We start from the raw sequence: 129,741 nt of genomic DNA, 5'->3' as shown, positions 1-129,741 counted from the left end.
ACTCTACCTCCCCACAGCCAGCTGACAGAATATTGGCAATGGTGAAGTCCTGTTTGGTACACTTTGGAATAACTCCCCCCCCCCCTTTTTCTTTGCTTTCTTACTCTTGATTTTAGATGTTTATCCAAATCCATCCAAAAAATGCATTTGAAATACCTGCATACTGTTCATTTTATTAACATTAATGTGTCTGATACTTCTAAGCAGTAGAATTTATTTAATATTGCCTTGATCATTAACTTATTATTTGCAGTTAATTAATTAGGAGACGAAACTGCTGCATAAAGCATATCTGAATTAATTATCTTTATGTAGCTTACAAATCCTGCTCTTAAAGCAATTTTTTTTAAAAAATAAAAAAGACTAATTATTCTACCTGCACAGGACTGACCTGGCTCCAGACCTCTGAATGTCGGCTCATATCTCAGATTATAAAAGCTCTGGTGTGTGCACACCTCGTGATGCTGATTTTCTGCTCACTCAAAAAACAGATCAAGTGTTTAAGAATTTAAAAATATAACAAATAAATAAATCGCACATTTCTAATAGGGGGGGGTTGCGTGTTATTTCTATTTAGATGACATAATAACATTTACAGCTTGTGTAAGAACAATCGACAGCCTTCTGGACCTTCTAAAAGAAAAGGGGGAGTTCACTGCCCCTTCCACACAATGCTACTGAGGCATGTCAAACAAAACAGCAACACAGCTTTCAGAGCTTTGGCAAAGGTGGGGCATCCACCCCAGGGGTCTTACCTTTTTTCTTTTAAACCACCTTTATCACTCTGCCACAGTGATAGGGCAGATAGGCAGGGTGTCAGAGAGTGTCACTGGGTTTCCCCCCTAACTATGTCTTCTGTGGAGGTCAGCAGCATTCACTCCCCACTTTATAGCGTGTGGGCAGGAAGGACTGCTCCTTATGAGTCACCTGACAGTTTGCCAAAATCACTTCAAGGCTAACTGAAAGCTGAACTCCACCTTTACCTGAGTCTTTGCTTCAATTACTGCCAGTACCTGGTAAGATTACTTCCTTAGCCTAATGGCTTCCTTCACATCTTGTGTCCATCATTTGGGTCTTGGGTTGCTGCCACAACAGGCACCTTATGGAAGCAGATTGGTGCCAGCAGAACAAGCGCGGGTAGATGAGGTACTTGTTTGTGCCCCAAACTACAGACACAGAGCAAGGGTGATACAAATATACCCATCTATTCCTTTTACTTAGGGTATCTACAATGTGGGATACACTCCAGCCTCTTTCCAGGAGAGTGGTTGAGCTGTATGTTAAGGTGAATCGGACTATATCTATGTATGCACTTGCTCTTCAGGCTCCTTCCCCAACAAAAAAGGTGACATTCAAAGCCTAAAGAACCAGTTTCGTCTGCCAGGATTGATCCAACAAAAGCCCTGAAATCAGACAGGTAACACAGCTCTTTGGTCTCTTCTTTACTGGAGTCTTCTGAATCCCACTTTGTCTAGCCCCTCACCAGGAAACACTTTGCAATGGGAGACCCTACCGGGGCTAATGCCCTGGACAACATAGCTGCTGGGATCACTCAGGCGTACAAACCCCTCCACCACAATAATGTGGCGATGAACGAAAGGAAGGAAAAAGTGTCAGATGTGTCCTCACTTCCCTTGTTCCATTTACACTTCCAAAGAGAAGATGTTTGTAACATTTATTTTGATAAATTTTGCTTTAGCTTGCAGTTTCATCAACAGCATGTGTTTAACTCTTATTTTGAGGGTGTTAAGGCAAAAACACCTGAATCAGAGGTGAACAAGGAGGAAAAAGCAAAAGAAATGATATGTGACTTTACTGCCAAATATTCTCAAAATGTTGAAAATATGCAGTACCAACAAATGCAGCAGTTTCTCTATTTCATGTGATTGATAAGACTTAAGTTTTTTTTCTTTTTTCCTCTACTGCAGATTCAACATAAAGCACTTTTAGTGTGTCTAGTTTTTGTCAGAGGGGAAAACTCTCCACTAGCATTATGGATTGACTGAAGCGTCATAAATTCTGCCAAATAGCCTAATATCATAATATTAGAGGCAACGTCATATATGAATATGAGAGGAATAATAGCTTTCCCTCCTTCTGTCTGCAGGTCTTGATGAAAACCTAATTTTATTGCCACAATCATAATGGAATTATCTCCAGGTGTGATGAGGGCATTTAATGAAATCATTACAAAGGATTACTTGCTCTTTTTCATGGGGCTTATTAAAAGTGCCTTTGTGATAGGAGGCTGGGTGAGAGAGAGGCTGGATTTTTTTTTTCCTTCTCCACTCTGACTGATTGCATGTTTGTCAGTCTGGCAGTCACACCATTTGTGGCTGGCATAAAAGCCTGCAGGGAGCCACAAGATCTGATTGGGAATCTTGCAGCAAAAGCGGGAAAAAAAAGGAAAAAGGGGGGGAAAATACATCGGCTTCTGCAGTGTTGTATTGATGTGTTTGAACCATAGGGCTCTCATTTTCATGCCCTCAAAGCACACATAAAAATGGTTTTTCAATAAACGCTACACTTTGATGCATAGTTTATCTGTTGAGGCTATAATAAAGGAGTTTCTTTCTCTCTCTTCCTCTCTGTCCTTGTATTTATGTGAATCCTCCTTTCTTTTCTCCCTTTCTGACTGTCCTACTTCCTCTTCCTTTCTCCCACTCTCTGTCTACCCAGTCATGTGACTTCACTTCTGAAGTATTGAACTGTATTTAACCTACCTAGTAAATCCTTTTCCTACATCCCCTGAAGGGAGACGTACACTATGGATGTTAAGTTTAATGAGCAGCACAGGAAAATCACAGTAGTATTGCCATCCATAATTCTCTTTGATTGAAGCTTGAATTGTAAAATCAATGTCTTCTTGTCCCGTGTTTACTTGTAGTTAATATTTCTTTGTATGACAAAGCAACTTTGTTTCTTTCCTCATCAACAACCGGTCGCCCGGAGATCTGCCATACATCAGTGTTTGATGGAAAGCACACCTCAGATTATTTTTCTTTGTTGTTGTTATCAGCATTGCTTTTATGTCCATTCTTCTAAAGTGGCATCTAACGGTATTTTCTTTATATTGGTTCATCTTCTCTTCTTTGCTTAGGATAAATGCATGCAGGATAAATTAAAATGCAATTTTGAGTTACTTGTACTTGAGTGTATGAGAAATGTCCATGCCACTTAATATTTGCACCTCACACGTTTATCAAACACCAACCCTCTGATTAGCAGATGACCTGCTCTACCTCATGAGTTACAACCACCCCAAAAAGCGTAGTTGAGGTTAATTGAAAAAACAATTATTTTCAATACCATTAAAAATATACAACCCCTCGCCTTAGATCAAAGTACAGGAGCCAACAGAATTTGTCGTGCACAGCACTGCCACCAGAGGTCAGTCATGGGATTGCCAAGCAGAGAAGCGTATAGAGCTATGGCTTGCAATCAAAGGTTCAAATCCCAATAACGATATGTATTATAATATAGATAAATCAAATGAATTAATAGTTTATATAATAGCCAAATGGAATGGACACTTTCTTATATGTTATTAGTTTTCTTCTTTTAATTTGGAACTTCTGGGGGAAAATTAGAAATGTAAAAATAAAAAATAGTAATTATAAATCATTAAACATTTTTAATGATTACAGGCCCAACACAAAACATTGCTACAAGGGGGAAAATAATTGACCCCCTGTAAATTTGTAAGTTTGTTCATTTCTTTGTAAGTGAGCAATGTCTCGTTTTTATGGTAGTTTCATTGTAATGTAGAGAGACAGAATATCAAACAAAAAACACATTACATAAAAGTTATACATTGATTTGCATGTTATTGATTGGTGAAGTTGTCCTGTTGACGCCTTTAAATTCCACAGTGAAATGCCAACTGTCCATGGGTCCACAAGTAGTAACAGCATATTTCAAAAGGCTGATTCTGTTCTGACTGCATGTTTTTTTTTTTTTCTTGGACATTAATTTCACGATCATTAAAAGAAAACTCACAGCTCATTGTTAGTCAGTGGTGCCATTTTCAGTCATTATAAAAGTATCCTGTTTATAAGGTTGGGGAAACCTGCAGTCAGCTAAGACTGAAGAAGTCACCTGACCTGAGCTGATGAGGGATGAAACATTTCTCCCAATCCCACATCCAGATGAACAGAATCGACATTCTGGGATTAATTTACCTGGAATATTGAGCATGCGTCAAGTATAGTAACATAGTGACAACATTTAAAAAAATATAATATTTTATTCCTAATCAGCACTTTTACTTAATGTTTACAGGTGTGTGTGTGTGTGTGTGTGTGTGTGTGTGTGTGTGTGTGTGTGTGTGTGTGTGTGTGTGTGTGTGTGATATTCCGAAGTAAACAGTCATGACTGATGGATGTCATTGTAATTTGGTGCTTGTGCCGGGGTGTGGTCTGCGGCGTGGCTGCGGGGTAGGCGGATGCACCCAAGCGGCATCTGCACCTGAGTGGCATCCCCAATCACGCCTCACCAGCTTAAAACCAGTGAACTGGGTCATCGGGTCTTCGTGGTGGTGGTGCATGGGTGGCTGTGAGCTGGAAAGCTGCAGTCGTGAGTATTGTTGTGAACAGCAACCTTGATAAAGTAAAGTGTTAACGAGTCCTGAAAAGCGCTTAGATGTGGTCGGACCTAAGTGTGCATCGTTTACAGTGCGTTTAATGATTTATATTTGAACTGTTATTTTTCCAGAGTTGAATGATTATACAGCATACATATTAAAGCCACACAAGGTTGTGGATATTTGACCGCTCTTCCTCGCAGAATTGATAAAGGTTATTTAAATTGCTTGGTTTCCTGGCAGACACCCAACCTTTAACCACTGTTCAAAAATTTTAAATAGAGTTGAGGTTTGCTGGGCTTTGTGAAAGTCTGGGTCTTCTTCCAGACGTTGGCAAAGAGGTAACACATCTGAAAACTTACACTAAAACTAAACTTACTTACAATAAAGATCCTGTTTAGAAATGGCTCTAAAAGACCTTCCCAACTTGTTCTGAGTATTGGATAAACCAGTATCATCAAACAAACCCATGTTATGCCGGTAAAGAGAAACTACCAGCTAGTCACTCAGGATCTCTGAGATGACCTTGTGAAGTTAAAATTAATTTAAACCATGTGTAGAATATTCACCTATTAAAAGTTTGAATATATTCAGCCTTCATGTACACTTTAGAGCCTGTGTGGATTAAGGAAGGTCCAAAATAAATTCAAACTTGTGCACCTAGATTTTTTGCACCCATAATGCAAAAATGTCTAAGTGTCAAGAACTGGACTTAGATATATTATCAGGAAATTCAGAGAGAGCCACAAAGACCAAGCCTGGCAGAGATAGGTACTGAAAAGAAAGCAATCAACGCAGCACAGGAATGGACTGTGAGGTTGCAGACCAAGAAAAACTCCACTTCTGCAGAAGAGACACCTTCAGGTCAGACTGAAGTATGCTAAGGGCAACCTAGAAAAAGATTATGCATTCTGGAACCTTTTTGATCACATGAGACAAAACTAGGACTGTTTGGCCACAAAAATGCTGTGGCCAAAGAGGGAGAAGCCTATAAGGGAGAGAGGAGGGAGAAGCCTACAACCCAAAAAAATCAGTGTCCCCAAAATGAAACATGGTGGTGGGAGATGCTTCAGTGCATCTGGAACAGGGACACTCGTCAAGGGGGAAGGAATCATGATAAAAGGAGGATATGTAAATGTTCTGGCAGAATTCCTCAAGTAGTCAGCAGCAAAACTGTGTCTGGTCTTTGTCTTCCGACATGACAGTGACCCAAAACATACTTTGCTCTTAGTGAAGAACTACATCCACAAGACCAAAGTGAACATTATTGACTGGACTCCACAAAGCCTTGACTCCAACCTCCTTGAAAGTCTGTGAGGTTAACTGAAAACCAAGGTCCATGCTTGAGCGCTTGAGAGAGTCACCAAAGAAGAATGGGCTGGAACTTGTCAGGATGTTATTGTAGTAGTAGTAGTAATACTACTAATAATTATACATTTTATTTATAGGTGCCTTCCAAGACCCTCGAGGTCACCTTACATTGGTACAACAAAATAAAATCCTAAGGTAGATTATAAAATTTAAAAAACCCGCAAAAGCTAATGATTAGCTATGAGCTAATAAGGGAAAAATTAGACTAAGACCAAGTCATAATGAAGGGTATGGAGCTAAAAGGTTATATAATTGACTATTAGCATCAGCAGACCTAATAACTTGTAATTATTTCCTTATGTATATAATACAGAATATGAATATATCTCTTAAATAAACTGTCCCTTTCATCCGACAGAAAAATATATTTAACTACTCACAGCCCCAAGAAGATTTTCAATTTTAAGTGACTTGAGGGTAACTCGGCGGGCTGCTGAGTGTGTGCAACCACTTCAGCAAACGCCAAGGGTGAACGATGGGCACGTTCACAGCTGTTGTCAAGCTAAGATGAATGACTCCGCCTTACTACTCAGGAATAATACTTAAAACAGAAAATGAAACCAAGTCGTGAATAAATGAATTAAACATTTGTGTTTTGCCTGGTCAGCGCTGATTCCAGTTAGTTGAAGGAAGAAGGGAAGAAGAACAGTGAGCAGTAGTGCTGTAGTGGCAAGAAATCAAGCACTCAGCAGCTCCACAATACCCCATTAGTCTTCATTTTCAGCAGGACATGCAACAGGGCCCTTACGTCTTAAAGAACAAACTAAAATTTATTGGGCTGACCAGTTTGGGCTAATTGAAAGAAATTGTCTGTCTGCTTGCTTTCCATTAGGATTGTAGTGGGTGGTGGGTTGGGGCGGGGTGATGATTTGGGGGCCTGAGCTTGTTGCCCTCTGCTCGTCACCCCGGCCTGGTTTCCTGTTAATGGTTTGATCCATGAGCGCCCTCCACTGAGCAGACAGTCTGAGCTGTGGGAATCATTTAAGGAGGAATCATTTAGGGAGGATTTATGAGATGCATTCATTATGAAGTGTGTACAGGCAAACACACTTCGATCCGTAATGGCGGCTCAGTAATGGTTTACGACACTGTGCCTGCACTCGCTGAAGTTTTGCTTCGCTCCTCTCCCAGAGTGCAAACAAAAGTGATCATGACTGATTATCTCTGCTCTGTGAGTCTGAAATATTATTTTTGGTGATGCACAATTCTTCTCTCTTGATATCTGAAGGTCACATGTTTAGTTTCTATCATTTTTCAATGTGTTTTTGAGCAAAACATAAGCGTGTCTGATGATGCGGCTAGTTTGAATAATATTTGAATTAATCTCTTTAATAAAGGTGTTTACTGTCGCTCTGACAAGAGGACACCAGGATGACAGATGGAAGACAGAGTACATTACAGTCTATAATTTATCCTAAAACGTTCATCTTATTTTTATACTGTGGGATTATTCTGCTAAATTACGATTAACATTTTAATCTCCATCTCTCCTGCTTATTCCAATAGAGCGACACTCACCACATTTTGAAGCGCTGTAGTAGAACTGGACGTAATATAAACGCAGTTTTTTGCGAGAGTTTTTAAATCTAATAAATAATCTTATTAAACTAATCAATGCAATAATTTCTGCAGTTTTGCAATCCCGTAGCTAAATCGGAATATAATGAACTAGTATGCAGACTTTTAATTTATATTTTTTTATTTCACCCCAAATTTGCAAAAAACAAAAAGTCCATCCATCTTCTTCCGCTTATCCTGGACCGGGTCACAGGGGCAGCAGCCTAAGCAGAGAAGCCCAGGCCCCAGTCACCTCCTCCAGTTTATCAAGGTATTCCCAGACCAGCCGAGAGATATAATCTCCCGTGTGTCCTGGTCTGCCCTGGGGCCTCCTTCTGGTGAGACATGCCTGGAACACATCAACTAGAAGGCATCCAGGAGGCATCCTTGTCAGTAGCCTGAACCACCTCAACTGGCTCCTTTCGATGTGGAGGACCAGTGGCTCTGCTCTGAGCCCCTCCCGGATGCCCAAACTCCTAATCCTATCACTAAGGGAGAAGCCAGCCAACCTTCAGAGGAAGCTTATTTCCGCGACTTGTATTCGCAGTCTCGTTCTTTCAGTCACTACCCAAAGCTGTGGCCATAGGTGAGGGTAAAGACGTAGATTGACCGGTAAATTGAGAGCTTTGCTTTTACACTCAGCTCTCTCTTCACCACGACAGACGACTACAGCATCCGCATCACTGCAGCTGCAGCACCAATCCATCTGACGATCTTCTGCTCCCCTCTACACTCACCTCAAGATGCTTGAACTCCTCCACTTGGGGCATGAACTCGTCCCTGACCCAGAGGCCACCACCTGATGAAGCCAACAGAACCACATCATCTCTGAGACTACCGAAGTGGAAGGCTTCCGCAACTTGGCTATGCCTAGAAATTCTGTCCATAAATATGAACAGAACATTAACAAAGGGCAGCATTGGCAGAGTCCAGCAACCACCAGGAATAAGTCTGTGTTTTGCTGGCTATGTGGATCAAGTTCTTGTAATAAGGATCGAATGGTCTGTAGCAACAGGCCAGACACCCCAATACTCTCAAAAGCACCTCCCACAGAATAGTCAGAGGGACACAGTTGAGTGCCATTTTTCAAAGTCCAAAAATCACTTGTAGACTGGTTGGGCAAACTTCCATGCACCCTCAAGTATCTCAGCGAGGGTAAAGAGCTGGTCCAGTGTTCCGTGACGGGGACAAAAACCACATTGTTCCTCCTGAAGCCAAGATTCAAATAATGGACACACTCTCTTTTCCAGCACCCTGGCGTGGACTTTCCCAGGGAGGCTGAGGAGTGTGATCACCCTGATGTTGGAGCACACTCCTCCGGTCCCCACCACCCCGGTCTCCCAATCCAGAGGTATCGCATCTGATCTCCACGCCTGTCAGCACAAAAAGTCATCTATAAGAAAACAAAATATGTGATCACTGCAAAGACTTATTGCAGAAGGAGATGAGGAGGAAATATCTTACTCATTTTATGTTCACATACAGCAACCTAAGGGACATGAAGTGAAATAATAAAAAGACACACAGCACATGCATTCATCCAAATGATATGCACTGAGACCTGCTGTGATTTGTTGGTTGGAGATGGTGACACTAACAAAAACACAGGACGCTGAGCTGGAAAATATTAAGAGTCTCCAGAATAGACGGGATTATAATCAGAGGAGCAGCTCAGGTTGAGCAGTTTGGAGACAAAGTTAGAGAGGGGAGGCCGAGACGGTTTGGACATGTGCAGAGGAGGGAGGGCGGATACACTGGATGCTGAAGATGGTGCTGCGAGGCAAGAAAAGAAAAGAGGAAGACCACAGAGTGAAGGAGGACATGCAGAGGGTTGGTGTGACAGAAGAGGATGTATAAGGATAGGGTGAGATGGAGGAAGAAGATCTGCTGGATTTACCCCTAAAGGGAAAAGAAGACTTACTCTACTGGATATAATTACTTTATATTTTCCAACAATTAGCACAAGTTGGAGCTTTTTTGGTGTGTTATTTACTGAAATGTACTTACTTTATGTCCCACTGACCTGAATTCATCAAGAGAAAGTCTTTAGTGAAAGTCTACAAAGACATAATTGTCCACTTCTCTGTTATCTTAGATTATCATAAGATTTTTGATGAAAAGGACATTAGCAGATGTAAAAGTTTATTCTTACATCGAAGTTTTTCCCTGCAAAATAGGCGCATGCATTTTACTCCTTAGACTTCCACTACTCACAATATGTTTAATGTTATTTAATAAGGGGTTAAAATGGCAACAATTGTTGCCGATGGGATTAAATGGGTTTTAAGTCATAAGCTTCTGAGGCAACAAATCTTTTCAGAAAAAAATGAATGCATGGTAAATCTAAAGTATATTAAGTATTTAAAGTGTGGATAATACATGTTACATAGGGATATCTCTGGTATCACTATGGACTGGGACACACATGAAGTTGCATGCATTGAGATAATAGGACTCTTTTATTCAGATAAACGCAGCAGTGGACGGTGATCATCAATCGTACACTCCCACTAATCTCAGATGCACCCAAAGTCATCTTGTTCTGTCATTTTGTTCATTCGGTCTATTGTGAATCCGCCACACACCTGCTGCAGCCCACGTTTTTATGGAAAAGGGAGCTGTGGTGTTAATTGGACCCGAGAAAGGATGAAGACTCATGGTGTCATTACGTGTCTCTGTAAACGGCATCTAGTACTCTGAAGTGTGCCATTAACACAGCTCAGACTGGCTGACCCTGCTGCCTGTTAGCACACTGCCTGTCACTTGTCTAAGTTACAGTTACCGACAGTCAAAAGCATAATCCACAGCTGCCAAAAATACTTTAACAACTTATGCCTGCTGCCCGCCTCCTCTCCCTCCTCCTCTCTGTCACAGGTTAGATAAACTGCCTCTCAGTCTCCATCCCCCTCTCTCTGCGCGTTCGATTATAATTGCTCGCATTTAGCAGCTGAGCTTCTGAATCCGGAGGAGCAACGAGAACGAGGGGGAGGCGGAGCGCACACACCAAATACATGTGCACATCTCTGGTGGAAACTGACTGGCACCGGTGTTTAAAATAATAAGATGCAGCTGTTGATAGTAGCAACTGTCTCCAGGTTTACTTCCCTGTGGCCTCTGTGGCAGCAGAGGAGCGGTGATGAAGGCAGACAGCTGACAGGTGCTCCAGGATGGTGCTGCCATCAGGTGCATCTGCTAAACTTAACTCCGAGACAGGAGAGGAGAGACGGAGAGAGGGGAGGGGGAAAAAGAGGGCAAATGAAAAAGGGGAGCGTGAGGAGTGGGGAAGAAAGAGAGGAGTGGCCAAAAAAAGAAGGTTAAAGGAGGGAGAAGAAGAGCAGTGAGTAGGCGAGGAGAAAAGAATAAGTGTGTTTGTGTATGCAGTGTGTGTGTTTGTATGATTGCATGCTCCTTGAAACCTCATGCCAGCCCTCTCTGTAAATAAATTCATAGGATGCCTTTGAACCTGTGAATCTGACAGAGCAGGTACCTCTCCGTCTAGACGCCAACACTGTGAAGGGGTAACGAGTACACTGAACAGGTCAGGAGTTGGGGAGACAGTGGAGGGAAGGTAATAAGGAGAGATAATGAGCAAGTGAAGAAAATGATGGAGAGGAAACTGTGAAATAAAAATAAGAATTAAATAAAAGATGCAAAAGGGAAGAAAAGTCAGCTTGTCAGAAAGTGAGCTTAAGAGCGTGCGTGTGTGTGCATTCATGAGAGACAGAATATGCACTTTGCCATATGTTTATATATAACTGCATGCATCAGCACTTTGCAGCTACTACACAAATGCAGGCACGCCTTCCAACTGTTGTCGAAGAGCAGCTCGGGTACACAAACGTAATGGATTCACTCTTTGTGCTGCTGTGACAGTGGCACTGACGGTGAATCTGACTTTAATAAAAGGTGCAGCGGGCACAAGTCAGGAGCCGAGGCAGGGATACGAACCCCCTTGAACCTCCCCTGCAGAGGGAGGGGGGCCCTTCATCAAAGCCGAGGCCAAGCACAGATGAAGTGTTCGCTCGTATCACGACTCAGTTCTGGGCCGAGCAAAAGGTGACACAGAGCGTAACCAAGGACCTAATCTTCAAGCTCCTCTTTCTCTCATACATGTCTTGTGTCCACACACACACACACATATATACAAATGCACAGGAGTGAGGAAGAAGAGGAAGCTGACAGAGCCCAGTGCCTCACAGGTAGCCAGACAGAGTGGCTGGAAGCGCTGTCACCAATTTGTTCCTAGCCATAGGGGACATGCAGGGGATGGAGAGGCGATGGCAGCTCCCTGTCCTCATCATGGCTAATGAGGCCTCGACTTCTCCTTCTTCCTCTGTGTGTATCTGTGTGTGTGAAATCAGTTTGTAGAAGTTTGTGTCAGAGTGCTGCCAAAGCTCCTATTCCTGAAAAACCGAGGTTGATATCGGGCACAGACCACTGTGCACTCTTAGTTCTCCTCATACAACTCTCCTGGCTGAATTATTTACCGGGCCAAGAAACACACACACACACACACGGAAAAGATGAGGTCTTGTTCAAGGCAGCTACCATTCAATACATTGCTGCTCTTCAGGGACACCGCACCAGCTGAGGCTTGCTTGCTGTGCTGGCTGACCCATCAAACCTTCAAGGAAGGCGAGTGGAGGGAGATGGGTCCAGACCCGCTGTGATAAAACAGAGCCGGGAATAACGAGTTCTTATCAGGAGAAAAATTGGTCAGTGTGTGATTGACCTAACCCCTTAAGAAACACGTAGCACACCGTAAAGACTGCTGCATTCAAAGATGTTGCAGTTATGAAACCATTTTTGACCTTTTTCTCACTGACTTTAGACACCAATGTGCAGCATTTTGTGGCATCTTATCTGCGATCAGCATGAGAGCGACGCTGCTTCATGGTGATATAGTGCTGGGAACTATGTTAAAGACTTTAAGAGTGCAAACTGAGAACAGTCGGGTGTAGCACTGTATTTGTAGTTCAGGAGCTCCCCAGTGTGGCTGAAACAAGAAGTGCAAAAATTGCAACATTTTCTCTTTCTCTTAGCTTTAAAAACAAATGCAGTTAAATAAGAGTTGACAGGTAAATATGAAAATGCTACTTTATATTTTCTGCACTCATCTATTTTCTGCAGCATACCTTATAATTTGTTTTAAATGTTTCCTTTTAGAAACTTTATCATTATGAAATACTTTGCTTCTACTGGAACCTTCAATAATCTCTATAAAGTCTCTAAATCTTTAAAAATAAACAGACTTTTTTTGCAGGTAATTTTCTGGTTTCTGTTTGAAGTCCTGCAGTAGTCCAGTCGTGTTTGAGCAAGCTCGTGCTGAATGGCAGATAAACAAGAGAGCGAAAGAGGGATTACATTCAAGAATGTAGTCTCAAAACAATCATTAGCAATACAACAAATATGTAATGACGCTCCTCTTCATTCATTAGATGATCAGGCTTCACACACTCATGCAAAGAGGTTTGTCATGTTTCAATGACTGAAGTTTTCTGTAGGCGTTTCCCTGTAAGTAGCTTTGTAGCTGGTTCTGCAGGAGGTCTGCTCTAGGAACACAAGTATAGATTAGTATGGAAAGTTTGGTTTGGCCAACAGAATACAATACTTTTAGCTTTTACCTGGGGAAATGTTTAGAAACATTAAAAGTGCAAGATTGTGTTTCTTACCTGTGTGTTGTCTCCCTGAGGCCGTTAGGCCAACAGAGCCCCTGGGCATGCTGACCATCTTTTAAAGGTTCCGAGTGTAAATGAGGATGTTTTGGAATAAGAACATCGTTTTATGTTAGATTGTTGACCATGTGAGGAGATATTTATTTAAAAGTCCTTGCTTTTTCTGTAGTATTTGTTTAATGTTAAAGCTTATTAGCCAAGATGTGTGCTAACTTTACTAGTTTAGTTTAGTATTTAATATTTAACCATACAATGGTATGGCAAAGAGGGCCTGCCTCTTTTTCTCCTTCCATAGAGCACCGCTGAATTTTGAAGATTCTGACCTTGGTGTGTTGCCTAAGTACTCTTGAGACACTTGGTAGCAGTGTAGAAAAGCTGCAGCTGGAACTATGTCTCACCTGTGGACGTCATTGTTTTGGGGTTTTTTTGTGCTCTTCAATGTTGGTGAGTAATGGATCATCTGCACTTCATCTCTCTAACCATGAATTACTGCGTCAGTGTGGTGTGGCATGGAAGCGATCGGTGCTGAGGGGTTTTTGAAGCCCAAGTTTCTTCACAGGACCCTTCAGCTTCAGAGTGAGTTTTCCTTTGTTTGGGTTTACTACTCCCAAGAGTCTCTGTGGGGTTCAGGTCAGGTGAGTGGGCAGACACAACAATAGATGATCAGCAAACTATTTTAAAGACCATCACCATCAGAAGACATGGAAGCCCAGATCATCACAGATGGAGACACTGGACTTAAAACACCTTGAATTCTGGGATCTTGATTTCCAAATTACAAAACAGCTCTAATAAAATTAGTTATTAATCAAAAGTGTTCATAATTACAAAGGGATTCGATTTGAACATCAGCAAAGCCAGTGAGACATGCGAGACTCATCCGAGGGTAAAGGTGGTGTACAAGGAGCGGTCTCTGTTCATTTGGCAGATTGAGCTTAAACTTTGTTATTATTGTTATTACTTTTTACAATCAATACTCTGGTTTTTGCATTGCACGGGAAGAAAACAACTTTCAGTGCTGGAAATTTCACATTAGGGCTCTAAATAAGAAAGCAACTGTAAATTAGAGGTTATATAATCAAACTGCACTCAGTAGCACTACAGTTCTTTCTGCTCATTGTTCTGTTTAAATATGAACAGAGCTGCCAAAGGATATGGTAAGATGATATGTGTGAAGGTGATGTGGTATTGTTCAACAGCAACACAAAACAACCCAAATATAAAAGAGAAATTCTCTTTAATTAAATACTCAAATCAGGAAACACAAATGATTCAACATTCTTCATCCAAAGTTTGCAATGAGCTTCACTTGTATTAGTGACGTTGCAGTTACTGCTTCTGTTCTTGTATTTGGGGGGAAAACTGTAAGAAAGGAAAAAAAGGAACAAAGCCTCCAGAAAGACTGAAGGGATCGGAAATGGATGCCAAGAGAGAGAGAAGGCAAACGGCAAAAAGGAGGACTAAAAAGTAAGGTGAGAAGGAAGGTAAAGATGAGCAGAGAGGGTTGCAAGCAAAACACCAGAACATGGCCGAGTCAGCTGCTGGAGAACGGTGCAGAAGAGATTAGCTTAATCTGACAGTTTAATTAAAAATAACACAATCCCTGTTCACTCTTCTGATTTCAAATAAATATTTGATACATTTAAGTCCTTATGTTTGATGAGCCAAAGACTTCAAACCACAGTAAAGCATTTGATCACTTCGATCTGTTATAGCGATAAATGACGAGGGAACCTGAATTCACAAATGTGAAGGTGTTTCAGTTTGAAGCCAGATGAATAAAGATTTACAGGCATTAGGCCATTAAAGAGGTTTGTTACTCAATGAGGCAGCAGAGGAGGGGCCATCAGGGTGCAGGTGTGGGAGGTTTGAAGAGTCCAGTCTTTCTGAAGTAGCGCACAATTAGAGGCACAGACACCAGAGTGATGCTCATGCGAACAGGAGCGAAGAGCTTGTGAATGGCGTAGGCCAGGACGAATGTGCTGGTTCCAGCGGCCATCTTGGACTGAACGAACGCCTCGCTGAAGCCCAGTTTGCACAATATAGCAGTCATGTCGATCCCACTGGGAACACAAATAACAGGAAATCTGTAAGTTGGGACCAGAAGGTGTTTGTGTGTATATACACAGTTAGGTCCACAGTACTCTTTATGTGTGCCTCTGCAAAACACTACAAATGGATTTTAAATCAGTCCCGTCTCCCTCCCTTCCCTCCCACCGTGTCGCAGCAGATGGCTGCCTCTCCCTGAGTCTGCTTCTGCCAGAGGTTTCTTCTTGTTAAAAGGGAGTTTTTCCTTCCCACTGTCACCAAGAGCTTGCTTGTAGTTGTTGGGTTTTTTGCTGTTTCTCTGTGTGTTTTTGTTTTGTTTCTGTCTTTACCTTACAATATAAAGCGCCTTGATGCGACAGGTGCTGTTATTTGGCGCTATATAAATAAAATTGAAAATGATTGAACCAATTAGACTTTAAGCTTTAATATTGTGATTTTTACCAAATTATTGCATTAACTGTTTAAGTATTAAGCCATTTATTTATACAGTCCCACATTTTGGGGGTTCAAAAACTACTTTAACCTTGACTAACCTTTAATTCCAAAATCATCCACTTTAGTTGTCTTTTATGGTTGCAGGACTTCCAGCGTTGCTGGCCGTTGCATTGTTTCTATTTAAGAATGCACATGATTGCTGATTTGATCAATCTAACATTTTGGCTCTGTCTGAGAGGTTTACTTCGATTTTGATTATGTGAGTAGCTACCAAATGCAATTTAACAGTATTTAAATTAATAGCCTATATATTAGTTGATAGCTATCGAATAGTACACCATGGACAATGGAGGAACAAGCTCTCTATGAAAGCTGGCTATGAAACTGCTCGTCAGCAAACTGTCCGATTACTTTTGACCATTTCAAAATAAGAAGCAGTCCTACAATTAAAGCTGAGGGTTTGTACTTCAATCACACATCTTGATTGTTTGATTTGTGCACAGAGGCAAAGATACAGAGAAATGTGTCTTTGTCCAAATGCATCCAAAAACGTTTTAATCACATGAGTGAAAATAGTCCACTACACACACACACACACACACACACACACACACACACACACCAATATATTGGGCCATGCAGCACATTTGCATTATCATCATAATCCTTTAAATAAAAAATGACGTGATGACGTGATGACCATGTTTGCTATATATGCTATATATACATTTTTCTTATGTTTTTTATGGTATGTTTACGTGTTACTGTAAGGTGACCTTGAGGGTCTGAAATAAATGAAATGTTGTATTATTATTATTATTATTATTATTATTATTATTATTATTATTATTATTATTATTATGTGATTGATTTTTCAATGTAAAAATGAATTAAAATATAATTAAATACATATATTAAAAATATTTTTAGGATTTTCTTCTGCAGCATTAGTAGTGAATTAGCATAGACCAGAAATAATATGATGTAACATCTTTTTAAAACTGGTTTCCTCATTGCCTGTTGCATAAAGTTGTAATTCATCTTGATCTCCACTAGGGGGGACTGTTTACAATAGAGAATTTATTGTTTTTGTTTTTTTAACTTCACGTCTTCTTAACTTGAAGCTATTAGCACATGACTTCTGATCTGCCTTTAAAAGGCTACAGGCACCACTGCCTTCATGAGAAAAGTTTTGATATAGTTTTGCAATTTTGACCCGACCTACTTTGGGAAGCAAATATGCAAAGAATGTGCCAACATGAGTCAGTCATTACAGCACACAGTCACACACAGTTTGAGTCAGCTATATAAAGCGATCTGTCTGCACTCTGGCTGCTGTGTGCTCAGCACACAGCCCTGTATTAGCACACCACATGCCTGAGCGCTGTGGCTGCACAGTGATAATGCACAACAGTTGCAGAGTCATTTTTCAGTTCAAGGGTCATTATCAGCTACAGAAGGAAATCTCCAAGCTCTCAGATTATATCTGTCAGGCCTCTCTGGTATTCGTGCCTCTGGCCAGACAGAAAATTGTTTGAGCTGATAAAGTAGGGGTGTGTTGTGCTGTTTGACTTTTAACCGTCTATGACTGTCAACAGACAGAACGCAAGGACTTTATATTTTGCAAGTCACACAACAACAAATCCTTGAAAGATGAGTAAATTAAACTTGAGCATGAATTTGTCTGCATCCAGCGCCAATGTAATAAGGCTGACTGTCTATACTTTGCTATTGTCTCGTGAATTGGTCCCATTTACTGCCAATCTATGTTCCTCATTGCAAAAGCACATAAAAAAAAAAAACTGTTTTCGCTTCAGTTAATGATTTCCTACATTGTCCCAAATGGCTGGGAGAGGATTTCAGAAAATGTGGTATTCAGCTGTGGATCAATGAGGACTGTTGTTTCACAGTCAATAGAAAGCAGAAAATCCTCTAGTATAAAGACTTCTCCATAAATCTGATTAGTGTTTGGTGCATCTACAAAGACTCTATTCTTTGAGGACCCATTACTGTCGAGCAATGAAACACGATGTTCATTTTTTTTTGCCCCACATCAGATTTTAGTGTCGCTACTACATGACATTGTTACATTTTTGTGATTAATTGTTGGGAATTGTTTTTTGGAGAAATGTCAAAACTGTCTCTGCCTTTTCTTTAGAATAGTAAATATCTTTTAGACTCTAAAAGGTGGCTGTAATGGGATACTTTCACCATAGATTGAAACATAGTAGCTTTAGTAGCTCCCTTTGCTTAGGCATCAGTAAGAAGGGAAAAACAGATCACTTTAAAAGTGTTGAGGTATTCTTTGTAGATTTTCTCTAAGGTGTAAAACTGTTTTAAGTATATGAGGTGACTTAAACTTCCACTTGTAAGTCAATTTTATCAGTCTTTAACCTCATCTCTGTAAATCTTAAATGTAAACGCCAATGCCTCGTGCAGTGACCGGACATTTTGTTACCTGGATACTAGCATGTAGAACATTCCCAGAGACATGAGAGAGATCCCGATGTGAAAGGAAACTCCCACTGCTCCATATTCCTTGAAGACTTTCTTAAGCTGCTGGGTTTTGTTGGGTTTCCCTCCCTCTGGCTCTCTGTCCTCCAGGCTCTTCTCCGATGACGTAGTAGAAGCCTCCTTTAAAGTCTGAACATCCTGTACAAAAACATGAGACGCACAACATGAAACAGGAGGATGGACTCTGATACCGTCTCTGTTGCTATAGGAAGCAACAACAAAGACGGTGGCTGCAAGGCAAAAAAGAGAAGACGCTTGCCATGAATTAAAATGAAGTTATTTCATTTTCCATTCAAATACAACTGCAGATCACTTTGATATGAGTATTATGACATCAAGCACAACAAAGCCAAAGAGCACAATCACTGGCAACACATGGAACTGTGGAATTGACTAGTGCTGTGGATCTATACACAGTATCTGCAGATAACTGAACTGCTTTACTAAACAGGTGTGTAAAAGTTTGGAAGCCGAATTCATAAAAACAAAAAGAAGAAAGAAGAACACAATACAACTACACAACATCACCTCCATCTTTCCACCATTGCTGTTGTGCTGTCAGCACGTTTAACTTGTGTATGTAATTACAGAGTAATGTTGCTTAGCTGGTTAGCTACCGGGAGCTGTGGTTGTAGTGCCTGGTTTTAACATGCTGGTCTTATTGCAACGTTCAAAGCATCTAGGTGAAAGGTTACTGTAAATACATCAAAATAACTTTCCTTAGTGAGCCTGAACTCTGCACAAACAGTCGTATCTTGGAAATGATGTTGACATGCCATATTTGTTTTGTTAGGACAGATATAGAAACGAAAGTACTATTATAATGTGGAGCAAGCTGGTCAAACAAAGACGATTTTTATGACCCTCCTATTCAAGGAGCAGCCGAGTCAGCTGATTAAACACAGGCTGCTGCGTCTGCGTTGTTTAAGTGAATCACATTATCACTCTCCCTCTCACACACTTAATGTCAGTCACTTTGTGCTACACAAAGAGCCTCTCACACACGTCGGGTTGCGTTTGTGAGCCCAGACACGCACCACTCCAAGATGAACAAGCACCAGACACAGTCCAGCTGCCCGACACGTAACAGGGAGCAGGCAGGTCACTCAGTGTGTGTGAAGCAGATTAGTAAACTGCAACACACAATAACGACATTCAGGCCACAGCGGACGGCAGACTGCAGCAGAGCAGCGACGGCGGACACTTGAGAACGCCTGCATTTGGAAACAGTATGTAAATAAACAACCCTCCATCTGGCCTTATGGCTAAGGCCATAATGGTTTTATATCAGTAAGAGCTTCAACAGATGGTCAAAAAGAAACAATTTTCTTGTTGTGAAATAAGTTTTCAACCTTTATTTTGAATCAATGTTTAAGTACATCATTTGAATCTATAGGAAAAAAAAAAAGCTTTCTTTTAAAAAAAATATATATTAAAATAAATAAAGTCTGCGAGTAGTTTTCAGCTTTTAGTAAATGGATTGTGTGAATGTGTTTACTGAACACGAATGAACTCACTTACACACCTTAGAAATGGTTCAGTTTACTGAAATCTTAAGCCATCAAAGCACAAAAGCCCAGAATTTGCACAACACTGTCACCAGTGCTACCACCGAGGCCCGGCTGTTTGCAAGCATCTCTGGGCTGTTGCTGCAGCTTTGCATATCCATGAGAGCAGTGTTCTTGGTGGATATCTGATGGAGCAGAAATCCAGAGAATGCCTTAAACCGTATTTGTGCCATTCTTGTGGCAGCTCCCCAACCTGCAGTCGTTTCAGCAGGACTATGCCCGAGCCCACACTGCAAGAGTGGCCCGGGGCTTTCTAGATCAGGGGGTCTTTGATGAATAAATCAATAAATCTTTTTTTTTTGGTACCGGTTCTGGTTTTATTTTGTTGTATTTATCCGCGACAAAAGGCTGGTCCGTGCAAATATTGTCTGACAAACCGGTCCATAGCAAAAAAAGGTTGGGGACCGCTGGCTTAGAGTACTAATCGGGTGGAACCAGATAATCTTCCACGGCACACCTATGTGCCGCGGCACAGTGGTTGGAAAACACTGTTCTAGAGGAAGCCATACCTTGTATTAAACATCTTATATATGCGTATATTGCAGTATTGGTTTGTTTCATTTACAGCCGTCGTCATATCGAAACATCAGGACTCAAAACTGAAACCTGCATGAAATTAGAAATCAACGATCAAGTTGTTCATTTAATCAGAAACATAAAAAAATCCTGAGCATGGCACGCTTTTTCCACTTTCGACTATTTGTTCAGACATGTAATGATACAGGTGTGTTTACACGGAGAATCTGTGTCAACCTACTTTTCTCTCCACACAGAAAACTCATGAGGCTTTTATAACACATTGATAGAACGGATTTGAGTAAAACTAAAATAATAAAAATAAGTGTCTTGTTTGCTGTAACAGTTACAAATAATTCCATGTAAAAGCATCTTGGTCTTTAGAACTACTTACTGCGTTACTATGAGCCCTGTACATTATTATACTGTAAGTTCAAGTAGTATACTAAAATTATCAATCATCTGAGTGACAGCACTGCTCCACAAAACAAAGACAAGAGTTGCATGAAGGCTGGGACTCCTTGTTGGAATAATAAAGAACAGCTGACTTTCACAGCTTTAGCGTTTTTAAAAAGGCACACCCCGAAGCCAAAAGCTGTCTAAGAAACTATTGTGAGTGTTGCACACCCTGTTATCATAATGCATACATTATTAAACATTTCTTCTAATTTAAAGTATTTTCTCCCTATTTATACTGGACTAAATGGGAGACTAAATGGAGCAGCTTAGTATTAGATGACTTGGGGCTATTGTGACCAGTGGTTACTCAAATATCTTCTCTGCTGAAGAGGAAACTTGATCTTCCTCTGGAGGAACACACACACAACAGGAAATACCTCCCGGGTGCATTCAGCTATTTTTTCACCATGTTCAAAAAAGACTGCTTATTGTGCCACTAAGCTTGACGTGTTTATGTAGCTAGCTGTCCAGCTAGCAGCTAAGCAATAATCTAAAGTAAATCGTGCAGGGATGTGGATGTGTGTGCTTTTATATGGAGTTTGAATGGTCTTTGAGACATCTGCAAATGTGACATGTTTGGTTGTTTTTAAAAATTAGGACCGTTAGAGGCAACGGAAGGCCATTCATTGCTATGTGTGACATTTAGCCTTTAAATACAGTAACTTCCATTCATGTCCCTTTCTGCTTTTTAGGCTGCATTGAGACTACGCTTGCAGACTCTCTTTGTGGGTTTTAGTCAGCCACTTAATCAAGAAAGCAGTAACAATGGTGAAGAAGGGAAGATGGGGGGGGGAAACAGGCTTATCTTTTCTCTTGGCTACAATTTGTCTTGCTAAATTTTGGCCCAGGCTCCTGGATGAAGCCACACGCTTGGCAATACATTCACCGGGCTGCCAACAATGGACAATGGCAGAGTCCGGGGTGGGTGAGGGAGCAGGCCTTTGCTTTTCAGAGGCAAGAAAGGCCAAGCTAAAAGTAAAGGAAGGCAACGCTGTGGGAGGGTCATGTGAGCGAGCAGCTAAAGGGAGTTGTGCCAGGGAGGGTGTATAGGAGGGGAACAGTGGGACTGCTGTGTCTGATAACAGCTTTTCAGAGGCATGAAAACACATGTGACATGCAAGCAAGGACAAAGAGACACTCACATGCAATGCACAGGGCTGTCAGATTCTCACAGCACGATTATTGTGGCCATAAAAACTGACGAATACTACACTGCCACAATTTCTATGGAAATGTTTTAATACATACTGAAAATGCATCTTTAGCTTTTAATGCATCTCGTCTCACATTAGCAAGTGCGTCTGTGACCATAACTCTGCAAAACGTTGACTGTTTTGACCCAGCCAATCAATATATCACATCGGTTCCTTTAGGTAATTGATAGGCTATTTTATTACAACACTCTAAAGGGGTTCCGTCCCTGCTTTGTGACTCATTTTGGTGCTTACGAAGTAAATGAAGGAGGGTTAAAGAGAAAGGAAGCCACCTAAATCGCAGTCAAGGAGAGAAAACTCAAAGACAAAGTGGAAAAGCAAATCAGTGAGCTGGCTTTATACACTGTATTGCCAAAAATATTCACACCCATCCAAATCATTGAATCCAGGTGTTCCAATCAATTCCTTAGCCCCAGGTGTAGAAGACTCATGAAGCACCTACTCATACAAATGTTTGTAGAAGCAGTCTGCATAAAGATCTCACGATCTGGTGATGTTGTGCCATGGTACCGTGATAGCATACCACCTGTGCAAGTCCAGTTGTGAGAGTTCCTTACTATTAAATATTCCACAGTCAACTGTTAGTGGTATTATAACGGAGTGGAAATGATGGGGAATGTTGGGAACATTAGCAACTCGGCTGCAACGTGGTAAAAATCACAGAGCAGGGTCAGCAGGTGCTAAGGTGCACAGTGCACAGCGATCGCCAACTTTCTTCAGAGTCGATCGCTCCAGACTTCATTTGGCCTTCAGATTAGCTCAAGAACAGAGTGTAGAGAGCTACATGGTCGACCAGCTGCATCCAAGCCTTACATCACCAAGCATGGTGCAAAGCATTGGATAAAGCAGTGTAAAACACACCATCACCATGTTTTCTGGAGGTGACGAAACACACCTCTCCGTCTGGCAATCCAATGGACGAGTCTGGGTTTCATGGTTGCCAGGAGACCAGTACTTGTCTGAGTGCATTGTGCCAAGTGTAAAGTTTGGTGGAGGGGGGATAACATACTAACCTTATTTCATCTTTTGGATGTGACACTTTAAAACACCACTAAAACCATACACACCATACAGCAGGAGAGAAACAGTAAAACAGGAACTCTCTCTCTCATTAGAGACTGAAGTAGAACCCAGAAAGTGCCTGCTAGGTGTCCTTGAAACAAAGTTACACTCAAGCAGGTTCCTGTAGGTGTGTGTTTCATTTAGGGAACTACAGTTTATACAGCCATTTACATGTCTTAGGGAGCGTTGCTTTAAATGTGAAATGACTTGACTCCACAGAGAGCTACATGAAAAATGATCATCGATGCAGGGTTCCCAAAGCCCTGTAGTCCATTCCTATTAGTCTGCTATCAGTTTTCCACCCATGAAAGCCTGTTTACTGTTGAGTTGCATTGTGGGTAATATAGGCATCAGATTTTGAAAAACATCAGGCTCTGAGAGCCTATTTCTGAGTTAAAGGGAAAACAGTATTATTAAACGCTGCATCAAATCTAATCACTTTCTCTCAACCTGAATCCAATTCTTCTGCTTCACAAAATAAAACAGTGTGGTGATTTACTTGTATTAGCTTCTTGCTAATAAAAGGTTCATATTTTATCGAGTTTTATGAGAATGTAAGTGCATACCAATCAGAAGATGACGTGTAAGTGAACAAAGATCTACACCATATGTCAAGTGGACACGACATCCTTTAAGGATTTTATTCTCTTTGTGTCCAGATCAAACTGAATGCCATTCCCATCCCATGTAAGGGTAATGTTGCAACCTGGTTATTTCCCTTATACATTTGTCAGCCTCAACTAACTGTTTAAGTTTTTAAACTAAAAAGTCAAAGAGAAGAAAAAGCATCATTTAAATCTGTCCAAAAACAAATTCTCATATATGAGAACCTTAAACTGATAAATGATTCTTTATCAGGACAGATCCTTGCATGCGTTTGTTTGCTGCTCTTCTAATAAACTAGTGAGATGTTGAACAAGGTAAAAAGCAAGGCAGCATGTTCTTGAGATCTTGGCATGCCCACTGTAGCACTGTAGGTGTGTCCATGTGCTACTGAGTCACCTAAAAATGATGGTAATGTAATCCAGCGTGACCTGTTACACAGCGCACGGTAATAACCTGCCCTGTGCCCACACACCTTCAGCTCTTTTAGCATCACGGATGCTGACTCGCACAACCACCCACCGAGAGCACGTGCAAGGCGAAGTTTAAAAGTGCTCAGATGTTTGGTGAGAGTGACTCAGCGCCACTCACACACCGTGGGAGCACGCTCGCTGTTGACACTGCAAAGTGTGATCCAACATGCTCTGAAAATGACACATGTGCTGCTTCGAGTACAGGTTTGTCGAAGTCATGTCAATTATACATGCACCACCGTGGATTCACTGCAAAGGCAGGCGGCCCACATAGCTGTGCGCGTCGTGTAGTGTTGTATAACAAGCAGGCTCGCTCACATGAGGGCTGTTATGCAAAAAGAAAAGCAGCTCGTCTGCTATTTTGCATAATTCATAAACATGTTTTGAATCTGTTGCTTGTGGGTGATAGAGGCCAGGACGGTGTGCTCGCCGGTTGATCTCTAAAACGTGCTGTGCTCGTGTTATAGGTTGAAATTACCCCTTTGTCGTCGTCAGTCTGCTCCTCGTTCTTCTTAGTGGCAGCCTGTGTGGATGAAGATCTGGTCTGCATGGTCCTAGTGGAGCAGCGGCGACTGGAAACGTCCCAGTTACCCGTAAACAAAACATTACCCGCCGGGTCCCCCCTGCTGTTTGGGCGCCGGTGTGTGAAAACCAGCGGCTGCCTGAGGATTGTACATTCAGCGCTTTCACGGCGCACAGCTACAGCGGCCACCCAGTCCAAATGCGCCCAGTCCGTGCTGGTTACAAACGTAGACGATGTGTCCCAGTTCTGGATGAGTTCCGGGTGCTGTTTACCCAGGTGCACGGAGGGCAGATAGACACGCCTGACGGATGCGCAGGAAAACCGGTGTCGCTGAAACGAGTGGTCCGTGCGCAGCGTCAAAGTAACATCCTTCAGCTTGCTTGCTTTGGCTCGCAGCAGAGACGAACCCGGTGACTTGAAAGCCAGATCCAGAGCCGCTGCTGTGCGACACAAAAGCATTATCGACGGCACTCACAAGAGCTCAGTGTCTCCAAAAAACCAAAGCAGCAAAAAAAACTAAAAATTTTTTTTAAATAACCTCATAAAGCGACTCGGTTGTGCCGGGCAACTAATTACGGGCATAAGCAGCTGTAAACATGCTGCCCTGTGCCCTCCTGTATCCCTCCGGTCCTCTTGTTGACCGATTATCAGCAACAGCCAATGAGGGCTTACGCGCAACCGCAGATAGTAAAGCCTGAAGTGAAGGGAGGGGGTACTTAAAGGTATAACCGTGCTCATTCATGTAATTGAGTCGTACGACTTCAAAGGCTGACGTGCGTGTGTGTTTTAAATTCAGGTTACTGAAACTGAAACTTTAAATTATTTATAGAATTTAGTTCGGTTTTTTGCGAGGCCTGAAACTGTTTTAAATACATTGGTGAAATTAAAAAAAAAAATATATATATATATATATATATATATATATATATACACACATACACATTATAACGAAACATTTATTTCGTTCTCTGGGACAACGTAAACACACACTGTTAATAGGAATGGGACTTACATACTCCCATAAAAAAACACCGTTCTCGTATAAAATCAAGTGGAAATTGAAAGATATCAATAAAAAATGTTTCACATTCTAATGGAATCCATCCATTAAACCAAACATGCTCAGCTCCAGGTGATGTGAATGCAATTGTGTGTACATATGGAGACAACATTATTTCTGAAAATATATTTGAAACATTCAGAAATAAAATAACCAGGAAGAAAAAAAATTTAAAAAAAATTAAAAATTATAATCCAATGTAATCTCATATTAAAACCATAAAGTCTTCCTTTATAAGATTACACACTTTGACACTCAAGTGTTTCTTGGAAGTCCTTACTATAAAAGTGTTCACTAAACTGTGTACTAGACCTCTGTGCAGAAAACTATCATGTTTTATGTCCTAATAACAGCAGCTATAGTGGCAGAACAGTTGGATTACAATTCAACTGTAACCCTCTCAGTGTGCTCTGTCAGATAACCCACCTAGCACAAACTGCACTCGTTATCATTATCTGAGATCAGTGGTGTCATGTTAGAGACAGATAAGGCTGTAGCCAAAGGGCAGCAGAATGAAGAGAGGACAGGAAATGTAAATGTTAAAGCTACAGCAGGTAGAAATCCAGAAAACAAAGCCTGAATTTGAAAATGGACTGTCCTTCTCCACCTCTGCACATATACTGTATATAAAATAGTCCGTTAGTTACTTAGACCTTCATTCTTATGAATGCCAGCAGGGGGTGAATCCTCTAGTTGCAAAGAGAAGTTAGACTCTACAGACGGCTGAGAAAATTACCTGACTTCTCACTTGATTTACAACCTCAGTAAACATTTTCCTGATGAGTCTAGGCTCCCAACAGTTACTTCAAAGTCCTCTTTTAGTTTTTAAAGTATACATTAAGTACATTAAGATTGTGAACATTAATAACATTAACTGGTATCACCACCAAATGGACACTCGGTAATAGTCAGGTCCACCCCTCACTTATGACGTCTGCTCCAAAACCCAAGGTGGACATGACCAAAATTGCCAGCAGTGAGTGGGTTTCTTTCTTCCCATGAGAGTCACGTTCATCTCTCCTTGTCGTGTTTAATCCATTGCACTGCAGCATCTCACATCTTTCCTGTTTGTATCAGTCTTCATTGTACACTGCTCACCTCATCTGCTCTGCAAAGACCAAGATCTCCTGTCACTGCTTAGTTCTAAGTTCTAATGACATGTATTAGTCTACTTTCCTCTTAAACCACTTGAATTATAATATGCTGAAAGGATTACATACTTACATTATAAAACACAGTTATAAAAAAAATGTTGTTTTTGTAATTTTCTTCTTCTCTGCTTTAAAATTGCACGTAAATTTCAACAACAGTGCAAAAACAGACGTCAATATAAGTATATCCTGAAGAAGGAAGTGGTGAAAACGACCAGATCAGAAACTAAAGCCGCTTTAGTTTTAAAATGTAAATCATACTTCCTTAAATATTCCAGTGTTATCAGAGAATGCTGATGTATGCACTCAATATTTAGTCATGTGCTGAATACTCTATGGTAATGAGGGAAATGTATTCTGCTGACTTTTCTAAAAGAAGTCAACTGTGTCATTACACCTTCACACAGTGAACGGCAGATATAGACACGTGAGAGAGTGTGGGAGGAAAGATAAAGAGGGTGGGATGCTGGCAGGAAATCCTGAAAAAAAATGACAATGAAGCTGTGACGGCTCTGACCTTTTCTGAGCACAGCCACAAACTCGACACGTGGGCTGAGTTTAAAATGGCAATTAAGTTTAAAATTGAAGTCACGGTTGTGTTTTTGGTCCTATATCCTTTTAGCACCTACGAATAAATAAGACAGTGCTGAATGTTTGCCTCCCACAGACAGCGTTAACTCAAGTTTCCTCTAGTTAAATGGAAAAAAACTGCCCTGAACTTCTATTAATACATGAATTTATGTATTTTTACATCCACGGAGCTCAAGTTGACGTGAAAAATTTGCTTTGTAGTTTTAGGTCAGAAGACATTCAAGTTTAATGCATGAGCACATTTTAAATGGTCGTTCATTAAGCTCTAACTGGTCCTTACATACAGATTAGTTGGAAACTAAATATTTATACTAATTAAGTGCAAGGTGTAACTGTGTAGCTAATTAAAAACATTAGCTTTAAATGATGTGCATCACACATTAAACAGAACATGGTCTACACAACCTGAAACCTGATAAATGTTGTTTAAGCCTAAATTTAACAGAACCTTTGAACACTGGTATTTACCTACTATCTACTGTTTGTGGTACAAGTGGCGAATTTGAAATTCTTCATTCTAATTGGAAGAAGGAAGTGGAAGATTTATTTGGCTGAATACATTATCTTGGATAAAATGGCCTTAAATATCTCAAAAAACCTAAGAAGGATAACTTAGTTTTGGGGTAAACTGTTCATGGCGGATTAATCCAGAATATAAAGCATAAGGGTAATCCATATATAAGTATACATATATATATAATATGTATGTATGTGTACAGGTTTACTATTTGGAGTAACCTGAAAAGTGAAAGTTGCACCTGACTTTCACTTTTAAATAAATTTAGCTGCTTTTTAATTTGGTGGTTTTCCTACTCTGAAAGTCAGTGGTTTGTTCAACTTTCTAGGTTATTCATCTCGTTTAAGGTCACAATGTTACAAGTGTGACCTCGATTCCAATACAAAGCACGCTTTGTGCTGTACTTGCATGCTGCTTGCACAGGATAAACAACACTGAAGTATTTGTAGGATGTATATTTGTGTGGATGCCGAAAGATGAGCATCCGTTCTCAGACTGGGAGGCCCGGGTTCAAATCCTGCTTATGGCAACATTTCTTTCAAATAACAGTTAAACTTTTTAAACTCTTTTCAGCAGAAATTCTGCTCATTCACCTCTTTTCAGCGCAATGTTCTGCTTTCCATCTTTTCTGCAGAAATTCTGCTCATTCAACTCTTTTCAGCAAAATTTTCAGCCTTTTCACCTCTTATCAGCACAAATCTCAGCTGTTTTCAGAAAAAAAAACTCTTTTCAGCAGAAATTCTGCTGATTCACCCCTTTTCTGCAAAATTTTTAGCCTTTTCACCTCTTATCAGCACAATTCTCAGCAGCTTCTGCTCATTTCAGCAGAATTGTCAGTCTCTCCACCTCTTCTTCGTGAGAATGAGTTTGGCTCAGTGAGATGAGTAGCTGCCTTGAGACCAGAAGGGCCAGGTTCAAATCCTGCTCAGGGCAGCATTTTTTTTTCAATTTTTTCAGCTTTTTTCAACAGACATCTTCAGCGTTAAGGCATCCACACTGCATTTTCGCAGGAAATGCAAATTTTTCTAGTTACTTTGATTGTTGCATATAGTCACTGTTTTGCTTTTTTAGTAGACCAGTGTTCCCTTTTCCAATGAGTAAAAAAAGAGCTGTGGTTTAGTCATAGCTTCTAGGTTGGTGTGGCTTCTGCTTTTATACTATCTGTATGTTACCAAATACTCTCTGCTATTTCATAATCACTTATCTGCAGATGGATCTGACTGCTTTCATGACCGAGCCAACTGAAGCCGCAGCAAACACGTACCTTTACTCATCATTACATAGAGTGCTTTCCACTGTTTCAAATTATTTTGACTTTGAGTCGTTTATTTAACTGCAGATGAACGTGTTGCATGTTCTTTAAATTCTGGGCAACAGGACTGAGACTGAATCCAACATCAAAGGTTGGACATATCCACCAACGCCTGTCCAGCACTGGGTCATTGGCTCTCTGTTGGCAGACACTTTCAGTTAAAGGAAGGAAATGTTGCTGCACGTCGAAAGACTTTGGAAACCAGTAAGTCAGGTTTATTGAAACAAAGCGTGAGGTTTTGGACACTGCAGCATTTCCTCAAGTTAATGTTTAAATTATATGATGCCTTCTCTGCTGTTGGTGTGTTTCGTGACATGGAATCAATATTGATAGGATTTTATTGGTAAAATGCCATTATTCATTCTGCTTGTTTGATTCTTTATTAAATCCGTTAATGACACCTCACGCCAAAATAAAGAGGCTTCAAAGGTTTTCAGCATAATCAGCATAAATAGATATCTGCATGCGAAACTGCAGTATCTGTAGGCAGGGGATAAAAATTTGGTACCTGAAACTTTCTGGTTTCCATTTGTAGTGTGTGCTTTATGAAGTAGTCAGATTAGCATGCATGCAAAGTCTGTGTAAAGAGCAAAACAGCGGTTGCATAAGCCAAAAGTCAATCTCAAACCCACTGTTTATTCTCTTTGTTGCCTATGCAAGAAAAGGAAAGTTTTGAGCGACACAAAGTGATATTCAGGGATTTATTCATTCACGGACTTGGTGAATTTGTGTGTGTTGACATGAAGATTGAGCTAAATGCTAATTCAATAGCTGGGACCGCATCCTCGTTTAGGTTTGATAGTGTTTCTAGTAGATAATGGCAGACGGCTGGAGCGTGAATTGAGGCTGCGGTTTGTGGAAGGCCTCAGACATGGCAGCTCCCAGACCGGGCAGATCCCCATCTACTAATGAGAAGTGAATGAATTGCAAAAGGGAGGGAAGGTGGGGCATGACAACGAGGACAAACAGCTTGTAGTTGGGCGGGGGGTTATATATAGGAAAGAACTGGAAGGGGCATGTATCGAGGAGGGATCCCACTCTGAAATTTCAGGTAAATTATCCTAAATATTGGCATTAAAATTCTTTCACATTCAGTTTTATTCTTATAAGCCAAAGCACCAGAGAAATAATAAAAACTAATGCAGTACAGCTACAGTATAATTTGTGGTTTGTTGCTTTCATAATGTTTTAAGTGAATAAAGACAACCTGATGGTATTCAATAACTTCAGGGCCTAAGATGTAACTGTGTGCCAAGCTTGTTTAGTTTGGTGAACTCTGATCGCGGAGGAGGAATTTGCTGTCAAAACAAACAAACGGAGATTTCATTACAGTCAGATGCCCTCAGAGTAAAATGAAAGTGTAAGATTTCATGGCAGCTCATCCAAAGGTTCGCATGTCAGCACATGCCAGCATCCTTGGTGTGCCAGAAGAAAAGTCATCTGGAGTCCTTGAATATCACTTGATCATTTCAAGGCAGTCCATTTCACATGTGGTCAAGCATCTAAGTAATCAATAAGGTCTTATGTAGAGCCCAGTTTCATCACTCAGAACCGCTTTATATGATCATTAAAGTGATACTTCAGTACTGAAATGCTGCATCATGCTTGAAAATGAGTTGCTGCCTTCGATCGGCCTGTTATCTATCAACATTGCTGAGACAGAATGGCATCCACTTATTGACTTAGACATTTTAAATTCAGGTCAGATAACCCACTGAAGCCCTGTTAGGTCCAATGGACCCTGGGAATAAGAAGAGGTTCTGACCCAGTAAGCCGTCTCTCCGTCCATCCATTCTTTTTGTGCAGCTCTTCTATCAGTCTTGGCTGGACGCTCAGTAGCTATGGCGTCCTCCCAGTGGAGGCCCATTTTAAAGCTGTCATCCACCCTTCCTTTGCATACTTTTTCTCCTTTTAGTGCAAAAACCTCTTCATTGATCCCATGGACTATTCAGCTCCTGCCACTGGTTCATTTTCTTGCTTTATGGACCACATTCCTGCTTGGTTCCCAGTGCTTTTTATCAGCATCCTCCATTTATGTGGCCAGCCGAGTGGTCAGTATGTGTCTGTATGCTCTTTCTGGAACCGATCCACTTTGCCCTCCACAGTGAAGAGGACTGAAGGACCTGGACCACAGCCAGCTGGCCTCCAGTTAGTACAGCCAGGGCACAATAGCAAAGCCAGGCAACACAGAGGAGGCCAATGTTGTCCAAATCATGCGTTTTCCAGCACCATTGTCCTCGCCTCTGTTTATATGCCTTAGACATAGTGACTGTGCCCAAATCAAAGAATGATTTCTGCAAACATTTGCTTAGCACACTTAAAGGACTGTAAGATGACTTAAATGTTTGCACTGATTGGCCTTCTCAGCGGCTCATGGAGTGAAAAACAAACTATTAGTACAAACACTACATAATTTGCCTAGTTTAGGAGCATGTATATATGTTAATGTAATAGTTTACACACTCACCAGCCACTTTATTAGTTACACTGTGCTAGTACCTGCTTGGGCCCTCTTCACACAGCTGCTGCAGATTTGTCGGCTGCACATTAATGATGCGACTCATGTTCCATCACATCTCAGAGTGCTCTACTGGATTGAGATCCGGTGACAGCATCGTGTTCAAGAAGCTAGTTTGAGATGATGAGAGCTTTGTGACATGCCGTTCCATCTTGCTGGATGCAGTCATCAGCAGATGATGGATGTGCTATGGTCATAAAGGGATGGACACGGTCAACAATAATATTCAGACTGTGGCATTTTAAAAATGCTCATTCGATACTAGGGGGACCAGACGCATCACACCACCATCAGCAGCCTGAGCTGCTGATACAAGGCAGGATGGATCCATCTGAATTTAAATCACTGTTGCATTCCCCTCTGACCTTTGACATCAACACAGCATTTTCACCCAGAAACCTCTTGCTTACTGGATATTTTTTCTTTTTCATATCCTTCACTGAAAAGCCTAGAGATGGTTGCGTGGGAACATCCTAGTAGATCAGCAGTTTCTGAAATTAGTCAGATCAGCCTCTCTGGCAACAAAAACCAAGTCACTTTCATAGTGACTTGTGTACTTCCCCATTCTGATGCTTGGTTTAAACTTCAGAAGGTCATCTTGACCATGTCTACATGCCTAAAGTCATTACTGTATGAGTAGCTGATTACATATGTGCTATAATGGCAATGTGTACATAATAAAGTGGCCGGTTGGAGTACTCATAACAGGAAGAATCTAGGCTAGGTAACAACTGCTGTTCTAAATAAACTGGTGAACCTAAAGCCAGTGAATGAGAGGAAGTGCAAAAACAAAGGAAAGAAAATCTTTGAAGGAGGGAGCAGAACTCAGGCCAAGACCCTGACAGCTGTGAGATGAAGGACGGCACAGTCTCTGCTGGTCTCAGAACAGAAAGTCGCTGCAGACGTCAAAATACAGCAGACATCCAGAGCCAACTGTAGGAACCAGATTTTAAAGAAAATAATGGAGGTTTTGGTGTTTAGTGACCAGTTCAACTGTACATTATACATCTCTATATGAACTATTTATTATAGCTTTTTTGACATCTATCCAAAACCTATTTACCCATTTTCAATGGTTGTGATTACAGTGATTAAAAACAGAAAACGAAAAATGTTTCTTCTCATGTCCACAGCCTGCAGGAAATCTGAACTCAAACTGTAACAGTATAAGAGCTAAACAGATTCAGATTCACCATGTAAAGTTCTCAAAATATACATTTTATTCAAAATATGTTAATGTAACCATCAATATATTCCAGTAATTACAAAATCAGTAGTTTTGTCTTCATAATTTGATCCTTAAACACAAGCCTGGATCTGTGTATGTGATCACAAGTAACTTTTGAAACAGGCTACTGTCCCTTTCTGCGTCATACTGAGCAGTCGGTACTTTTCTTGAACAAATTCCTGTTCAGTTGGATTGAATTTAATTAATAAGGAAACAGGGTTGAACTTTTTTTTTAAATCAACTTGTTTGCAGCTACCAGAAGTAAGCTGCCTCATAACAAGATGACATCGCTGTACCTAAAATAAGGGAAATGGCAAACTGTTTGACTTCATTTCTACTTCCTCAAGTTGAGGTGAAAAACAAACTGACCATTGCAGAAAAATCATGCACAAAAGTTCAGTCTTTCAGCTTTAAATGCACCACAGACACTGGTGTCTTAACACTCAGCCATATCTGGGTATGCACTCGACTCTGCAGACATTTTGGACTCCTGGGACTACTTGAGGGTCTACTTAATCGCACAGTCCCCCCCCCCCTTTGTACAACCAAAAGTCTGCTAACACTATTCACCCATATGGTTAACTGTAGTTTCCTATATGTTCATCAACAGTAACAACACAGACATGTAAATGCAAAAACATGGGAACATAACAGGGGGAGTACTGATACAAACATATTTACAAACCTGTCTGTACAAATACTCGAACGCTGTACAGTTGATGTGGTGAGGAAGAAGGGTGATGGCGTGGCATTACAGGTAATCACATTTTCAAAGAAGTCGGCCATCAGAAAGCTTCCCGCCAAACTAAATTATTTTCAACTCATGGAAGACTCTTTGGCACAAACACATTTAAAGGAGCTGTTACATTTAAGGAATAGTTTCGAATTCCCGGGTGTAGTCTGACTGGCTTCTGCAGGTTTGATGACAAGGTTGGTACTAAACTCCTTCTTAGTCTCCACAAATAGAAACTACTTGGCTTAACTTACCATGAAGACTCGAAACAAAGAGAAACATCTTGCTCTGAGAAGAAAACAAAGTCTCACTAATGTTTTTCACTTTTTTCCTGCCATGTCAAGGCAGGAAAAGGACGCCTGCAGTGTTAATGGCTTTATTGCATTTAGGTAAGCCTGCTCACGACACACTGTGGTTAGCGGTTCTGCATGTGCTTGTTTTAAACTAAGACAAGTGTCACTGTGAGCGCACCAGCTATCATCTAATGGTGTGGCAATGACCAGTTTTTGAAGACAGTGTAGCTAGTAAAGATCCAGACAACATATCAGAGTCTAGATTTCCTATTACGGAAGTCTGTCATTTACAATCTGACAATCCTGCAGAGATTTAAAAGTCTTCAAACAATAGCTCATTGTTTTGCCACTGCATTCCCGTTAGTGCATTCCTGCTTTGCTCTCAGACCCTTTGCTTGCTGAGGTGCAAACTGCTCAATATTTCTCAGACTACAACAACGTCTGATAGCAAAAATCAGAGTCTGGGTGTTAATATGCTGACTGCTGGCTCTAGCTCCTCTCATCAACTGTTTCTAAAATGATGAAATATTCATTTAATTCAGCAGACAAACCACTACATGTAGTACTGGGTTTTTTTTTTCCTTTGGGGGGGGGCATGACACATTACCTGATATAACAGCCTGGGCTCGCTACATACCAAAGATTCTTCTGAAAACTCATTTTTCATTTACAGTAATCATTACATAACATACAGTTTCAGTTTAGAAGACAAATACAGTGACTCAGGGGAAGTAAAGCCACACAATGGCCACCAGGAAAAAAACAAAAACGAAACATAAACAAATAACACTGTTATTTGTAGTGACATATTCATGAATCCATCCAGTATGATGGCTGTTTTTCTTTTTTTTTAATTACACGTACATAACGCAGACAGTAACCCTCATTTCATTTGAACCGTTCTTCCATGTCAGAAGGTGCTCAGCTGGGGAGATTCGCCTCCCCCCCACTAACTCACACACACTCTCCACACGCCATCCAAATAATAAATACACTCGACTTTAGAAACCATGTTTTTTCTTTGTTTTGTTGTTTTTTTTACAATTTACATTTCATAAATAAAACATGTACAGTAATTTTCAACCATGTTTGCTTAAATTATCTATACGAGTGAGCACAAAGTGAATAATGCATAAAACAAAGCACGACCTGTCAGTTTAGGTTCCACGTGAGAGGACGGTGAGGTGACGCATAGTTGACGGAATATAGTGACCGTTTCAAACACTAGTGCAGTACTTTTACTCTTTCCGGTTATCTCTCACTGTAGAAGTACACTTCATGAGTATTTTAACACTGTTTTATGGCATTCCTTTCCCTTACTTTTCCAGGCAGCATGTCAACACGGAAAGAGATGTCACAGATCTCCTTTTGCCATGTTTTGCATTTTCTCATGTGTTGTACTACAACAACACGGTGTATTACAAGATATCAGCACCCTTCCAGGATGACTGTCCTGCTTGTTTGAACATGACAAGAATGTGGTTTGATAACAAGATTAGTTTATCCTGGAAGAAATGCTGTTCTAATGAAATAATACCAATCTGTTTGTGGGGTAACAGACAAAGTTTCTTCCATGTGTGAAAGTAGAGGATTCAGTACCTTGCGATCTTCTCTCCTAATTCTAAATTTCTGTCAAAAAACACTCCCCATCCTCTTTGATTTTTAACAGGGAGAGCGGGACCACTTCTTGTCTTTACATTTGTTGTGTAAAGAGACTCCATGTATGAAAGGAATTTCCTCCACTTCTCAGCTGCACTTTAAAGGAGTTACGAGACTGGGAGGTGAAAGGAAATGTTTTCATACTTTAATCGGGCCGCCTGTCTTGAAGACATTTTTGAACCGGGAGTGGTGAAGGATGTTCAAAGACTTTCCTTCTTTCTTCTCCTCCCTTCTACACAGCCTTCCTTGCTTCCCTCCTCTCAGTGCAAACACTTCCTGTTCTGGTAACAGTCACATGACCGCGCACCAACTATGACACGCAGCAGCAGGTCCGCACCTTCGGCTGCTCCTCCTCCATAGGCTGCTTGAATTTGAGCAGGGGTGGGTCGCCGCTGGCTGGGGTATAATATACGGCGTTGCCATTGGAGGAGACCAGCGGCATGCGAGGATCCTCAGTGGTGGTTTTGGCATCAGTGAAGGAGTCTGTGGAGCCGTTACCAAGGTGACCGTTGAACAAGGGGTGGTTCAAGAGCTTGGCAGCAGCTCGCTGCTTTTTCAGCTCTGACAGAGTCTGAGGGCGCTCTTTTGGCCAGGCTTCCTCCTGGGACGGCTGGGTGGTGACAACCCCACCCTTACTGGACGTCGGTGTGCTGCCATTGGAGGGAGGCTGAGGTGGCATGGATGTTGTCGTGGAGATTAGGCCATTCTGCTTGCTGTTGCCTTCTTTGAGGATGGTGGGTAGGTTGGACTTGTCGGGCAGCTCCACAGCGACAACAGGCTTGACCTGCAAGACATCAATAAGGATTACTTTAATCCTCTGTAAGACATTTTCTTTTAGCTCATTAAATACACAAAGGCCTGACTGTGCAGGGCAGATCAGCAAACTTTGATCTGCTGCCGAGGCTTACAAAGTTCAAATGAAATCAGATGTAAAGCCAATTTATTTCCTTCATTATAGAGAAAATCTCCCAACTGTTCAGAGTTATTTTGTGCCAGAGCAACATTTCTCTGAATGTCATCTGATAATCTGCAGATAATGTGTGTAAAAAGTTGAGGTTACAATAAGCAGCGGCGGCGGCAACAGAGTCTACTGATAATGGAAGACAGTATTTCAGTTTTTTTCTGTTGTGGGTTTCCTTTTGTGCAATTTCTCCTGGGTGCTGGAGGAAGTCCTCTGTCTGATTCATCCAAATGTGACATTTCAGCTTCTGAGTGGGAAGAATCATCTTTCTACCTGTGCTTAAAAATATCTCTCACACACATTATCATCTGACAGCGTGTGTGTGAGGGGGCGGTAAATTCCACCAAGCCACCCCCCACCCACCCAAAAAACCAAAGTTAGAACTGCATAGAGCTATTTATGTAATCCTTAAAAATAGTCTCACACTAACTACTTGGCTATTCTCCTGATCAGACTCCTTTTCTTTCTCGTCCTCGTCTTCCTTTTCTTTCCTCCACACGATGGCCTCGGTCTCGTACTCTTTACGACACAGGTTGTGTCTGTCCGACAAACTGGCTCGCCGCACCACTTTTCTGTGAACACAAGTGGAATTCCCAGTAAGAAAAAGCAGCTAGAAAAATAACAGCTTACCATATATGGTACTTTTACACATGAAAGTTAAAGAGCAGAAGAACTTATACACACGCTAAACTGACAGCTTCATTATGTCAGACATTATGTCATTATATCAGCGGAGGCTTCTATCCACCATTCTCCTATTAAATGTAAATACAGCTGTAAGTATACAGAACAGATGTTTTGTCTGTTTTCTAATTTCTCCAAATAACAAAGCCTGTAGTAGCCATGCTACCACCAACAGATGTCAGCACATACCCACGACTGCCTGCACTGGACGTTCGCCTGCACAGCGAGGTCTTGTGCTTGAGCTGTGACTTCATGATAATGTCGTGTTTGTGTTTCAGGTCCAGCAGGATGGCTCTGAACTCCTCGTCCTCACACAGATCTTAAAGCAACATGGGTAAAAGGGACACTGTTAGTAATGCTTAACATAAAAGTGAACACTTGGAAATGAGACCCTGCTGAGACGATACTTTTTTTCCCCTGAACTCATTACCAGGTGCACCGGACAAGTGAGTGCTACAGTATACTGTAAACATACCAATTGGAGTCTCCTCCAGGAAGGTCTTGGCATTGAGACTGGCTCCGTGAGACACCAGCAGCTCTGCCACATGCATCTAAAGCAGCAACAACAACAACAGTGGAAGCAATTTGTATTAATGGTTCCAGAAACCTTTGTGTGCGCCTGAGCGCCTGAGGCTCTTATCTCTTTCCTGTTGTGTTTTCCTTACCTGACCCCAGCACGCTGCAGCATGAAGAGGCTGCCATCCATCTGAATCTCTGAGGTCCACACGAGCCCCCCCCTCCAGCAGCAGCTCTGCAGCCTGCGCGTAGCCATTTGCTGCTGCGATGTGTAGCTGCAACAACAGAGAAGGAAATAGATTGTTTTCCCCCAGTGCTCAGGATTTACTGTTTGCATGCAAAAAAAAAAATGTGAAATTCATACTAAAGTGGCAATGAACATGCCAAAGAACGTTATATAGTGGTAACTTACAATTGCTTACTATGTGAGACATTACACCTGCAAAAATCTACAAATAAAGTATTTTTTTGCTTCTAAGTTTAAAGATGTCAGTTTATTGCTGTGCATCTTCTAATATTATGTTAAATTAGATGTAGATTATTGTGGTCAATTCAAGGTCCTGATCAAATTAGGCTGAGCCTGCCTCCATGAAACAACCTAATCTGTTAATGTTAAGATATTAATTCTTGTCCTAGCCTCATAAAACTAGCCTGGAACATGTCATCACTCAGAGGGAATTTGTAATCTTGCCCGAGAGACCTATCCAACATACTGTAAAGAAAAAAAACGAACTGAAACTAATTTACCATTTTCAGACAACGAAACCTAAACCTGAAACTAAACTGAAAACAAACATGATTAAAGTAACCCACGCAAACACGGGAACAACATGCACACACCACACAGAAAGGCTCTAACCAGTTGGTGGAGTCAAACTCCACTGAGCCAACAGTGCTAACCCCTGCACCACCGTGCTCCCCAATAATAAAAACAATGTTTAATAATAAAGTAAACAGGTAGTTTCAAAAGTTCTAATCAATAAAAGTCTCAACAGACTGAAGGGCTCTGTCCCAGAAGTCTTTTCATCTTCCAAGGAACAACTAACAAATTCAGAGCCTGTCATCGAAGATTGTGAGCCTCAGTGTGATTAGTGTGAAGCTGGGATAAATAATTTGAAGCCTGGCTATTTACTGGGACCCGTGTAAAAATTAATGTGAGCTCGCCAACTAGAATATTTTAATAGCAACATTTTGTTAAAAATAACTTTTAATCAAATGGACCAATATGGCAAGGCCATGATGATCCACTTGGTAAAATAAATCCGCTTGGCATCTTTCTTGGCCTTAAGACAACAATTCTGATGGCTAAAGATCCAAACGGGACACAAAAAAAAAACCAAAAAAAAAACAACTTTTTTATTGCTTAGAGCAGGGGTGCCCAATCCCGGTCCTCGAGAGCTACCGTCCTGCAGCTTTTAGATGCATCCTTCTTCCCACACACCTGAATCAAATGAATGGCTTGTTATCAGGCCTTTGCCAAACATGATGGCATGCTGTAGAGATCAAACCATTTGATTCAGCTGTGTTGGAGTAGGGATGCATCTAAAAGCTGCAGGACGGTAGCTCTCGAGGACCGGGATTGGGCACCCCTGGCTTAGAGGCATAAAACAGATGATTTATCTATAAAAGGGCTTTACAGCAACCTAAGCACGATAACACACAAGCATCAACAATTTCCTCCAGTTCAGCAAAGGAGACCATATATCGTAATTTAGAAATCTTCTTTAAATAAAAGGTAACAGGAACAAGAAATACATTTTACAGGTGAATCAAAGCCCAGACTATAATCAGACATCCCAAACTCTGAACCTAAAGAAGCAAAAGGTTCAGGAGGAGCTATAATTGTGTTCTCAGTTGATGTTTAGAAGAAGGTAATGGCTAGACGGCCATTAATCTGGGTTAAACAGTGGTCCAGGGTTGACAGCCTGTTCAGCTGGTGAGGTTTAAAATACATATGCAGCTTAATGTCAATGGCATAGAAATGTCAGAAAAGGATGAATGATGGCAGATGAAGAAACAACATAGATAGAAAAATAATAAGGGACCCAGAACTGAACCTTGTGGAACTCCACAGGTTAAGGAAGCGATGTTAGAGTTCATCCTAACAGAGACGGTCCTATTAGATACATAAGTAGAAAACCAATCTAACAAAGAGCCAGAGATCAGATGAGAAAAGAGAAATAATGAAAAAATGCAAAGTATAATTACTCTGACAGAATCATCAAGTTTTTACACCAAGTCTTTTTCAGCATTTTGCTTATAAGAAATAGCAACTAAATAATGACCTAATTCAGCTCCACTTTATACATTTAAAAGAGAAGCAGCAGAATATTTGAGTGTCTCAAAGGTTCTCAGAGTAGAATATGCTTTCAACAACCTCAAAATGTTGTTTTAGGAGGAAACAAAAGCAAAAATCTTTTTTTCATTTTTTCATTTTGCTTTTTTAAATCACCAAACTGAAAATTGTTAATTTCAGTTTTTATTGGAACCTCCTTTGAATATTTTCCTTTCCTGGCCTTCAAATTACTGAATGCCTGAAAAAGAAAAATATAATATGATGGCAGCACTTAGCCTTTCATTCTGCCAATTTCTAAAGCCCCACACAAACTGTGGCTGTGAGGTTGAACAATAACAAACTGGTATAAAATATGTTTATTGCAACAGGGAAGTTGGCAAGTGGTGTGACATTCATGAAAGTCTGGTTTGCAGCTTCACGTGTCACTTACAGGAACTGTACTTAATGCTGTTTGCCTCTTTTGGTGAGACCGCAGAAGTAGGTTATGTTTGGGATAACAGAAAGCACCATCTATTCACCAGTCTATCTTTTGGAAAATGCCATCAGCATTCCAGAAGACCGAATATCGAATCCCAGCGTTCCTTTATAGGCATCTAAAGGCCGTGAGACATGCAGAATTAGCTAAAGGAAACAAGCTAAAGTTGTCTAACATGCCATAAAAATACAACTAAGGAACACATGAGTTTAACAGAAAACATCACTGTAATTGTAAACCAATGTACCGGTGCATCCCATCAAAGAGTGGTTACATTGATCAAAACTAAAAGACAGCCTCCTCATTAAGGACAAACTTCCTCATCTAAGTCAGTGTCAGATGAGGCTGAGGACGACAAGTAATAATAGGACAAACCTGAGGCAAATGAAAAGATCGTTAGCATTAGCCAAATGACAAATCTGACCTTTTGGCGGGACTGGACAAAAAGCCGCTGAAAACATCTAAACTTGATCTAATAACAGTCTGTCCGGCTTACTGAGACGTTTCACTCAAAACCAGAAATGTCAACCTCATGCTGACAGTACAGGTTAAGCCGGGGGACCATCAGAGTCTTTGCTGAGATTTTCGTTCCGAAACAAACCGGTGGACCGACACTGGGCAACACTGCCTGTGTCACCGTGCCAAAAGTTTCATAATGTCAGCATACTGTGAGCACTCCAGTTCCTCCCACAGTGCCACCAGCAGCATGTCCTGATTTACCCTTCCACTGGTCAAACGCATGCCGGGACAAGTACTCTCTTGTCTTCCGTTTTCACCCACAATCTAACGACATGCAGCTAAATGTGTGATTAAAGGACTGAAATAACCTCCATCGCCATATCTTAACTTAACAATGCGTTTCACTTGTTATTTCCAGTCTGAAATGCTTTGTGTACATGTGAAACTTCACTCGCCTCACTCATTCTCCTTCACAAGGATAAAACTATAGTTTTCTTAAAAATAAACAAAACCTGAGATGACAGTAATTGAAAAGAGAGGACTGCAATAATAGACCCATAAGTTAGGAGGCAGGCGCCAACGTGGTGCACTTAAGAAACTGCTCATCTACTGGGATTTTCCCTCACAACTGTCACTGGGGTTTACAGAGAATGATCTGTAAAAGTGAAAAGTGAGTTCTCTGGGTGAAAATGACTCATCGATGTGAGAGGTCAGAGGAGAATGGCTAGACTCCTTCGAGGTGATGAAGGCAAGAATAACTCAATTAAGCACTCATTACAACCAAGGTATGCAGAAGATCACCTCTGAACACTCTGGTCCAAAACTGGACAAAAGCAAATTGGGAAAAACATCCACTGGTCTGATGAGTCTCAATTTCTGCTGTAACATTGCGATGTTAGGGCCAGAATTTAAGCAACATGAACGCACGGATCCATCCTGGCTTCTATTATATAGTAGAACAGCATTATAGTATATAGTTCAGGCTGGTGGTGATGATGTAATGATATGGGGGATATATTTTTTGGAACACTCTAGGCCACCCATTACTACCAATTAAGCATCATTTATATGCAGCAGCCTGCCCAAGTATTGCTGCTGACCATATCCATCTCTTTATGACCACAGCATACCCATCTTCTGATGGCTTCCCCCAGCAGGATACAAAGCTCAAACCATCTCAAACTGGTTTCTTAAGCATAACAATGAGCTCACTGTCTTCAAATGGCCTGCACAGTCACCAGACATCAATCCATCCACAACCAAACCACAGAGAAACATTTCCAGCTAAATCTACACAAGGAAGAATTAAGGCACTTCTAAAGATATAAGGAGGTGTGTCCAGTGAGTGTATTTTTATATATAAACTTTGTGTTTATGTGTCCTTCGTCAGGTTTATGGCACAGAGAACAACATGTGACACTTGTTACTTTTTTTTAATAAACTTCCAACAAAAATGAAAAATATTTCTCTTGCTTTGTGACTTCTGTCTGAAGTCACAAAGCATACAAATCATTGTGCCTGCACATCAAAACAGGATCATAAAAATGCATTTCACTGGAAAACAAAAGATTAACCTTACATAACTTCCTGTCAGTTCAGGGTCTCTTCCTCTCATCTGTGCCAGGGATTTTAATAAGGCATGCTCTAGTTTGCTTCATCGTGCTCGAATGAAGATTAACAGGATGTAGAAAGCAAAGGGACAAGCAGCTCAATCACACAATCTGTAGTAAGACTTTAAAGCTTAACGGGGTTATTTTGGGATACTACTATCCCCTAGCTACTTCCATCCAGTGATCCGTCACTGTGTTTCCCCCGTGTAGCTAAATCCCTAATACATAATAAAGACTTCATTAAGGCATCTGACATTATATGCTCTACTCAGTAAATTATGTGCTAATGATTTTTTTTGTACCTTGCTTGACTTTTATTGCATCACTGTACTAAAGTGCTAAACAAAACAAATTTAGGGACTTATTAGGTACACACAATCCTCGCGTACCTTTGCACTATGCAGCAAAGCATAAAGACATGAGGGCCTTTATTAGTTTTCATTCTCTTGTCTACTTAAATCGCTCTAATCACACTTATGCATCAAACTTATAAACTTTAGGGGTTGGCATAAAACGCACACAAAAGGCCAACAGGAGCACACACGCTACTGAAAACCAAATATCCAATCTGACCATGTTTTCTTTGATGAAATGCTGCTTTTATGTTTCTTGTCATCTCTTCCCGCTCCTCTTAAATGCAATTTTATCATCACTACAGGTTTACTGTAATCTAACATTTGTTTAAATAATGACTGCAGTTATCCTGAGCATTCATAACTGGAGCACTCAGACCATTTAAAATCATACAGCTGATTTGTCTTTAAAAAATTATAATGAGGCTCTAAATGCCTGATTAGCTTTGGAGGTTTTACGGCCTCGCGAGACAGTGTTGCAGAGCACATGATCTTTAAAAGGTGAATCTGTAATAAAGACGGTCCACTGAATATTTACACACCATTTGCTTTTTTCCCCCTCTTTGTTCAGACCTGTGACGCCTGATATTAACGCGAGAGGTTTGTCTCTCTGCAGCACATCTGGAACCTGGTGGGTAGGAGGGTTCATTTCATGTTTAGCTCTCTTATCTTATTTTATTTCTAACTGCTTCCTTTTCAAATGCTTTTTCTTCATTTCCTATCATACGTAATATTAAAGAAGATCAAAGTTTCCAGTAATGAGGTCAGTATATATCCAAATAATCCCTATGAGCCAGCAGCTCAGGCTTCACGCAGACTGCTTTAAATGAGCCAATTCAGACAGCTTTTTTCTACTGGCTGTGATGTTAATAAAAACGCATATCCCCAACATGGTCATCTCCACCACACAGGTCTATGTGTGAGCCAAGAAGCCCTAAGGGTAACTATGGGGGGACAGCAAGCTGTGTTGAGCTTAAAGTCAAGAGTTTTCCAGTGTCATGATGGTGGCTCTGCTCTCTCTGTCTAATATTTTATACATACAAACTGTTGAGCCACACCTTACTAACGCATGAAAGAAGCACTGCTGAAATTTGGCTACTTTCAGTTTGTGATGCAGAAAATGTGTTTATGTTCTTGGTGCTAATCTGCTGCTGAGCCTCTTTTATAGCTGCTGGAATTACAGCTACAAGAAAAATGAAAAACAAAATCCATTAATTACATACTGAATACTCATTCAGTCAATAAAAATAATTTCATTGCTGACTAAACTAAAATGATTTCCATGTCTCCTTTATTATGCTAAGGGAGAATCTCAGACCTGAACACAATGAATAATTTTCAGTATTTAAACGTGTAAAAGGTTTCCCAGCTCTAATGTACAGTTCATTTTAGAAACAAACAGCAGTATCAACACCGGGCCGAGCATTAAAATACATTATGTATATAATTTTCTCTCGTCTTCTTTGCAGCAACACGGTTGCATTTTACTGATATATTTTTTATGTTCTTTATAGCTCTCCATCTTCTGTTCATCTGATAATATTTCTGATTAGAGTAGATAATGCTCACTTGAGCCATTTAGCTCTGAAGAGTGAAATGATGTGTAAACACCAACTTTTCCGTGAGCCTGCACGGATTCTGAAGAAGGAAGCAGCTTGGGTTAACAGAGAAAGTTGATCCCGACTGAGGGTTTGGGTTTTGTCAAGCCAGCTTGGCATGTTGAACTTGCTTTGCAGTCTATTCATCTGCTCATTTGCTATGCAGATCTTCTGTTTATATGAGAAACAGAAGAAAGGAGGGGAAGATGAGAGGGAAGCAAACATCTGAACAGAAGAAAGTTGCTTTAAAGTGTGCTACAACATCGTTTTTCTTTCCTCAGACAGTGGATAAACTGAGGCGCTGCACCAAGTCCCAGTGTAAGATGAATCAGAATTTTATAAATGTGTATCATCCAAAACTACTCTTGCAGAATCCAAGGGTAGAAATATGGAGCCACAAATGAGCACAATAGGACCACTTTAACAAGCTTACATGGAAAAAATGGCTTCAGCCCAGGAAATAATATTAAAATCATTTCCTCTTTATTGCACCAAGATTTGTTTGCTTAGATAACCCAACAAAAATAGCAAGAAAAGGCTTAAACCCCAATATTAGAAACCTCCGGGTGATTCACCAATGGAAGAAGCCTCCAGAGCGTACAGACAATTAAAGCAGTGATATGGCAACACACTAACTGCATGGCTGCAATGCATGCATATGTCCACCCTGCTAATCTTTCCTAATCTTTGAATGTAGCAATCTTAATATCTGCTTTCCCTTTTTTAATAATATAAAAACATTTTGTCTGAAGAGCAAAAGCAGTGGCTGTCGTCCAGATGATATCACAGTGAAGATTTTAACCTCTCAAGACAATTTCTACCCTCATCTATGGCAGACTACTCTAACAAAAGCTACCCGCAGTAACAAAACTCTTGTAGCTAATTTAAAGCCACAGTCAATTATATCTCAGACAATGTATTGTGGAGAAGCTACAGAAAGGCAGCTGCATTAGCTGCCTATTAACACCACACACAGAGCTTAGCTTTGCCAAATTAGTGCACCATCACTGAGTAACCTGAGCACATAAATCTGCCACTTTACATCACATTTTACATTAATCTAAGTGTATTTATGCAGTACATGCAACCAATTTTATCATTTTAAGCGAGCGCATTCTGTTCCACATAAAAGGAATTAAATGTTTACAATATTAAAGCAGCAAGAACTTCAGTGATGCCGTTTTAAACTGAGTTTAGTTGAGATTTTTAGAAGAAAATCAAAGCAGATAAACTTACCAGAGTAGCTCCCTGAGAGTCCTGCTGGTTGACCTTTTCTCCTTGACTCAGCAGTTCCTGAATGTCTCCTATCATCTTCCTCTCCGTCGACGCTCGTGTCTCGTTGATCATCTCCTGGGTGATGCCTGTCAGTCAAACATGCAGGCAGAGCAGCCAGAGTTAATCGCAGGGGAGTTTGGTCCTGACACTTTTAATATATAACTGCAGCCTGAAATGGACAGTTTTTGATGTGAGGCGAAACCCACTTGGGTATGATACCTCTGAGACACGTAGCTGAAAATAAATGTAAAAAGTTAGTAAAGCCTTCTTTAAACTGTAACGTCTTCTTTTTATCTAAGGAGGATGTTTTCTGCCAGCAACAGTTTCCACAGTAGGTTGGAAGCAAAGCAGAAATAACTGCTTTTTGTTATCTTAGTTTGATAATATTTTAAATAAATGGTATTTGTAATAAAAAAAAAAAACTAATGCTAGTGTTGAAGGTGAATTTAATCTTCACATAAAATTTTTTAAAATGCATTTATTTACTGAAAATCAGTGCAGAGCTGCAAACATTTGGACTTGAGCATCTGAAAGTATAAAGTGACCATTTTCTGCAGGTAGCAGAGTAGTTTATTCTCATGCTGGCTGTCCTTCCATGTCCTGGCAAAGAGGTTTGTTTGCAAAGACGGTTTGGCCCAGGTGTTTCTGGATGTCACTTCCCCTCTAAATTCCTCGTTTAATCCATCTTCCTGCTGCCAGGCAGGGCTAAATACTGAGACTGCCACACTTCAGCAAAGAAGTTATCCTCCTTCGGCTCAGTAACATTCAGCGTTAATTGAAAGAGGTGTCAGTCAAGACTGTCTCTTGTATTCTTGCAGTGTAACTATCAAAATATGTGAATTAACCTCAGAAGAGATCTGGAGCACAGGGTCAAAATATCTACACAACCAAAGTAAACACCCTGCCCTAATTTAACAAAAAAAAAAAAAAAAAAAAAAAAAAAAAAAAAAAAAAAAAGGGAAATTGAATTCTCATTCATCCTTAAAATGCTGTTTACAGAGGACACTCCCCTGGATCTGATCATTCTAACTTGAAATAAATTGTAGAAGCAGTCAGGTCACATTTGACTGCACATTTTCCTTTGTTAGGATTTCAGCCCTGTGACCTTTCTCAGTAATAAATTTGTCACATAAAGCTGAAGGCAATGGCAGTCAGTCATCCACAACTCCTACTGCAATGTCGCTCTTTTGTTTTAGCAGGTGTCCACGCATGTGAAGGTTAACAGTCGTGATGAAGGGAGTTAAAAGGGTGAATTGAATTTGCAATCAGAGTCACCTGGAGGGGTTTTAAAGGCTCACGGATCAAGGAAATGACAGCCCCTTTAGTCGATTTAATCCATGCCTCCAGCAAATGTTTTCTTCTGTGTTTTCTGTTGTTTCTCTCAGATACTCGTGTCACAAATTCTACCTCTTTCATATTTTGATTTTGCTGCAGTGATGCGCCACAGCCTGAAAAAAAAACTCCCAGAAGGATTAGAGGATGTCAAATCTAGAAAATATTCCTCACCCTCAAACAAAGGATTGTTCCCCCTGTTTTTAGCCTTTTCAGGAAACGTACATAACTGGCAGTAAATGTGACTACATTAGTTTCAGGTGCTTCAAATACCCTGTTGAGTTATAAAGTTGTATTTAACTAAGTAAACAATATAAATGAGAACAGACAAGAACATCGGGCGCAGTGAAAAACCTAACCAAACAGTTCATAGCGGTTGGACAAAAGATCTGGTCAAATATTCACCCAGAACCATTGATCAGGTGTTCAATGTTTGTATGTGTGTGTGTGTGGATGTAGCAGGCTTGTATAAACATACAGTACATGAGGACATGATGTCATTCAAGTATACACAAGCAGTTATATTTTTGCACATAAGGCAACAGAATGTCCTTTCTGTCTTAGGGGCTACTTGTTTAAACAGCTCCTAACTGCAGTGTTAAGCAGAAAGGAGCCTGTCTTAAACTGAAATGTCTGCAATTCCTAGTAAAGGGTAACCATGCTACCATGGCAGATATCTGGTATGGCAATCCTATAGCAGTTTCCTGCAATAGTACAGTAATAAAGACAGTGACTGCTGTGATGGCTGCACAGCTGGCTAAAGCTGTCTACACTGCACTTAAGGCCACTTGTATCTGTTTTTACTTACATTATGAAAATGTACTTATTCTTAATCTTGTGAAGAATTAATTACTTGGAAATAGGTTTTTAGAAATAAGCCACATAATGATTTTTTTTTAGCTCCAGTCTTTTTTCTTATTCACTGCTCTTTGTGGATTTGGCCAAATGAATTCCACATGATATAAGCAGATGTTATGCATGCTACATGGCTGATTTCCAACCCCTAGAAACTATAAAACTAGTATAAAATGAATAATTCAGTGAGTAAGTCTAATCAGCATCATTATCATAAATATAAATTCCTGCTAGGTTTGACGTCACCCAGTAACAGTACCCTAGTACCCACTCCAACAGTCCATCACTATAAATTTTTATCCCAATACTGCATAATTCAATTCAATTCAGTTTTATTTATACAGCGCCAAATCACAACATCAGTCGCCTCAAGGTGCTCTATATTGTAAGGTAGACCCTACAATAATACATACAGAGAAAAACCCAACAGTCATATGAACCCCTATGAGCAAGCACTTTGGCGACAGTGGGAAGGAAAAACTCCCTTTTAACAGGAAGAAACCTCCAGCAGAACCAGGCTCAGGGAGGGGCGGGGCCATCTGCTGTGACTGGTTGGGGTGAGAGAAGAAAGACGGGATAAAAGACATGCAAACTAACCAGCTGACCTGCACTAACGGCTTGGTATTTCCACACACCTTTTAATAACACAAAATTAGTATATTTACAGTATTACACTAATACTTATATGTATAATTAGTATACTAGGTATAATCAGATATAGTCTAAGTATACTTAGACTATATCTGATTTAAAAACTAAAAGAAATGAGGACATTCACTAAGGCTACGTTCACACTGCAGGCGAAAGCGCATCAAATCCGATTTTTTTTGACCCTATACGACCCATATCCGATCATGGTATGACAGTGTAAACGTTACAAATCCGATATTTTCAAATCCAATCTGGGTCACTTTCCTATGTGGTACTGAATCTGATACATATCCGATGTTTTAGAAAGCGACTGCTGTTTTAATGCGACGGTCATGTCGCATTAAATCCGTCTTTTACGTCACTGACACAAGACAGACGCCAATTATCAGCGCCGGAGAAGACATCGTGAACGCTTCCTGGCCATCCAGTATAGATGTCAGTGAAACTGTTGGGAAGACAACGTTGGAGAAACGTGAACATTTTCTTTGTACTGCATAATCTGCAGATTCTGACAGAAATCTGCAACTATCCTATGAAGCACCGCTCCTCTCTAAAACAGCAATAAGGATCATTATTAGGTTATTCACATTATTATGTAAATAACAAAATAACTTAAAGCAAAAATTGGGAAACGTGAAGTCCGAAGTCTTTATATTAAGGGCCATCAGTCAAACAATATTGTTTGCTCTGGGTCTAAACAGAGCGCGTTGTGTGTGACGTCTTCTTTTGCGCATGCGCCGCTTTGAGCGTTCACACTAGAGTGCGTTTGCTGTCGCATTTTATTTGTAGTGTGAACGAGCAGACAAAAAAATCGGATTTGAGCATTAAGACCTGCAGTGTGAACGTAGCCTTATTCAGCAATGCTTCTTTTAAACATAACAGTCTTCCTCTCCTTTCTCTCTTTTAGTGCTGCAATTAAAGTGGGGTTTTTTCTCTCCTTGGGAAGGAGCAACTTTACATTTAGCTCAGATATATTTTGTGAACAGTCTGTATGTTTGGTGTTACGTTTTGAGCTGTATGAAAAGTTGTATTTGAAGTGGTCTGGAACTTTTGTCTCTTAAGTACTGCAACTGCACCTTTACGTATGCACCATGAACGCATCACAGGGATGAGAAGGGAAAAGGGACGTCTGGAAGGTGTAAGCAGGCTATGGGATGTCATTATCTTCTTATTACTGAGCAGGTACCTCCAGGCCCTCACCGGAAGCAGTGCCAGGCTTCAGCACATTGAATAGTAGTATGCATTAACCTGCCAATCAGATTTCATTACTCAATAACTGAAGGTGTTGGAACACTTTTCCGGATCATTTGAATTTAACACCTGAACAGAAGAAACAGAGCAGGGGCTTGTCCAACGAACTATGACTGCTGCTGCACTGGAATCGTGAGACTTTTTCCTTTCAAATAGCGATGCAGAACAGGCCAACGATATTCAAAATATGCACAAAGTGTTACCATCTTCCCTTCTTTATTGCATGTGTGGATTTGACTGGGCATTAAAAAAAGGCATTAAAGGTGTCATGCCCCACTCTATTTTACCCAGATACACAGATCCGCTCCTTATCTCTGCAGCTCATCACAGATGAACTGGGCTCTCCGGGGAAGGATCAAGGAAGCACTGAATCCGTCGATGCTGCATATCAAGTGCTGTGCGTGTGTGTGTGTGCGCGTGTGTGTGTGTGTGTGTGTGTGTGTGTGTGTGTGTGTGTGTGTGGGGAGAGAGGCTGACTGTGTGTTCCCATCCCTGCAGTGTCTCAGGGGAGAGAAGTCTTATCCAGCAGTACAGTGCTGAGAACATTACGGGAGCAATTAGCAGCACCACGCTCCTTTTAATCAGCTTAATAATCATTCTTCTCACCTACTGTACCGCTATCTGCTTTCTGCAGCTTGAGAGATCCTATTGTAAGCTGAGAACCTCATTTTCAAGTGTCTGTTTTCCCTCTGAGAGCCTCCGCTCTCTGTCTCTGTGCATTTTCAATAATGCCTCGCATCCACACAATGTGGCTTCATGTGTCCTGTTTGTACTGTTAAAAAGATCAAAATTATTAACTGCAAACTTGTTTACGAGTGCAATAACCAGGCTTCTCGAGCTTTCGTTAACCAGGGAAATATGACTGAGCACCCCTGATGCTCTCCTCCGGCACCCTGCATCTACAGTCTCCTGCTTACTCACACCAGCTCCACACATGCATTTGGCATTTAGCAGTGTGCTGAAGGGCACCTTAACCAACTTAGGAAAGTTTCACCTTTTCTTTACTTTTTTGTTTTTGATACCACTTGAGAAGCGCACCAACCAACAGCCTCGTACTGGTAAACAAAGAGGTGTGAGCATATGAATAAGCAATGACTTTTGTGAGGCAGCACGCTGCCCTGAAACACGTCGAATGTGTCTGTATGAGACTCGAAAAGAAGGATTAGATATGATTCATGTACTACTGAGTTTGTCTTTTTTAAAGATGTTTGTTGAATCGCTAAAGTGGAGGTGACGTTAACAGTGTTAACAAAATGTTAGAAAGATTAATATGTGTGTACGATCTGGGAGGCAAAGAATACACTTTAATACTTAGAAGGAAACTGTGCTGCACACTCACTCATTTTAATAAAGTAAGTATGAAGCTACAGCCTGCTAGACTGCTTCTGTACAGGAAAAACAGAAAGTTTGTTCTGTCCAAAGCAAACAGCATCTTCCATAAAAACAAAATCAATGCAGAAGCAGAAAAAAAACTGCAGTTCAGTCAACAGTCGTGTCATGCTGGCCCCAAAAATCACAGTTCAGTCTTTTCATTGGCTGAGTTTGGTTTTAACACAACCATAGTTAGTTAAGACTAGCCACACATACCTAGGGTCTGACTAAGTCAGGGGTGCCCAATCCCGGTCCTCGAGAGCTACCGTCCTGCAGCTTTTAGATGCATCCTTGTTCCCACACACCTGAATCAAATGAATGGCTTGTTATCAGGCCTTTGCCAAACATGATGGCATGCTGAAGAGATCAAACCATTTGATTCAGCTGTGTTGGAGTAGGGATGCATCTAAAAGCTGCAGGATAGTAGCTCTCGAGGACCGGGATTGGGCACCCCTGGACTAAGTCAATGACTGCCCATGACAAGCAGATGCTACGTGAAATTGCTTGCAAATAGGTAGGCTGCACTAATTGCTCTGGTCACTAAGATATTGCCATGGTGGCCTGTAGTTTGCATGGAAGACAAGTGACAGTGAAACTGTGAAAAGCGCAACGCAATCTAACTGGGGACTGTTCACCTTCAAAGTAAAAGTAGGACTTTTTGAAATATGTTTTGGATGCAAAGGTAAAGCACCAGTTTTACTTTGAAGGCAAAAAGTCTCTGTTTTGGTTTGCATCACACTTGTTTGCAGACAAGTGAAACTCTTCTATGCAAACCTTGTAATAAGCAACAGGAGCTTTTTGGTATGACAACATGTATCCACCAAACTGACACAACCACTTGCCACATTTTTCCCAGCAAACCAGGGGTTGCCAGGGGATGCTGACTGGCCTTGAAAGTGTATAATACTGGCACACCAGCTTTGCTAACCAGACATAAGTGGTTAGGACTTAGTAACACTAACCAAGCTAGAAAGCCATAACTAGGGTTAGCCAAAAACCCAACTGTACCCAGTTTCCTGGTTAATAACTACTAATACAACTGGAGGTCTGTGTGACGTCTTTGTTTTAGTCTATGGCCCAAAGGCAACACCATTAAACTATGTTGTAATCAGAAAGCAATTAATTAAATTTTTTTGCAATCTTTTTAATTGCATTTTGCAAAATGATATTTGAAATGAGCCACAGTTTAGCAGCCAGTTCTACAATAGTACAGTGAAAACCGCCTGCTGCTCGTTTTTGTTGTTTTGTTCCCAGCCGTGAGAACACATGCCAGCTTGAGGATGTAACCATTTACCAGAAAACAACAACAAAACACTGAGAGCAGCTCGTGTTAAGAGGCTTGATTTTACTCCAGTGTAAATAAATTTGTCTGTTGCTTCGACAGCTTTTGTACGCGTCTTTCTTCACACCGCACAAACAAACAAAAATGCAAACAGCACGAGTTTCCCCCTCCTTCATCACTGATGTGCAGTTATGTCAGCGCTGATCTCCTTGAACTCTCTTTCACTCATGTCGCAGAGACAAACTGTGGCGTCTGCAGCTGTTTACAGTGACACAGCATGAATATACAGTATCCTAATCTGCACCCCGCTGGCACAGAGAGAGAGAACTGTGAATACTTTCAGCTCCTCACAGTGTCAATCATAAAACTGTGCCTGACACTACGTGTGATATCAGGTCACAACTCTGATGCCATCTTCTTCAGCAATCTGTTCTTATGACCGTTAAGACTGCCAAAAGCTGCAAGCCGCAAAGGTTAAAATAAGATTTGCATCTTCCTTCCTTCTCATCTCTAATTTTTGCTAGACCTGGGCTCTTAAACGACTGCTTTTTATAGCAGTCACACTTAAAAAAGTAACAAAAAGTAACAACACAGTCCAAGTGTTAAAGTACAAGAAAGCTGATTAAACGTCCACACATAACCTGTCACAGTTTTATTCAGACTAAAATAGCAGATCTATACAGCAATACATGAACTTTGCTGTCCAGACAATGATTTTTAGACTGGATACAACTTTTAACTTTTCTAACATAAGCTTTAAAGTAAGGTAGCGGTAGGCTGTGTTTTCAATAAGTCTAAGAAGCTGAGGCTGAGTTAGCAAGCTAGCCTCTTCTGGTAAGTCTCCTGGTGTTTTGGCAAAATACACAGTTGTCGACTAGGAATGAACAGATGTAACCAGGGAAGGAAATGAACGGGTTGAACTAAGTGAATGTTGTTTTTCCTGGAAATATCTTGTTCACTGGGAGTCTAAAAAGAAAAAGGAAATGTTTTACAAAAAAACTCACATGTGCTGGTAAAGTTAAAGTTACATTTAATTGAAATAATCCCAACATAAACGTACTTTGTGTAACATCATTACTCCTGCGCATAACTATGTAATCTTCTCTCAATTATCAGTCTGACAGTCTGCAGACAGACTGAATCTGATTCTAAACTTACTAAAAGATTTTATCATCTGTCTAACCTTCCTGTCAGTAACTTCCCCTTTAAGCATTTATTCTCTACCTCTGTTGGCCATGGCCGTCTCAATGATGTCCAGCGTGGGATCATCTTCACACAGGTCGTAGGGCATGTTCCCATCGGAGTTGACTGCCAGCAGATCTGCGCCACTGTGGGAAATGAGCGGATGAATATTTCAACAAATCCAATCAGAGTTAATAAATGCTCCGAATGTACAATATGCAGGGCTAACGACTCAATGAGAAAAAGTGTTCAATATATTACATTTCATAGCACCATCTGTGATCCTCAAAAGTTTAAAAATAACCAAAACAACTTGAGTCATCAGGGTAACGCCGCCCTGTTTTCATGTCCCGACCTACTGTAACACACAAAGATGCTGAAAACTAACAATCTATAACTCAAAGTCTTGGATGGGGATGACAAAACAAATGTGCATTGCACAGCACTAACTGAAGAAGCTAATTAACGTCTTTCAGCCCAGAACAAATGACACTGCCTCATTCAGCAGTTTTTAACTTCATCCATGTCACAGCACGGTCGCTTTGACGAGTCCTGCACGTCAACAGATGGCAGCAGTGTGTTTGTGTGTGTGTAAGTCTCTGCATACAGGCTGCAGTTCAACCCGTCATGTTAACAAGCAGAAACAATACCAATGTGTACACGTGCAGTATGTTAATTTGCCTGTTTTGTCTCTTTGTGTGTACATGTGTCGCTGTTATTGCTTCATTAGGATGCAATTAAAGCTTAATAAACTCAGTCTAATTAAATCCTAATTAAACATGTCCACAATGTGTGAACTCATGAGTCATCTATACTTCTTACACGTATTTGCATCCAGTCAAAGACAGTAACAAGGACATTTTTCCCTATGGGAATTTGGGTCAGTGTTACTGAATTATTAACAACATCTGCATATCAAAGTTGGATAATAATTCAGTCTCTGTCATTATTAAACCACTACACATCCTGCGGCTGGAAATAATTCAGTATTATCCTTTACTGACCTTCAGTGGGTTTGCTTTATCTTCAAATATCATTATAACACTGATTTTTAGTAGAGGATAGTGTCATTTCCACGATGTTTTTCACTCTTTTTTTGTATAATTTGTCACAGCTGTTAGGTGCATTAGCATTAATTGTTGCTTCTGTTGATTTTGGAACAGAAAAACCTAATCTGTCTGGACAAGAAAAAATCAGGTTCCTCAAACTGCGTCTGTGGCTCATTGGGGACAGTAGCTGCAGTTATATCTGTATATTTGACAGCATGGCAACAACATGCCATGCTATTAAGTTTAGAGTATCACGTAAGCACATGTTTTTGCCTGGGAAACCATCACAGCCATTCATTATACTGCTGGTCAATTTAAACTTTCAACCTAAAGTGGATTCATTATGGTTTAAAATAACCATGATTTATCTTATACTGGCCCCTTAGCAAACTTTTTAGCTTGGGGCTCTTTAAGCCAGGTCTTCTGATTGGCTGTCCTTTACAAACAGAAGAGCTGAAAAGCAGGTGGGAGGGGCTTCCATATTAAAATCCTCTCTTTATAACATCATACAGATCCAGGAGCACCCAAAAAAAAGTTAGAAACAGCGTTTCAAGCCTCATCGGGAAAATCTGTCCCTTAGTATGAGCCCACTATCACAACAAAATGAACAATAATATGGGAAAGCATAACAGACCCACCACAAAATCAAATTGTATTGTTTATTCTGTGGCCTGTAGAGCTATTCATACATCTGATGTTCACAGAAATCTTTATATCTTGTCACTATATCATAACTGTAAGCCTCTTCTCATGAACTGCAATAATGCAAGTGAAGTTTAGTAGAAATGAAGCACGTCTTTTAAACTTTATGACTAATAGTTAACAAATTAACTACATTTTGATGCATTCAGTCTCGAACTGCAACTGTTCGGTTTGTTTATTTTTGTTGTTTTAATGCTGTGACGTGCTGATCTCAATATTTACCCAGAACTGACATGTTGAGCTGAATCCAGCAAAAACCTGATGTCATATTGTTACAGAGCTACTACAGGGAGTGCAGAATTATTAGGCAAGTTGTATTTTTGAGGAATAATTTTATTATTGAACAACAACCATGTTCTCAATGAACCCAAAAAACTCATTAATATCAAAGCTGAATGTTTTTGGAAGTAGTTTTTAGTTTGTTTTTAGTTTTAGCTATTTTAGGGGGATATCTGTGTGTGCAGGTGACTATTACTGTGCATAATTATTAGGCAACTTAATAAAAAACAAATATATACCCATTTCAATGATTTATTTTTACCAGTGAAACCAATATAACATCTCCACATTCACAAATATACATTTCTGACATTCAAAAACAAAACAAAAACAAATCAGCGACCAATATAGCCACCTTTCTTTGCAAGGACACTCAAAAGCCTGCCATCCATGGATTCTGTCAGTGTTTTGATCTGTTCACCATCAACATTGCATGCAGCAGCAACCACAGCCTCCCAGACACTGTTCAGAGAGGTGTACTGTTTTCCCTCCTTGTAAATCTCACATTTGATGATGGACCACAGGTTCTCAATGGGGTTCAGATCAGGTGAACAAGGAGGCCATGTCATTAGTTTTTCTTCTTTTATACCCTTTCTTGCCAGCCACGCTGTGGAGTACTTGGACGCGTGTGATGGAGCATTGTCCTGCATGAAAATCATGTTTTTCTTGAAGGATGCAGACTTCTTCCTGTACCACTGCTTGAAGAAGGTGTCTTCCAGAAACTGGCAGTAGGACTGGGAGTTGAGCTTGACTCCATCCTCAACCCGAAAAGGCCCCACAAGCTCATCTTTGATGATACCAGCCCAAACCAGTACTCCACCTCCACCTTGCTGGCGTCTGAGTCGGACTGGAGCTCTCTGCCCTTTACCAATCCAGCCACGGGCCCATCCATCTGGCCCATCAAGACTCACTCTCATTTCATCAGTCCATAAAACCTTAGAAAAACCAATCTTGAGATATTTCTTGGCCCAGTCTTGACGTTTCAGCTTGTGTGTCTTGTTCAGTGGTGGTCGTCTTTCAGCCTTTCTTACCTTGGCCATGTCTCTGAGTATTGCACACCTTGTGCTTTTGGGCACTCCAGTGATGTTGCAGCTCTGAAATATGGCCAAACTGGTGGCAAGTGGCATCTTGGCAGCTGCACGCTTGACTTTTCACAGTTCATGGGCAGTTATTTTGCGCCTTGGTTTTTCCACACGCTTCTTGCGACCCTGTTGACTATTTTGAATGAAACGCTTGATTGTTCGATGATCACGCTTCAGAAGCTTTTCAATTTTGAGACTGCTGCATCCCTCTGCAAGATATCTCACTATTTTTGACTTTTCTGAGCCTGTCAAGTCCTTCTTTTGACCCATTTTTCCAAACGAAAGGACGTTGCCTAATAATTATGCACACCTGATATAGGGTGTTGATGTCATTAGACCACACCCCTTCTCATTACAGAGATGCACATCACCTAATATGCTTAATTGGTAGTAGGCTTTCGAGCCTATACAGCTTGGAGTAAGACAACATGCATGAAGAGGATGATGTGGACAAAATACTCATTTGCCTAATAATTCTGCACTCCCTGTATTCCTCACTGCATACATGACCTTTTACAGCCTAAGGCAGTGCCATTACTCAATTTTCCTGAAGCATAATGAGTTAAATATTAGATTTCATAAGAACATATTTAGACTTTCGTGGTGCTGGTCTTTATCTCAGACAAGATAAGGGCTGTGCTGCAGGAAATCATGATGTATCATATCTTTATGACTTACTGTGCGATGAGTATCTTAACAAGTCCTGCGTGGCCACAGGTAGCAGCAGCATGCAGCGGCGTCCACAGTTCGTTGTCCTGAGCGTTAACACTGGCTCCTCGGTCCAACAAGAGCTTCACCATCTCCTCATAGTTGTCTATGCAACACTGTATGGAGAGAGAGAGACAGAGGAAAAGGGAGGGAAGGAAAGGAGGAGTAGGACAAGATTAGATTTGGTTCAGGTTTTAGGAAATATTCAATAGCCCAGTATTTTCAGGATTTGAATTTCAGTGTGGGATTGTGGGTACTGCACATAGAGGAAGAGAATGAATGGATGGACCGATGGAAGACACAACAACAGAACAATAAAATATGTGCAGCTCACCACTATCCCCTCCTTACCCAAACAAGTGGTCACCCTTGTGGAAAACAGTTAACCCCCAATTTTGAAATATGACTTTAAAGGCCTGATCTAAAACCTTGGGGGGGAAAAAGTAGTAAGGAAAATACAAAAAAATATGATGGTTTGTAAAATAACATTTCAGCATCTTAATCATTCAAGAATGACAACAAAACCATAAATAAGTAAGTACCCATTTGTGAAATCTATATAGTATTTTGTTAGGCTATCCTAGAGTACAAATCTAAGCAACTTCATACACATTCATCCTGACTTCTCAGCCATTGTGTGGGTTTGTTTCCTGGACAAAGGCAGAGGGTCACAAAGTATTTTGCTTGTAAAGCTGGGTGTGATTACAGGGTGGAGAGGAAAGAGAATTTTCCATGAAAACCATTCTCCAATCAGACGGCTGTCAGCAGCTGCAGTTTGCTCCATCAGAGCTAATTAGTGAGTGTGGCAGTAACAACAAGTTACTGCCACAGATAACAAAAAACAAGAGAGAAAGAGGCAGGAAAGTGCTGAAGAAAAGGATGGAATTACTTTGTCACAGTGGGAGGGTCAGATATTATCAGAAAATCAAGACGTTCAGGGAGAACAGTTTGTTTCCAAAGTCTGAAAAGGGCATGTCAGCTAATGCCTCTGTTATTGTTTGCGGTGGTGAATCTGGTCCATGACATTTTTAATCAAACCTTCCAAACCAATTTTTATTTTTCCGCTTTGTTTTGTTTGTTCATTTTATACCAAAGAACCCTTGGACACCTTTATATCAAAGGAAATGAGACATCTGTCACACAAAAAAAACAAAACAAACAAATGCAAAATCACCTTTAGCAAATTGTTTGCTGACAATCCTGCTAAAAAAACCCAAAAGTGCTTCAATGAAGAAAAAAAAGGGGGGGGAAAGAAAATAAAAGAAAGAGGACTGGCAGCAAATACAAAAAAAAAATAAAGATAACAAGCAACAAAAGAAAGAAAACAAAATACATCCACTCAGTAATCCGCTTATACTGTGAGGCCTTGGCGAGCAGCAGCCATCTCAGCATGTATTGGAAACCACGATGTTAACACACAAGTCTCAAATTGTTTCCACTTTCTAAATCCCCGATTGCAATCCATCAAATCACAAGCTCCTCTGTTCAACTCCTGTGTGATTATATTCTGACTTCAATTCTGCAATTTGGGTAAAAATTAGTCAAAGTTTGTGAACTACAATTTTCTGTTAGCTCACCATCCCATGTCTTCAGATTATTGATAGACTCTACTTTTCTGCAGTGTAACACTTTCTAAAGTGACATTTTTTTGCACCGTCTTCTCAAACGTGAGGGTTTTTCGGCTCTTCTTTATTTCATCTGATTGCGAATTGTTTACTTGAGAATATAATCTACAAGGAAACATTTTGTTGCATGCACAGGTTAAACCTATGCGCTAGTTATACGATGCTAATCACTTCTGAGCAGAAAAAAAATAGACATTTTCTGTTAAACCAACTGTATGCTTATTTTTAAGCGGCTATAGGTCGTTTTACTTGTATATAAGCAGTTTAATTAGAGTGAACCTGCTGTGCTCCATATTACTTTTCCTTAGTAAAGCCTGTCAGCCTCACTCTCTCATACAAAGCTCCCTTTCCTTAAAGGCCAACATCCCTTTAAGCCATTTTTCTTCATATTGGCTTCCAGTCCCCTGGCTTCTAAACAGAACTCATGACTTTTGAACACCATCCACTCCACATGCCACTGTGAAGGTTCTGAAACAAACAAAAAAACGAAAACAAAAAAAACATAATTTCTTGATGTGATTTGATTGATTAGCATTCAAATATCTCAGTGAAGACAGAACAAAGATCTACCACAAAGCAAGAAAGCATGAGACAACAACAATAATTTCTCATTCTTAATAAGAAATGATAGTTTCTGGCATCTGTCTGTGCAGGTAATTATTCAATCTGGAATAAGAGAATGGACTGTTGGTAATAATTTACTCATTAACTGCTTAATATGGCATTTAAGGTGGATTTGATGTTTAATCCGCAGACAATATAGAAGCTAAGTACAGGGTGGGCCATTTATATGGATACACCGTAATAACATGGGAATGGTTGGTGATATTAAAGTCCTGTTTGTGGCACATTAGTATATGTGAGGGGACAAACTCCTCAAGATGGATTTACAACTCACAATGTTTAAACAGGACTTTAATATCACCAACCATTCCCATGTTATTACGGTGTATCCATATAAATGGCCCACCCTGTACTGTAACATCATCCATGGGTTTCTGGAGGCTTGTTGTGAAGCAATTATACTTTCGCCATCTTGGTTTTAAAGAACTAGATGTGACTACGAGGGTCAAATGTCACTATGAAACCACTCACTCATTAACTAACAACTTAAATCTGCCGTCTATGGTTTAATCACAAGCATAATGGCGTAGTATAACAACAGTGATGGTAGGAATAATATCAGTAAATTTTTCTGTGACATACAACTGTCATATCATAATATCAATGGCACAGTGCAGAACAGTGTTTAAAGCCCAGGCATGCCCAACAACGAGAGCAGCGTGTCAGCCTCCAATGATGATTTAGTAAATAGTGAACTTTAACAACCTCCAACAAAAGAGCAAATGTTTGATGGGTTAGGGTTAGAGGTTACAGGTTAGGGATTTTCCATTTCAATTTTATTATGTGCAAGCATAGTGCAGGGTCCTGAAGAGTTACAAGGTTAAATTACTTGAGTTATTGTTACTGTTGAAATGTTGAGCATTTCAGTGGAAAAGACTACCTGGGATACTTTTGTGCTTATGCTTTGTATGTATACCTGTATCTCTAATATTGCACTATATTACTGCTGCTGGCACCTTGTGGCAACAGATTCCAATTTTGAATCAGGGCGTCTATGATCCATGAGCTCACTGGAGAACAGAAGGATGGAAAATGCGTTCATTTTGTTTGCACTAATAAATGCTGCTGTCTGCAAGCTGCAGTCACTGATGTTCAGTATTTTTTTTTCCTGAACTGTCAGAAATGCTGCAAATTTTATTGAAATATTCTGTTAAATTTTCACCTCTAATATTACATTTGGTACCTTTCAAGATGGTCGAGGACAACTTACGAGCAATGAACAAAACCACAGTATGGATAAAATAACAGCTGCAAGACAGCATAGAATTAAAATTCACAACACACCAAAATCAAACAGCATAGACATGTTTTCAGAGATGTTTTCAGGCTGGCTTTAAAGACAGGGACAGGATCAATGTTGCAAATGTGGTGCAGGAGAGAGCTCGAAAGAAGGCGGAAAGCTTTTTGGTAGAAAGCTCAAAAGCCCAAGGTGGACAGCCAGGCAGCTGGTATAATAAGAGTAACAGAGGAGAGTACAGGAAGGAATGGCAATGTGCAGAAAGTGAGAGAAAAATGAAGGTGCGAGATTGTGGAGAGAGTTGAAAGTAAGAAGCAAAAATCTTAAAATTAATGCAGCTGCTGAAGGAAATGAGTAATACGTTCTATGGAAGGAGTTCTGGCTATGAACAGCTGAACCCTATAGAGAAGTTTAAGATTTTTACTTTAATAAATATGATATATAACCAGAGCACGTCCAAGAAAATCAGTACTGATGTACAGGATGTATGAAGCCGACCAATATCACATTGGTAGAAATATGCAGGCTGAGTGATATTATTGATGTGCGTTTCAAAATTTAAGGCATTATGGAAAACAGCAACTAAGCTCTTGATCTGGGAAGGAGGAACGATTTGAGAAGTGGCAACGCACAGAGCGAGCTTAGCACATTTGTTCAAAAAAAGTTTTAGTTGCCCAGTTGTTACACCACTAACAACTGGGCAAGGTTGTGAATTGAAAAGTTTTCACTATACATGCTTTACAGACTTACAACAGACTTGACCAGACTTTAATCTCTTTAAAAGAATATCATGAGAGATTGTATCAAAAGGCAGAACTCAGATCAAGAAGCAACCCAGAGTCGGCTGCCATCAGAAGATCATTTGTGATCTTGACCAGGGGTGCCTCTGTACTGTGAACTGGCCGAAAACCAGACTGAAATTGTGAGATGATTGTTAGTAGGGTATGAATAACTCTGCAGAGCAACATTCTTTTTTGTTTGTTTGTTTTTGAAAGAAGAGTAATGTATGGTAATTATTTTGGTTGAAAGGGTCTTCTTAAGAGTCGAACTTATCAAAGCTGTTTTAAGAGGTAGGGGGGAAAAAGGACAAGATTTGGGAAAAGTAAATTATGTCAGTTATAAAAGGAGCGAGAGAGAATCAACAGGACTTGGCCCCCTAGTTGACAGTGGCTCTGAGGTGTAGTGGTTAACACAGTTGTTTTAATGCATGAAACATCCCCAGCTGGAGGCCAGGAGGAGACCTAAACCCAGCTGTGTTGATCCCTTGGGAAATAAGGGAGCAGCTGAAAGCAGCTAAAAGCACCCGTGCAACAGTGGTGACAGAGCTTAAGTAATTAAGCTAAAATGTCAAATTAAGTATAAAAAAGTTTTAATGTCAGGGGTGTAAAGTAGTTAGTAAAATGTTTTTCTCCATCTCTCTCTAATGTCTCTGTTACACCCGCGAAGCAGTTTTCACTTTTTCCACTTAATAACTATACCCAGTAATGCCAGTGGCTCCCTTTTTACACTCTGCATCGTCTTTTAGCAGCGGTTAGAATGAACGTCAGGACTTCTCAAATTTCCCCCTCATCTTTGAATTTCCACCATAATCATCATATAAACGTTGGGAGGTCGAGGTGCAGAGAGATTTTTTCTTTTTGTGGATTTGCATAAAAGATGAGCTGAAGTGCAATCTCCAGAGATTTCTAGTATCTCAGAGTAGGAGTGAAAGAAGGGAAGGCAATAATACAGAGCGAGGCAAAAACATAACTATAAGCCAACTGGAGAGAAATGCCAAGAAGAAGAAGCATGAGGGGCAGATTAGAAGACAGAAGAAAGTCACTTTGGGATATGTAAACAACAACCGCAGACTCCATTCTTCAGCATCATTTACATAGAGTCCCTGCTTTCAAGTAATTTTAGAAGAATTAGCAGCCTACTCTACTCAAACTCAGAGACCAGAAACCTGTGTTACATTTGACCATAAAGAAAATCCCTTTAGGATCATTTATCTATGTCATGAAACCAACTATAGCTCAGCTGTGTCTGTGAGATGATGTGACAGCTCAGACTGTTACCTTCTGTACCCCATACAGTACATCCCCTCTGGCTCTAAAACAAACCCTCAATCTCCATTCTTTCCATTACTTGCACTCCCTCTCTGACGCTGCCTTCCAGCTCTCTGATAAAACTTTAATCTTAATGCTCGAACAACAATAAAAAAAAAAAAAGACTTAAACCACACTGACGTAAGAGAAACTGATTTGTGTACATTCTTTGGAGTTTTGTAGTGTTGACTTACAAGGCTGCTCAGATAAGGCACATCTGACACGAGCGTGTGATGGTGGGGGAGTACGTGAATTAATATACAGCACAAGAGAGGAAATGAAATTACAGCACAGATGCCGAGGACAGGCAGCAGGAAGACAGATAAGAGGTAAAATGGATGCAAAGAAGAAAAAAAAGAATGCTGACTGGAAACATGTCGAACTGACAAACACATCCTTTCAGAAACGTTTTAGTGCAGGGGAAGATTTTCATTCTGAAGATTATCGATGAGAAGTTACGAAATGAGGTTTTGCACCTGATCTGCAGAAAACCTTACAGGCTGTCTGTTTAGTTAATGATCATTTTGGATGGATTGATCATCATCAACATAAAAACATAATCAACAATTAAGACAGAGATATGGTTTGAAAGAACCAAATACAAGTTTAAAGCAACGGGGTTTCTTCTGATGGTAAAGTTAGCAAACTTAGTAAATGTATGATTCTTGTGCTGCTACCCCAAAATAAAAATATCAGTGGTTTTAACCAGGAAGTGAAACAAGAAGTCTGGTAAGTCAATGTTGGACTAAATATGAAGTGAAACAATCCAAACTTATTATTGGCCTTGGACTAATAATAAGTCCATATACACACACACACACACACACACAAAATGGCTATAGCCTGGAGATCCAGGACCCAGTCGCAGAGCGCCGGAGGAGGTGCGCTCAGACGTTTCTCTTTTTCTCATGATGCAATTTTTCCTTTACTATCAATGATGCAAATAGCGAGGCGTCAGACAAAATTAGCAGGAAGGAACAAAGTATCTTTATGACCTCCTTCTGATGCTGCCAAAAGCAGAAGTGGTATTCTGTGAAGGCTGCTCTATGTATGTCAATGACTTCCGGTGTTAATGTTAGAAAAGAAACCAAATTCAAAGGAAAAGACAGAAGTGCATGAGTCACACATCTTTTTTTTTTTTTAAACGTGCGCGTGTCAGTTGATGCATGTGTGAGCATATATGGTGATAAATTGATAAACTGGTAATTCAGTGAACAACTTATGGGTTTCATTTTCCATCCGAGTCTGGTAATTGGCAAGCTGCAAGAGATAATTAAAAAAAAAAGTGAACACAAGCTTGTCAAAGACATTCAGTACACTGTGTTGGCTTATTCCAGCCGGCGGCAACGTCCTGACAGATGTCATCAGAATCAGAAGAACAGGCTGCAACCTACACACAGCAGCTAACATCTAGGCTAATCTCTCCAGCCTTCTGAATACACCCACATGCTTAAGCCCACCTGCTAGCTAACTGCTTGGCTAATCTCATTTCCTGTGACAAACAAAAAACACACATTTTCACCCACGAGCTACGAAAGTAAAGACAATGAAGCAAACAGGAAAATAATGTGCCATTCATGCAAAGCACTGAGAATGGGAGCATGGTTCAAACAAAGGCCCAGATTATTTCTGTGTGCCTGGAAAACAACGGCAACAGTCTTACCGTGGGCTGAGAGGACCACAGCTCGGGTCGAGGAGCGAAACGATGAGGAAATAAGACCAAGTATTTGAATAGGGGCAGAGAGGGCAGACGGTGACGGGCCTCGTACTTAAATCAAAATACCGAGGGGTTAAGTGAGCAAGAGCAGGGCCAGCCCGCTGAGACTACAGCTGATATAGCAGGAGACTAGAGGCTGAGGGGGGTTTATATTTTACTATAGCTAGAGGAACTAATACAAATAATAAAGAGTACATTAATATGAATGAATAAAAATAGAGATGCCTTGTTGATGAACTGCAGAGAATTAAATGAAATGGATTAAGAAGTGGGGCATCAATGGATCACCATATACAGCCTGAAAAGCAGATTTCAGGAGTGCAACACAATTTAAACGCCTCCCGTGTCTCATTTCCTCTGGGTTTTTTCCCCCGCCTCCATCTCACAGGCATCATACTGCATCTCCAAAGAAAAAAATGCATATAAAAGTATAGTATATCAAAGAAAGTATATTAATAAGAAAGAAAGCAGGTTATTACTGAATTTTGGAAGCAGAGTATAAGAAGATGATGTCGAATGGCTGGCGTGCCTGAGTCCTCCAAGGCTGAAGTAATGAAGAGCTGAATGACTAATGAAGAGTGTGGAACCACACAGGAATGCCGACTCACAATTTTACAGCTCAGCCTGATCAAACCCTGCAAATGATTATACGGCACGAGCATCAGTCATATCGCTACCAGTCGGTCTCCCTGCATAAATATCTGCCTGAACACAGCATTTTTTTAATGCAACTCCAGCAGTCTGTTGCTGTTCGGGGTCATCGTGCCCACTCGACAACATGGAGGCCCCCACCGAGCAAAACACTCAGAGCCGGAAAACAGCTGTGGCTCGCCCAAATATGGGACAACACAAGGCAGGTGTGTTTAGGAAAAAAGAAAAATAGAAAAAACGCTGCCTTCCTCTACCTCAGAATAGCTTCAAATCAAAAATATCCTTGTTTACCTCCATTAACTGCAGATTTCAGATACTGTAAAGCACTCCAAAGGTTATAACATCACCTTAACAAAAGAAACGGATACGATTTATGGTACATAACACATATATGTAGATAATATTCCAATAGGGCAGCAGCGTTCACTCAGGGCGTCAGGAAGACAAACAGTGTCTGTTTCTGAAAAAAGCTAAGACAAATTCAGAAGGGTTGGATGAGGTGATTCATTTGTTGCATCATACAGAAAAACAAAGTGCTCATTTTACACAGAGCCATGAATGTGGTTTCCCCCGATTTCAGTCTTTATGCTAAACTAAACCGCTGCTCATATTTACCACAGAGGCATGAAAGTTTTATCTTTTATCTAACTCTCAGCAAGAAAACAAAACGTCAAACGGTAAATAACTAAGGATTTATGCTTGAAGCTAACAAGGGCCTACAACAGTGTGCTAGGTGTCTGATATTAATGTTTTGACTCACTCTAACCCTTTACATAGAGTACGGAGTTCAGCAGGGAGATTTTGATGTAAAAATCCCAATAACTATGAGCGATTACGTAACCATTAAACGCAGACTTACTATGAGCTACAGCTCTGTGAAACAATGGTGTGAGCTCCCCCTCGTTTCAACATAAACGTGTTTTATTCACGAAAAGAAATAAAGCCACAATCCTAAATTGAAACAGCGATGTCTTTGATTAGTGGAGGTCAACGTCTATGCCTTTGTGGCCCACAGATACAATCAATCGATCAATCAAACTCGAATGTGTTTGGAGAAAGAGAAACTGAGTATTACCCAAAGAACATCATCCTCACAGTCAAGCATGGAGGCGGAAACATGCTTTGGACTATTTTTCTGCTAGTGGTACAGGGCAACTTTTCCACATGGAGGGACCAGTGTGAATGGGACAAGGTCTTCCAGCATGACAATGACCTAAAACATATCACAAAGGCAACAAAGGAGTGGCTGAAGCAGTGGCTTAGCCAGTCTTCAGACCTGAAGCTTCCTAAAACAACGGTCCCCAACCTTTTTTGCACCACGGACCGGTTTATGTCTGACAATATTTTCCTTTAAAGGTAGCTAAATTGAATTGAATTATAGGTCTTTAAGGTGTCGCAGATAAATACAACAAAATAAAACCAGTAGCGGTACCAAAAAAAGGAAGATTTATTCATAACACACGGGAAAAGACCGAGGGAAACAGAGTTAATAATAAAAACCATTTAAAAAAAAAATAACGCTAAAAACCAATTAAAACCCTGAAAGCCATAGATTTTAACCCGGGCCTCAACTCTCGCGGCCCGGTACCAAACGTCTTATGGCCCGGGGGTCGGGGACTGCTGTCCTAAAAGATTTAGAGAATTTAGAGAAGAGCAGTGGGCCAAACTCCCAGCTGAGATGAGACAAGAAATGTCTTACCACTTGCCAACAAGGCTTTCTCCAACTACTAGGCCATGTTTGGTTGGGATTAAATTTTAACTTTAAAAAGAAAAAAAAAAAAGCTGAAATTGTGTTTTTTCTGGAGTTTTGGTTGATATTCTATCTCTGTCCCTTAAAATGAAACCACCATAAAACCTTTCATGTCTTTGTAAGTGAGCAAACATACAAATTCAGCAGGGGATCAAATAATGATTTCCCCCCAGTGTATGCTTTATTATTGTACTCGACAAGCTTCCTCATCAAACTTGTCACACTTGACCCCCTATAGCAGGGTGCTTGAAAATGACACCAGAACACATTAGAGGCTCTCACCGCTGTGTTTTATTACATGATTATTTTGGCACGAACATTTACCCACCAGAGTGGAAGCTACACCCCTGAGGCTCATCCACTAAATGGAACATTTACCCACATTTGGCAGTTTGCTGGGTGCTAATTTGAACTCTGGATGTCAGAACTTATGAAATAAAAGAGCAGTAAACATGTTTAAATGCTGCAAATCACTGTAGAGTAAAACTGTTATTGCCTGTATGGCAGTACTGTAATACTGTGCATGTGCATATACTTAACAGACAGAAACAGTGAAAGCAAGTTTTTCCCCCTCAGATATTTTCAGGGTGAGCCCTCTGAAGTGGCAGGCTACTACTTCCAATACAGCAGTTTTCCTTAAAATGAAGGACTGAGGCTGTGTTTCGTGTCCACGCTCCACTCACATTTACGCAAACAGACAAATGCATGTACGCTGATTTTAGACATCCCAGCTAAAGGAATCTGGATGCATTCATCGAAAAAACTGTAGTAAATACTGCAGTGTGTGTAGTTGTGTTATTGTACATACAGTGACCCCCTGCAGGACGCCTCCTGATTAATGTCTCGAGTCAGTGAAGCGAGACCAGTCCAGGACAGGTATGACACTTCATTTAGAGAACATCACTGCTACCTTCCTTCATTTATCTCACCTTCTGTCGGGTGTCTGTGTGTGTCTGTATGTGTGTGTATGTGTGTGTTCTCACACTCATTTCTTTCCCCAACATCCATTTCAGTATCTAGTTTACTGTCTCTGCTTAATCTAGCTTCTGAAAAACAAGATGACAAAATGAACACAGAAGAGCATTTGTGTGAATTTCCTTTGTGTGACTGTAATTTTTTACAGTGTGAGCGCATGCATGTGTGCGCGTGTGTGTCTGTATGTGTGTTGCTATTCATAGTCACGAAAAGGTCTCATCTTGAAGACACTGGCTGACCCATCCAAATAGCAGATTACCAGGTACACACACATTCAAAGCTGAAAGGTCAATCTGATCTCTTGGCAGCCCACCACTTTTAAAAACAGCATTCACACTGTTGGTGACTGATGGACTTCAATTTTCTCTTCCCCTGTTCATTTCACCGCCTCTCAGCAGGAGCCTGGATATTAGGCTGTGAACAACCAGGAGAGAGAGAAAAGGACGGCTGTTCGAGCTGAAGCAGACTGAGAAGCTAAAGAAGGAGAGAGGACATAAACTGTCAGGGGTACACTGAAATTGCACAAGGAGACAAACGAGAAGAGCGGGGGACGAGGAGCTAAAGAGCAGAGGGGAAGCCAAAGTCATAAATAAGCATCGGGCCTTCTGAAATGTTTAAATGTCATCACTCAGGAAGTCAGATTTGTTTTTATTTTACATTAAAATGTGACCCCACTTGGGGAAGGTTGAGAAAGTTTGATGACTTCCACATTGTAAACAACTGCTTTTTCACCCATAAAGTTGCCATCCAGACCTAAATAAAATCTAGAGTTTACTCTACGAGCTGCTTCAGCAATTGACATTTCAGCTCAGGAGGGACAAACAAACCGATGCAGTGAGCTATACCAGCAAGTTTATGGCCATCCTGCTCCTTCAATAATCCAGCTTCCTGCAAAATAAAATGTTCTCTCCTGCTCCCATGTTTCCAGGAATCTTTCAGCTCAGCGATGGACGCTGGGACTGAATAATGGCGATGTCAGAAAACCTACAACTGGGGTACAAAAAAGTTTATTTTTTAAATTCAAAGGCTGACTTTGTTTACTGAGAAGTTTAAAATGAAAAGTGACACGCAGAATTGATTTGGTTGAGGGGGAAGCTTTGATTATCATGTCAGTAATAGCTTTCATTAGCAAGTGAAAACAGGCCTCACATCCTCTATGAATATCCGACGGCAAAAAATGATTCATTTCCCCAAAACTGAACTCATTTCCGGACTATTAAAAATCATTTTTTCAATGTCAGAAAACCTCAAACATTAATTCCCACCCAGGCAAACCTCTCTGGAAATTATTTCATTACATTAGGGGCGATCGTGGCTCAAGAGTTGGGAGTTTGCCTTGTAATCGGAAGGTTGCCGGTTCGAGCCCCGGCTTGGACAGTCTTGGTTGTTGTGTCCTTGGGCAAGACACTTCACCCGTTGCCTACTGGTGGTGGTCAGAGGGCCCGGTGGCGCCAGTGTCCGGCAGCCTCGCCTCTGTCAGTGCGCCCCAGGGTGGCTGTGGCTACAATGTAGCTTGCCATCACCAGTGTGTGTGAATGTGTGTGTGAATGTGTGCGTGAATGGGTGGATGACTGGATATGTAAAGCGCTTTGGGGTCCTTAGGGATTAGTAAGGACCTTAGGGACTAGTAAAGCGCTATATAAATACAGGCCATTTTACCATTTACATTTCAACAAAGAGATGGTGATGGTGGAGGTAGAAAAAGCCTTGATGTTACAGCGTTCAATGAAAAACACATGATCAAAACAAAGAGATTAAAAAACGTTTTACACATATTATGTGTCTAACAATAGTAAATGTCAGCGCTGCCCCAATTAAAATGATTAACGGTGCATTTTTCTGAACATTTCCTCTACCTAATTATTATTTTCACCTCCCCAGTTGGTGCCTTTTTTTGCTTCTTGAAGCTCAGTGGTAGAGGTAAGAGACTGTCACAAAATACAGGAATACTCCACTGAGGTGCATATTTTTAAAAGGGCTGCATATAAACCGAATTCCAAACATGTTTGGATTTCACATGAAAAATAAATATAACCAGACTTTAATGACTGGCAAATCTCATAAATCCATATTGTATTCACAATAGAACCTGTTGGATCCGTTACCAAATAACCAGTAATCAGTTGAAAAATGTTTGTCCAGCTGTTTCTTTTAACTTTTCCAGCCTTTTGTTGCACCCTTACAGCTTTTGTTTGATTTATCGCCACCATCAAATTCAATATGAGGTAATATTTGTCTTAATATTTGTCGATTATGTTCAATCGTGAATAAAATATAGCTTTATTTTTCACAGCATCCCAACTTTTTTAGAGCTGGGGGTGTATATGACTAAAAAATGCTCGTAAAATACTGACATATTCTGCATGTCTTAATCAGGAAATTCAACAATCAGTATAAAAAAACTGGATTAAAAAAATGAGACTCAAATTATACATCAAGTTCTTAATCTTCTTTAAAAAAAACAGGCAGAGTTAAAACGCATCAGAAAAGTCAAAGATGGACATAAAGAAGGACAGGTGGAGACAGATAATCTTACCTGATGCAGAGCTGTAAGGCCGTCTTCATTGCAGAGGTCTGGACTCACATTGTTCCTCAGCAGGTAACGAACTGTTGGCAAAGTGAAGAAAAGGAATATCAATAAAGCTGAACGTTGCACATACACTTCCAGGATGTCTTCGAGTGCTTTGAAAAACTGCACTTCCTTTTATAAATTTATCCCCTTGCTTTCGCATAATTAAAGTCCATTTTGTGGCTGAGAATTGAAAGATCTTTTCGTTTCTTTCGCCGCTTGTGAGGCACGTGTGTTGCGTGGTTATTCGGCTGTTTGGAGAATAAACAAATTAACAGATCCAGGTTAAAAGCACGACAACACCCTATATACCTTAATTCCTTTTAATTGCTGAAGAGGCTGCAGGTGCACTTCAACTTAACCTTTTAGTTAAGGGGACATCACCAATCAATCTACAATCCATTAATCCTGCAGTATAATCGTGATGCATCTCTGCAGGGACAATCTCTCAAATTATCAGCCCAGCCAGGATGTTACTCAACTGACCTTGGAAATACAGAGGAATGGGCGAAGGGTGAGGTGGGGATTGTTGTGACGGAAGATGGTGATGATGTAACAATGCCTGGGATTACACAGTTAGTCTTCCCAGACAGATAAAACTGCCACAATTCACAACATATCAAGTGCCAGCTGTTTGATTGCTAAACCTGCCGGCCTGAACAGGAAGTGGCACGTAGGGCTCCTCTGAGTGTCATAATTACTCCTGCTTTTTTTTTTTTTTTTTTTTTTTTGGGGGGGGGGGTTATGGCTGTCATCTTCCCAGACAAAAGACACCTCGTGAGTGGTTGAATCAGATTATGATGCTGAACGCTGAGAGAGAGACATGAGATGGTAATTATCACATCATGGCTCTGTACACACTGACATCACACAGCATGTGCACGTTTCACAATAATCTTTGTACAGCTGTCTACCTAAAATCAGGCTTCACTTTCTCTATAAAGACTATTTTAAAATCACATTTTCCTTTTTCTCATTTGACAAATTTTGATGTGAATGCTCAGATGTGCATTTTTGTTCTGTAACAACTGATCTTGGCCACTAAAAATGTAACAACAATTTCCACAGATGTTTAAAAAATAAATAATGTGTCATGAATTCAAGCACTTTACACAACAAGATGCCAATCACTCATATTCAGGAATGCAATTATCCTTTTAAACATCAAAGTAATTACACCGATTGGCAGAATTATCCGTCTCACACGGTAACATTTATCTGCCATGCTGACAACTGTAACATTGTTTGCTCCACATCTGGTCATCTAATGGGGAGAGATACCCAGTATCTTACCACAGAAAATGTCAATCAATACTGAGCAGGTCCATTGTCCTTTACTATATAACCTCTGATTTAGATTCAACTCTAGTAAAGTAATTAATAAAGAACAGTCTGTGTGTTCTGTGAGAGGAGAAGAAAAAACTTAATCAACCAACCAACCAATCAATAAACCCGTCATCTCAAACTGTAAAGTGTATTGTTGGGGGTACAGAGTACTAATTGAAACCTGCCTAGCTGAATGTATCGACATTTTGTCAATATTTCACTTCTCTGCTCATTATAACATCAATATGCGGTTTAGATTGCGCCATCTTTTCTTTATTTTGAGCACGAGTATATTTCAGCTCCTTTCAAGAACCTTTTGCATGAAAAAAACGAGCAGCAGATGAAAAGCAGGGTCTTCGGGAGGAGCTGTGCCTGGCATCTTTTGGCAGAAATCTTCTGAAAGTTAAGAACAGCTCGAGCTCCCAGGCGAACGCCCATGATATGACCTGCATTTTTTTGTGACAGCTAATAAAGAGCAGGGAGGCAGAGTGCGCTACAGAGGGAGGTCACGATAAGAAGCTGAATACAAATGGAAGTGGAAGGTTCAGTATTTAAGCACACTGGCTGAGTTGTTTCCTCTATGTGGGGGTTTAATTGAAGCACTGCTTAAAAATAATGGCAGATTGTCATAATGGAAGAACACTGTGCTCTGAGTAAAATGTGGCTCAGGGAGTCCTTTTTCCATAATAAAATAGAATGATTAAAGTGCAGCCATTATCAACCTATTTCTATTACACAGCTTCCTAAAACCTGCATTGATTAGACCTCAGTTAAGCTTTTGATATTCACCCACCCCACAGCAGTATAACTGTTATATGTTACTTTGAACACTTTTGGCATCGTCACAGTACGTCTACAACTTGAGTTGCTCTTAAAACCCAAAGACGCTGAACCAAACCAGAGAAAATGGGCTACTGCAGCATCACGCACTTGTGCAAAATCTAAGAGAGGAAATAATGATGAGTGCTCAGAGAACTGAACCAAGGTTATACAGTGCAAGCTCAGTCTGACTGCATCCCATAAACGCCATAAACACTTCCCTCGTTTTCTTCCATTTTCCTCCCCAGTGACATGGGTGGGAAAATATAATTGCTCTGCATTAATATTTTATTGGGTGGCCACAAGTTAGTAATGCATTAGGAGAAGATAAGTGAGTGTTGGCTAGACATTACAGTAGCAACTGACAAAGAGATGCACATGTATGACTATCAAATGTAATAAAGCTAAGACTGTGTGGTTGATGGTGAGTGAAGTACTTCTGCTTTTATCTCCAAGTCCTTAATTTAGCACTTGTAAAAAATAAATAACTAAATAACAATAATAATTTGCATATATTGGAAATTTCTGGGGGTGACCATGAGTGCTTAGAAAAACTTGGCAGATCTACGAATCCATGCTAACAACAGCTCACAGGGAAATGAAATCATTATCCAGCTTCCCAGTTTTGGTTCTCCAATCCAGGCTTTTTAGGAGGTTCTATATATAGTCTAACAACATGTGTTATTATATACACGCATAACATTTACTTCACAATGAGTTAAAGCAAAAACCTGCTTATTGCCTTTTAATAAGGCTCAGGAAACTCACAAGTAAATGGTGACTACAAGATGTAGAATGTTATTTACTGACCGCGCTAAACATTGCTCAGCAATAAATTTGAAAAATGTTGTGAGGTGGAATCGACAGCTTTGTTCATAAATACAGTTTTGTTTACTCTGAAAGTCTGTGCCTAGAGACTGAAGGCTAATATATATGTCAGACTAAAGCTTTATGGAGATTAGCACATTAGCGATAAGGTGAGTGGTGCAATCGTCTGGCAACAAGCGTGACAAACATTGCGGGATATTATGATGCGTCGCAAAAATAAGATCAATCCAAATCAAATGTATCTATGCTTCATGCATGGAGCTCGTCCAGTGTGCAGTAAACAACAGATTCAGTGTCATGTAGCCACAATTGAGCTATCATGTGCCCACACCTTACCAGCTTGTGGCCATGAGTTATTGATCTTTTCCCACCTATGTTGCCATGGGGGCTCTGTAATTTGCAGCCCTGTGTTGTTACAGTGTACAACCGGATTGTAAACACGAAGCCTCAGAGGAACTATGGGACTAACATCACTTTGCAGCTGCATCCTCTGTTATTTTCTTATAATGAGAGAGGGATTGTGTTTTCCTGGATTTCAAAATATAAAGGTCCTTCATTTGGCTAGGTGCGCAGACTATAGCTGAATATAAATTGCATCCATCAAGCACACAAAGTTAAAAAAAATGGCCCCCGTTCCAGGCAATTTCTTTATATTAAGGAGATGAAATGTCTGATGTCAAATGGAGTACCTCAATATGTGTCTAGTCATATTAGAGTCCCTGAGGATTCAGTGTGATCGACCACAGCACAGAATAACAGCACCCTCGTAGCTAAATATTTCTGCTAAGTAACAAATCAAGCACCGACTGAATGCCGACACATGCCACTGTCTCTTCTAATTTCAGACTGAGTTTAAATTGCCACTAAGGCAATCAAAGACAAAAACTATCTATTAAAATAATTCGATTATTTGAGAATCTTACGACGAACTCACTTTAATATCTCTATTTTGGTCATAGGACGTCTGAAAGAAAGCAAAATATAAAGACAGATGAAGATATAAACGCATTCAGGATAGAACCCTCATCCACTTTATTTACACTTTCCTGATTCTTATTTTACAAATTAAATTGTCTGTATGGGGAAGAGAGGGCTGCCTACACAACACCCACCTTCTCCTGTCTGCATGCCAAAGGGCCCTTGAGCAAGAAAGTGAACCCAAAGTTGTTCGGGATGGTAGACGAGTACCTTGCATGAAAGCTCAGTTGCCAGTGCTATGTGAGAGTATGTGTGAGCCAAAATGTGTAAAGCACTTTGTGAATGACTAAAAGGGGAAAAAAGGCACAATACAAGTCCATTTCCCTTTTTCACTACACCCACGAGTTACCGACCGAGTGTGATGAGTGCAAAGCTGTAATGAGAGGAATATTGATTTTTTTTTTTCTCAAAGTAGCTATTCCCCTTCTCTTACATGCAGGGATGCTAGAGTTCAGCTGCAATCTAGTCCCAAAGTACAGCTGGGAGGTGCTCAGCATTTTCTACAAGGAAATACTCACAGATTTGGTATAACCAGCCTTCTGGTTGAATATGGCCATTACATGTTTAGGCAAGAGGTGTGACCCAATACTTTTGTTCATATAGTACATTTCATATTCATAAGGTAAAAAGGTTTCATTTCACAGAATATTTGTTGGAGCCACGTGCCTCTCATGCAGCTTTGCATCACAGACGAACACACTAACCAGATCACAGGCTTAAGGTCCCACGGTACCACTGTTTGCACACACATTAATGGCATGTGTGTAAGCCAATAAATCAGCCCCGTCTTTACAAACTACATTAACTGGCCGTTCATTTCCTATTAATGGAAATCAGAATACATTTACCTCCTCAGGCAAGTCTCAAATATGTTATTCTACCGATATGTTGAGCAACAACTATCACTCTTCACCGACCCCGCTATTAATCTCCCTCAATCTCATTCTGCTGTAAATACTACTTCACCAGATACTTGTTGAATTCATGCCGTGGCGTGCTGAAGTTGTCCTGGCAGCCCCACATCTTTTTAATCTTTAATTTCTTTAATAAGTTAATTAAACATTTGTCCACCTATACCTCCATCTATAGGTGTGTAAAAACAATTACACCTTACCGATGCCCATGAGAAATGATTGTGAGCATGTCATTTCTCCTTCACTTTTTTATTTGCAGGTTATCCTCTGCATTAACATACTGTCGACACACACATTGTCTTTCTCATTGTCTAAGTCTGGAAAAGCAATGAGAAGGTGCCAGTTTTATAATAGTGTTTGTCGGCAGCAGAAGTCTGATAGCTGTGGAAATTATACATTTTATAAATATGTGAAAATCCACAAATGCGCATGCAGACAGCGCAGACACACTCAGACACATCAGACAGCGTAATGTGCCATTGGTTTTTAGGCTGAACTGCATCGATGCAAAATTGCTCTGTCTGTGACAGGGTGAATATGCTTTGGAGTTATGATGTGCGACGATAAGAGAGGTGTGAAAAATAAAACGTCAGACAACAATGGATGCAATCCACTAGAGGAGTGTTGTCACTTAATATTTATGAACCATGCTATTGGTATTTTATTTCAGCTATCATTTAATGTGTATTTTATATTGTTGTGTCTGGCCTGTCTGACTCGATTTGTGTTAGAATTCATTAAATTGCTCATGAAATTCAGATTCTTTACAATTTATGCAAACTGTAGTTTTAATAAAGCATATAAAGGGCAGAGAGTGTATAAAGTATAGGACCATAGACCTTCTAAAAATCAGAGAGACAGACACAACAACAAACAGAAATGTCTCAACAAACAGGAGCATATTTTATTTTCTCGTTGAGCGTGTCCACACTTTAGGTAGCACAACATGCAGCTGTAGTTTAAAAGAAATGAATCAAATTTTCTACATTTTATTTGCATCAATATTGTTTTGTGTATATGTGACTTAGTGATGCTGTTGTGACTGACTCGTCTCATTTCAAATAAAATTCCACTGAGGTCAAATCTCCGTGACGTGATTTGCAATAACGAGAGACTTCAAAATAAACCCCCTACCAGCTGAAAGATCGATCGCTGAAACACTTTTAAAATAAAAAACCACAGAAAGCAAACATTATCATCAAAAAACCCACAACAAATAACACCCTTTTAGCAACATAAACTAATTACCATACTGTAATTAACAGATAACTTTGTGAGCATTTTAGCTGTCACAGGGGACTAAAAACGAATAACACCAAAACCTCATAACTTTATCTCTATAATTAAAATTATAAGCTCTGTTAAAAAGTCAATTAGCAGCTTTAGTAAGCTTCAACAAAAAACAAAACAAAAACAAAAACCAACAGGTTTTTAACTGAACTGCTTGACTTACTTTCCAAGTTCACTTTTTAGTTAACTTGCGTCTCCTGTGTCTAATTGTCAGAAAACATTGTAGCAGTTTAAAGGACCTGAATGTTACTGAATGTATCCATTTTCTTAACCACTTATCCAGCCAGTGTCGTGACCCCTGAACAGATCACCAGTCGATCACAGATTTAACAGAGACAGATTAACCCTCGTGCAAATACTCAAACACGTGAGTCGACTGTGCTTGAAAAAAGAAAGTTCAGCAGTTAGGTCACGTCTCTCCTGAAAAAAAGATCTCAATCACAATAAGACTTTTACCTGGATAAATGAAGGAAAGCTGGCTTTTATTCAAAAATCTCACACTCGGATCGACGTTTTCTGTCTGAAAGAAGTTGCAATAATCTAACTATACAGGCAGATCTTTCTCTTATTTCTAGATAGAACCACATCATCATTTCCATATACCAATCAGCTGGCCTTATAATGCTGAACATACAAGAGCACGAGTGATAAAAACTGGAACACTGAGATGGCTGCTCTACTTTTGATCAGCAGCACATGGACTTATCTCACTGATGGCACAGCCGTTTTATGACAAAGGGAAAGGGGAATTTCAGAAGATACCTGACATATAAACCGTAGAGTGAGGGCATAAGGGGTAAAATGCAGTCATAAGTTATACAGACAGATTCTGGAGTACCAAAAGATTCACAGGAGGGAAAGAAAAGCGCAGAAAGTAAAATTGAGTTGGCGACAACCCATGAATGTGATTCCTATCAGTCTGTACCAGTACCCTGTGGGACGGAGCAAACACACAAACAGAAAAATCTTTAAAAAGCAATCCATTACATGCAGGAATCACCATGGCAATTATCTGCATACCGCACAATCCACTAACACAAATCCCATGCACGTCTTCCTGGGTGGGTCCCATAAATTCCCACTGAGGGAGTAGACGGAGTTGGACGAGATGCTTCCCCAAAGATAAAAGATACATCAACAAATAACGGTGCAGGAACAGAAACCCACCCTTCCTTCCGGTTATCATCAAGTACAGTGTGTGTGTGTGTGTGTGTGTGTGTGTGTGTGTGTGTATGCATGAGTTGGAGATGGAAGAAAATCCTACACCAGTTATTTAGGTCCCAACTTTCCTGAACACAGATTATTGATAAGAAGATATTTCCACACAAAGACGCGTGCTCTGAATTAAACTATGAGATATCTACAGGACCAAAAAGGACTCTATAGCTTTCCAAGTCTTCTCTTATTAGAGCTATAACTCCTCTTTACTGCCTAAAGCTAGCAAAATAACATTTTGAAGGAGTAGTTCCAGTAGGTGATTTCGGGATGATAATAATGCACTGATAATAATACACAGCAAGTCAGCAAAGATCACAAGGCTCACTGGTCTACAGGAGATGGAATAAATGAGCCGGCTACGCCTGAACTAAAGCCCTAAGTACTCCACTGTGCATAATACACATACATATTACCGCCGTGCCTGTTCAAAAACACCGGCCAACACCTTCTGATGATAAAGGCTCACGCAGGACTTCAACATTAGCATACCATTGCAAAGGGTGAGCGCAAACCATCATATGAGGACTGCTCATGCAAACAAATTCTCACTCAATGCTCGAATTCCTTCCACAGCAATACACCCACTAAGTGTAAGGTGGCCACACACATAGAACCAGACTCCTTCCTTTAGAGGAGGGCTTTCATGATATGAAAATAGCACAGTGGTGTAAACAAACTGGTAAGCAGTGGTAAGTAACCAGTTCACTTACCACTGCTACTATCTGCAATGATATGTGAATTAACAACATAACATCTATATTTATTTTTTATGTATCATGGTTATTATAAATACATGGTCGTCACCCTTAGTTTATAGTTAAAAATCGACTTTATAGACAAAACTATTGGGCCACACCTCTTCAGTTATTTTTTCATTCCCATCGTCACAGGTGTATAAAGCCAAGCACCTGGCCATGCACTTCGGCTTTACAAACATTTGTGAAAGCTAAAGCTTGTTTTTCGCTGAGCTCACTGACTTCAAGTGTGATGCTGTAAAAGGACGTCACCATTGCAACAAGTCAGCTTGGATAAGCTGTACATGTGGAAACAATTAAGAACCATGGCAACAGAGAGGGGTCTCACAGAGTGGGTGCACAGTGCATATAAGTGGCAACACTCTGCTGGACTCAATGACAGCAGCACTCCAAAACCTCATCTGGAATTAACATCAGCACAAAATCTGTGCACCAGGAGCTTCGTAGCATGGGTTTCAATGTCAGAGCAGTTCCTGTAGGTGTAGAGTATAGTGTGCAATACGTTATACTGTATGTGACATTACATGATACTGATATTTAATTGTTTAAAATCAAAGTTATTATCAATAAACAGTTACTTTTTGAGGCGTTTCTTCAATTATTCTTTTCAAACAAAGAACATATTTCACAGATCAGAGTCTTGGGCGGATATCTGTGAAATTGGGGTTATCACTAAAGAATACCTCTCAAGGACCTTTCACTTTAACATCATCATAAGATCCACATTTGTGGTTTTCTTAAGAAGTCTTAGGTGGATTTCCATGACGTACAGACCTGGCAGGTGTGCCACAGGATGGACTGTATGGTAAATTTGGTGCAAGACGTTTTGAACAAATAAAGCAAAACTAGTAAGTGTGCAATTTTTTTTATGGCTGGTTAGCGAATCAACGTGCTAAAATGTGTTTGCACTGTTATTGTGAACATTTCACTAAGGTGATTAAAGCATTTAGCAACAGGTCTACCACGGGGTGCTTTCACAGAGCTGCCAACAGAGCGGACAGTTGGTGCTGTTTCAATAATAGTCAAAGTAAGGCAGAAAGTCGACTGACAGAAAAACAACTGTTAACATTTAACAAATATCAGAAAAAGACTGGTGCACGGGTTTCCCTTAGTCATATATAATTTGAAAACTGAAACAGTTTGAACCGTTGATCAGATAAAAGAAGAGATTTTCGATGACAACTTGAGCTCTGAAACTTTATTTGCCACTTTTAAAAGTCATGTTTCACAACTGATAGACCAGTAATTCATAAAATACTTGGAAAAAATGTCCAGTTCATTCTTCTTCTTCGTCAATTATCCTGTAGAAAACCTCTTTTTCAACACAGACCTATTTAAAACTGCACAGTTTACAGCACCAACTGTACAGTTTTCCAATACAGCAGCATATTTCAGTTTTACATTTGCAGCTGTATTGAAATTTTTTGTGTTTGTTAAAGCAATAAATGGCTACCTTTAAACATTCATGCAAAAACAAGCAGTCATTTCTAAACACTGTGTGGAGTTTTGAGATTAAATTTTAAATACATGTCTCTACACCAGGTTTGTGCACTTTCATCTGAATATACAGAGTTCTCATTGATCAATAAAGTATCCATTATTATTATTATTATTATTATTATTATTATTATTATTATTATTATTATTATTATTATTATTATTTCATTGCATGCTGAATCTACTGAACAGCCTTCCCCCTTAATGCAGCTATACAGATGTAGATCATTCTGGGTTCATTTTAAGACCCTACTTGTTTCAGTTCACAAAACTCTGTAGATCACTGCTAAGTTAACGGATGCACAGATGCTCTTATCTTTTATTTTAATGTCTTTCAAAGAACAAAAGAAGAACAGTTATTAGAATGGATATTCTTACTTTAAGGGTTTATCTGATGATCCTGACTGCCACCAATCCAGTCAGTCTGGTCATATCTCACACCCATTGCTCACTGATAAGAGGGAATCACCAGTAAAGTGAGGATCGAGTAAAGACTGTGGTATGAGAGAGCCTGCTTGAGGTTCAGGTCTGAGATTATTCCTCATGGACAATTGATTTTCTTTCCAGTGTGTCCCTTTTTATATTAAAGAGACAAATATTTGTTGTGCTGCAATAATAGCTGCCACAGTATCTCTTAAACCACACTGATACCTATTAGAGTGCTTTATCCAATATACCCACCATCTCACAGCCCTTTATAAACCCTCTAAAACTGTGATATGAGGGGAAGCCGGTTCTAATATATAAAATGCTAGGCTGGTATTTCTGTAAAACATTATAAAATGATTCAGATTAAATACCATGAGGGGGTTCTTGAAGCTCCATTAACAAAAAATGACATTTTTCCAAAAAAATTTAAAATGAACAAAATGTATTTTTTGCTATTTCCTTAAAAAAAATAATGGATGGGAAACTTCTCAGATTTTTTTAAGGAAATAGCATCCAGTAATGCGGGCCACTTCCCCATTTCCACTTCACATTTCCCGTGCAAAATAAGCATATCCCCTGCCCCCTCCCAAAAAAGCTTAACTTTGACATTTTTTGCCTCTTCCTGCACTGATTTAGACGAGTAATCCTAATCAAACACATAGCCAAACCAAATATGTAAGCACTTATGCCCAGCTTGATTTTCTTTTAAATAAAAAAATAACAAAATAAATCAAATGAAATAAATAAATTACAACCATCCATCTGAATAACCAACCACCAAAACAACCATCTTCAGTTATCTTAACATATGTATACAAACAACTTAGAATCGATACACTCGCTATAAACAATTTATGATTTCACTACTTGTATGTGAAACATCGCTTCTAGTGATGAACCCAGAGAATTGTGAAATGTTACAGCTGCCTCGAGTTTCACTCTACTCTCTGTAAACATCTTCGAGCTAGGCTTTAAGTTTTCATCTCAGCGGTTTATTTCATCCCGTCGTTGTTGAAATCACTCACAATCTCCAAACTTTCATATGTAACACAAACGTACATTTCTTTACGTGGGTCTGCCACCAGTTTCAGGATGCAGTTCAAAGTTCATCATCACATTGAGAGCTTTTCATTTTTTTAGGCAGTAGCCATGACAAAAAAAGAATCAGAAGAAGAAAAAATAAATACTGCAGCCCTTTATCACGGGCCAAAATCTGATGTCGGGTCTGTTTTTTTGTTCTTCACTCCAGGCTCAAGTCAAAAGGAGATTATCTTTTGAAGGATGTAGCTGCTAAACTTTGGAACTTTCTCTCCCTGGACTAAGATATGTGGGCGCCTTAAAAAGCGGCCGAATGATTAGACTGGATTTTGTTTGATACAATGTTTTCTATACTTTTGCATTTCGGCCCTTTATTCGTTTGCAAATGTGTTTTAACTTAAATGTAAAAGGTGAAATATAAATACACATTCAGGCGTGCTTTACATTCCATTCATCTGACAACTTTAAGTGATTATTTTAAAACATTGGAAAACGTTTCACTATGTTTTAAGACAACTGAGACTGAATAGTACATTATGAGACAAACACCAATATCATGGCTGTGCATGTCACTGTGGCCCGGGTCTGAATGGCGTTATTTAAAAAGATCAATAAAGTTAGTTATAGCATGTATCATGCATCACGCCTGAAAGGGGCTTTACTTAGTAAGTTGTGTAGTTTTTTTCAGATCTTCAGTTTACTGTTTTGATTCGCTCACCTCAGCTGTGCTGCTGCATTTCAGTGAAAAGGCTCAAAGAACCCATTTATAAGCCGAGCTGCAAATTATGGATACAAAAAGTCAGGACATATCAGATGAACGTAGTGGAGCATTCATCGGCTAATGTGACTACGGCTTCTCAGCTAATGTGCATCTTGATGAATCATTTTCAGTTGAATTAACAGAAAACATGAAAACATTTCAAGTCATGATAAACATTAGCTAACTGCTAAAAAGCTGCAATTACGCGGTGTCTTTTGGAGCATTTTAGAGATCGGCTGATAAGCTACGTTAGGCTTTTGCAACCACCCCATTTCAGTCATTTCTTTGCTGCATTAAAATGAGAATGGAAAAAGGGGCTGATGCATTGCACATGCTCACCAGAGTGAATCATTTCTTACAAATTAGATATTTTTTATCTTAATGCAACCAAATAGCCCCAAACGATGTCAGTGCAGCAAATGAACAGTTACTTTCCAAACACAGGCATTCAGGCAGCCAGGTAGCCGTTTCTGTCTTCCTGTCAGCTGTGCAGAAAAGTAGGCCACTCTGCACGTCCATAAGTAGCAGCTAAATGACATTGGTTTTACTAGGACGTTAGGAAAGAAGATCATTAATATAATTAGCATTCCGCTGTGTGTTATAATTATCCTCCACATGATGAGCTATAAAGCGACTTTAATTGTATGTTACGCTGCCTTAACAGATGTAGTTAGATAGCACCGCGGGGAAAGCAACAGAAAGACCAAACAAACTGTGGATTGGGATGCAGAAGGTCCTTGCAGGGTCTCGGTGAGCAAACTAAAGCTGGAGCAGAATAAACAGATCATTCTCCACTGACCTCAAGTTTTGGTTTTGGAAACACTGCACTGAATGCACTCAAAAGCTGAACAAACACAGGCGTGCGATAATGTGATTAACAGACAAATCCTTCAGGTGGTCCACTAACATGATGAACCCAGAATTTAATCCCACTCCCATCCTGTGGTTAGCAAATGTTAGCTGGAGCTATAAAAATGTCTAAAAACATAATGAAATCAAGTCCACATCTAGGCAAACAGGTGATCAGATTAACTCCAAGTCCATAAGCACTGTTTCAAATAGCTGACGCTTTTCAGCTCATTTTAATATGATAATGCCAAGAGTCGGGCTGCCTTTTAAGTCTGAAGACAGTCAAAGATAAAAGGGAAAGAGATGCTTTTATTACACACAACCCAATACGCTTTTGCCCCATTCGTGTGTTTGTCCACATAAATGAAGATTTACAGGCATCACTGTTGCCCTTTAACGCTGTACTTTAGCAAATTGCTAACATCAGCAGACAATCACAGCACTGATGTTTAAACAGTGTAACATCTTCACCTTCTTATTTTGAAGAATTAGCATGCTCTTTGAGTTACATTTTGGAAATGAAAGCACCAAATGACAAGTTAATGGTTTCGCCAAAACCAGTGGTATACGTCGATGTATACGTCAAGTATTGCTGTTCTCTATCACACACTTCCTGTCTTTTTCTCCACCATCCTTGTCAGGAATAAAGGCCTTAAAAATTTTTAAAAAGCTGGAGGAGGGGAAGCTGTGTTATTCTATAACAGATCTACAGGTATGTGGGCCAAAGTAGAGGATTAAACTACGATAATCATAATAATCGCTTTCTCCGTGAGAGCTCATATGATGTACCGAGAAAACCAACCAAACGAGGCTTCATCGTGAGTCACATCACATCCAGTGCAGAGACAGATGGGAGAGAGGCACAATCATTTAAAAAGCTTCCAGAACATTTCAACTGATCCCCCTCTCCAGATAGATCCCCAACCTCAAGCCAAGCTGCCCTAAACCACCACGTTGGTAGCAACTGCTACTCAGTTCTACTCAACCATTCCTGCAAACACACTGACATAACTGAGAAAAATTCTACACGTGGAGGTCACAAATTCATATGATAAACATGCGACGGTCTGATGACTTTATGACACACACAAGAAAAGAAAAAAATCTACACGCACTAATTGTAATTGTCACTTGCTCTGTTTTTTATCCATAGCTGCTGTGCTTTCCCTAGACATTGTTTAAAGTTTATTCATAACACTTCACATGTGCCATTCCTTAAACTGACACTTCCCAGCTCCACTTTCTCTCGAGCAGGAGAGGATGGATGACCTACAAAGACGTTCACTCCCTCGTGCACTCGTCTAAACATTTTCTTAGCCTACACAAGATTGTCCAAAATGAGATACGGTCTCATTACTGGTTTCATTTTAACACAGACTTCAGTCATGCAGATGAGTTATCAATAACTTAACGGCTTCCCAGCCTTATGGATGAGACTTAATTATCGGTTTGCATCATCAACCTTTTAATTTCTCATTCCTCCACCTCTTTTCATAAGGGTGGCGCCCACAAACATCTAACTAGCCTGGAAATGAACTGAGTGGTTCAAATGCCAACTTTTTACTACAAGAAAAGAATTAGTCAATTCTCAAGAGTTGATTTTACTTCCAATGTTACACTTGGCACTTGCCGATTATTGTTCCACTGAGGATATCTGAGGCTTCTTCTCTGTATTGATTGGCACATCCTCAGGCTGTAAACAGCTGCAGCGGTTGCCATTTACTCATCGCAGCTCAGCTCCATTTCTCCTGTTTGGATTTATGGCTTCGGTAATACCTCATATAGACGGCATGACGGTGGGCTGTGTTCCTTGAAACCTTTCAAAATGTATTTAGCTTAATTTTTAAAAACGTGAAATACTGTCTAGATTCAAAAACACATCAGGCTTTACCTTCTGCATGGATAACATCCTCTGACTTTCAGCACGTGCAATTAAGAAGCTACTCAAGATGTTTCTGGGATTTAACATTATCGGTCTAAGTGTTGTTAATGTGGCTGCCCCTTTTTGATTTGTTGCGGTCTAATCCTTGTTGGATAATCCAGAATCCTATTGAAGGATTTATGGTGGGGGCCTGTTTACTCACTGTGAAGGTGGGCATGTGGAGAGACAACCTAAGATATTATGAGGTGGCTTAGAAGAAGCGAGGGAGCAGCGGGATGCTGAACAAGCACTCGGGGGATTGGCAACGGTGGATCAACCTCGATCCACATTGATGCTTAAACGCCTTCAGCGAGCCACCGTGCAGGCAGGTGGGCTTCAATCACAGCCACTGATAAGATGCAATCCTGCTGCTGGATTTATTTGGAGCTCTGTTCCAATTTCACCATTTAGGATCCTAAAATGTTTATTTTCCCTATTTTTCTTCCAGCTGTGCTTCCTGTTATCTCCTGGTATATTTCCATTAAGATGGCTTCAGCAAATACAATACCAGCAATGCTATTCCAACTCTTTAATATCAGACTAAAATATTCTGATCTGACAACACTATCACTCAACAGCACATGTGCACTTTCCAAACCTGTAACACCGTGGCTATGATGAAACAGCAGTTCATCTGATCATTAACACAAATATCTAATCAGCCAAGTCAATGCCTGCAGGCTTGCAGACGTGGTCAAGACGACCTGCTGAAGACCAAACCGAGCATCCGAATATGACAGGAAGGTAATTTAAGTGACTTTGAACGTGGCGTGATTGCTGATGCCAAACAGGCTGGTCTGAGAATTTCCAAAACTGCTGATCTACTGGGATTTTGCACACACCCATCTGTGTGTTTACAGAGAAAAGGTCTGAAAAAAAGAGAAAATATCCAGTGAACGGCAGTCGTGGAAATGCTTTGTTGATGTCAGACGAGAGGAGAATTGTTCAGAGGAGAGCGCTTTGAGCTAAGAGGAAAGCAACAGCAATTCTAATCACCGGTTGTTACAACCAAGGCAGAAGAGCAAAAAGTTGAAGCAGGTGGGCGACGGCAGCAAAAGACCACACCAGCTTAACAACAGGAAACTGGGGGCACAATTTGCACAGGCTCACAACGATTGGACAAAAGAAGAATAGAAAACATCTCCTGGTGTGACGAGTCTCAATTTCTGCTGCGACATTCAGATGGTACCATCAGAATTTTGTGTAAACAACATGAAACCATCCAGCCCGTCTTCTATCAGCAGTTCAGCCTGGTGCCGGTGGTGTGATGGGGTGGGGGATATTTTCTTGGCACACCTTGTGCCCCTTAGCATCGTTTAAATGCCACAGCCGAGCTGAGTATTGTTGCTGACCATGTCCATCGCTCTTTGAACACAGTGTGCACATCTTTTGATGGCTGCATCCGGCAGCATAACATACTATGTCAAAAAAAAAAAAAGAAAAAAAACTCTCATCACATCAAAGTAGTTTCTTGAACATGACAAGTACTACACTCAAATGGCCAAAGTGGCAGAGGAGATTGATGTACAGCTGACAAATCTACAGCAACTGTGTGATGCCATCATGTCAATGTGAACCAAAATCTCTGAGGAATGTTTTCCAGCACATTGATGGATCTATGCCGCAAAGAATTACAGCAGTTCTGAAGCCAAAACTAGGTATTAGCCAGGTGTACCTAAAAAAGTGGCCTGTGAGCTTTTCCTTTCAATAAATCTCAAACGTGTGTTGTGTACGGTTTAGTCCACCCACGCCAGATGTACTTAAGGTCAAGTTAACCTAGTTGCCACAACCACATCCGACGGCCTCTTGCATGCTATGCCACGGAGCTGCAGCAGTGATGATGCAAAATTTGTGCCTTTGCAGCTGAGTAGCTTGGGGCCAAGGCTGCGTGGCCCTCTCTGCCTGCCTCAGTTACCATGGAAATAAGAGTTAACTTGAGAGTTGGGGATCTCCCGAGAGAATTGACTGATGTGAAAGAGGGAAGAGGAGGGAGATCTTAGCGAGCCCATTGGCAGCCTACCGCTTAATAACCACGGTTCAGTTAAGATGTGCCTAAAATAGGAAAGAACAATGATGTAATATGTAATTCCACGTATAATAATTTAATTTTGCATGCAAGTTTGCAAAAAGGTGCACACATGAGAAAGAAATCCAAGTGAACAGAAGAGAAGCGTGCTGTAGTGAAAGTAACAGGCACAATGTAGCAGAGGTACTCAGTGGTCAGTTCCAATCAATAACCCTTTGTTGTTGTGCAGCAGTTACACAGTGTCCGAACACGAGACCAAACAAGCCAAAATTCAGATAATTCCTCGCTCCAGTGCATCCTTCCCTTCTGACTGGACCAATTCCTGACACCATATCACAGACGTTCATCCTCAGCACAGCCTCATTGATGTGTCCAGCACCATAATGTTGTTCCTACTTCTGCATCAAGCATTGTGAATTCCAAATTATGTCACATGACCAAGATGATTCAGCCCCCCCTGCCCGAAAGCTTCGCCCAGGCTGAGGCACATGAACAGAGAGGAGACAGCAGTGCCACTGTTGCTGCTCTCCCTAGCACACAATGCCCGAGGAGCTCCGTCTGACGAGTCGAAGAAGACAAATCCAAGGGAAAGAGAAAGACAAGGGCAGCAAAAGATAATGACAACGATAAGAGAAAGATCAGAGTTTTGTTAACCTGCAGGTAGCCTGAGAAACCACCCTAACCACAAAAGGCCAACCAGGAAAGAAAAGGAGGAGGAAAATACATCCAAAATTTCAACACTCCTGCAGTTCAGATGTTAAAAAAAGAAAAAAGAAATTCAGCTTTTTAGAATCCACTGAAGTCAGGCGAATGAAACTAGTCCTCCTAATCACAGGAGCATTTGATAGATGCCACCCTCGCAAGGCTACGCCTCATTGTCGCAGCTCTGCTCGTAGCAATGAAATGCCAGATCCCACTTGAGTAATCAACCACTCCAATGTCACATAAAATCAACGATTATGAGGATGAAGAGGCAAAAAGGAAGGGGGGTGGGGGGGGGATGCAAAGAGCCAATGGTGAAAGAGCCTTGATTTAGCCTCGAGTAAAGTAGCATATTTTCAAAGATGCAGGGATAGTTTAAAAAAAAAACCTCGTCTCAGTCAATGAATAAATGAACAAAGCATAAAAGTGCCATATGGACCTTTATGATGCAGATTAGATGAAGTGAATGCAGAAGTTTTGCTTGACAGATTTAACCGTGTGATGACTAATTAAAAGTCTCACAGCGCAGCCAACACCGTTCTATTGCATCAAGATGAATTATTATCCTTTAGGACTGTAACTTTAAAGCAAACACAAAGTGACTGTTTCATAATAAGGCTTCCAATCTACCAAACTGATCAAAGAGTCCACCTAATATAAAATCATAAAACAGAAAATAGACAGAAGTTAGCAGTAATTATTTTTCTGTCCACTAAATAAGCAAATATTAGACACAAATATCGCACAACAGAGACACTTATTCACAGATTTTCACATTATTGGTTACAATGAAGCAACTCAAGCATATCAAACAGACGTCAGGACAGAGCAGTAACTGTTGAGGGATACATGCAACGCCCGTGTCCTAACAGACCGCTCACCCTTTTAGTGACCTGTGTTTCAGCACATGATGCACGACACCGGCTGACCGGCTTACTCCACAGATGTCACAGGTCATCCCCGGCTTAACTGAACATGTGAGTAAACAACCTCATGTTCTGGGTTAGTAGTTAGTCCTGAGTAGAAAAACAAAAGAGCCAAAATTTTCCTTTTTCTTTTTTAAGTAGAGTTTGTGTTTAACATCAAATATCACAGATCCTTACTATTAAATAAAAAGAAATCCAGGGGGGAAAAAGAACAAGCAAATCCAGGACACATTAAAGTCTACATGCCTCTAATGGACGGCTAAATCGCTTGTCATATCACTGGTCTTATATCACACCTAGTGGTTTATAAAGCATTTGAAAGCAGGGATAGGTAATAAGCCTCGGGCAGCTTTTAGTGGCTGGTAAAAAAGTTCATCCTTTTATGTCTGTGAGAGCAAATCATCAGAAGTTTACCAATTCTCTTTCGTCTTGGCCCGACATTATCACGGCAATCTAACACAGAGCAGTGACATTAATCTCACAGAGTGACCTACATCATCACTGCACATTTATTTTTTCATGGCACGACCTGTGAGCAGTTCCCCTTCATCTGCTCAGCTCATTACCCTTTCATCTTGACGAAAATACACGTTAATGACACCATCTGATGATCAGAGTTAGTCTGGCTAGTCTGGAGGTTATTTTTATTCCCTCGCACTATAATAACTTTTTTGATTGTTTTTTTTTTTTCTTTCTAAAGAAAGTGACACGAAGTAGATTCATCCACTGTGTGTGATCATGAGCATCCATGCAGTGAGGCAACAAAAGGCAAAACAGTCAGTCCATTTAACCCACCGAGCTGCTTTCAAGAGTAAAGTTATTTATGGTAAATAGTGGCAGGAGACTGAAATTAATGCGACCATGTGCAATCAGGTTTTCTTTAAAAGAGTTGCGTCATAGACAGCGACCAGGTTTGTGATCATTTGCAGTCCATTACCATCTTCAAGCAACTTTGTCGCATCAAAATGGTGACAGAAATGCAATAAGACGAGTCAGTCTGTTATCAGTCTTCTATCGAATGTGGTCCAGTCTAGCTGCTTGGTAACCTGTGTGTGTGATTATATAGGAATATAACCAGAATACAACCAGTATTGACTGGCAACCAGTCAAGTCTATTGAATAATTTCACAGCATATTACAATAAATCTGTATTAGTCTGTCTTAGGAATCTGTGTGCGTTTATAAAAACATATGACAATCATTTACGAACCTTCGTCCAGCTGTCTGACCACATCCGGTTGAAGTTGGACTGCAACCGTTTGGAGACAGGCTGCTAAAGTGGTCAACCGGTGGTTGAGGATCTTACACTCTTAACCTCTAAGCAATCACTAGGCACCAAGCCATCCTATTAACATCAGATATTTTTAGATCCATTTCTACTCTAGTGTCACTGAGTCATATGGCAGATATTCTTAATTAAATGTGACTAATTATGGTTTTCAATCATTTTCATGGCAAAAGAGTTTACAAAAACCCAAACTGTATCATATAAGTTGTGCAGAAACACTCGAGGCTTCTGCAGCGGTAAATCCCACTACATAAAATCTGTTTAGCCACGGTTCACTCCAAGACAATGCAGTGATTAGAAGAGGAAAAATGCAAATACAATCAAAGCCTATAATAAAAACTAAAGAGCCACGCTGGCCATTTGCTCCTGCTGTCTGAAATGCCTTTACATTGCGATGTGTTCATCTAATATTTTGAATCCAAGCACTGTGCTGCCAAAAGTCATTCAACCACCTTAAATCATTTAGAACAGATTTATTTTCTAAAAGCAGAAGTTCACTGGATGTGAAAATCCAACACAAAGCTTCTTTTAACCATCTGGGCTCTTCAATTTCTTATGTGCTCCGATAGAAAGAGTTGGTTGGTGTGTGAAACCAGATGTAGAGATGAACCAGTGTGTAGTTTGTTCCTCCTATAGATAAAAAATAAAGAATGAGAGAAAGCTGGAAACAGTGAACTGAGGAGTGTGATAGAAAGAGACTGAACAGATATTACTGTTAAAGGTCACTCTTCTCTTGACAAGCGGTGACATCTGATGTGAAGCATTTATGTGTGTGCTGCCTTCTTTTTTTTTTAATGGCACTCTATTGCTGCCATATGCCTGGGAGCAGCTAAGCCTGGCCGAGGCCTCTGAGGGGAAGGCCTTATGAGTCTAATAAGACAGCAGAAGAAGACAAAAGCTCCTCTGAGACCTAATTTGCAAACAAATAAATACGAAGAGAAAAGAGACGAGGGAAAAGCCACATGTGAATTCTCCTGCAGGAGTATTTTTCTATCCCGAAATCCACATTTATTCCTCCTCTTTGTTTTTATGGTGATATGGCAGAAGAAGAAAAAAAGGTTGTGAACCAAGAGCAAAAGCCGCATCGCTAAAAATGGAACGTGGATTTTAAGTGTGGCTTTTCAAACTCTGAGTTACAAGTTATGATTTTCAGTAGGGAATAAGTGGTAATTAGCGTGCTGGGTGTTGCCACGTGAGTGGGTGTATAAATAAATAGAGCTCAGGGGTGGGAAAGGCAAAGAAGCTGCAAAACACAACCTGGGTTCAAGAGAACACCACTGCTTCTGTCACTGCTGCCGTTCACATGATCAGAAAAGCCGAAGCCCTCTCATAGAGCGAAGAAGAGGCACAAATTTAGAAGTAGAACAAGTTGATTATTTCTCCCCACAGATGTTTGTGCATTTTACACATTCACAAGACTTTCCTCCCCTTTTTAGATCCGTTTTACAGCTTCCTTCTTGGCATGTATGATAGCTTGGTGAGGGAGATGTTGCACCAAAATATCTAAAAGTTTGTACTGCGATTGAGCAGCAGCACAGATAAAAGATAAGGAGGGGTTTGAAGCCCTAAGCTGTCTTTGTCCTATTTGATTTACAACTATCGGTGGTAACAATTCTGTCCCTGTGTTTGACAGGCTGCTTTTCAACCCGCCTTCAGCTGTTGCTTCTGGGAACGACTGTAAACCACCCCCAAAGACAAAGTCAGACAGCATGTTGTTTGAATGATCCGGGGGGGGGGGGGTTCCAAAAAAGCAGCTCTTACAAACAGACATTGAAAACAAAAAGACGGCACAAGATACTGAAAAGCAGTTACTGAATGTCCTGTTCATTCACACTACTTTTCACCCACTTACACTCTCGCTTATTATAGTTGGTTTTCTCCAAATGCCTCCATTGTTTTCTCAGATTTTGCTTTCTGACGGTGTTTAAAGGCTTTAAGTCAGACATTTTTCCCCCCTCTACAGTTCTACTCTTACTTTTTTCCCCTCTTTCCATTAATACTGTTGACTCCCGGGCCATCTCATCAGATTACCCAGCGGTTTTAGGAGGAAATGTCAGGTCATACCACGCTGACTGTCTTTGAGTTTTGTTGACAGTTCCTTCTGACCCCACTAGCTGCTCCTCTGCAGGACGGCAGTTCTCTGGAGAAGAGAAATCCCATCCATCTCAGTTGCCGAAGAGGCGCGCATAAAAGACACCAAAGTGCTTCACAGTAATTTCACAGCCATCAGCCTTCATCACTATGGGTTCAGTGGGTTCAGGATGGTGCGAACCACGGGGCGAAGAAATGGACTCACACTCGGGATCCAGCACTTTCCTACTCACTGCTGCTTTCACACATCTTGAGACAGACACTCAAAATTTGCATTTACGTAAGCTCAAATATTCTTCCTTCTCTCTCTGTCACAACCACACAAAAACTTTTTGCATACACACACGCGCACACACACACACAAACATTCTTAAACATAAATGTACAATATACCCTCTGCAGTTTCACCATACCCGTCCCGTGTCTCTCACAGTCTGGTGAGTCTGCTTCCTCTCTCAGCAGACAGGAAGTTATAATGACAAGAATACGCACGGATGTGCACACACACACACACACACACACACACACACACACTTAAATGCAAGCATAACACCTGTACACCTGCATCTACATAGATTTTAATAACAGTCAATATAATAAAGCTTGAAAATACACAAAAAACTTCATTTATAAAGCATGCATAGGAGTTATCACACATAATATTGGTTATGTCCTCACACAATCACAGGCCGCCTCCAGCCAACGCGCTCTGAAGCTCTGACCCAAACCACAGGGAGAGAAAAAAAGAGCAGGCAAAGAATCGCAGGAAGCAGCTCGCCTACTCCAACCAATCAGGGATTAAACATGACTCAGCCCAGCCTCTCATCTTATTGTGGCCTTGAGGCTGTTAGAGCAACTCCTGGGTCAAAGTTAGTCTCTCTGTATTTACTTCTCTCCCTTCCGTCCTGTTCATGAAAAAGAGGTGATGATGGCTACTTTTGTTCCCAGCCTCATCGTCAACTCGCTGCTGCTAGCGCCGCCTTTGTAGTCATTCTTTAGGCCGACCAGGGGTTTAACTTCTGTCCAATAAACAGTCCTGATTTCTAAAAATGCCTCAACCTTTTCCCATCATTTTCATCTACTTTCGATTTCCATTTATTCATTCATTCATTCATTCATTCATTCATTCATACATTCATACATACATACATACGCCTTTTTGAAATTTCTTTAAAAAGGGTGCTGTGTGCTGGAGCAGCACAGTGTGTGGACTCATGACGCCTGATCGAGCATTTGGGGACCAGAGGGAATGAGAGAGGAGATTATCAAGCTCCTAAGCTAGCCAGCTGCCACTGGAGCTGTGTGGGCAACACTACATCCTGTCTCCCTTTTTTTTTTATCCTCCCTGCCTCTTTCATGGTCACTCTCATTAGACAGTAGTGATAGCAGACATCTCTATACGGAAGTACTGCAGGACATAAGGAGAAGGAAAGGGAATCAAAAGCAGAGAACCATCAAAAATCATGCACACTAAATTTGGAAAATTCCTTTTCTCTCTGCTGGCATGTTATTCTGACAGTCATGATGGTGGAGCTTTTGTACACCTGAACCACCTGCAAGCCCTCTTATTAATTTTAAACAGTCTTCAGACTCCGATAATAAATTTGTGCTTAGAGGTGGTAATCGTAGCTCGTTGTATAGCACAGTCACGACACAACTGTGTCACAGAAGAACATGAAGTCTTTTCACTTTTGCTAATTATAGCAGCTCCTGCAAGTCAAAGCATTAACGCTCAATTAATTAGTCAGTTTATCGATAACTGCATCAGAAGGAGAAGGGACACAGTGTACAGTCAAAGCAATAATGTATCCCCCGTCTAGCTGTATTGAAATTAAAAACCTCCTTTTTCTACTCTTGAAAAATTGATCAGGAATTTTTGTATGTGTGCATCCTTAACATGGAGGACACAGCTGAAGAGTTCAAAAAGAAATCTATCAGTGGTGTACAAATACTCATTCGTTCTGACACGAGTAAGTGTGTGACAGCAGACAAATGTTTGTTGCTGTTAAACCATCCCTGAAAGGGACCTGTCAATATTGATGAGTAGACATTGTGTGTTCCTTGCTTCCTCGTGTGGTTTCTCAAAACCAATCTAAAGACTCACACGATCAGCCCCAACATCCTGGTGCAGTCTAAGTGCCTCAGCAGACCTTCTGGGAAATACACACAGCGCAGCAGTTTGCAATAAAAGCCCCGAAATGATGCTCAAACCATTTCTCACATCATGCACAACAATGAAACCAGCAACAAAAACATCAAAGATTTTCTTTTTCAGTTTTACCCAATTAAGTAACTTCCTTTTGCTTACACCAAAGTTTAATTTCGGCTACACGCCGTGATAAAATCCAGCAGACCCCTGTAGACATCACAAGACTTCTAGTGTCTCACACTCCAGCTGGAGCTTAGACGTGCCAGTGAACAGTCCACGTGTGTGTACAGGCACAGCAGAGTAGCTTCAGCCTTGTAAAAATTATTGTGAAAATACATCAGCCTTGAGAGGGATGTCCTATCTGTGAAGACAGCTTGCATGAGCAAAGAATATACAGTAGCACTGCTGTGGGCTGCATTTGTGACGATTAAAAAAACAAATAAATAAAACAAACTTCAATCCAATTTCAAGTTACAGTGACGTTAAATTAGACGCAAAATCTAAGCGATAGCAGCCTGTTATCATCCCTGCATCGCCGACACACTGTTAGCACAGCCACAGCAACACAGGGCTGCCGGTACTGGAGGAAAACAATTATTATCTCCAAATAGGGGGGCCCCATCCGTAGAAATTTTAATTAAAAGACTGGCAGAGTTTCATCTCAGTGTGACAACTCCATTATTTCTCAATGATAAAACAGTCTCCTAGCAGAACAAATTCAATTGGAATGGAGTGACTTCCACTGGCGGTTTAAGTGGGCAGGCCAAGCTAATCGTTTTCCTGACCTTGGCATTTTGATATCCAGGAGAAGTAGTGTGGTGAGGCAGAAATTAGCGTCATTATTCAAACGCGGTGTCGAGGGTAAGTCTGAGCTCAGTTGAGCAAAACTTTATTTAAACTATTTATTTTTGAAACAAGGAATACTAAAGTTCAACAAATAAATTAAAAGGGCAACGCCGGCCTCTGTGCAGCCTGTTCATCCTCCTGTCGTCTCGCAAGCAACAAAGAAATAACCCCAGCTCTACTCACCCTGCCCCACATCCATAAATAATACCTTTATTTCATCGCTAAATCAAAAATATTTAGGATACTTGATGTAATGAATCCAAACTAGTTGTAATTAGGCAAGCAGAAATAAATAAGCCACCCTTTTATTTTCTGATCTGCACGTATCATTAATATGCTGTACTGGTCTTACCTTCATCTGGATCATTCCTGGCCGAAGCCTCCAGGAGCGCCACGCTGGCGGCAAACGACACATGTTTCTTGGGCTCTGATTGCTGGAGGCTGTTAGCAATGCGTCCCTTCTTGTCGGCCTTTCGCTTCTTGTTTTGCATCTCCTTCTCATACACAGCCCATCTCTTCAGCTGCTGGGTACGCCGCTTCTGGGCCGCCCGCAGTCTCTCCAGACTGGGCACCTTGTCCAGCTGCTGCAGCTCTTGGATCAGCTCCAGGTGGTTGGCCATGGTGCCAGGTTGGGGTGGGGTGGACAGCAACACTGGGCGATGGTAAAGGGGTGAACTGGAAGAGAAGTAGGATTCTAGCGAGGGCTGCACCTCCGGCCGTGGCCTCCTCCCACGATCGTTATCATCCTTTCAGCGGCAGTGAACGACCTGGAAGAAGAGACGGAGGGAAAAGCTGAGCCACAAAATGCCAGCTATAAACTTTTTATCATCTGGAACTTTAATACACCAGTAAATAAAACGTGAAAGTTGTTTGATGCTTGTTATTCAAGCCGACTCTGGACTTTAAAGTTGTAAAAGCTCTACATTGCAGAGTCTATTGGGACACACTGACATTTAAAAGAAGTGCTGGTCTGACACACCACAGCAAAGTGCACAGAGCTGCATTCTGGTGTCCTAGTTAAACAGACCCCAGAACAAGCTACCAGTTAACAAGGCACCGAACCACCGTTTGAGTCTACTTTCTTTTGTCTGTTGTGAACAAATATGAAATCAATATTTTGTTCATGACCGCTTCACTTCTTTCACCAACTTGCATATTTTCACTTAAGAGAGAATCAAGAGCAAGAATGAGAGGTCACGGTTTCAATGTTTAACTGAACTGCATGGGTCATAGTCTTGGTGATCCACTTGCTTTGTGAGCTGTTAACGGGTTTTTCTACCATCCTCCATCAAGGCAAACCGCTTCCTGAACACTACAAGCAAGCGCCAGCACAATGAGAGAGAAAAAAAGCACCGGAGCAGCGAGTTGACGTGGGGACTTTTCATGTCAGCGCTGCATTTGTGTAAACATGAATAAAATGCATCTCTCCTTTTCTCTCTGACAATTGACAGCAGCACCGTGAGTGAATCAGCAAAAGCCCATTTTTCAGTTTCTCGTAATTTTTGTGGACATGCAGAAAAAACAGCTAACTGTGTGGTGAAACCTAAAGAGGAGACAACTTACTTTGGTCATTGTATAAAGATCAGCAGCTGCAAAAAGTTAAGCTGAGTAAATAAAGAATAAACATGCAGGAACAGTAAGTGGAAAGTGCAGTGATTGAGTTTTGTCAGGCTACTTCCTTTGAACAGCACTCACAACAATGTACGGACGTTTTAACGCCACGGCCAGAAAAACTTCTCATCAAGTCCGGCAGGATTATCACGCGATCGTTGATCATTTGTCACACAAACACACGCACACCAAAAACAAACAACACTAAGTAAATAGCTTGAAACGTCAACATCTGCATGCTGGATGCATGACACATGCTGGCTTCTTTTCAGTTACTTACCATCACGTAACCACTGATAAGCATTTCCCTGTGCCCGCAGCTGTTCACCAGTGAAACCTGTGCAGTCTGGCTGCATCCCCTGATGAAAGGCTCCACAATGCAAATCGCTGCTTTATGTATTCAGCCTCCACCAACCTCGTTCTACATTTCCTCTGCAGCACCAAAGTGCTAAAAACACGGACAGGAAGCAAGGAGCACAATCACTTCCTACAGCATCACTTTCAGTCGCCAGCTTACCAGCACAGCGCGTCTGTCTCCGCTTGGCTCAACAGAAGTTTTCCGTTAACATTCTCAAGTGGCAGCCAAGTGAGCGGTGCAAAAATGTCATCACAGCACACAAATGAAACGAAACCTTGACACACCGTTGACTCTTAGGTGCATAAGAGTTTCCAGCACAAAGATGTGAGCGGGTTCTCACAGCTTCTCACTCAAAACCGACGAGATGGAGACAACGGGCCGTGATAGTAAATACTTAGTAAAGAATGTGTCATCACTCAAAGGTCGATGCAGGAGGATTAGCTGCAGGGTCTCAGATTATTCTGCAGGAATTTAAAATCGAAGCTGTCGGCAGTTCTTGCACCAGAGGTCGTTTAGGAAACTGACAGTGAACGCAGAATTCCTGTCTCAGTTTCACTTGTTGGTTTTTAAGATGGTCTGTATACTGTTAAGTATACATTAGTGCTACACAGATATGCAATGCACAAATACATGAAAAAACTACACACTTCATTAGAAGAATTATTAATGTTTTGCCTGTGAGCATACTCTGACAGACTACTACTTACTCCCACCGTACTGTGATAGTATCAACTCGGTGCATAAATACTGTGTGATATTGTTTGTTCTGTCAGAAGCATCTGTTCCTGCTCCTCCTCAAGGAGGCCCATGCATTCAAGTAAGGACATGAAACACACCGTGAAGCTCATCTCGAGGCCTATCACTGCTAACACAGGAAATGCACCATGCTGGGTAATAAGGACACCGCTTGGATGATGTGGAAGGTTACAGACAAGGGTTATAAACAATGTCACACACAGCAGCGCGCCTACACAACTTCATCTGCGATGAGTTTTATTTTTATATGTAGAAAGTGTAAACGACCTGCAGACTTGACTGTTTTGCTCGTATTATACTTTATATATTTAGCAAAGAGCATTAAAGTTTTTACTGTCCTATTTTATCGGCGAAATGAAAGTTTGCACAGCTGAACTGCAGCCAGAGAGACAGCTGCCCGTTTCTGGTTTATAGGGGCTGATTTTAGCGAACGAGCTGTTGAGATAATAAACTCACACACGCACACGCCCTCGCAACACTGCTGCTCGGTTACAAAAGGAGCAAAAGATTTCTGATCATCCGCGAAAGTGGATATTGCACCTGCAATCGTGCCACGTCCAAAGTCACTTAAATTGCCTCTCTTCCCTGTTCCGATGCTCGGCTTGAACTCCAACAGCTCGTCTCTACTGTTTCTAAACGTACTGAGGTGTTGGCCTGTGCTGGACGGTGATTCGATATCTGCATTAGAAAGCACTTCAACAGATGTACCTAATAAAGTGGCCAGTTAATGCACAAATCATGGGAAATGAGTGTGAGATTTGGGATTTAACTCTAAAACCACGAGTTTTCAAATGAAGATGAAGGAAATGTCGATTAATAAACTGGGCCTAAAACCTCTTTAAAAAAAAAATGTATGAAGCCGTTTTATTTTACAACATATTGGATTTTACAATGTTAAAGTTTCCTCTGAGGTACAGTGAATGAGCCCATCCAGATCAAAATGGGCTTTATTAGCCTGAGAGTACAGTATTGCAGTATCATACAGATTCCTAGATGTAGTGCTGGGCGATATGGAAAAAATATTTATCACGATACGAATTATTTTATATCACAATAATGATATGTATCACGATATACCACCTGACCTGTGGTCATCTAGAAAGTATGCAGTCTGTAAACAGCAAGTGCCGAGGGTGCAGTCTTTGTTTTGAGTTACCGTAAAGTATGTCGCAAATCCGGGTGCACGTACAGCAGCACCAGGTCGCAAACCACAAGACGGAATTTCTTTGTGAAAAATATAATTTTTTATACTTTATTTTCTCTTGCATAAAGTTAAGAGCATGTACAGTGATAAGACAACACTAATATATTTGCCACAGGCTATTTAACCCTTTAAGACCTACCATAGAACCAAGGCCGCCAGAGCTTATCTTTATGCTTTTACATGCTGTAGTGCCATTTGTGGGAGCATTTCAAGTTTCCATATATCAATACAACCGTTATAGCCGAAATTTTAATAATATGTATGCATTAAGTCCATAGTAACTACATAAATTGCAAAAAATTGTAGTGCAATAAACTACAAAAAAATTGAAAATAGTTTGTTTTTTGCATATATTTCTAGTTAGAAAAATTTAAGAGGCTTATCCCTCAAAACTGTAAATACAAAAAGGTTGCACAAAATAATTTCCAACCACGAGAAATTTATTTTGAGTGTCTTCATAGTTTTATTTTTGAGATACACTAATTTTTATATAATACAGGAAAAATGAAAATAAATATTATAATGCATCAAAATAAACTATTTCCAACAGTGTAATTTGAGTTCTAAGCATCCCAGAAACGATACAGAAAAGCATAAAGTCAAACATGACTTTTAAAAACACCAACATAGGCTTATAAGGCCCTTTCGCGAAAATGGCGTCACTTCCGGCTTCGGGCAGGTAATGGCGGACATGCGATAGTTCGCGCTGACGTATATGTCAACGTAGGAAGTGTTATTGAACATAGGCAAAGCGTGTTTCTGGAATATTCTCTTTTAGTTGCTGCAAGTGCTTCTTAAGCAATTTTTGCAAAGCTATATGTGGAAGGAAACCGTGACCTAGGGCATTCAGGGCTAATGGCATTAGATGTAAGTACAACTCCTCCGGTTTCACATGCAAAAAAAAAAAAATGATTGCGCTACCTTACGTGGTTCCAGTTCTACAAGGATTTAAAAATAGTTAGGTAAAACGGAGTGTGCCTGCTCCGACCGGTTGTAAAGGGTTAATTATATATTTTATGTAATAATTTATATAATTTGGGTTAGAAACGATAGAAGACAAATGGCACGATAGACACTTTTCTATCGTCCATACGATATATATCATCATATCGCCCAGCACTACCTGGATGCATTTATTTGCTATATTGCATTTTGTATCTAGAAAGTAAATAATATTTAAATCGAGCCTGAGTTCCTTATACAGGAAGGAACAGCTCAACCCTGTCTTCAGAGTGAGGAATACAGCATCTCAAACACCTCCACCACCGAAGTTGGGTTTTTGGTAGCATTTGCCTGTTTGCATTTCATTCAGCAATTTGAATACATGTTCAGTGTTCCTGAATAAGTATATATTTCTTTTGGTGGAGACTTGTGCTCTCAGAGTGCTTCTTGTTTAAAACTGGTAACGGATCAGTGCTCCGTATCTGCAAATATTTAGAGCTAAGGTATCTGTATCGGATCGGAACAGGATCTGTTAGCGTAGATAAATGCATGTGTCACTCAGGTTAATGCATATTTGTGCATGCTAAGCAGCATCATCTTGTCAGCTTCTCAAAGGCGTAAATTTAACTTTAAGAATTCATTAAATTTGAAATATGAATTTGAAATACACTTTTCTGTTAAAGAGAACAGTTTGTCTGCAGTCTGCAGGAGGAAAATGAAACCTTTTCCAGGAAACAGGCAATCAGCTCTAAAAATCAACACCTCCAAAACCAAGGTGTTGTGCACCCATCAGTTAAAAGTGGTCCTCTGTGCTATGTCAAGGCCCTGCCTACCTTCACAGCCTTGTCAGCGAGAACAATTCAGCACAAAATGACAGCAGTGCAAGCCCTGGCAAGGCATGCAGAGCATTTGCAACACTCCAGCCCACACAGCTGCTGAACACAGGTCAGACTTTATAACAGCTTTGTCAAACCGGATATCCTTTACGGCTCAGAATACCGACACCCGGTAAAAGGTAAACTGCTCTAAGATGGACACCACCTGGAAAAATGCTAGCAAAACCACCCCAAAACAACATGGCAGTTTGTGGTCACTGAGCAAGTCTCTGCTTTTTATGTTCTACAGTAGACAATTTATTTTCTTTTTAGGACCTGAGGGCAAAAATCTAATCTACTTTAACTTTTAATTTCTTCTTTCAACAGTTCCAAACAGGTTTCCACTGTCTAATAATTGACTTTCTTTGATTGGTGTTCAGACAGCAGTGTTTCTGTGGGAGTGGATATTTAGTCTCAGCTCCAACTGACCCCATGCTCTCTCCCTTTCGCTGCGATTTGTCAGGGCAGAAGCCAAAGTGAATTAACTTCAGAAGGGATGTGTGACAAACACAGAGCGTCCACTGTTTTCCTTAGCTGTCTTTGATGCTCAATGGCATTAGTGCAGGAAATATGAAACCCAGGAGCTACTGTTGATCAAGTTAGAGGAATCAGAGCAGAGGTAATGATGTTACACGCGCACACAGACACACACACCAAGTGACAGAAAAGACAGGAAGATAGAAACCTACCCAACTGTTGATGAGAGATATGTTAAACTTTATGTTACTTCACATGTAGTTTAACACATATGTATATATATCTGTTGTAAAGTTTTAGTTCTTCCTCTTGTTTAACAGAACCGATTTGTCCAGATTGTGCCACAGAATAAACACGTATATGGCTCACAATCAAAGTTTCTGACTAAAATCCAACTGTGCAGCTGTCACAATCCCAGGGAAAATCCCTGACAGAAGTTTTGAGTTGATCAAAATGTTCACATGCTTAACCAGGCTGTCCTTTTACGTTACTGTGCATCAGCAGTGATTAACTTTACAAGCAGCAAAATGTGAACTTTTTCATTTGCCTCTCAGGCAGCCATATGGTGCAGCTTTTGGGGGAACTCTTGTGAAAAATGTCTGCCAGCTCCTCTGTATGTTTCTCAAGTTATGGCTCCAGTATGGCAGTGTGCTGGTTGTGCACTGGTTTCTGGGCTACAGAATGTACAGACTTGCTCCTATTTTGATGTCAAAGTGGAACAACTTGCAACAGAAGCTTCGCTTGCTTGTGTTTGTGACCCTGCTGTCATGTGCAGTATAAAGTCAATGCGAGACACTTTATACTATAATGTAAAGAACCAATGAGCAGCACTTGACAACAGAGGGATTGAAGAACTCCCTAAGAGGATGACTGAGAGGGATAGCCGTCTACTGCAACCAGTTTGGAGGTAAGAGGAAAAAGAAGGTGAATATAGGGATACAGCACAAAACACACTATGCTATTTAATAACATGCAAAAGCAGGAAATGTGAGGAATGAAGGAGTGAATTTTTCCCTTGTTAGATGGTAAAAGTCAGTGCTTAAACCATGCAGCACTCTCATTGTTCATGAAGGTGTTGCACTGGTCTACAGCCAAAATAAATGTCATTGGATTTTGCTCATTTTGGGTCCCTGAAAATGAAAATGATGCTTAAAACTGTCATTTGGCTCTGGTTTTCATGATATGTTAGTAAATCAAAAAGTTCTTGGCAGGAACCAGAAATGACTAAAATACATTTTGACCCTTGAAAACACAAATGGCAGTAGTATAAGTGGGTGGTGATTTTCAGATCGGGCTCTATATGACGTGTAAATCCTAATTGTCAGATTTAAACTTTTGATTTCTGCTCTGTAATTCCTTGTAGTAGTAAATCACTTCAACTTTTTACTTTTCTTTCACAATATGCGTTTGATTGTACTGCGACTCATCAAAGTTGCACCAGTGACACATCTGTAACCTTTGCATTTCCTCTATTGGCACCATACATCATTAAATAAATAAATTAGTTTGGTTAGGAAACATATAAAGGCTGATATGCAAGTGGTGAAATGAACATTTGTGGATGTCATAATATTCTGGGTAACTGACGAAACCGACGTTCCTCCGTGTCACAACATCCTAGCATGCTAACACACTGGTCATTGAGTTTTTCTGTGAACTGTGGAAAAACCCCGGCGTGTAGTCTAATATAATCTTTCAAATAAAGTCTTCTCTAGACCTTTTTCTGATTTTTAAATTGTTCCGTAATGAATAAAGATGAAATATTATTATATAAAGTGACCATAACCAGATGAGAATGGTGTAACATGTAAAAAGACATGAAATAAAAATGGTAGCCAATCAGCTTGTTTTACATTTGAAATTTGCACATCAAAATCCATAAAAAGCACAGTTTATCTCTGAAGTCGACAGCTTCTGAAAGACTGCTGACAGCAGCATGAGCAGTGACACAGAGCATATAAAGGCATTTTCTCTGGATGATTTCACTCAGTCTCTAAAGCTTAAAGATGCCCACACGCTGATACGCCGACTTGTTTTTGTAAGATGAAACCAGCCGAAGAGTAAAATTGACATCAGCATAGTCATTGGTGTTTATTAAACCGTTTCTGATAGCAGAGAATAAATCATTCGCAGCCTTAAGGGGAGACCGTCTGGCCCACAAGGTGCTTCATCAGGACCTAAATATCAGACAAGGCAAACAGTTGTACCTGATACGATGGCCTCACAGGAGGCAAAGACAAACCATGTGAAGATATGTAAAACACAGGGTGTTCTGGTGACTGTAAAGCCTCTGGTGATATCACAGCTGGCGCCCAGGGCCAAGGCTGCAAATCACAGATTGACCTCAATCGGCTCCCTGGCTGCAGATACGAACGTTATACTACGCTCACGCATTCTGCGAAAAAGACACAGCATACATTTGATAACAATTAAGGCAAAAAGCAGGACAGACACCGAACGTGAAGCACAAACACTTTACTAGCAGCAGCAGCTGCTTCACGTTCGGTGTCTGACCTGGTTTTTCAAATTCCCAAAACAGAGCAATTATACACAGTTTTTCAAACTGTTTTGCAATAAACAGTCTGAATTTATTCAGGCTAGGTTGTTGTCTTCATAAATTGGCAGCTGCTACAATAAAAGCCCTGTTTTGCTGTGATTGCAATGTCACAGAACTGCAGGCGAGGTCACTACAAAACATAAGCAGCCTGGATTTTAGGAACACACTCTTTCCTCATAAAGTAATAGACAGGAAATCCTTCTGAAGTAGACTTTCCATTTAACCTTTTAGTCTCAACCCATAATTGACTTTCCTGTTTCAAGTCTAAGAAGAAAAGGTATAACATGAAAGGCAAAGGCAGGGCCTCAAAAAGCAATATGTCCTAACAAATGAAGTTTGGGGTTTTTTCTAGCTTTAAGCTGTTTACTACTGCTCGCGCAGGACGAGCTTCAAAAAGAAACGGAGACGTACTTTCTTTCACTGATCACTCGCATCTCTATGATCCAGGTCAGGTAAAGTGGGTGTTCGTAAGTTTGCTCATTTATTGGGATTGTGTTAAAATGCTTAAGCAAGGAATAAATGATTCAAACGAAGGCCTCATCCATTGGTGTGTGTGTGTGTGTGTGTGTGTGTGTGTGTGTGTGTGTGTGTGTGTGTGTGTGTGTGTGTGTGTGTGTATGCAGCAGCACTGACATCAGCTTTAAGCCACCAGCATCTCCAGAAACCAGCTGAACTGAGGTCATTTAGGACTTTCCATCATCATTATGAAGGTGAATGGGCACTAATGGTTATAGACATATAGATAATGGCAGCGTGAGTGTGTAACACCACCGTACAGGACATAATACTCCATTGGCAGGATTTCATCTAAACCTCTTAAATGGCTGGCAGGATTTTTGTCTCCATATAATGCCGGATAATGTTTGAATCGTGTTCGTCAGCAGCAGAGAGGAATATACTTTATTTCGCAAGAAAACCCTACTTAAGGTCGACTGATTTCAAGGTCGACAGCAAACTCACACTTCACACTCTTCCATTTGGTGATAAAGACTGCAACAAAATAGACTAAAAATGATTCAATCCAAGATTGAGACTGAAAGTTTTTTCAATCTTAAACTAACAAAATTATATTTTTGTCACACAAGAATGAGAATTTGTGTGCAAGAGGCGAGCATGAGTGCATAACTCTGCTAAGCCCACACTGTGCAAAAACCTCTTATATCCAACATATCCAGATTGGTTTGTGATGTTTTTTTCCTTGAGAACATCAAGCTGTTTTTGAGAAGATATGGCGTGAAATGTGCAAAGATAAAAAAAACAATTCAATTTAAAAAATTCCCCAAACTAGATCCTTATCATCTACTCCAAAGTCTTTGATATAACTCTGATGAATATCTGTGTGCATCCCAAGAGACAGACAGACTCACAGAACTTCCTTGGTGGTAATGATAGAAAGGCTCTTTAAATCAATTGTGTCAGTTTGATACAGCTAATGACTAGGGATGGGTACCGGTATCCGGTGTCATTATGGCACCGGTTCTGACATAAACGGTGGTAACCAGACCGAAAAGCAGCGCACATTTCGGTGCTTTTTTCCCTTGAGATGTAATACACTTTGAATTCTAGCCAATCATTTTACCTTTGCAAGCATAGTAGGCGGGCCCGGGTACGTACGTGCTTTTAGAGCAGAGCTACAGATTAAAAACGCCCAAGGCGAAGCGGTCAAAGTCTGGCTGTACTTCACAGCAAAAGATGCAAACTCAGCAGCCTGCAACAAGTGCTTTAAGCTGATACTGTGCAAAGGAGGTAACACCTCGAATCTGATGAAACACCTGGCGACGCATAAGGCTTTTTTTAAAGCCGAGAAATGCGCCGTATTTGATAGCTTGCTGCGAGACCTCACACCGGGCACATCTACTGCGGGTGTGGTGCCTGTTATCGGACCCGGAGTTAGCAACATCCCCCAAGAACCCGAAGAGGAGCGTCCTGGCCCCTAGCCCTGCCAGTGTAGCAGAAATGATGACGGATGATGATGGCAGCAGCAGCCGTTCTTCTCTGCGTGAGTAGCTTAACGTTGTTCGTGTGTAATTTACGTTGAGTAGGCTAACCAAGTTATTACATTAATGCATGTAAGGTGAACTAGCAAACACCGTCGTAGTTACATGCGGCTGTCTTCTTGTTTGATGGGAGATACTCCCTTCACCCTGGCCAAAAAGGCTAAAATGCCCAAAGAAAAAGTGGAAAACAGCTAAACATGAGAGGTTTTTGGACCAATTTTGTGTTCTCCATTCTTTAAGCACCAGTTTGAGCACCGTTTAAGCACCGGCACCGTTTCAAAAGTACCGGTTTGGTACTGGTATCGGATAAAACCTAAACGATACCCATCCCTACTAATGACTAGCATTTGTCTGCAACACAGCCTGGATTATGCTACTGCTAATGCACGCTAAATGCTTCGTATTAAAAAGTGTGTGACGGGTTAAACACCTTTTATGAAAGATTAAAGACTTTTTATGCTGCGCACGCCTCTACTTTCTCCACAAAGTAACCCACCCCTGCTTTTAGATGTTTATAATAAAACAAACATTAGCTTTGTTGGGTTGCTGTGAACTGATGCATCAGCTGCTGAGGTATCTGCACAGGAATCAGTTACTGCAGACTTGAACTCTACTTGCTGTTTTCACTGGACACCATGATCGACCAGGACAGACATTTTTACGATAATACAAACTTGCACTGAACACAGAGCCCAGCTGGAACCGACTGAGCATTTTATCTGTAATTAGAAGACTTCCTCTAATTGTAAGAAAATGCAAGACCTTCTCTTCCACCCACGTAGATACACCCAGTGTAGTCTGTAAGAAAGGGTTTATGAGGAGCAGCACAAATGAACACAAAGTTAATCCCCCATGCACTGAGGCAATGCAAGGTAGGCACGATTTTCTATTCACTGCTTCAAAATGACATTTCATCTATTAGAATTTCCAAGTCAGTCACTCATTTTGAATGTTTTTCTCTGAGCACCATCATCAGTGTCCTTAAGCACATTTGCTCACAAAAAAAAAAAATAGAATAAATAAACAGGTCTGAAGTTGAAAACGAAGCCCAGTGGTCCCACACCTAAAGGCCGTTTCCCCCTCATATCACCCTTTTGTCCCACTCAGCCGCTCATTAAAATGTTTTTGACGAAGAAAGTTTTTAACACAATGAATAGAGATAAGCGTTCAGCTTAAATGGATGCTGGCTGACTACAAAAGCAGTGTCAGTATTCGAGTAGAATCAGTGCTGACTAAAAACAGCATAGAGGTCATTTTTTTCCCACTGAAAACACAAGTTTTTTTAATATGCCAAGTATGCACACCTCTCTATTTAACAGCTTATAAAAGACTTTAATAATATCTCAAATGAAGCCACTATCTTTTTAATGACTTCACATTCAGTCACTTATTCCATCGTGAATGCCTAATATCATCATAAAATGCCCTCATAATGCATTACAAATACACTTCTTGTAACTCCAATGAGAGTTTTCTTCAAGTAGTGAATAGATCACCTTAACAAGCACTTACTTCACCAGATGGCAATTAAACGGTATAAAGTTTCACAGCTGCCCTCTAAGCCTGAAAGCACCGTTGCCAAAATAAGAAGGCTCCGCCCACAACGGCCGTGACCCTGTCAATCAGCAACTCACTCGATGCATGTGTCCGCTTTCTCTCAATGTGGATGCTTCTGTACATGATGTGCTGCAATGCTCTGATCTGTCTCTGCCTGTCACGAGCAGATGTAAAGCCAGAAAGGTCAAAAGACACAAATCGCGCAACCAGACGGCAAAACATCAACAACAAAGCCTTTCATCAAAGGACGGAAACATTAACGCACAGCAGTTTCCATCGGAATTTTGGACTGTTTCCAAAAATAAAGCACAACGAATCGCAAAGGTGCTCCGTTTGCAATGATTCAAAATTAGGGCAGGCTGAAGATAACCCAAGTTACAAAGTTATCTTGTATCAAAAAGTGACTCAAATGATTATCAAACACGTTATCTTGTTTATTTGTCCAACCCTGGAGCATTCACATCACGTAACTGTCACCGTGAGAATACACACTTGGCCCACTTTGATACACTAATCATGTCAGTAACTTCACATGACATTTAGCAGCGAGAGGGCGTGTGCTGTGTCAGGACGTACTGCGTGGAGACACAGTAGTGGTAGTGTCACACATACAATACCCCATTGTGTTTGACAGAGCGCGTGTCTGTGTGTTTTCTATACGTGTGCACGCATTCATGCAAGTTGTACAAACCCCTCTATGTCATGATAAACTGTGTGTGCAGAAAGAGCCAGCGCCCTCCCCGATCACCACCACAGCTCCCTCAATCCCTCACACCCCGAGTTCCAGCCCAGTGCTAATGTCTCCGGGTCAGGCTAATTCATTTAATCACCTGCTAATGCCATCGACAGGCCAAGCAGATTAAAAAGACCACCGAAACCGTTCAGCAAGACGGCAGAGGGAGTTACAGCTGTCGCACAAGTGACACACACCATCATTCACTGCAGAGATACGAAGATTTAACTCCCCGCAGAAAGCCTGTCAGGACTGAGAGGCAGAGGAGACAATTTCACTATTAATTACAGTAAAAAATGGGAAATTTATTACAGGATTTCTCTGAGCTTCTGTGTGAAATGGAGGATTGAGCGCTGCACAGCGCCTCTTTCAATCTATGTCAACTTTTTATGCCACTTCTGGAAAAGTACAATGAGATTATTTTGTGCAGTAAGAGCTCAATCCAATTTCATGTCCACAATGAGAAATATAGCTTCTTGGACATTTTGCATAACAGAACACTTGGTATTAAGTATGCGGTATATATTAATGGATTAATCTGGAAGGAAGTGCTAATGAGGACTGATAAGGATATATATAGTCCTGGTAAGGAGAAAGCTCTCCTTCAGTTATAAGGCTTTATATATCAGAATGAAAGTAGCCTGGTCCCTAGTGGGCCTTAAAATCAGTTACGCACAAACATGACATACACCAACTATTTATTTATTTAACAACCATTAACCCAACATTTAGAATCAGCGAGTGAAAAACCAAAAACACCATTACTGCTTAGAGGGTAAGTTAAAGCCGAGTGCTGCTAATCACATGCATTTGATTTCCTGATCATGAGCAAGTGTTGAGCAATGATCTTATTGTTACTGTCCATCAGTCCGGTAAGGCTTATAACAATTAGAAATTCGGCATTCTTCAGCGAGGCCGATTATTCACAAATGGAAAACATTCAAAGCAGTCGCTAATTTTCCCAGGAGTGGAAATCCCAGCAAATTCCTCCCAAGGTCAGATCACGCACTGCTCAGAAAACCTCTACACTACTCAGTTAGCACATTAGATATTAAAATTCATAAGAGTACAATTAGAAAAAGACTGAACAATTTTGGCCTGTTGGGAATGATTGCCAGGGGAAATATTACCAAAAAGTGAATGGATGATCAACTTCAAAGGCCATGCTCTTCACCCTCAGATGTGCCCGACATTTGAATTTTGTTGCTCTGTGTTTCAGCGTAGTGTTACTCATCCACACTAGCCTAGGACACTTCAAGCTGCACACTGCAGAAACAGCAGGGATTGGCCTATGCAGGCATGTGGTCACCCGTACAAAACCAGAACGTGCCTCACATAAAATAAAACCTATGAGATTTTTTTTTAAAAGCTGTAATAATAATAATACAAAAAAAAGCTGAATGATTTTGACAGCACTTGATTGGCTTTTGGTTTTGGAATGTTCGCTCAATCATGTTTGTTATTCAGATTAAAAGTCGATTTACTGTGCAGCCCTTGCACCAACCGTCAATCACAGTGATGATTTGGACCTGGGAACTCTGCAGAAATTGAGTTGACCATGAAAGCCTCTGTATACCAAAGTTTTCTAGACTCAAATGTGCCGCTGCGTCTCCGACAGCTAAAACTTGCCCCAAATTATGTCATGCAACAAGACAATGATCCAACACACAGCAGCAAATCTGTAACAAAAAGAAAAAGAATCAAAGCTTTGCAATGGCCCAGTAAAAAACAAAAAAAAAAAAACAACACACCTCAATCTGACTGTAATGCTGTGGCGGGACCTTGAGAAAGCTGTGCACAAACAAATGCCCCCAAATCTCAATGAACTGAAGCAACGCTAACGAAAGCTAGGGCAAAATTCCTCCACAGTGATGTGAGAGGCTGATAAAGTTATAAAGAAAACAACATGGAGCCTACTAAGGGTACACAGCAGAACAAGGGCTATCAATCTGCTCTCCATGACAAGATGGAGCATGTCAGCCCTATCATGGAGAGGGAAATTTGTGACACTATGAGGTCATGTCAGAGGTATCTACGGTATGGGGAAATGACAGAAAGGCGGTATAAACAGACCTAGATCACAACAGAAGTGCAGGCCCACTCTAAAACTGCATTAGCTGACTTGTTGTGTGATGAATTTCAAACTGCTGGCCTATTAACTTCTTGGTCTGAAGAACCATATTTTAAAAATCATACAAAGTAATTTCTGAGAATGGTAGCTTAGGCAGAAAACAGAAGATTATACTGGCTGGTACATCATCAGTTTTAGATAAATCCAAAAATAAACACAACTAACATCTTTTATTTAAATTGTGAGGCCACACAATTACAGCAAGTACACTCAGTTAAACTTAAACCGGGAAGTTGGTCCTCGCAGACTTTGGAATTCACGTGCTCTCCATCATTATGTTGTGTTTGAAAGGCTGGGAGGCTAGAAGATTCCATAAGCCTGTCACAGAGCAGTCCCTGGACTGTCTCTTTTTAATAGAATTACTTTCTACTTCTAACAGTATACTGTCACTTTTCCTAAGCAGGTAAAACTGCTAGCCTGTAACAGCAATACTTCAATAAGTAATTCATAGCTGACTGGGTCCTTCAATGTCTGATAAAGTCTGGAGAAAGTCGAGCTGTGATGTCTTGCAGCCATTAATTGCTGATTTGGACAGCGCTGGTTTGTTAGCGCTGTGCAGCTGAGACACCTGCGTGCAGCCAGGGAGGTTTATAGAGGTGCACGACACCTCGTGTTTCCGACCTCTTCAGCAGTGTTGTTTCTCTGATTGTTCTCTGCAAGTTAAGTACTGCAGTGTTATCATTAATGATGGAAAGGGATAGCCAAAAACTATTAAATGAAAAAGGTGGCATCATCTGATAATTATAAGACAGTGACACCAGCTTTTTAACTCATCTGACAGCATTTTAAAGAGATTTAAGCTTTACCCCAGAGGCCTCATTATCACACACTGCCAATTATTCTGAGCCCTTACCTAGTGTTGAAGAAACACGGCGCAAACGTCTAATGACACAGCACACGGCAATTAAAACAGGAAGCCGTTAGTTTTGACTGTAACACCAAGATTCGACACCTGACCTTTCTGACAAAACACATTCATTAACCGAAACACGACCCCTGGATGTGTCAAACTAGTCTATGTGGTCAAACTGACAAAAGGCAGGTCTGCATTTTGACAGAGCCAGGAACACACGCACACAATCACACCTTCAGTGCAGTGTCAGGCACTGTATCGTACTGCAGTTGTTCAATTAACCGTGCAAGTACGAATATGATACGTCTATAATGTGCTGTCGTTCTACTTCCCCACAGATGTAGAAATAAAGACCAAGGCTTTTTGGAAATTTTGTTTTTATGGGCTCTGATGCAACGAACCGATCTGTCCGTGTTTTATGTTGTGTTATGTTCTGGGCGCCAGTCTCCACTCGCTCAGTAGCAACAGCAGCAGTTTCCTTTTTTCGCTGAAAACAGAGTAAAGAGGAAACCTTGTTACTCAGCAGCAGAAGAGAGAGCAGAGGAGCAGCAGCTGCTGCTGTACGTAAACAGATAAACAGAAAACCGAACAGGCACTGGTGAGATGCACACACGCGCTCAAACACACGCACGCACACGTGTGGTTGAAGACGCTGATGTTAATGGATATTTGAAGTCAAATACTGAAAACAGGTAGTCTCTCGGTTATAGTGGTGAGCTGCAACACCACAAAGAGACAACTAAAAGCTGAGACAGCTTTGATAAAGTTTTATCTGAGAAATGCATGAATACAAAAACACACAAAAGACATTTTGTATAAGTAGACCTGGGTAATTTCATATTTTTCAACATAAATGTGAATAATTTACTAAAATGTCTCTTGTTTGATGCCCTAATTGGATGAATATTAAAGTCTTTCAGTACAAAACATCAAAAACCCTTAATTTTAATAGTGTTGTTTACTTTTTTTTAAAACTGCCGTCAGCAGTTTGATGAGATGCCATTTATATTACATTAAACTAGCAGCTGGTTGCTTAGCCTATCACAGACTCCAAAACAGGTAGTCTAGGTTTGTCTAAAACAGGGGTGGGGGAACTCCAGACCTCAAGGGCCAGCGTCCTGCAGGTTTTAGATGTGTCCTTGATCCAACACAGCTGATTTATAAGGCTAAATTACATCCTCAACATGTCTCGAAGTTCTCCAGAGGCCTGATAATGAATTCATCTTTTGATTCAGGTGTGTTGCCACAGGGTGAGATCTAAAACCTGCAGGACACCGGCCATCGAGGCCTGGAGGGAACAACTTCAACAGAGTACTCTTCAAAATATTCAAGAAAAAACATTCCTGTTGAAGGTGGAAAGTAGAAACTTGTTTCAATGGATGTGGCACAAACACACAATCAACCACCAGGATATGATGGCACGCGAGGAGGAGATAACCAGCAGCCGGTGATGAGGGGCCCAACAGTAAACAAATGAGTCAACGGAGCATCGCTGGAGCTCTCACGTCCTGCACTCCATATGATAGAAAGAGCGGTGCCGATGTAGTTAAATGGTACGACTACCTGATTGTGTTAAAAGAAGTAGCGAATAATACTATTGTTAGCTTCTTCTTTTTTTTTTTTTTTAAATACCTAAGGCTGGAGAGGATTTGACATCAAAAGCAATAGACAGCAAATCAACAACATGCCTTACCACCTAAATGCCTGTGTAGTTTCAGATCTGCACCACTAGGTGACTGGATCCTAGTGGCGACTTTAGAGACCTACCAGATATATTTTCATTTATGTGACAATATTGTGCATCCTCCTGATAAGTTACAAGTTATTTTAGTGACTGTTAAACTGAAATGTTAAGCAGTTCTATTATACTTTTACTTAAAACTTCCAAGGCTATTTTTGCACTTACATATGACTTATACTGTTTAACTACTATTCACTTTAATGCAGCTGCTGGTGGCGCCTCGTGGCAATAGATTAACACTTTGAATTAAGCATTCTGTCATCAGTGACAGTAGCTCATTGGGAAAGACAGATAGAAAATGCCCTTCACTTCCATCACACAATTCATCCTAAAAATCATTACAGTAAATTTCCTTGAAATATCCCATCATAGAATTTTGAGGGTATTTTTCGCTCCATCTCTCCTACAAGCACCTCTAAAGCCCATTAATTCACACACCATGCTTGGCTACAAGAACATTTTTTTATTTACATATCATCTAAAACTGGTGATGTAAACTACGAACTATCAAAGTAAGCAAACAAGTCTGCTAATCCCATCAGACATGCTTGCAAACATTCTAATGGTCGGTCTTTTAGATAATTTAACTAAAGTCAATTGTATTCATGTAGTGTCAAATCACAACAGCCATCGCTTCAACCCTACAGTAATATTACAATCAGACGAACCCCTATGAGCAAGCATTTGACGAGAGTGGGAAGAAAAAACTCCCTTTTAACAGGAAGAAACATCTGCCAAAACCAGGCTCTTGGAGAGAGGACTAGAGACACACTTAAAAAGCTTAAAAACTAACATTCAATACAAAATCTAAATATGGAAAACAAATTGTAGAGAGGTGAAGAAGACAAAGCTCAAATGTTTATTTATTTTAGTTTCTGTGGGACTGCTCTGACTGGTTTCCCATGTGATACCTCTCCATCCTTTTTCTTTTTCTCTTCCTTTCTTGCCAATTGTGTCTTCCTTCATCCCTCTCTCCCTCAGCGCCCTCTAAAAGGACGATTTTATTCTGTCTGGATTACTTGTCCTAGTTGGCGCTGGGCGTGCTGCTGGGGAGAGAATTTATTTCCTCTGGTGAAGCCTTGATTTAAAGCACTCAGGTCAACTTGATTCTGGGTCATTGTCTCCCTTGCCGTAATGAACCAGGGCAGAGGTAGAAAGCCCGCTGCATATCGACAAAAGCAAGGAGTTGATGTGCCACAGGATACCTCAACTGACCGTCTGCACCCAGAAGTAGATTAAAACCTCTCTCGTGCCTGTGGTTTTAATGCTCAAAAGCAATTCGATTACCCACTTCAAAAAAAAATGTGACGCAATAAGCTCAAGTCAACTCATAAGCACACCAGTTACATTAGCTTACGTCAACATAAGCTGTTTACTTTATGTTTGTAAGTACCGAGCCAGCAATCTTGCAGTAAATCTGTGTTTCTCTGGCAGAGCTGATCCTGCAGGGACCTACTGACCAACATATTTATGGCTGCATCAAAACACTGCTGGCCCTACAGTCGTGCAGGGTATAAGTCCTGTTAATTTAATTCATGGTCCTGCCTGAAAAAACTAGCTCAACACTGCATCAACAGTCCCACGGTTATAGCATCTTCAATTCTGCATTTCAGCAGCTGGGACGTGCCTCACATCACTTCGCATCATTTTCAAGGAGAACAATAAATAATTTTGCTTTTGCATTTTAAAATGTAATGTACGGACAGTGTACAGTCTCAGTGCAACAGAGTTCCAACCCCTTGTAGCATGTAGATTTGATAGATTTTTAGAACATTATACATATTTAAAAACTAAATAATTGTTTCCTTAAACTTCTTTTACATTGGTTGCTTCTTTGTAGTCTAATGGTTTTTTTCTTGGTTTGAGTGAAGGGAGAAGACGCTCTTTATTCATCCCAACATTTAAAGAAGTTTAAAAAGGACAAGACACGTTACACTCCATACTGCCTGTGAAGGTTTGACAGCCTTCTCTAAGGAAGCACGCAGATGTCACCAGTCATTGTTCAGACAGGCATCCAAATAGTGCACCTAAACTTCAAAAAGCAACAACTTAAATGTACAACAAAATCTGCATGGGCATGAAGTCTCTCGAAACTTCAGCCAGGCTGAGTTGTACCATTCGTTTTCTTTCCTTTTTGTGATGTGAATAAAAAGTGGAAGGAAAGAAGAGCTAGAAAAACACTTTGTTTGCTCTTCACGGGTTTCTTGTGGTTGGTATCGAGAATGAGTTTTCTCACTTCTAACTCATTTGTTTTCCTCTCTAAATTGTGTATTTACCCAAAATAGAAGATGGGCAATGATATAAATAAACAGGTAAACTAAAAGCAGGTGTACTACGAACACATGGAAAGAATAACCAACGCAAAGTTATGTTGAAGTTGTGCAAAAATGCTGACGTGTTTAACCAATGAGCCAAATTGCACAATGTGCGATGTGTTGTTTGTTTTTTAGTCATAAATCCAGCCCTTCTTGTTTACTTCACAATATAAAGCAAGCTTGATACATGTTGGGGAAAGATGGAGTCAAACCTTTTGTTCATTTGAAGTATTCATACATACAAAAAAAAAAAAAAAGAGTTTAGTTTATGCACAATCTTCTGCCGTGCACAGCAGCTATACTGGTTTACATTTGAGGTTGGACTGCCACTCAGAGACATGCTTCCAGGATCTGTCCGTCTTCCCGACTTCTGATCACTTCACTGGGAAACACATACAATCTGACTAAAGTGGATCTGACTATTCTAGGTGTCCAGTGTGTCAGCATAGCACATATTTAGCAAGAAGACCATTTTTAAAACTTTTTGAAGGAGGGACGCCACAAAATTCCTCCATGCAGGAGAAATCCCACATTTCCAAAAGCCATCTTTGCCCACTTTAATCTGGTAGTATGTGCTTTAGTTTGTTATCTGCTTTACTTAGAGGCAGGGGTTCATCAGAACACAAGGTTGAAGGTTGGGGGTATATTAAGATTAGCAGCAATCTTCCTCCATGGCTTTAATGAGGACAAAAGCAGTGACGGTTCCAGTCATAGGATAGAGAAGGGCAGATTTTATGTACACAGACAAACTTCTGTTCACCTTGGACTGATATCATTTTCACTTCTCTTCTTAAAGCATTTGGTCTATGAAATTAGTACTAAAAAAAAGCTAATTTGTTTGACTTACCATAAAGCACAGAACTATTTAAAACACAGGGAAAAAAACTCCACATTCAAGAGGCTGCATACAAAAACAGTTTGATATATTTTTGGCTTGAAAATACCATTAATCAATTATCAAAAATCATCCTGAGTCTTCTGCTAATCAACACAAATTGAAGACACTAATCAATAAATGGAGCGAGCCTTTCATGTCTAAATGCATTTCCTTCCTCATAAAATATTTGTAAAGCCAGTTTTGAAAATTGTCCTGTACTCATTACATCCAAAGTGCACAAGCTTGGGGTCTTTTACTGGGTCGGCCATTGAAGGTCCATTTGCATCAGCAGTCAATTAGCGCAATAGCATGAATTTCCATTGCCTCATTCACAAGAGACAAACAGAGAACATAAATGTCAGGAGGGCTACGAGTGGTCCAAAACTTCACAGGATGCGATTTCACTTTGTCATTATTGTCAGACGAGACATATGGCAAAAATATCTTAATATATTTAACACAGCTGTCATTTCTATATACACTGGGGGACCTACAGCAGGTGTGAACTATCGGTTTTTGCAGCTAATTTAACAGATTTTTTGCAAGTTCCCTGCGTATAAGAGGCTTAAGTCCTCTGATCTAGTGTGAGTCATCTGTATTCCTGTCTTATAGTCCATTAAGCAAACTTTGAAGGAGTATAACTCACCTCCTCTCACCGGCGGGCACTTTGCAGTAAAGATTCATGTCCCTGCCACGTCCAAAAAAACACTTTAATTATTCTCCTTACTCTGCTTTGTTGTTATGTGCATCTGTAGGCTGCATTTGCTTGTCATCTTCGTTAATGCGTGACGGCCCTTTTCATTCTTTGAGACGCTCCTTTAGTACAAATGTACAGCTTTTATTTCACCTGCCCACACGAGCCCATTGCTTTCTGTTACATCAGTATAAAAGCATGCAGGTTTAGAGCTTTAAAAAAAAAAAAAAAAAAAAAGAGCGCAAGAGACCCACAGCATACACCTTTTTAACTTTCCTTTAGAAAACATCACACTGCTCCTCTTTCCCTCAAGTTCTGAGTTGGGCGTGTATCTGAAACGGGTGCTTTCTGTAGGACCACATTTTTCTAGTGTGGGGGCGTCTCACAAAAGGCCTGACGCCAAAGCAAAGGAAAGCTTGACCTGCACACAACAGCAGCTCATGTTTAGCGCCCGCTGTCCGCTCCGGATCCTGGGTGGAGTTACTCGTCAATCCGCTGCACACTAACACGAGCAATTTGTGTTTATTTTAGAAGCATCTTTTTGTTTATTTATATAAGGGTTTGACCACGACACGCCCTGGCCTCAAGGGTCTATAACCCACCCTGCTGCAGTCAGTGTGCTCTATCTCCAGGCAGATTCAGGAAATATCTTCTGCTCTTTAGGTTTTTGTCCCTGCTAGATTTTCCCTCCTATTCTTTCTTTCCTCTCTGCCTTACATTCGATTCATTTCACTGCTTAATAACGGTTTGAGTCCCCGGCTAAAACCCAGCCAGAGTAAACAAGGGTTAGAGTCAGCCAGCCTGCAGTAAGTGTCACTTCTAATCCACTACTAAACCAAGATGAGTACGCAGTGAGCCTGCACCGTGCCAGTAACCGCGGGCAGAGCGAGAGTCAGAGATTACGTGCTGATTTCTCATTTTACTTTTCTACAAAGCAAATATTCGTCTGTATTTGTTAGATTCAGAAAAGCAGAAAAAGAGAAGAGCGCCACAATCTGTTCTTCCTGCTGGGCAATTTGATGCTCCTCCGTGAGTGAAAGGTGAATGAGCATATGCGTCATTTGGGGGTTTCTTAAAGGATAATTCCACTTTATTTCCACCCGGTGTACTTCCTGTTCATGTGGATGTTTCAGCCTAATGGTTCACGCCAACTTTGCCCCCCTACTCTGGAGATTTGCAGAAATGTGAAGGCAAATAGCACATCTGACCAGCAAAATGTAACATTGATAACAATATTATTATTTATGGCAATAACAATATGGCTTTTGATAAATAGAAAAATACCAACATATGAATATTAAATGTGTTTCTTAGAGATAGGGGCTAAGGTTGTATTTGGTGAGAGAACCTCTGCAGTGTCTGCTCTGTAGTAATCGTGGTAAAGAGAAACTTGAGCACACAAGGGAGGCTTCCAATGTACTGGGCAGTTCACTCCCACAGTGATCATCTCGATGAGCTGTTAATCATGGCCAGATGAATACGCAAATACAAGCAGAAGAAGTACACTTCCCTCGACCGGTGTCTGGGCTCATCGTTAGAGACAGGGTGAGGAGTTTGGTCATTCAGGAGAGCAGAGCTAGTCCTAAATGCTGAAAGGAGCCACTGAGTGGGTTCAGGCATTTCAAGAACATGTCCCCTGGATGCCTCCTAGGTGAAGTGTTTCCCACAATTACTACCAAGAGGAGACCCCAAGGTAGATCCAGGACACGCTAGAGAGATTAAATCTCTCTGTCGGCTGGCTTGGAAACACCTTGGTATTCCCCAAAAGACCCAGAGGATGTGGCTGGAGGAGAGGAAGGCCTGAGCATCTCTGCTTAGATCACTGCCCCAAATACCAACCAACCAACCAATACTGAGGGTTGGTATATACTTCAGTTGCTTATATTCATAGCACATGACGAAAGGAAAGATAGAAATTGTTATTACATTATGATAAATAAGAAAGGTAAAAACCTTTATGAAAGAGTAAATGATACCACAGACTGGAACAAAAGCAAATAAGTAGGAAGGCAGATCATCAGAAGCAATTCAGCTGAACAACCAGACACGGAGTTTTTTTTTTTTTTTTAGAAAAAATAATTATAACACTAGCAGTCTAAATTTGTCACGTTAATGTTAGAAAATGTTGTGTTTTCTTAATCACGCTCACTTGTCTGTATGGAATTATTGCAATTGGTTTTTACTTGTGTTGTATTTGTTTTAATCTCAATGAAACTTGCCCCACATAATTATGGAATAAGCATGCCACTCTTTGCATTAAAGTAGATGAGAATGAACGAAGAATTGTAATAAAATCACCGTTTGCAACATCAAAAAAATCATTTTAAAAGAAACACAAATCAAAGACACTTTGAGACAACTTCAAGATAAGGCAGGAAAACATAAAAACATCCTTAGAGGAGGTACCGTATTTCCCGGACTACAAAGCGCACCTGAATATTAGCCGCACAAGCTAAAATCAGGGGAAAATCCTGTTTTGCACATACATTAGCCGCACCTGACCAAAAGCCGCAGGTGTTTCAATGTTGACTTATCATATGTAAGAGAATATGCACAAAGGGAATTGTCAGGAAAGAGATGGCTGTTTGGAGACACACCCCTTTTATTAATATTTTGAAAATCAAGTTATGGGTACATATTTGCACATGTGCTGTGCTTCATAAATGAGTAACAAATGTAGTACATAACAGTAACCTACAGCACACCAGAAAAATAGATTCAGACTACCTTTTAGGCTCAGGTGCAGTGACACATCTTTAACAAGAAGAAAAGTCAGTCATTCACCACCATCTTCCTGCGCACTAAAACCACCAAAGTCCTCTTCTCCAGTGTCGGATACGAACAGGCTCAGGATGGCTTCGTCATCCACTCTCAGCTTCTTTCCTTCGTTGTCACTTTCAAAACCAAAGCTAATCCTCATTGTCATTGTCAGTGTCGGAGTCGAACACCCTCTGAAGGGCCGTGGCGGTGTCCTCCTCTCCATCATGCAGCAGTCCAGCCCTTCGAAATCCGTTGGTGATCGTGGATGTTTGCACACTTTTCCACGCTGTCAGAATCCACCGGTAGAGTTGAGCACAACTTGCTTTTCGCAAGTTTATCGCCGCTCGTCATCCACGCCTCCCGCTGAACGCATAGCGCTACTTTGAAGTTTGTTTTTCGCGCTACTTGTACGGCACTATGTTGCCTGGCGGATGGACATGTGACCAACACACCACTCTTGAACCCCGATCCTTCCGCCAGGCAACGTAGTGCCGTACAACAGCGGAACAAACAAAACAAATCGTCTTACGATATCACAAAAATCATGGAAAATCCATAGAAAAGCCGCACCTGACTAAAAGCCGCAGGGTTCAAAGCTTGTGCAAAAAGTAGCGGCTTATAGCCCGACAATTACGGTAATTAGATAGCTGGAGGACTACAGCCCTGCAGCGACTGTGAACCACAGCAGAAGAGAAATGACCACATCCCTGTAACTGTGGTACCGCTCTACTCCCTGTCCTTTCTGTAGATTAATGCTGGAAGTGTTGTGCATCAGCAAGGACATGTAGATCATCATCATGTCTAGACACTGATGCACTTTTAAAACATTTGGTCTCTTGTGAGGTTTACTAAAAGGAAGCTTTCAGATAAACTTGTGCTCACTCATCAATTTTTAAAGAGATACAGATGCAAACATTTTGAAGAGATCCTACAGTTAAGGAATCAAAGCTACAGAGAATCAGTTAGCACTATTTTTAAGCTCACAGAACACCAACAGGCAAAATATATATGTGTGTGTGTGTGATTTGAGCAAAGTTGCTCATAAAAATAAAGGAAAAAGAAAAAGGGGACAAACTTGGAGATGCATCTACGGTCATGCAAGCTCAATGCAGAAGAAACCACGCAAGAGTTCAAACCACAACTCACTCACACACACACACAATTACTGTGCAACTGCAGCCTTGGCACGACCAGGCACGACCAAGCACCAGAGCATGCGGTCAATTTTAGACCAATGGGTGCAGGGCACAGACAGAGAAGCAAGACAGAGCAAAGCAGACATTAAAGGGACCATCTCCAACAATGCAGGGAGAATTCATAAAAACAAGCCATCAAAAAGCAGGGATGCACACACACACACACACACAGACCCAAGGATGGTTTCAACAACACTTTCAATGTTGGCTGAATTTTCCCTTTGAAGTGCAACAGCTGTGGTCGTCTAATCTAAGAGCCATTTTGCTCATCAGGAGAGCAGAATAAAAGCACGACACTCTGTGAACAGCGACTATTTTGCAGCCTTCACCTGAGAGCCCTTTTACTACTGCCTGGTATCTGTAGGTTATAGATACAATACCATCAATACAGCACAAAACAATCCAAGAATTTCATGTGTATACAAAGAGGCATATGTTGAACTCAAAGAAAACCAGAGAGGCTCAGTGTGCTTCACACAACAATGTGAGGAAAAAACCTTTACAATCCCCCCTCAGTCAAATGCCTTCCTGAGCACAGTGCAAGCCTCAAACTCTATGAGCTCACTTCCTGTTCACTAGCTTGCTTGACTGACTACTCTGGCAGGTCTGTCTCTGCAGAAAAAAAGCACATAGAGAAATAGGCTGAAAGGTGTATATTTATAGCAGGGGGTTATAAAAAAAAAAAAAAAAAAAGCCAAAACCCTAAATCCTTACAGACACTCTATAAGCATGAAAACCTATAAAGATGTGTTGTTTTTGCTTTAACGGCAACAGCAGAAAAGTCAAAATAGAACCTTTAGCTCTGCTATAAGAACATCAATGACGAGTGTTAAGGGCATCTACCTCTTCAAAGTCATGCAGGTCCCCCTCCATGATATTCAGAAAATACAGCAGGGGAGCGAGACCAACAAGTGTAGGAGATGAGGCCCTGTGGTTAGTGTGTGACAGAGGGAGGGTCAGGGGATACAATGTAGCCTGGGCAGAGACGTAGAGCTGCTAGTCAGAGCTAACCAGCCATGAGAAGCTGTCAGACTCGCTGTGAGGGGACTCTGGTTGAGCTTTGACAGTCACTAGAAACACAATTATGGCCTTTTCAAAAGCTCACTATGCGGGAGCAGCACTGTCCCGAAAGCCATTTTGCCGGCCTTTGGACTTTCAGTAGTGGATATTTGAAGCTTCGTGCAAGTGCCGGGGACTCAAAATCACCTTACACAACAAAACAAGTTAACGACCATGGCTGCAGACGTACAATGTTAACTGAGAGAGAAACTTAGACACCAAAGAATGTGTCATACTTTCTCTTCCATTCAGCTGTGCACTCTGTCAGAGGTAAAAGCTCGCTGTTCGCTCACTTGCTGGAAAGAGCAGAGTCAGAGGGAGAGCTGTACCTGCGCCGGGAGAGCAAGACCTCGTTGAGAAAAGAAAAAAAAAAAAAGGTAATGTCAGTACAAAGGAGTACATGTTTCTTTGAAGCTTTTTCTGAGAGAGAGAGCGAGAGAAGAAGAAAAAAAAGTTGCTAAATGCAGCGAGAAGGTGGCGGTACAACTGCCATTTGAGTTCTCAGTAAAGATGGAAAAGTGGTGTATAAATACAAATCCATTTACACCGCTGTCCCCATGCTGGGACATTAAGCGGTGTGCAACTGTCTTATTGATCAGCAGCTTAGAGGCACATCGCAGCTCTCTGCACCTGAACTGTCGACTTTATCGTTTCCAAAATGAAAAAGCAGGTTCAATTCAGGTGGCATCTTTAAAAAAAAAAAAAATCACATTGGAGTTGCTGGTTTTTAAGTGGACAGTGACCATTTGCAGATTAAATGCTCTGCAGCTAAACCTCCACCCACCGAGCAGACTGATTAGGGCTGCGTGGTGCTAAAGAAGCTAACGCACATCTCTGCAAAGCACTGATGTTTGTGGTTTTATCCTCTCAGTGAGGGGTCGCATGGGGGGCTGGGGGGGTTAAGATATCCTAGCATCAGTCAGCAGGGGATCCGCCATTACTCCCACTGATCACTTAAGTATTTACTCAGCTGAAGCCCACCACTTCACAGACGGTCCAGAGGAGAGTATAAATTAGATGAATACATGCAGAAACGCCACACAAGTGAAAATGTGTGATGATGAAAGACAGATGAAGGATTATTAAATCATACTGAACACAATTAGCAATCATGCAGTTTTTTTAAAGCCAACCTGTTTGAATGATTGCCTGTTTTCTTAGATTGGAAAATAAGAATCTGAATTCTGGCCTGTTGGTTGGACGAAACCAAACATTTTACTACATTATGTCAGAATTTGGAAAATTGTGACGGGCATTTTTTATTCTTGCATGATCAATCAAAATAGGTCATGTGTAAGCTCAAAGCAGATAATAAACCGAGGTCTCACTATGAACGCGGGACCTTCTGCTTCACATCTTACTCTGCTCTTCTGACCAGTGAGCATAGTGTTTGCATTGGTATATTTTGGCTTGTTGGATTTTCCCTGCCTTACAAGAAACCATAGCAAAGTTTACAAAATCACCTACAGATTTAGAGCAGAGCAAACAAATTAGAGGTCTGAAAGTGCACTTAAAGCAAATTTACCTGACCAGCATTCCTTCCCTGGTGATTTATACCCAACCGCAAAATAAAAGCATTCACACTCAAGCCCACTTTCAAGTCAACCTGAAGACAGCAACAAAAATCAACAAATCTACACCTTAGGAGACGGCTGTGGACTTTGAGGACCTCTAAGTAGGCTTGATAGCTGCCCTGCGATTTGCCTGTCTTAGTATTAAGACCACAGATTAGCAGTCAGTGCCTGCTCCTAGCTGTAATCAGAGCGCTGATCTACTATAATCGCTTATCCATAGTAAGAAAGCGCACTGGTTTGGGGTGCAGCTCAGATAAGACCTGTTTAGCAGCAAGCAGCTGAGAAACAGATTTCCAATTTATACAAAGAAACACAAGTTTTATTTCACGCTTCTGCTGACCCGCTTTGATGCCCCGTTTCACTGCAGGCCCTATTTAAGTATCAAGCGAGGCCAGTGTTTCAGCATCCCTCCAGGGCTGTTTCTGTTTCAATATTTTATGAGCAACAGTCAAATCACCGTGTTGGAATAATTAAACATCAGTTAGGGCACAAAGCTGCAGAGAATATATGGAGGCAGCTCTTCAGTGAGGAGGGAGTAGTGAAGCATAGCAATGGGGCTCCTTAGAGATCAGAGACGACTCACTCAGACACTCACAGGAATATAATTTTGCCATTACTCTGTATAACTGCTGTTGGTAATGTGGACGAGTGCCATGTTAATGTGCCTGTGTGGGTTTGTGTGTGAGCTAAACAATAACGGCAGGCAGACGTCACAATATTACGCTTGAATGTGGCATCTGTTACCGCGCATAACTTCACAGAGAGAAATTCATTATCAGCACAGTTTCGATTTCGATCTAATCCAACATAGAGGCAGTTTGCAGTTACAGTACATTTACAAGGCTTCAACATTTTCTGGGGATTTCACTGTATTTTCCAGTTTATTTTATCCCTAATAGTTGTCAGTTGCTTGTTTTTCACAGCTAAAGTTGAACTTTTACACTAAAATCAGTTCACAGCCACATCTTACATGTTTCAAAGATATAGACTTTACATCTTAGCGCTTCGCTTAAAGTTCAACCAGTTTAACCTTTGACCTTGTTAATGTGTGATCTATTAATCAGCAGCTGATGGGATGACAGTCGCTGTTACCTGAAATAACAACAGCTGGGGGTTGAATTTATCTGTTCGATTGATTATCGGCATTATTACTCAAAACAGTGTGGCCAAATTTGCATTAAAGGCACAGCTTGCCCCCAATTTAGAAGTGATAAACTTTTGGAGTCGCCTCATATATTCACAAATACAAACTTTTTTCTTCATGAAAATTTTGCAAACTAATCTGGATCCAGATATCCTTTCGAATCCAGCAACAAAACTTTGCAGAGGAATGCCGTCTAACTGCTCTTTATTTCTGATCCCTCCTGGGGCCTCCCTGCTACCTGTCACACAAGGGTTGCACCCTCAAGTTTATTATATTTCTATCTGCATCGCAGAGTGAGCTCAGCTGGTACAGTTGACCTCTGGTAGTCAGTGGTTATCTAGTTAAGCACCAACTTGCACAGTATATTTAGCAGCAGCACAATCCGGACTCCTGTTTGTGATGCACACCTGCAGGAGTCCAAGATTTGGGTGTTGATGTTTCGCGTGTACAGACACGCTTCGTCGCTCTTGTGTTGTCGCATGCATGTACAGCAGACATGCACGCAGTACAGCAGAGTGAACCGTCACTCCCCAACATAAGCCAACAGCCAGTGCAGATGCTGAGAGGAACAGCAGGCGGAAAGCGTTCAGGATGTCTCCACACATCAAAGATTTAAAGGTAACACAGCCAGGCAAGAAGCCCACCTGTCTTAGCAACGGGTACACCTGGCACAAAACGAGATGAATGCTGCTGATGATGTTTGGTGCACATCTCTGGAAGCAGCACATTAGGACACTACTGATGTCATCACAGCACTGGGAGGGTCAAACAGATGTTTAATGTGGCCTGATGTGCATTGTAGCCAGCACAGAACGGGTTGTGGTCATGAAATAAAAATAGCAGCCATTTTCAAACGTTTTAGTCACTTATGTTAGAAAAAAAAAAGCCAACATATTTGCCAGTTAAAGCTGCTTACATGAGAATTTCAAGCTCTTTTCTGTCTGAGGTCATTGTGAAGTGAATCTCTTTAGACTGTTGGACTGTTGGATGAATTTAGGGATTTGGGGGTGTGGGCGGGTGTATTATGACATGATAAAGGCAGTATTTAGGGGAGTATAAGCTAATGCTTAAACCCTGGTTGAATATATTTGACCAAATCCTTTAATGGATAAAGTGATTATCAAACAAATCAGCAATGAAAAGTACTGTTAGTGATTTTAATGGCTGATTTTGGCATTTGCTGGTTATTCTGCAGGATTTTGCACTGGTGATGGACAAAAAGGGGCAGTTTGCACATTTAATATAACATTTAGGGTCATTTTTAAGTACATCTTTATTATACTCATACATATAAGGGTTACATATTAGACTAATCATTTCAAATCACATAAAGGGGAGGAATAAGTGAGCATGCTACAGTAACAATAAAGCGGAAACTGTATGAGTGCACATACGAAAATGTCCTATATAAAAGTTAAGACGAAGACTCTGCTCGTCGGCACGTAAAGCCTGAACATCGGTCCTTTCAGCCTGGATTGTGGGAGTCTCAAACTCACAAAGTAAATGCAAAATAAACATCTGCAGCTTCGCCCGCTGCAAACAGTCCCGGTGTCCCAGCAGCAGGCAGCCAGCACTCCCGGACTAAAGGAGGGGGAAGACCCATGTGTGTCACCGCAGCGCTGTTATACCAACATCCATGAGGAGATGTTAAAGCCGCTCAACCCGTGTTGTTGTGTTTACTGGCGCCAGCAGCGGAAACGACGCTTTTCACCGGTTTAATTACAGCTCAGTAAGGCGTCTGGTGACCCGCTAAAGGCGGTAAAGTGCGCTAGCTCGGAGTGCTCCAACAGTAGCCGGACATGCCTCTCCTCCTGCCTGTCTACTGCCCCCTTTTCCTCCACGGGGGAAAAAAAATTCCCTTCTTCCATCTTCTGGTTTAGTCTCAAGCGGTCCACGGCAAACACACCCGAAATTAGAAAGAGAGCTGGCAACATGTGTGGATGTTTGCACTCACCTCAGTCCGGGGTGTTCACACTGAGCAGAGGGTCCACTGTGGTATCCAGGAGGTTTAAAGTTGTCCCGTTAGTAAAGAGACAGCAGCTGGTGTGAGGAGCTCAGAGTGTGTGTGTCTCTGTTTGTGTGTGTGTGAGTCTGCAGAGTCCCTCTCTCTCTCTCTGTGCTTCAACACCAAGTCACTCCTTGAGGGCGGCGCTAAGAAGGAGGCGGAGACTGATGGAGCCACGGTGGATGGCAGTGGTGCACAGAGTGGTGGCCCGCGGAGGCACCCTTTCACATACATTACGGGTTTTCTCCATTGCTTTGGTGCAAATGTCACTGCAGGACCAGTTAAAGGGTTTTTCACATGTGTGCAACTATGCAAGGGCAGTCAATCAGGGGCGTTTTCAGGATTTTCTAAATGGGGTGGCACAGGAGGGGACCATGAAGACAGATGAAAGGGGGGGAAGGGCGCATGAAACCAAAATGTTGGGTCAGTAATATTTGATAAGTGTAGATAACTGCTGTAAAAACCACAAATTCTCAAGATCTTCCACAGCCCAGCGTCCTATAGCAGATTTATTATGTGAAAAGTGGAGCTGTAAAAGAATTTAAACATAACCTTGTGATGAACAGTTTTATAAATAATAGATTTATTTACTTCTTTAAAGGTTATAATCCTATTTAAATAGCTTAATAGTTCACAGATTGTATATTCAAATATATTTAAAGTACATAAAGTAAATGTATACATGTGAAAGTCAACTTTAGGATCCTATACATCAGCGGTCACCAACCTTTTTTGCGCCTTTGTCGGTCCGACAATATTTTCACGGACTGGCCTTTAAGGTGTCGCGGATAAATATAACAAAATAAGACCAGTACCGGTACCAAAAAAAGAAGATTTATTCATAAGACACGGGAAAAGACCCAGGGAAACCGAGTTAACGATAAAAACAATTAAAAAAAATAACGCTAAAAACAAATAAAAACCCTGAAAACCACAAATTTCACACCCGAGCCTCAACTCTCACAGCCCGGTACCAAACGACTCGGGGGTTGGGGACCGCTGCTATACACAATATTAGTAAGTTATAATTATTGAATTGCTGAGATATATATATGTCTGTAATGTTCATGACCTTAAATATTTGCAGTATTTGTAGACCTTAAATATTTGGATCAAGTTTCTAAGTAACTTGGTCCATAATAATGCAATCCAGAAATAATAAGTAACTAAAGCTTTAAAATAAATAGTATAGAGTACAAAATGAAGTAATTGTATTCAGAATACAGTGGAGAAAAATCAGATAGCAGTGTAGTACTACTTCAAGTACTTGATTGAATGTACTCAGCTACATTCCTACTCATCCAATCAGTGCTTTCATCCAATGGTGTTGTTAGGCATTGTAAGATTAACGGTACTCTAGTGCAACGGTTTTGGTGGGGAGGCACGAGGAGGGGACCAATCATATTTCTAAGGGGAAGTGATACCACCCCTTGTCCCTTCCTAGACACACCCCTGCAGTTAATCAATCCAAATCTGTGATCAGTAAATAAAAACTAAGACCATTATTTCAAGATTTAGACACCAAATGGTTTTATAGTTTTATGAAAAACATTACTGGCTTTGGAAAGAGTACTGCAAAAATGTGGGACTAATGTAGAATAAAAAGGGTTCAGATGCAAAAATGAAATGTCAAGGACTTTTTTTAAAACTGCTGAAAGTGAGAAAAGCAGAATGATCATTGTGAAACTATATTAATCAAAAAAGAGACATATATATATATATATATATATATATATATATATATATATATATATATATTAGGGGTGCAACGATATTCGTATCGATATTGAACCGTTCGATACAGTGCTTTCGGTTCGGTACGCATATGTATCGAACAATACAACATTTGTAATTTATTTTATCAACTTTCCTTCCGACGATGCTGTCTGTGTTGAGCGCTCAGTGAATCTGCGTTCGACTACTCCGCCTAGGCTGCACTGTCGAGCGCAGATCCACTGAGCGCTCAACACAGACAGCATAGTCAGAAGGAAGAGCGCAGGGCAAGCTAGCAAGACACATGGACCTCCCCCACCCTCATTCAGATCTGGTGTTTGGAATTATTTTGGTTTTCATGTGACGTATGACCCTGAAGGTAAGCGAGTCATGGACTAAAGTAAAACAGTATGTTGGATGTGCCATGCAATGCTCAATTACATGGGTGGGAACTAGTGTGTTAGCGCAGTTAGCTCGTTAACGTGTTGGCCGTCTAGCCCCACACACGGGGCGATCGGCGGTAGCTCGTTAACGGATATTTGCCGTGTTGTGGCGTTAAGGTCATTTCAACGAGATTAACCTGAAAACACTAGTGGGAACACAACGAATATGACTGCACATTTACGCAGACATCATCCTAGTGCAAAGACCAAAACAACAAGCATGCTACTAACTTTAGCCGAGTCATTTAGACAGCTGTTAGCACATGATTCTCCTTATGCTGCTGAGAATATAGCCCAGAAGAAGCGGATAGTATAGCTTTTATTTTGGAAAGAGACATTTCTCTGTAATAAACTCTCTTTTCCAAAGATGAGTGATTCCTCAATCAGATACAGGGCTTGCAATATCGCTAGCCCGACGTCCTGGAGCTAGCGATTTTTTTCAGTCGGGCTACCAAAATCTATCTCTGCCCTGCCCGTCGGGCTATTGTAGGAAAGAAAAAATTTATGTCAATGCTTTTGCATTCTTTCAGAAATGTAGCTGGGTAATTATGTCATTGGCATCGGTGAGCCACTATCAATATGTGACATATTGAAATCGCGTTTGAATTTGCGCTTGTTTTTTTGCTTTCACTTTGCAATCGCGCGAACTG

The 129,741-nt window shown here is 40.7% G+C and overlaps 2 protein-coding genes across 5 annotated transcripts; both read right to left on the bottom strand.

Annotated features, from left to right (window-relative positions):
* Positions 1–14,405: 14,405 nt before the first annotated feature.
* On the bottom strand, positions 14,406–25,273 carry mims2 (mitochondrial inner membrane scaffold 2). The gene is made up of 3 exons (XM_085275135.1): positions 24,557–25,273; positions 18,128–18,321; positions 14,406–15,248 (listed from the first exon to the last, which is right to left on the bottom strand). The coding sequence occupies exons 1-3, from the start codon at positions 25,058–25,060 to the stop codon at positions 15,032–15,034; spliced, it is 915 nt and encodes a 304-aa protein (XP_085131261.1). The 5' UTR covers positions 25,061–25,273; the 3' UTR covers positions 14,406–15,031.
* Positions 25,274–32,957: 7,684 nt separating this feature from the next.
* ppp1r16b (protein phosphatase 1, regulatory subunit 16B) lies at positions 32,958–127,033 on the bottom strand. 4 transcript variants are annotated; one of them, XM_085275136.1, is made up of 11 exons: positions 126,885–127,033; positions 95,872–96,286; positions 70,837–70,907; positions 57,605–57,750; positions 53,857–53,960; positions 45,852–45,976; positions 37,974–38,099; positions 37,784–37,859; positions 37,498–37,627; positions 37,049–37,196; positions 32,958–36,447 (listed from the first exon to the last, which is right to left on the bottom strand). In XM_085275136.1, exons 2-11 carry the CDS (start codon positions 96,137–96,139, stop codon positions 35,974–35,976), a joined length of 1,668 nt encoding a protein of 555 aa, XP_085131262.1. In that variant the 5' UTR covers positions 96,140–96,286; positions 126,885–127,033; the 3' UTR covers positions 32,958–35,973. The 4 variants fall into 4 exon arrangements, with proteins under 4 accessions (XP_085131262.1, XP_085131265.1, XP_085131264.1 ...); XM_085275139.1 differs by having other exon boundaries at positions 37,055–37,196; XM_085275138.1 differs by lacking the exon at positions 126,885–127,033 and adding an exon at positions 123,738–123,845.
* Positions 127,034–129,741: the final 2,708 nt, after the last annotated feature.

The sequence above is a fragment of the Mchenga conophoros genome, linkage group LG5, assembly GCF_057382185.1.
Source record: "Mchenga conophoros isolate Kocher_MC1m ecotype Shallow Benthic linkage group LG5, M_conophoros_male_GT1.1, whole genome shotgun sequence".
Lineage (NCBI taxonomy): Eukaryota > Metazoa > Chordata > Actinopteri > Cichliformes > Cichlidae > Mchenga > Mchenga conophoros.
The sequence above is the reverse complement of the archived record's forward strand: the minus strand, read 5'-3'. Positions and strand labels throughout refer to the sequence as shown.

Excerpts from the sequence above, each read along its gene's own strand:
- mims2 (XM_085275135.1), bottom strand. The coding sequence starts at position 25,060 with ATGCTTTTGTGTCGCACAGCAGCGGCTCTGGATCTGGCTTTCAAGTCA. Across the intron at positions 18,322-24,556 it reads AGACTGACGACGACAAAGGG|GATGTTCAGACTTTAAAGGA; the intron begins GTAATTTCAACC and ends GTTTTTGTACAG. Across the intron at positions 15,249-18,127 it reads TTCTACATGCTAGTATCCAG|TGGGATCGACATGACTGCTA; the intron begins GTAACAAAATGT and ends TTGTGTTCCCAG.
- ppp1r16b (XM_085275136.1), bottom strand. The coding sequence starts at position 96,139 with ATGGCCAACCACCTGGAGCTGATCCAAGAGCTGCAGCAGCTGGACAAG. Across the intron at positions 45,977-53,856 it reads GACGGCCATGGCCAACAGAG|GCATCACCCAGGAGATGATC; the intron begins GTAGAGAATAAA and ends TTTGACTGACAG. Across the intron at positions 37,628-37,783 it reads CCTGGAGGAGACTCCAATTG|ATCTGTGTGAGGACGAGGAG; the intron begins GTATGTTTACAG and ends TGTTGCTTTAAG.